This window comes from Pleurodeles waltl, chromosome 4_1, assembly GCF_031143425.1.
Source record: "Pleurodeles waltl isolate 20211129_DDA chromosome 4_1, aPleWal1.hap1.20221129, whole genome shotgun sequence".
Lineage (NCBI taxonomy): Eukaryota > Metazoa > Chordata > Amphibia > Caudata > Salamandridae > Pleurodeles > Pleurodeles waltl.
In genome coordinates this window covers 769594309-769738487 of record NC_090442.1, presented here as the reverse complement: position 1 = coordinate 769738487, position 144179 = coordinate 769594309, and the positions used below count along the sequence as shown (strand labels likewise).

The 144179-nt window shown below is 43.9% G+C and overlaps 1 protein-coding gene across 1 annotated transcript; it reads right to left on the bottom strand.

The window, feature by feature from the left end:
• Positions 1-25398: 25398 nt before the first annotated feature.
• LOC138288143 (transmembrane protein 116-like) lies at positions 25399-137988 on the bottom strand. Its single transcript, XM_069229419.1, has 12 exons — positions 137343-137988; positions 100704-100747; positions 83885-83948; positions 82458-82598; positions 72125-72223; positions 71158-71213; positions 63186-63305; positions 55370-55412; positions 50614-50694; positions 35174-35327; positions 32567-32637; positions 25399-29897 (listed from the first exon to the last, which is right to left on the bottom strand). The coding sequence occupies exons 1-12, from the start codon at positions 137391-137393 to the stop codon at positions 29739-29741; spliced, it is 1083 nt and encodes a 360-aa protein (XP_069085520.1). The 5' UTR covers positions 137394-137988; the 3' UTR covers positions 25399-29738.
• Between the last annotated feature and the right edge of the window lie 6191 nt (positions 137989-144179).

Genomic DNA, 144179 nt, shown 5'->3' with positions numbered 1-144179 from the left:
GAGAGCAAGGAGCTCTGTGGAGGAGTAGTGGCGCTTGGGGGGGACAGAGGAGCATGGACCAGGGGGAGGGGCGCTGGGTGAGGTCCAAGCGCAGACGGGCTTTCCTTTGGTGCCCCTCTGGCGTGCCAGCGGCGCGGCAGCCATTAAGAAGGGGAGGTGGGAGGGAGGAGCAGCTGGGAGGCGGGGGCGGGAGGGAGTGGCCAATGGGGGTGCGAGGGAGGGGCAGGGCCGCAGGGGACGCAGCGGTAGGTCGGAACAACCGGCAAGAGCTAGAATTGAAAACGGGCACAATCCGAGAGAGTAAAACAAAGTAAAACGAAGTGGATCACAAAATGGGCACAGGTTAAGTTAAAAAAAAGGTGCATAAAACGAAAATAAAAATTACAAAAACGAAAAACTATCTACAAAAACGAAATACAAGATACAATGCACACTAGATACGCCTACCACTAGGCACCAGGGATGAGGCGCAGGCGGGTGTCTGCGGGTGGTGGAGGGACTCGAACTTCCATCTGCAGGCAAAGGCGCGGGCCAGAGGCACGGAGAAAGGCTGGTGGAGCCGAGTGTAGTCCTGGCCCAAAGGCATCAGGGGGTATCATTGTACATTACCTTATGAACCTGTCCCTTTCCATGTTCATTCACACACAAGACTCTATCACATCTCTCACTGTCACAAAATATTTCATCTGCAACAGCTGCAACCTTGTTTCTTCCCACATCTCTACACATCTTGGCGAAATGACCCTTGCGACCATAATGTCTACATTCTTTTCCTATGGCATAACATTTCTTTGACTCAGAAGTGTGATATATACTGCCACACTTCCCACACACTCTACTATTGTTTTTATTGCCAACGTTTCTATTATCCTGGAAAGATCTTCCTCTTCCTCTGAAATGTCCTTTGTGCACAGTAGCCACATCTTCATCAACTTTATCCAATGTTGATGTTCCCTCAGCCATCTTAATGTCTCTTTTATCCTCTCTCCGTTCCATTTCCTTCATGCAATATTCCAACTCTTCAACTATTTCCGCAATTTCAATGGCGTCTTTGAGAGAAGGATTTTTTGCAGCCCACAAACTTTCTTGTGTTTTTCTACTTCTGCGTTGAACAATAAGCTGGTCTCTGATAATTTCTTCTGTCATTGCTCCAAGTCTACATTTGAGAGATAATTTGCGAAGTGTTGTAACAGTCATCCATCAATTCCCCTACTCTCTGGGGTTGAGTGTAAAATTTGTTCCTTCTCATCACCACCTTTGTCTCTTTAGCAAATCTTATTCCTAATCTTTTACGTGCCTCCAGGTATACATTATAAAGTGGTTGACCATCATTGCTATGGGAAGATATTTAAAAACATGTTGGCCCTCTTTTCCTAAGGTACTCAAAAGAATAGCTTGTTCCCTACTTGGCCTAAAATCCCTGACCATCAATTGCTTTAAAAAAATTGTCAAACAACTCCACCCACTCATCCCACTCAATAGGTGGAACTCCAGGTTGCGAAAGGAAACAAGGAGGCGGTGAGATTGTGGTGATATCCATAGTATAATATCAACACAAAATCCAAGATAACTAAGATGGGCGATTTACCTTTCTTCACTTCACTGTCCACGTTGTCTACATTTCAATTGCTTATACATGCATGCAGTATACATAAAGCCTTTAAGCTGCTTTTACATGTATGCAGTTGTTTGTCTTTTTATTTTAAAGGGGTTAAATCTTTGTAACTGGCATTTTTGTGATCCAATACTAAAGAAATAACACCGGTGAATAAATAACTTTGTTGTAGGATGTTCCTTTGATGAACAACCTCTCCTTTAAGAGACAAACGGTCTTCCCTTTAAAGGAGGCTTGAAAAACTTTCCCTTTAAAAAGTCATGCAACTTCCCCTTTAGGAAATCGGATAGCTTTAATTTCAGTAACATTTATTGAGTCGGTGATCTTTCGACAACTCCTAGACACGAGATGAGGCGTTATCTCGCTCTAATATCCCATGGCGAGTTTACAATGCCAATTAAGTACGCGATATAGACTCATGGCTTAAATAAATGTCTCACGTAGCATCAAACGTCACTGTACTTAGCCTAATCCGAAATAGCGTTGGGTTCTCCTCCACAGGTGAAGAGTTGCTGAACCCGCGTAGCTGCTGCTTGTCGCCAAAATAAATGTTATGATGGAGAGGCTTTCACACAGCAAATAACCTTCGCATCGTGGCATCCCCTTTCAACAGCTAGCAGTAAATGCTGCTTCAGCTGTAGCGCGAGGGGAATGTCATGACAACAAAACACTACATTCACAAACTTTGAAGTTTATCCAAGGTTCATATTACTTGCAGAATACAATACAATCCTTTACAGGCACCGTAAGTGACCTGATGACTTGATTCGCCGGGAAGTAAAATCCCAAAAAGGAAGTGCTTTTTCATCACTGCTTTAATTCCTTAAGCCTAGCCTAAGTGATCATTCCTTCACAGATACCTCAGGGATTCAAGGTCAGACACAAATATTGGATATTACCAGTACTGTTTGTAATGTTTTTTCTTGAATTAGTAACTCCCTTAGTAAACCTTGTGATGTGGTGACCTGCAAGCTATTTTACTGATCAAGATGATGCGTTTGTGATTAATTGTGATGTGGCACATGGGAATTCTCACAAGCCTTGCTGCGTACAGGTAGCTCGTTGTGGGTATAGTGATAAATTCTCATATACCCCCATCCCCCCACCCCATGCAGAGAAGTTAATTTTTAGCTGGAATGTATCCGGTATCTAATCTCAATTGACTGACAAAGATTGGGGAGTTTTTATGCATTTCTCAGATTTCTTTATGCTGCAGGAGATATGAGCTACCTGTAAAGAGTAAGGGAACTTGATTATCTTTGTGTAAGGATATCCATCTACTATTTGTGGCCTGAACAGCTATTAAGAAGTGCATCATTATTGAAACACAGGGCATCATCAGTAATCAAATTTGCTAGACGAACTGCAAATCATCCTGTATCATGGGCCCTTGAAATTTACAGACCCCCAAGCTGTATGTGCAGAAATGTAAGGCTCTGAACTTTCAGGTCACTGTGAGCTAAACAATCTAGAAAAAGCAGAGAATGTTTTATAAGATCCCTTTTGAGGCTTTCCCAGAGTAACCCTTTACTCCCAATCAGACTTGGTTTGGACATGTAATCTGTAGCTGGGCATGTGAAAATGAGGCCAGTCTATATTGGATTCGGATTTGGTCAACAAAAGATCCCGAGTCATACAGAGAGGGCCTCTGTGATATTATTGGGAGGCCACATATGAGTAAGATTCCCTGGCTGAGATATTTAAAGAAGACATTAATAGAGCTGTGGTTTCTATAATTTTGGTCTAATAAACAAATCTCTTTTGATATGTGCCCAACATGTAATTAAGGAAAGATTCTCACACTGTGCGTTCAAACAATTGCAGTTATCCTCTTCCATGGGCCGATAGATTTTTGCATTCTTAACTAAATGGGAATAAAGATTTGAAGAATATCTGGACCACATATAACTTTCATCTTTTTTGTGCAAGTGATCGTCTCTGGGACAAGATGTAAGCTTATGCCCAGCTTGTATGTGCCAAGAGGAAATTAAGGCACATATCGTATTCTTTTGTAAAGCTTACAATAGGCCTGAATGCAAATGGGTGAAACCACTCTGTAGATTACTCGGAATTAGACATTACCTGGTTGTACTGAGAACATGCAATACCAGCCCTTGTGTTACATTTTCAATTTCAAAACACTTTCAATCTATTGGGTTTTTAAGAAGTAAAATGCTGAAACCAGGATCACGAATTGTATATCTGTTCTAGACGACATTATGAATGTAAGCCCACAAACGTTCTTGTGTTTTTCAACTTCTGCATTGAAAAATAAGCTGGTCTCTGATAATTTCTTCTGTCATTGCTCCAAACCTACATTTGAGAGATAATTTGTGAAGTCTCATTACAAAGTCATCTACCGATTCACCTACTCTCGGGGGTTGAGTGTAAAATTTGTTCCTTCTCACATTTGTCTCTTTAGCAAATCTTATTTCTAATCTTTTACGTACCTCCAGGTATACATTCAACAGTTGACCATCATTGTCCACAGCTATGGGAAAATATTTAAAAACATATTGGCCCTCTTTTCCTAAGGTACTCAAAAGAATAGCTAGTTTCCTACTTGGCCTAAATCCTTGACCATAGATTGCCTCCAAATAATTGTCAAACAACTCTATCCACTCATCGCACTCAATAGGTGGAACTCCAGGTTGTGAAAGGAAACAAGGAGGTGGTGAGATTGTGGTGCTATCCATAGTATAATATCATCAATGCAAAATCCAAGATAACTAAGATGAGCAATTTACCTTTCTTCGGTTCACTGTCCACGTTGTCTACAGTTCAATAACTTATACATGCATGCAGTATACATAAAGCCTTTAAACTGCTTTTACATGTATGCAATTGTTTGTCTTTTTATTTTAAAGGGGTTAAATATTTGTAACTGCCATGTGTGCGATCCAATACTAAAGAAATAACACGGGTGAATAAATAACTTTGTTGTAGGATGTCCCTTTGATGAACAACCTTCCCTTTAAGAGACAAACGGTCTTCCTTTTAAAGGAGGCTTGAAAGACTTCCCCTTTAAGAAGTCATGCAACTTCCCCTTTAAGAAATCGGATAACTCATTTCAGTAACATTTATCGAGTAGGTGATTGTATTGCTACATGCACTACGTGCATGTAGCAGCACTACGTGCAAGGTAAACAGTGGTGCAGGGTGTGGACCATTGGCCTCTGCTTCCATTGGCCTTCGCTTCCATTTTGGTTCACGACTCCATTTTGTCGAGTCTGGTTCAGTGCGTAAGGCACTGTTCTGTGTTTTTCCACAAGCTTCGGCAAGCTGAAGGGTGGGGTGTTTTTCTGCTCAACTTCGCTCCATCTGCCTGATACGAAGGGCACTATTTACATTTCACGAGCTATCAGAACAACAGGGGGATGCGCCTGTACACAAGGAGGAATGCAAGCTGCCTGTACACAAGGAGGAATGCAAGCTTCACCTTGGAGCCCTCTCCTGGGAACTTGGCCCGTTCTGAGGAGACGTCTCGAAGGGTGAACAAGGTACCGCCGATTGCACAATTTGTAAAGGAGGGGTCTTTTTCTAGAAAAGACTCCTGGGGGTTAGTAAATACTATAAAGGATGGGGGCCTGGATGGACTGGTTTAGGAACTCTCTTCTGGGTTGGACGCAACGCCAGGAGGACTGATTGTCCCGAAAGAGGCTCCCTGTGACAGCCCATTTGGGTTCCCCGGCTTTGTGTACGGCGGAGGGATGCAGACGCTCTTTTCGGTGAAGCTTTTCAATTTACTAAGTATATTGTGTGTGCGTGCGTAATATGCACTTATTCTTGCAGTCATTTTCATGCTATTGAGCATTGAAGTATATTGTGTGTGCGTGCGTAATATGCACTTATCCTTGCAGTCATTTTCATGCTATTAAGCATTGAAGTATATTGTGTGTGCGTGTATTATATGCACTTACTCTTGCAGTGATTCACAGAGTGCTTATATTCTCACCATTTTTCTCATGTTATTCTCTTGATATATATATGTATATATATTAGTGTGGTTAGTTTTGCCATATGAGAACTTGCCCCTTAAATAAACTTTATTATTTTACTCACTAAGGTGTCTGAGAGTGATTGCTTTACATTGTGCCTTAAAATATCCTGAAGTGCATAGTTTTGATATTCTGAAGAGAAAAAGCAACACAGTGATCTTTCAACGACTCCTAGACACGAGATGAGGCGTTATCTCGCTCTAATATCCCATGGTGAGTTTACAATGCCAATTATGTACGTGATATAGACTTGTGGCTTAAATAAATGTCACGCGTAGCATCAAATGTCACTGTATTTATTGTAATCTGAAATAGCGTTGGGTTCTCCTCCTCACGTGAAGTTGCTGAACCTGCGTAGCTGCTGCTCGTCACCAAAATAAATGTTATGATGGAGAGGCTTTCACAAAGCAAATAAGGAGTATTCGATTTTATTCCGGTGAAAACCTTCGCGTCATGGCATCCCCTTTCAACAGCTAGTGGTAACTGCCGCTTCAGCTGTAGTGCGAGGGGAATGTCATGACAACAGAACACTACATTCACAACCTTCGAAGTTTATCGAAGGTTCATATTACTTGCAGGATACAACACAATCCTTTACAGGCACCGTAAGTGGCCAGGTGATTTGATTCGCCGGGGAGTAAAATCTCAAAAAGGAAGTGTTTTTTATCACTGCTTCAATTCTTTAAGCCTAGCCTAAATGATCATTCTCTCACAGATACCCCAGGGATTCAAGGTCACATGCAAATATTGGATATTACCAGTACTGTTTGTAATGTTTTTTCTTGAATTAGTAACTCCCTTAGTGAACCTTGTGATGTGGTGACCGGCAAGCTATTAAATTGATCAAGATGATGCTTTTGTGATTAATTGTGGTGTGGCACAGGGGAATTCTCACAAGCCTTGCTGCGTACAGGCAGCTCGTTGTGGGTATAGTGATAAACTCTCATCTACCCCTTTCCCGCCCCCCAGTGTATCATGCTGAAAAGTTAATTTTTTAGCTGGAATGTGTACGGTATCTAATTTCAATTGACTGACAACGATTGGGGAGTTTTAATGCATTTCTCTGATTTCTTTATGCTGTAGGAGATATGAGCTACCTGTAAAAAGTAAGGGAACTTGATTATCTTTGTGTAAGGATATCCATCTACTATTTGTGGCCTGAGCAACTATTAATAAGTGCATCATTATTGAAACACAGGGCATCGTCAGTAATCAGATTTGCTAGACGAACTGCAAATCTATCCTGTATCATGGGCCCTTGAAATTAGGGACCCCAATCTGTATATGCAGCAATGTATGGCACTAAACTTTCAGGTCACTGTGAGCTAAACAATCTAGAAAAAGCAGAGAATGTTTTATAAGATCCCTTTTGAGGCTTTCCCAGAGTAACCCTTTACTCCCAATCAGACTTGGTTTGGACATGTAATCTGTAGCTGGGCATGTGAAAATGAGGCCAGTCTATATTGGATTCGGATTTGGTCAACAAAAGATCCTGAGTCATACAGAGAGGGCCTCTGTGGTTTTATTGGGAGGCCACATATGAGTAAGATTCCCTGGCTGAGATTTTTAAAGAAGACCTTAATAGAGCTGTGGTTTCTATAATTTTGGTCTAATAAACAAATCTCTTTCAACATGTGCCCAACATGTTATTTAGGAAAGATTCTTGCACTGTTCGTTGAAACAATTGCAGTTATCCTCTTCCATGGGCCAATTGATTTTTGCATTCTTAACTAAATGGGAATAAAGATTTGAAGAATATCTGGACCACATATAACTTTCATCTTTTTTGTGCAAGTGATCGTCTCCGGGGCAAGATTTAAGCTTATGCCCAGCTTGTATGTGCCAAGAGGAAATTAAGGCACATATCCTATTCTTTTGTAAAGCTTACAATAGGCCTGAATGCAAATGGGTGAAACCACTCTGTAGATTACTCGGAATTAGACATTATCTGGTTGTACTGAGAACAGTGCTTTAAATGGGCCGGTACTGTCCGGTACTGAGTACCGGCACTTTTTTATTTTGAGAGGGAGAGTACCGGCGTATTTCAAGAAAAACGTAGTACTTTTAACTGGAGAGTACCGGCACTTCTCAGAAACAAGCAGGTACTCTGGCACAGAGTACCTGCACTTTATTTTTTCCATTTCAAGCACTGACTGAGAATATGTAGTACCAGCCCTTGTGTTACATTTTCAGCTTCAAAACACTTTCAATCTATTGGGTTTTTAAGAAGTAAAATGCTGAAACCAGGATCACAAATTGTATATCTGCTCTAGACGACATTATGAATGTAGCTTTCTAAGTGCAAAATGCATTAAATTATTTTACCTGAGTAGTTTTATCTATTTTATAAACTTTTATGTATATTGATATTTGTTTTTATTTTTGTACCTCTCCTGGGCTTAGAGCAACTCCATTCAAACAGTTTACCTGTCTGACACTACATTAATGCCATTGGCACCCACCCTTATAGACATCAGGCTAACATTTCAGAATTCTCATTGTAGTAGTATACATCTCCAAATTATCTCCACTTTATGAGTAATTTATCCCATCAAATTGAATCAACGTGTGACCATCCCCACTCCCACCTTCCTTTATTCAATGGTGTGTTTCCTACCTGGTCTTATGTCTAAGTATCATTCATCAGTTTTTCCATCATGTTACGTCTTGGAAGGTTTATTGGGAACCTCCATCATTTACCCCATACATTTCCCAGTGAGGCCTTCTGGAGGCTCCTTCGTGTCAGGTAGGAGATCCATATTAGGCTTTCTCTGGGAGGCTGGTGTGCTGGAAGTCTGGTGGATCAGCCAGGGCTTGAATGCAAGGAGATCTGACATGTTAGATTGAAGGTTATCAGGAGACCTCCCCTGATTGTTGCCTTACCTGGGATCTTTTGCAACAGATCTTACTTTGGATTTCTACATTACCAGGTTGCAGGCCAGTCCAACCTGCATCTCTGTTGTTTGTTTTCAGTGTTAGGCCTTGTGCACTCACGTGCTACTGCCTGCATGTCAAACTATGGATATTGCGTTGAAAAATTAACTTCAGTCTGGCAGGGATATACAGTGGATGTCCAGCTTCTGCTTGATACCTTCAAACAATTTCCTTTACTGTTAGACAAATGTTGTATAATCAAGAAATACCATGATGCAGGTGAGGTTACTCTGTGCCTTCAGAGCAACTGACTCAGGTTCTTTTGCCTTCCCCTGTTTTCAGCATCCTCAACTGTGGTATCCTAAGAATAGTTTGACTAGAATGTTGATGACATATGACTGTAATTGTATTATTGTCAGTTGATGCTAGACCTGGATGTTATCTGACCTGTGCCTGGGGTGTGCTTGAATTAAAGAACTAACTTGGATTATAGAGAAGATTTGGGTTTATTACACTGGCGACGACAATGGGCAGGAGCATCATAGCATCTGAACTTTCATAAGTAGTTTTGATTACATTCTGTGTGAGGATTGTAAAGAAAACTTATGGAAGTCTAAGAGGAAAAGTACACCAGTTTCTTCGACTGCTTTGTTGGGCTATGCACTTCATGGTGTGATCGGAAAGCTTTGAGCGTCATTTTGGATTTAAAGGCAAACTGTACAAGAGCCAGCGCTTGTACCTGTTTGACAGTTGGGCATTTCTCATGTGCTGTCTTTCATCAGAGTATGCATCGAGTCGACCGCTGCTAAGGCACGGGATCCAGTGCTTGTAGAAAGGAGCCTGAGAAATCCCGAGGCAGCTAGTGCGATCCACTGCATGCAGAGAAGTGCAGCACGTGAAGAGAGAAGTAGACTGATGGGCGCACGAGGAAGTGTGACCAGCGGCTGCTGGAGTGTGAGATGGAAACTGACGTCAGAGTGCGCACGCCCACTGATTCAGCATGTGAAGCTGCTGCAGCAGTGATAGAAGGAACCTGACATGAGGTGTTGCAAGCCAGCTGATGCCGCGCCTGAAGAGAGAAGGAAACTGATGTAAGAAGGCATGGTCAACCGCTGCTGCAGTAATTGAAGGAACTGACGTGCATGACTACGTCCTGTCTCACGGACTGCATTTGTGTTACACGTATTTTGTAGTACAGAAACTATTTCCATGATGTTTGCTTAGTAGGGGAATCTTAGATCTTAATTCTATTTGTACCAATCAGTTTTCTTATAGGCACCACTGTGCAGAATGTCATTCCTCCACCATTTTTCCTCACATCACCAGGTGAACTACCGATTCAGTGGGCTAATTGGAAAAAATTGTATGCATTATTCAAGTGTGTGTGGTTCAGATCTTACTTCGGAAAGGAAGACTTCTTTATTCTTGCATTTTTTAGGGTGTGAGGGGCAAGAGGTGTTTGACAACCTGCCAGATTTGAAAGAGGAAGTGGATGAGGAGTTAAATGAGTCTGAAACATGCATTAAGAAATCGGATTTACATTACTTGCCGAAAACTAGTACCATACTGGAAAGGTATCATTTTGGTATGAGAAAGCAAAAGTGTGGTGAGAGTGTGGAGGAATTTATAACGAGTCTCAGGAAATTGGCTTCCACTTGTAAGTGTCATGCAACAATAGAGGAACATATTAGAAATCAATGTATGCTTAGGTGTTATTCTGATAAGATTAGGCAAGCGTTATCTGTGAAGGATGATCCCACACTTAATGAAGTCAACTCTATAACCAAACAAGTGGAGCATTCAATGGCTTGTGTAGAGGAGTTAGACAAAAATAAGTAAATTGGTGTGACTAAAGTTGAGATAAAAAGGAAGAAATTGACACAATCTCACCAAACTAAACTTAAGGGTGTCTGCTTCAGGTGTGGCAATGCAGGATATGTAGCCTCTTTAAAAAAAAAAACATGACCTGCATCTAATGTTGCTTGTAAGTTTTGCAATAAGAAGGGGCATTTTGCAAAATGTAGTCGCTCTAACAGAACTAATGTCCAGAAATCTGTAAAAATGATTGAAAATTGTATTCTGTCTGTGTACACTGTAATAGGTGGGAAAAAACATCCCAAGGTTTATGTTTGCTTAGAAGGACTAGACAAGGCAACTTTATTCAATTCTGGAGCTTGGCTTACTTTAGTGTCTAATGAGGTGTTTGACTAGGGATCTCAGTGGCAGAATTGAACTAAAGGACCCTGATGTAATTCCTGATTGGTTTGGTGAATAGACCATTGATCTTGGAGGGCATTTTGAGGCAGACATAAACAGACCTGCCAATTTCCAAACAAATCCCACAGTGTGAGGAGGGGGCATGGCCTTGTGCTGAGAAGCACCTAAGAGGCACTTCTGCCCCAACCCAGGCCCCAAACCCCCTCCTCTAACAAAATAAACCAAAGCCTGCTGAGGCTGATGCCGATGTCTTGGGGTGTCTTCACACCCATTAATGGACTTCGACAGTTAAAAGCCTCAGAAAAAGAGCTGTTGATGATGTATAAATTGTTTGGGGATCTACATGGAGTGAAATGTTTTCAAGACATTTTAATCTATGGGGAATCTTTGCAAATTCATGTTGAGAGAGTGAAACAAGTGCTTAGCATACTACAGCAGAATGGTCTGACATTTAGTAAACATAATTTTGGTAAGCAAGAAATCTGATTTCTAGGATATTGTGTCAATAGTAAAGGGGTGTTTCCAAAGAAAGATTTGATGAATAATATCTTGAACTTGCGTAGCCCAGACAAAAAAAGATGAGCTAATGTCTTTTCTAAGAATGTTAGAGTTTCATGCAAAATTCATACCCGACTTAGCAGCCAAAACTATTAACATGTGGCAGTTACTCAAGAATAGAGCAGAATTTTTGTGGAACGAAGAATGCAAAAATGAATTTGTGACTATTAAAACAGAACTTGCAAATATCACCAGTTTGAAATATCTTGATTCCTCATAAATGTTACATCATGACATGTGCCAGCAATAAGAGGTTATGAGCTGTAATGATGCAGGAGGAGGAGGTAGAAAATAATTAAGACCCGGCTCTCTACATCTCCATGTCTTGGAGAGAACTAGAGACAAACTATTCTGCTATTGACAGGGAGGTTCTAAGTGTATCGTGGGCTGTGAGAAAATTCAGAAACTTTGTATGGGGAAAGCAATTAGTCATTTTGACAGACCACAAACCTTTGGTAGAAGTTTTTACTAAAAATGTTTTGGATATGATTTCCATGCAGATTTGGATTCGATTGTTGGATTACAGGAGTTCAATTTTGATGTAAAGTATGTTCAAGGATCAAGAACCAAAGTTGCAGATTGCCTTTCAAGACTTAGGGCCTGATTTAGATTTCGGCAGATGGGTTACTCTGTCACAACAGTGACGGATAGCCTGTTGGCCGAAATATAAAGCTCATACCATACAATGGGATTTATATTTTGGCGTATGGGCTATCCGTCGTAGTTGTGGCGGAGTAGCCCATCTGCCAAAATGTATATCAGGCTCTTAGTTCTATAGTTGAAGTGGAAGAGTCTGATTACCTTGAAAATATGAAAGTGTGCAGTGTTACAGAAGCCATTGTGTGACAAGAGGATTTGGTAAGTGCTGCTGAAAAAGACTTCTACAGAAGGTGAGAAATCCTATCCTGAATGGCTGGAGTTCAGAGTTGAAGAAAGATCCTATTTTGAAGGGATATTGGAAGGTGAAAGATGAACTATCATATGAGAATGAAATCATTTTACGTGGTTTGTGATTAGTTCCCACAGAGTTAAGAGAAAATTGTGAAACTAGGACATGAGGGCCATCAGGGTATGAGTAAAACCGAATCAAGGGAGTGGTTAAACTACTGGTGGCCTGGAATGGACATTATGAGTGAAAATAGTCAGGAAATGCCTAGACTGTATGATGAGTGATAAAGTATACAAGATAAGAAGTCCTCCATAGTTTGTAATGATTTACTTACTAAATCATGGGATGTAGTACCTATAAATATTGCTGGACCATTACATGCAAAGTGGCAGCCAATTATCTTCTAGTTTTGGTGGCTCAATTCTCCCATTGGGCTGGTACTGGCATTGTGAATTTCATAGCGATCAGAAAAATCACACATTTCTTACGTGAGATTTTCTGTCCTGAAGGTTTACCTAATACTGTTCTGACAGATGATGGGCTGCAGTTTGTTTCAGTGGATATGGACCATTTTTTGCTTCTGAAGGGAATCAGTCATAAATAATGTGCACTCTATCATCCCAAAGAAAATGGGATGGTTAATAGACTTAACAGAGCTATCAAGGAATGTATCCAGTTGGAATTGAGTGCAGGAAGAAATTGGAAGTAGGGGTTGAGGAAATGTTTGTATGCTTACAGATTTTCTCCACACTCCACAACGGGAAAAGTACCTTTTGAATTGTTCAGAGGAAGGAAAACCAACATGGAGTTTTCCCCCGGATGGTTGCATTGGGGCAAAGACAACAGTGTGCAATAGGAGTCATTGGGTGGGGATGGCAAAAAAGAATTGAAATGCATGGAGAATCGTACGTTTAATTATAATGTCAGGAAGGTAGTGAAGCAGTTTGACATCAAGTTATGATAAAAACCTGTGAAATCAAAATGCAGTTCCAAGTTTTCAGGTCCTCTAAAAATCATTAAACTTTTCTGCAAGGCTGTTAAAATGGAAGATGGGGGAGGGTCTGGAATCTCAACAGAGTAGTGACACATAAAGGCAGTGTCTCAATGTAATAGCATTTGCTCTTTACTAGTACAATTTGTTTTTCAGATGTATATAAAGCATACTTGTTATTCTTGTTTTCTCTTACATGTATTATGTTTGTGTATTTATTTAAATTATGAGCAGGAGGGTATGTGGTATCCTAAGAATAGTTTGTCGAGAATGTTAGGTGAATAGAATGTTGGGCATTTCAAGTCAGTGACGACATATGACTGCAATTCTGTTATTGTCAAGTTGATGCTAGACCTGATTGTTACCTGACCCCTAGCTGGGGTGCTCTTAAATAAAGAATCTACTTGGATTATAAAGAAGATTTGGCTTTATTACATCAACTGATCTTCCGGGATCCTATATACAATTTTTGAGTTTCCAGTCTTTGTATGTCTCTTAGCACATCTTCCACTTCAGATACGTGGTCCTCTATTCCTGTTACCCTGTCAATGGCATGTTATAGATCTTTTCACAGTAAGGAAAAATCTAGACCACCTTTGACAGTTTTTGTTTCCAGGGCCATCTTCGAGGATTGGATTGACTTAAGGTTAATATCTGTGGAGGTAGGTGCATTGCCCTGAATAGGCAGCAGACTTGGAAACATTTTAAGCAGTTGTTGAAGTAGCATTTTGAGTGTATTTATCTGTTTGCCCAGTTATAAATATGTATCAATGTGTTATTTGCCATATTGAGCCTTAGTCCTGCTTCACCATGGCATCCATCATGCCAGAGTGTGACTGGGGGCTACCCAACCTGGTGGTTCTGAAGCTTGCTCTGCTATATCACAAAGGTGCTCTAGGGGTCTGTAAATCTTATAGTCTCAAGTGGGGAAGGGAGACCTCAGAGGAAAAGAGTGCACCTATCCCCACAACGTTGCAGAGCACTGATCTCTGTTACCCAGGTGTGGCATCCAGAGGGGTTTCAAGGTCAACAGCAGCAGTTCTGTTTGTCCTATTTGCCTGCTTCATCTGCCAAACCTTTTTAGGGCATCCTTGAAGGGGTCTCTTTGTCGTATTGGCTCTCATTATTCTAATGAGACTACTGGATTTTAAGCAGCAGGATCGTCCGCAGTGTGGGAGACTGAGTCTAACCCACTGCAGGTGATACCTGTCGCTCTAAATCCGGGATTTGCTCTGGCTAACTAGCAGTGCCTCATCCCTACCACAGGATAGTGATGATTGGGCAGCCGAGGTCATGACATACTAGGCTTCTCAGGGAAGTCGTGGTCACTCAGGTCGCATCCGGTTCTCTCATTTATAATTCAGTCTCATATATAAATGACAAACAGAAGCAGTATATGTTTCAATGATTCGTTTAATAAAACAACTGCATTTTAGATACCAAAGCGTGAGCTGCAATAACCAGTACGACATAACATGATAGTATTAAAATGGTGACGAGAAGAGTGAAGCATAAAAACAACTCTATCATATTGTCACTATAATCAAAGGTCTATTTCCTAGCTAGGTTATAATTTGAGCACAGCATGTTAAGCTCTAATTCTGCCTTTCAGGTTCCCCTGCAAAGACATCAACCCCCATACCTGAGCAAAGGCCTGTGGTCTGCGTTAGCATCTGTAGCGAAGCATTCAGTGATCAGCATACAGTCGTGGTTCCCTGGCTGTAATCTCCCTCTAACGTGTAAGGGACAAGGAAGTGTTTATATAACAACACAGCTGATGTTCTGAGAAAATGTCCCTATGATGTGTATTTTCTACGAATGTTGGAGACTAAACTTCTACCACGTTCTCCAGCAATGTACCGAACTGTAGCCTTGAATGAAGCACAGAGTGATCAAGAATGTCTTGTTTGAGAACATAGTGCTGGGCTAGGCAACAGTTAGACAGGTGAAAATAAAACAAGACCGTAGAAATGGTTATTGTAAAAATAACAATGCGAAGTCAAATAAAATATATCTAGGTTAAAGTGCACAGCAGCCTAGTGTGTTAAAATAACGTGCATGGAGCTGTAACTTAAACTGGCTACACATGTTAATGCAGTTGAAATCTATCAATAGCGGCTGCTGGGTCCTTCTGAGTATACGTTCTCCTTTTTCATGAGTCCCTTTCCCCATATCCCGTCTACTTTTCTCCTCAGCTAGCCATGCTGTATTCCTTTCTGGTCAAGGATGTAATACATCTGGTTCTAGGGAATTAAGATTAGACTGGAGTGCTACTCTGGAATTCTTAGATCCCAAGAAGAATGGGGTTTCCATCCTATTCTGATTTCCTTGTAATGAATTCCTTTATTTACCAGAAGATTTCCACAATAGTGCTTGGGGTGTTCTAGCCCTGGTGTTGGGAGACTAAATCACTTGACCTACAGGATGCACCTTCCATGTATCGTGTCCTGCAGTCTCACAGATGAGTTTTGCATCCCGTAATGGTTTTACTCTCAGTTTCCAGTTCCATTATATACATCAGCACCCTGTGTCTTCATGGAAGTCACGCCTATGGTTGTGGTGCATCCATGTTGGTCAAGGATACATGTATTCCTGAGGCTGATGGCGAGCTAGCTACAGCAAAAGTCAGACCAACGGCAGAACTCAGTCTTTTACAATTCGACCCCTGCTTTTCTTTCACTAATTCTAAAATACTAACCTTCAGCTTAGGCAACACTTCCTCTTTCCTGTGATGGTACAGGTGCCCTCAGGGACTTCCCTCATTTGCAGAGGGTATGGAACATTTAAGGGTGGCATGGAAGTGCCCAGTGCATGGAAGCTCTGGAACTATGGCCCAAGATTTTAAGGCATTATTGTCTGTCAACCATCTGGTCTGAAGCTAAATATGATATACATAGGTTTTTCAACCGGGGTGGTTCAGTCAATCTACGCCTTCTCGGCCAACCTTCAGGTTGATCTCTTGCCTTTCACAAAAGTGCTCATAGTTGTTGTGCTTCCCTTCAGTTCTGCTGAAGGCGACCTTGGATGACACATTACTCTTCTTATGTATTTTATGCAGTTGTTCCGATTACTTGTGTTCTGAAGAATCTTCTGCAGGACTGAGTGCAGTTGATCTTGATTGTGCAAGTTTAGCCAACCAGATGTCACACAACCTTGATATCCTGCTGCTTCATGACTGGAACCTGTCTCTACATGCCCACCTGTTGATGCCTGATATGGTTCTGTGACGTCACATCAGGGGAGGCACTAGAGACAAGTCAGAGTTGTGATGCTACCTACTGTTTCAACTTTTCTGGTCCAGTCTAGCACCTGGAGAAGATTCAAGAGGCGAGGGGTTTGCAAGTAGAGTAACAATCAGAACAATTGTGAAGGAGCCACACCTTCATTATGATCAAATCAAAATTCAGGGATTAAGGGCCAGATGTATGAAATTCCAGCATTGCGACTTGCAAATTGCGAGTCTGAGCGACTCACAATTTGCGACTCGCAATGCCGGATGGTGTCCCTGAGACCATCTGCGAGTCGCAAGGGGGTCGCAATGGCCCACCTCATTAATATTAATGAGGTGGGTCGCAATTTGCGACCCCCTTGCGAGTCGCAGCACTCACAGGGATGGTGGCCTGCTTTAAATTAAGCAGTTTTGTTTTGGTAATGCAGCCCGTTTCCTTAAAGGAAAACAAAATGCATTACAAAATGAAAAATGAAACGTTTCAGTTTAATTTTTTTAGAGCAGGCAGTGGTCCTATGCTCTGAAAAAATGTTTTCAAGGGCATTCACAAAGGGGAAGGGGTCCGATAGGGACCCCTTCCCTTTTGCGAATGGGTTAGCACCAGTGTGAATCTGGTGGTAACTGTGATTGCTTTGCAACCGCGTTTGCGGTCACAAAGCAATCCCACATTGCGCTGCGACTCGCAAAACACCCCTTCCTATTTGCGACTCGCAGTCCCATTTTGCGCCTAAGATCATCCTACGATTTTGAGCTTCTAAAGCAACTTCTGTGGACTGTCTTGACTTTGCTGCTTTAGAATCTGGGTAGATTTTTTTTTTTAATTATACCGCCTGTTTGTCCATTTCTGTTTTAGGTTTTATCCTTTTCTTTATCAAACGAATTTCAGGGTGTTTGCCCAGCTTGTTATGTATTGAATGCACCATACTCCATGTTAATTAAAAAAGACAATGTGACCTTATATGAGTCACATTAAAAAAGAGAGAACCATTTTAAAAACACAGAGAGAAGGTATGTAGGTCCCTCGTACATAAGTGTACCATGATTCCATGCATGATGGAGATCTGGGGTTACTATTTGGTAATGTTTACAAAGGCCTGAGACTAGGGGGCAGACTTCTTAACATTTTGCACAGAGTTTGCATCACAAAAGTAGTGCAAAATGTTTATTTGGAATTTACTTACTGGTACAAATTTGTGCTGCTAGTTTTGTGCTAGAAAAAGGCTTGAAAGTAACGCAAAGCAGCTTTGCATTACTTTGCGTCAAGAGGGCTTTCCATGGATGGTGCATGGGTGTCCCCATGCAGTCACCCATGGTTTTTGATGCAAACCCCATTCTGCTAACAATAACTAACAACAGAGTTTGTGCCAAAAAATAACACCCCTTTGAGGCGGGCATTGAAAAGAAGAAATGTTTTTATTTCTCCAACTTTATCACCTTGCCATTTGTGCTGCACTGTCCAACACATAGCCAAGTGGGAAAGGTGTTAATGTTTGTCTAGGCACGGTATTTTATATTGGAAGGTTACTCTTCAGTGCAACCTTTATGCTAGAAATGATTCTGACATCTTTACACTATGGTGCAAAGGTGTGTGTGTGTGGGTGTGTGTGTGTGTGTGTGTGGTGCTAAGCAACCTCAGGGATGAGGAGGACAGCGCCATGTCTATCAAAAACTGGCACTGTTTTGATCTCTCTCATGCAACGAGGTTCAGCAACTTTAATTGCTGCACTACAAGGTTTTTAGTAAATCTACCCTTGGGACACTAAAGCTGCTTCTCCTGGATTTCTCTCCCCTTTCTTCCTTACTCATGGGATGTTTGACTTAAAATTTACTCACAAATCATCTCTGTATGTAGTTCAAGAGAACGTTTTGATGGGATTCTGAAAGAAAGTCTTTAATTCTCTCTACGACGAGTCTATTCTGCCCCATAACAAACACATATTGGTTTAATCAGCAATACCCTCTTTGTTTCTATATCAGTTACCACTATGCTAAGATTGCTGCAATTCTAACCATGGAAAAGTATCTCTCTGGTGTGAAAGGACAGCTTGGCGGAGCTGCAGGGGTGGGTACCGTTTTGTATTGTGTTATTAAGTCTGTACATATTGCCTCTTTCGCAGAACAACCAGAAAAATGTCAAACAGAAGAAAACAAAGGTTCATTATGTTCTTTACCGTGTCCAGTATGGAACTACTCCATAAGGATACACAATTTTGTCATTATCTCAGACAACGCAAAAAAGGAAAAGGATAAGTCTTTTCATAGAGGTGCTCTAAAGGCACATATACACAATTTGCAAAATGCGAGATAAAGTTACAAATTAAATTTTATTATACAAAATATGTACAAGGCATGTTATGAACAGTACTTTCAAATGCAGTTCATGTTCAACACAGAACACAAATCATAAATAATATAAGGGATAATGTATACCCTGCTATACATTATAAGGCTATTGCAAGACTCCGAGGAGTTCCATAACCATATAAAGGAATGAGGCCCTAGGCTGAGTTCACTTATAAGGGTTTGGATCTCTAAAGGTGACTTGCAATATCCTTATCATGTACGCCGGTGGGTACTTTATCCCATATAATACATGGTCACACCATCACCTTTCCCTCATACCGCTTAAAACTTTGGTACATAGCTCTTTCATATGAATGAGTGAGCATGTTTGCAAACATGAAGAATAAAAATAAAGTCTCTAGTGCAAAATTAAACATGTTGAAAACCTGATAGATATTTGTTGCAAACAAATATTAAAAACAGTTCAATACACGTCAGTATTTAAAACAAAAAAAGCTGCAGTAGCTCGAAAGGTGTAGAAAGATTTGAGCTTTTCTCTAAGGGGTGGAAAAACACATACACATATTCTCTTTCCTTGTCACAGTAAGCTATTAAAATAGAGCAGAAGAAGGGAAAACAATGTTCTGTTTGCATTGCTTTAGTCAGCTGCTTCAATTATGTTCCATGACCTAACCAGTCTTTCACTTTGGCTACTGGCTCTAGCAGCAGGCATTGTGATGTCGGAACTCGACTGTAATAACTTATAATAGTTGATTTCTGATGTCTTTTCTTTATAATCGCCGACTACGTTTGTCACTAGTTGCCGATTAAAAAGAAATTAGAGACGTGCATTTATACAGGGATTACAGAACTCCATGTATTGTTTTTTACTGCAGGGAAAATAAGCAGTTAACGTTCCATGTTCCAGTAGCAGTGATAGGCTGCAAAAATGTATACCTGTGACATGGTCTCGCAACACATTTAGGCATCTATGTATTCGTTCTGTGCCTGTTCCTTCATTATGACAAAAACACATAAAGTTGCAAAAATTCCACATGCAATATAAATAAATGTAATGTTAAAACATCAACTTGGGCATTCTCATTTGAAAAAAGAATCAACTGAGTACAAATATAAATTTATGTGGTCATTAAAAAAAACTGCAAATATTTCAACTTAATCGGTCTCCACGTACATAGCATAAGTGTAATAACTGCATTATTTTGCAAAACTGTTTGAAATTTTACCATTAGAATGAGTGAGATGGCATTCATGAGAAAAACTAAGCAAGGTTCTACTACAAATAAGGGCACTTGAAGTTTCTTAAAAACGTGTGTGTCAAGGGACAGATGCACTTATCTTCATCTCCAGGCCAATGTCCATTTCATGTGCATTTACACTGAATGCTTATGCATTTTTAGGATTGTCCAGGGCCGCAGTCATGGGATAAAATTCTATCTAATTTACAAAGCAAGAATTCATAAAGTAAAGTGACATGGCCACATTAGCTCGATAAAATGTGCATGCAAATTTCTACTAATTAGCAAAATAGGTTGTGAAAACTCTCACAGTTACGCTAAGAGAGAATAACTCATATGCACTACAAGTTAGGATTTCTAAAACTATGTGTTGGTTCATGTTAATTACATTGAAGGTGTCGTGCTCATTTATGTTTTTACAATGCTGCATCAACATTATTATGAGTTAGAGTAACTTGCAATATAGGGTGGAGTCTTTCTTCCTGGCCCCTAGTCAACAGCCTTGCAAAGGTTTGCATGTCAAATCAGAACTACCCAGTGCTCTAAATGGGAAAAAATAAGTGAAGGTACTCATTAAAACATCAGCTAGAAGTGTGTTGAGTGGGCGGGGCTAGGGGGCGGGGTTAAGGGCAAGACATGAGGATACTTAGGCCCATATTTATACTTTTTTAGCGCTGCATTTGCGTCATTTTTTTAGGCAAAAGCGGCACAAACTTCCAAAATACATTGTATTTTGTAAGTTTGGCTTCTTTTGTGTCAAAAAGCGGCACTAAAAAAGTATAAATATGGGCCTAAATGACTTCTATACCAGTTGCAGCACATACCAAAACACATGAGAAATGCGTTTAAATAAACAAAATAAGTTAACTCGTTACACAAAATGAAAGCAAAACGCAATGCTATTTTAACATTTCTTTTGTGTTGTAATATTTGCAGCTTCTTAATGCCATACTGTTATTTACTGTCGTTTAGCACAATACTATATATTGTCAAGCATGCACACACAGAAAGAAACAAGCAGACATGCACACAAAGCATTCCACACATTTCCTTTAACATATCTCCTGAAAGTGTCCCAATTCTCTCCCTCTTTCTCTCACACATAAACACGCACACACAAGCAGGCACAAATCAAATAAGAGCACTCCTTAACTTTAGTGTCGGAGTTAACACTTAGAATACAGATGTTTACCTTTTGGCTTAGATTGTGCTCCTAGGTTTGTTCTGGGTTGGAATTTTATCTTTGTTTTCACGTAACATGTACCCATATTTTAGATGACTTGATGCTTAAAGCTCAGTCTCCCACTGCATGCCAAGAAAGCCTTTTCAATGTGGGATTTTTCGATCAACCAGAAGAAATATATTTAGACTTCTTATTTGAGTCTAGCATAGCAACCTACAGAGACAATGCTTTTCCTGAAGCAAATTTTAGAATGTTTTTGGCGTCCGGGGGATCAGGGTCTTATGGCTTCAAGCATCCATGTGGTTCCTTAGACTTGGTTAATAATACAAATTCTGTAGTGACATCTGGCCAAGTACCAGAGTCAGTTTTGTGAAGAATGGTTCAAACATATCTCTGTTCGGAGAGTTTTTGGAGTGGCTTATTGGTGAATTCTCCTGTCCAATTTGTTGAAGGGGGTCCCTGATTAGTCGCCGACTCTTGCAGTTACACTTAGCCTACAGACTCTTCTTAGTACAGCTTGGAAGTCCATCGCAGTGACCATTGGACCCAGGCTATGAGGACGCTTCAGGACCGAGAATAATAACTACACAACATCCTACCAAACAAGCTCAATGCCATTTTCCTAGTCCTGACATTTCCTCTTTGAGTTAAGTGATCAAGGTCCTTATGGACAACACCACTGCATTGTTTTATCTAAACAAAACTAGGTGTACATCAGTCTCACTTTGTAGGACAGATTGTAGTTAGGGTTTGTGACTGGTCTCTTGACAAGGTTCTCCTAATAGTGTCTCTCATTGGTGGAAGAGAAATGTGGACACAGATTTCATCAGCATATTATATCATTGCAGGAAAGTACCATCTTGCCTGGCATGTTACCCCCATTTTCCACTGTATATATGTTGTTTTAGCCCTTGTGTCACTGGGATACTGCTAGGCAGGACCCCAGTGCTCATAGTATGTGCCCTGTATGTGTTCCCTGTGTGGTGCCTAACTGTATCACTGAGGCTCTGCTAACCAGAACCTCAGTGTTTATGCTCTCTCTGCTTTCTAAATTTGTTACTGCAGGCTAGTGACTAAATTGACCAACTCTCATTGGCACACTGGTACACCCATATAATCCCCTTGTATATGGTACTTAGGTACCCAGGGTATTGGGATTCCAGGAGATCCCTATGGGCTGCAGCATTTCTTTTGCCACCCATAGGGAGCTCAGGCAATTCTTACACAGGCCTGCCACTGCAGCCTGAGTGAAATAACGTCCACGTTATTTCACAGTCATTTCTCACTGCACATAAGTAATTTATAAGTCACCTATATGTCTAACCCTCACTTTGTGAAGGTTGGGTGCCAAGTTACTTAGTGTGTGGGCACCCTGGCACTAGCCAAGGTGCCCCCACATCGTTCAGGGCAAATTCCCCGGACTTTGTGAGTGCGGGGACACCATTACACGCGTGCACTATACATAGGTCACTACCTATGTACAGCCTCACAATGGTAACTCCGAACATGGCCATGTAACATGTCTAAGATCATGGAATTGTCACCCCAATACCATTCTGGTATTGGGGGGTGACAATTCCATGATCCCCCGGGTCTCTAGCACAGAACCCGGGTACTGCCATACTGCCTTTCCAGGGTTTCCACTGCAGCTGCTGCTGCCAACCCCTCAGACAGGATTCTGCCCTCCTGGGGTCTGGGCAGCCACAGCCCAGGAAGGCAGAACAAAGGATTTCCCTTGAGAGAGGGTGTTACACCCTCTCCCTTTGGAAATAGGTTTGAAGGGCTGGGGAGGAGTAGCCTCCCCCAGCCTCTGGAAATGCTCTGATGGGCACAGATGGTGCCCATCTCTGCATAAGCCGGTCTACACCGGTTCAGGGATCCCCCAGCCCTGCTCTGGTGCGAAACTGGACAAACGAAAGGAGAGTGACCACTCCCCTGACTAGTACCTCCCAGGGGAGGTGCCCAGAGCTCCTCCAGTGTGTCCCAGACCTCTGCCATCTTGGAAACAGAGGTGTTGGGGACACACTGGACTGCTCTGAGTGGCCAGTGCCAGCAGGTGACGTCAGAGACCCCCCTCTGATAGGCTCTTACCTTTCTTGGTAGCCAATCCTCCTTTCTTGGTAGCCAAACCTCCTTTTCTGGCTATTTAGGGTCTCTTTTCTGGGGTATTCTTCAGATAACGAATGCAAGAGCTCACCAGAGTTCCTCTGCACTTCCCTCTTTGACTTCTGCCAAGGATCGACTGCTGACTGCTCCAGGATGCCTGCAAAACCGCAACAAAGTAGCAAGACGACTACCAGCAACATTGTAACTCCTCCTCCTGCCGGCTTTCTCGACTGTTTCCTGGTGGTGCATGCTCTGGGGACTGTCTGCCTTCACCCTGCACTGGAAGCCAAGAAGAAATCTCCAATGGGTCGACGGAATCTTCCCCCTGCTAACGCAGGCACCAAAAGACTGCATCACCGGTCCTCTGGGTCCCCTCTCATCCTGACGAGCGTGGTCCCTGGAACACAGGAACTCTATCCAAGTGACTCCAACAGTCCAGTGATCCTTCAGTCCAAGTTTGGTGGAGGTAAGTCCTTGCCTCCCCACGCTAGACTGCAAACCTGTGTACTGCGTGATTTGCAGCTGCTCCGGCTTCTGTGCACTTCTCCAAGGATTCCTTTGTGCACAGCCTAGCCTGGGTCCCCAGCACTCCGTCCTGCAGTGCTCAACCCTCTGAGTTGGACTCCAACTTCGTGGGACCCTCCTTTGTGATCTCAGCCAGCTCCGGTTCACAAATCTTCTAAGTGCCTGCTCCGGTACTTCTGCAGGTGCTGCCTGCTTCTGTGGGGGCTCTGAGTTGCTGAGAGCCCCCTCTGTCTCCTCCTCCAAGGGGCGATATCCTGGTCCTTCCTAGTCCCCAGCAGCACCCAAAAACCAAGGCTTGTTTGCAGTATTTCTGTACTTCTGCAACCTTCAGCACACCATGGGGCACCTTCCAACCAAAGGAGAAGTTCCTAGCTCTCTTCGTTGTTGTAGAATCCTAGGTTTCTTCCATCCGGAGGCAGCCTTCTTCTGGGGTTTCCTGGGCTCCTGCCCCCCCTGGACACTATCGCGACTCTTGGACTTGGTCCCCTTGCCTTGCAGGTCCTCAGGTCCAGGAATCCGTCTTCAGTGCTTTCCTGGTGTTTGTGGTTCTTGCAGAATCCCCCATCACGACTACTGTGTCCTTTTAGGGTAGTAGGGGTAGTTTACTCCTACTTTTCAGGGTCTTGGGGTGGGGTATCTTGGACACCCTGACTGTTTTCTTACAGTCCCAGCGACCCTCTACAAGCTCCCATAGGACTGGGGTCCATTCGTGATTTGCATTCCACTTTTGGAGTATATGGTTTGTGTTGCCCCTAGACATATGTTCACCTATTGCATCCTATTGTAATCCTACACTGTTTGCATTACTTTTCTTACTATTACTTACCTGTTTTGGGTTTGTGTACATATAACTTGTGTATATTACCTACCTTCTTACTGAGGGTACTCACTGAGATACTTGTGGCATATTGTCATAAAAATAAAGTACCTTTATTTTTAGTAACTCTGAGTATTGTGTTTTCTTATGATATTGTGCTATATGATATAAGTGGTATAGTAGGAGCTTTGCATGTCTCCTAGTTCAGCTTAAGCTTTGCCATAGCTACCTTCTATCAGCCTAAGCTGCTAGAAACACCTCTATTATGCTAATAAGGGATAACTGGACCTGGCACAGGGTGTAAGTACCACAAGGTACCCACTATAAGTCAGGCCAGCCTCCTACACTCATGCTCCACACAAATCGGAGATTATTCAGAGGAGTTGGTTGACAGTATTAGGAACCTGGTTATTTTCGCTAATAGAACTGTTTGGTGCATGGAATGTAGATTCTCCAAGTTTGGGAAGAGAGATTCTGGATTGCATTAAAGACACTGAGGCTAGCATTGTGTAGAAGTCTTTTATTGCCACTCCATTGCAGCACCTCAATGAAAAACATTAACCACACTTAACATTCCAGAACCAGAATGGCACAAGAGTCTATATAAGTCTCAACCCAGCAGCCATCTTCCTGTTTTAAGCTGCTCTGTCACAACAAACTTGAATCAACTTGTAAAATAACAGTCAAACACTCCCACATCGTCTTCTGCACCAAAAATCTTCTCTCTTATTGTGCATCCTGAAAATTAACATGGAAAAATGTAAACTGGTCCTTGAAAACAAAATCATGCTCACAAATCATGTACAACAATCTATTACGTTTTTTATTTATATATATATATATATATATATATATATATATATATATATATATATATATATATCTCGACTCACCCTTCAAAATAATCCTTACCTTGGAAGGGAGGGTGGGATAACGCTAGGCTCTATGCCTTTAAATAAATCCAGATTCTCCCATCACAGACCTGGAGAATCTACATTTCATGTCAAGACCGGGGGCTAGCATTATGAATGTTGAAAGCTGTGAAAACACAACAGAAGAAACATGCTCCAGATGAAACATGTTCCATAGGTTTTAAATGAAACCTTGCAAACACATCCACATTAGACCAATCTGCTGCTTTTGATATCTCCTCTAGCCGACCACCTGACAAGAAAACTTTATTCACAAACGCACCTCTGACTAAATGCGCACCAACTTTCTGCTTGCCTTAAGCACACAATTTCCCATCCAATGTGCAAAAGAAGCTGAATTTACTGGATTATAAGGTCTCACTTATGAAATCAACAATTGTATTACCCCCAAACTTTTTGAAAGTTCTGCTTCCTAGTCTCATACTCTTTCAAGCATCGCACCACACATAACTTATGATGTTCATCATATTTTGTGATATCCAGTCCCCCATATTACCATCCCATTATATCCTACAGGGCTCGTAATATGGCGGACGGGATATCCGTCACCTTTGTGAGCAGAGTATTCCATCAGCCGAGACCTAAGTCAGGCCCATAATCTTTGTCCTTCTTGTAAACTGAAAAAGTACACCATTTGAATCATAAAATTGATTACACCTCTCTAAAGCTCATACATCTGAAGCTCTTCTAAATGAGATTAAGCATAACAAAGTTGCCAGCTTGCATGATAGTTGTTGTAAAGATGAATACTTATTAACAGGCCAATTCTCTAATACCTGAAATATCAAATTAACATCCCACAAAAAAAAATATGCCTAAGTGGTCTATGAAGCTTAATGCCTTTAACCACCCTACAAATTAAGGGACCACTTCCTATTGTGCAGACTACTACAGGAGCATGACCTGTCGCCTCTGCAGACCTATAACAATTAATCATACTATAACAAATGTCTTTTTTTTAAAGAAACCCAAAAAGATAGGAAATTAGAATGCTCTAAGGCAGAAGCCTCCACAGGATCCAAGCCCATCTCCAAGCACCTACATACCCACTTCTACCCAATGCTCCCTGAGGAACTCCTGAGCCTGTTGCGAAAGTCCTGCAAAATTCTTTCATACCCTGAGATCTTCCAGAGAAGAAGGCTCAAGACCCCCTTCCATGATAAAAGATGCAACTCCCCTTCTGGCCCTGACAGAATTTCTTCTAACTACGGCTCCTCCACCACTAACTCCACCAACACTGGAAACCAAGTTTGAGCTGTCTAAAAAGGAGTGACCAGAATTATCTGACATCTCTGCTTCCTCACCATCAACACCACCCTCTGGTATCATAGCAAAAGGAGAGAATGTATCCCCGAATTTCCTTCCAGTCCTGGTGAAATGCATCCACTGCTTCAATTTGTGGATCCGGTCTCCAACTGTAATACAATGGTAACTGAAATGACAGTCTCAATGTAAACAAATCTACCTCTGGGGGGCCCACACTTACTGAATTCTCTGAAATATATTTATACTCAGCTTCTAATCGCTGTAGTCCCTTAGATAGCTTGATTCCAATCCACTACTGTGTTGGATAGACCCGTAAAATACTCTGCTTGTAATCCTATTTTCCAAATCTCCTTCCCAATCTGAGTCAGATTCTTCAATTTGCTGCCACTCAATCGGTTTTGTACTGAACCACTGAAACATTGTTCATTTTCAACAAAATACTGTCATTTTTTAACACCTTCCCAAAAATTTGAAAAGCAGTAAGTCCTCTCATCTCCAAACCAATTATGTGTTCAAGACCCTTTTTCCATGACCATCTGTCACCTGTCTCCTGTTGACCTAGACATGCTCCCCAACCAAAAAGGCTTGCATCTGGCTCTAGCACATAATCTGGGCAGATCCCAAAAATTGCCTGCCCGTTCCAGGCATCCAGATTGTCTAACCATCAAACCAATTCCTCTTGTGCTTCTACTGAAACTTGAATCTTGTCTCAATACCATATACCTCTCTTAAAATCTTGCACCTTTAATCTCTGCAAAGCTCTGTAATGAAGCAGTCCCAGAAAAAAAGCCTGAATGGTGGATGAAAATAAACCTATTACTCTCGCCAATGTTCTCAGTAAAATAGACTGCCTACTTAGTACTTGCTGAACCTCCGTCTTTATCTCCATCACCTTTTTTCCTGGTAAACTCAATGTCGTAAGCACTGTATTTAACTGAAACCAGAGGAATTCCAACTCCTGACAAGGTTCCAACACTGACTTTTAAACCTCACCTACGTCATATGTGAAGTGAAGAAAACAGTTTCTCTATTTGAAAACCTTGATCGCGTGCAACTCTACTAAGGTAATAAGGAAGCCAGTGCTTCAATTCTAATTCTGTAATGGGTTGGTAAACCCAAAATGGCTGCTGTGCCCTTACGTCGACAAGCACCTTTAAGTGTGTCACGAAAATAAACAGGCTCGCTGAAGCAGATTTCTCAACTGAGCCCTACTGCTTTCGTAAGACTGCGACCCAGAATCCGGGAGGTCCTGCGAAAGACAGGCTCTGGGCATGCACTTCCTCTGCATGAGTGCTCAGAGAGACGCCTTGCGTCGAGTCCATTACTGCTGAGTATATACTACAAATAAATTAAATCGTAAGAACGCCTTATTTTACTGAACTATAAGAATAAATATTTCTATAGCAGTAAATTCATTGCAATTGATAAAAATAAACCTATAATATAAAACCAGAACTCCTATAAATTGTGGGCAACAACAAATACAATTAGCAAGAAAATACACATATAACTTACAAAAGTACTTTAACACATGACAACTAGAACTAAAGCTGTAATAATTTATCAACTTTTCTTTTTAAAGAAAGGCCTAAATTTAAAGAAATCAAGTATAAAAGATACTTAGCTGTCAAGGAGCAGCAAACAGAAGAGGACAATGGCTGCTGGGTTGAGTCTTATATAGACTCTAGTGACATTCTGGTTCTGGAATTTTAAGTGTGATTAATGTTTTTCTTTGAAGTGCTGCAATTAAGTGGCAGTAAAAGACTTATGCATAATGGTACCATCTGATCTTGACATAAAATTCTGTTTTTTCATGGTGTTTACATCCTGCCTGGTGTTGGGAAGCAAAGCCTTTAGAGAAGAACTTAGTTTGGCTGGGGACATTCCTTTGCACGTTTCTCCCAAGTCCACTTTTATCTGATTGTTAAATTTCAAGATGTTCTTCAGTTTCCAGTTTATTCTGAAGTTTACCTGTTTATCCCCCTTGATGCTGATTCTTTTTCTGTTAGCCTTGGCTCTCCCTCCTTCACAGCAACCACCCAGCCCTCCCGTCAATTAGCGTGAGCTGTGCCACAACTTTCTATGTCTGAAAAAACATGTGCTGATGAGTAATAAATGATTAAATGGTTGATCCCACTCACACCCATGATAGAGGATGGTGTACATGTCATGTATCCTGCTGTGCCTTTGCGCACAGTTGTGCGGGTGAGCCACGCTGGTCAACTTCTGCACATTAACAGCTATCACCCTGTCCTTTTTTACCAGAGTACTTTTTGCTGCATTTGTAAATCTCTATGTACCCCATTTCAAACCCTTTTTCTTTGGTATTGTTATCTGCAGCTATGCATTACTAAAGGGAAAAGAAAACCTGATTGCTGTTAAGTGGTAGTCCAGTTTATGGTGTATATTGATATATTTTATGTAGTGGTAGATGGTATTGATACTTTGGTCAATGCGTGCTGAAATAGTTCCTCTTTTACATTAGCGATAGTTGAAGGGCGTTAATGGAAGGTAAAGAGGATGATAAGTATTATTGTGTTTTGAAGACCTGAAGTTTATGCAGGCCTGTGCATCTGCACTCTGGACATAGTAAATAATGAACACTACTACTGACAGACGTACTGTTGAAACCAACATTTGTGCGTGTGGGAGGGCAGCTGCTGGCTAAAATGCCACAACAGACTTAACATTTTAGTTCAAGTACAAAAAGCTCCTGGTGAGAATAAAACACTTCCTACCTGAGCAGAGTACACACAAGGTTAAAACTCCTACCAGACCCCCACCAGTACGTGCTTGCAGTCTTCATTGACAACTGTGTGGCTTCGGTATGGTCCAGACAATTGCTGGACCCACAGTGTGGGCTTAAGATTTTCTTGACAGCCATAGTAAGAGAAGCGTTTTCCAGTTGGCTATAATCCTTTTGGTGCCCCAGAGGGCCGTGTGTCCCCTTGTTTGTTTTTGGATGCTGATTGGTTTTGTGCAAGAAACATTCCTTCTTACTGCTCAGATACTACAAGAGACTCTTCAAAGAAAGCTTTCTGTAGCTCGCTGCTGTTCAATTGTGTCCTCTCACCGGTGACCTCACGGCGGAAGTTCTGACGGGACCAGCCATAAGCCAAGCTATTGATGAAGCCCTGCAGGGATACGGTCAAAGCCTAGAGCATGGGAGAGAAAAACATATATAAGAATGTGCAAACACATCAGTTCATCCTTTCCAAAGCATGACGTGCTCGTCTGTGCACATTACTGATGCCTAAACCCGCTGTCATACTCCATAAAAAGTGTATTACCCATGTGTTTTGAACATATGTGGATCCTCTGGAAGCATCAGAGGTTCCTAGTTGAGCCTGACCTAGTCAAGTATGACCATGTACAGAACTGTTTTTTGATTTTTCAATTTCTTAAATGGATACTGTTCCATACTTACAAAATATTAGACCACCTATAGCAAAACAGTTGTATATATTCACTACAGAATAAAACAAAAGATATACAGGGAAGATAAAAAGATGATGATGAGGAGCTTGCCAGAACCAAGCATCCTATAACAAACTCTCTTCTACGTTTTCCTTCAGAAGCTTGTGATTATTGTTGACAGTATCCAGGCATAATACAGAAATATTCAAGGTGCCACAAACCTGTTAGCAAGCCTGCCCTTTGTTCGAGGTAGTCTGTCACTTATATCTAGTTATATGAAATGTGGACTTTAGATAATGCACACCATGTACGTCTTCGGGCCCCAAGTGAGGTAAAATGGAGTGCGTGCTCTATGATCCCTGTAAATTGCCATTTGGGGTCGATAAACATTTAAATGTACCAGCAAACTGCAGCACATAACTCATTCATGAAACCCCAAATCTTTATACATAAATATCAAGTAGGATTCAACGTGAAAAACCTTCATATGGTGAAAATTAGACAGCGTGAAATTTGGAATGTATCTGGCATGTTTTCATTTTCAAACGTTTGGTTGAAAAACTAAGTAAGCTTTTTTTTCAGTTCTCTGAGAAGATGACCTTTGAAGCTTTTAAGATTGTATAGAGATGTCAGAAGAAGTTAAGGCACGGTGGCAGACATAAAGTCCTCCACCACACCGTTAGGTTTTACTCCATACACCAAACCCTAAATCATACAGTTTGGGGTGCTGCTTGGAGGGACTGCCAGTGGTTAGGTTTTTTACAAACGTTCTCCCCATCACCTTTTGTGTGTCCCGTTGCCAGGAGTATGTCTGGACACCTAAGACTAGTGCAGCTTTCCAAGCTTACTGTTATTGTGTGTGAATTTCTGGAAATTTGCATCCATTCAAGGAGTACTTCTATAGTTGCAGATTTGCTACTTTTTTTGTAAACCGGTCACTCTATATATTAAAGTTCCTGATCCAAAATGAACAAGTTAAAACCTCTTGGAGAATCAGGATGATAAGAAAACCTAGCACAGATATATCAGACCCAACTCATGACTTCCAGCCCCAGCTATCAAACCAAGAATGCATTACCTGGGAGATGTCACACCCAAAACACCCTCCTCCGTGAGCTACGCCTCTGAATTTGGGGTGCTGTGGATTGGCTGAGGGCACCACAATAGAACTGGCAGTAAATGGGATGGAAACCATAGGAGTGAAATTGGACAATGAGAACCAGGCTCGGTTAGGTCTTTGTGCAGTCTATACCTCTGTTTATGTGACAGTCTGCACCAGTGGGGATAGGGGAACTGGGTGTAAGATTCGCCACATCTTTCCTGCAAATTGTACTGGAGAGACCACCACAAACCACCTCGAATAATTGTTACTACCCACTGAGCTTTAAACAAACCATATTCTTCAAATATGCCCATAAAACATAACAGGAGTAGAAATCAGCCAATACACCCATTGTAAGATTGGCTTTTAAATTATAGCGTGGTTTTATATAAAAACGTATACAAAAGGCGTTGTGATCCACGATATAGCTTAGAGGATTCTATGCATTGTTCTCCGTTTATAGATCTATTAAGTAACCTTATTAAAATAGACGGATGCAATGTTCTTGTTTTTTTTCTGTACTTTCTATATTAGAAATGTCCTGCAGCTCGATCAATCTACTCTCTGTTTGCAAGAATTAATTTGCAATAGAATCGCCTTCAAAGATGCGCAAAAGCATCGTGCTTCACTTGTTCCATTGGAATGATAGCAATTCCTTATTTTACAGACAAAAGAACAGGCAACAATCAGCAAGAAAACCTCTATTGGGTCTCTTTAATAGCAAAATCATGGCTGTGTGCCATTTGCCATATCTTGGTCCGTCTCCCACCCAAATATTCCACACGAATGGATCTGATCTCTGGTCTAATCAACCCTGTCAGTAGGAACCCTACGCCCTGACCTCTACATTTTTGACATGGGAATTTCACATTGAGATTAGAATTAATGTCTAAATTAGGCCTTAGAATTCACATAACTTAATCCTGCAAGTGTCCTTGGTGTCAGAAAGACTTGCCTTACTCGCACATAGGTTTGCGACCTGGCTGGTTTTATATCAGCATGACCGGTATTTTAATGTTCTGGACGCTACAAAAATTAGAAAAATTACCGGAAGACCTTATTTTTCCACTCATCAGAACATACTTTTAAGAGTAAATAAAAGAATAAAACACTTTAAAATGTATTCTTCACCTGATAATTCAAGAACAAGGAGTCAAAAAGTCATGTTAAAAATGAATACAGACAACTGCATAGAAAGTTCTACAAAAAATCATGTATGTGCCTTTGATACTGATCTTTATAGAAGAATGTTTTCTCAGTACAAATGTTAAAACCAGACCTACCGTGAACTGAAATTATAATTACCTGGAGAATGAAGAGGGGATACAACAAGCTGGGCTTGACTGACGTGAAGGAGAAGATGCTCAGGATGAAGGCTGTGAAAAAAGAGAAGGCGGTGGCACCTCAGAGTTGTCACTATTAAGAATATATTTTAAGAAAACCCAGCATTCTAAAGCTGTCATTATTGTTTCACATACATAGACCCAAATATTATTTCATAGGCACCCTGGGGACCCAAACACCTAACCTTTTCAACTATTATAGCCCACTGCCAAGGGCTACAACATTTGCTAAAGGCCCCAAACCTACTGTACAAGCCTGACATGCAGTCAAAGGCCTTGTATGAAAAAGGGCTATAATGCTATTAGAACATTCCGCTCGCTGAGGGTAGAATGTTTACATTAAAAAGGGAAAGCAGAAAGACAAACATTGGAATGTTGGTGCTGAAGGTTTACACCAGCCATTATTGGCCCTTAGACACTTCATTGTCTTCAATGGCGCACCCAACATTCCAATGTTATAATGTACCCTTGTAGCCCACTGTAGAGAGCTATACCGGCTGTTAACGGCTCTGTGGCTCAGGCCTATAATGAGGGTGAGGTACCGAGGCAGAAGAGCTATAAGGCCATTAGAAAATTCCACCCACTAAGAGAAGGGATGTGCTAAATGAAAAGGGGAGAAATATAAAGACAAACATTAGAATGTTGGGGCAAGGCGTATAGCACCTATTATAAGCCCAGAGACACTCCGTTGTCTTCAGTGAAGCTCTCAAAATTCTAATCTGTTAATTCCAGTTAATCGCTCAAAAGAACATTAATTCCAAAAACGTATCCAATCCAAACAAACCGCCCAGTTCTTTGACGGAGAAGCTGTCTAAATGCAACAACACTCTCTTCATCATTGACTACTGTGTATTTCAGTCCACTTGCTCTCTGCTTTACTGCCTTCACAGAAACTTAGATTAACCCTAAAAACATTTACATTGTTGGTGCGCCAAGGGCAAGCCCATCTATGCCCGTCAGTGGCTGGAGCGCGCCCAGTGCCAGGAACCCTGGATCACCCACAGCTACACCGCCGCAGACCTCCGAGCCCTAGATCCCAGGCGCATTGACAACAACTGCTGCATCACATTGCCAATCACCACCAGAGGATTGTTCTCCTCTGCACCTCTCCACCGCAAACACAACTGCATCCACTACTCTGACAGAGGTCATCGCGGCACCACTCCTGTGCATTCTACTCAACTCACAATCGCTCAGCAAACAAGCCATGGAGATCTGGGACATGATCTCCTTCCTCACCCTGGATGTCATCTTCCTCACGCAGACCTGGCTAAATCCTGCATCTGTGCCGGACTTGAAGGCTACAAGATAACACGCCAGAACCGAACCAACAAACATGAGGGTGGAATTGCCATCATAAACAAGGATACCATCCGCTGCACAAGTTCCTCAGACAACTCAACCCTGATAATGGAGCATCTCAAGTTCCAACTCTACACAAATGGAAATAATTACCATCAGTGGCACCCTCCTGTTCTGAAGTCTCAGGGCCACAAAGACTTCACCCCAGAAAAGAGAATTCCTGCTCGTTGGAAAATCGACACAACGCCGGCAGCAATCTAGGCAATCTATAGGATCGACGCAGCGCCTGCTCCTTCTACCAGCAAGTCAAGGATTTTCAACGCATCATCCCTGGGCATCACAGTGAGGAACCAATGCTGCACTCCTGGAAATCACCTTGCAGAGTGGAAAGAGACGACGCATCGTCTGTGCCATGCTGGAAAATCTGACGCACTGCCTTTTTTTTTCAACGCATCTTCTCCTCTGTGGCCCCGTGCATCGTAATTTTTTATGCATCCCAGGTAATGTGTCTTACAAGGCTACAACCACTGATTCTTAAGGATTGAGGCTCTTTGAAACCTTTAAAAAGTTATATTGCGACTTGTGCATATTGGATTTGTGTTGTTTTATCTTATTTTATTCAGATAAATATTAGCTATTTTTCTGTGCCTGTGTGGTGTATTTTTGTGTTTCTTTTTTTTACTGTGTTACTATATGAGTTATTGCACAAATGCTTTACACATTGCCTTCTAAGTAAAGCCTGCCTGCTCTGTGCTACCAGAGGGTGAACACAGCATAATTTGGATTGTGTTGTGACTTACCCTGACTAGGACTGTGGTGCCTACTTGGACAAGGGTGTATACCTCTGCCAACTAGAGCCCCAATTTCTAACACTTGGCCTGGCACTTCACTTACTGTTCTCATAAAATTCTGTACTCTGTGTAGCTAACTGCAGTCACAGAAAGTGGCGATAACTATCATTGACTATCCTCAAATGGACCATCCTGGTGCAACCTGTACCCTTAAAACACTTTTTGGCTCAGAGTCTGTCCTGTTGACTCTAATAACATCACTAGTCAACCCATCCTTTGGTGACACCAACTTGACTCATTCAGGCATGCCCCAGCCAGATACTGTGAGCAGATCTCTGACAGTCCAACCAGATACCGACACAGGTGGTGGTTTAGGTAAGAAAGAAAAACTTTTCCTCATTAATAGGAAGATTTTCCATGACTTTATGAAATAGTCACTGCTGTCTTTGTGCTATAAAAAAAGTCAACAAGCATACCTGGAGCCCAACACAAGACAAATGAGAGCTGGAAGAATCGGGCCCTTCGGTATGCGCTTTGTGTTCTTATTCGTGCAAAACTGTCTCTCCCCACACTTAAAAGGGGCATTTCTTCATTTGTCTCAGGATGAAGGTTCAGCCTGCAATACAGGACCTGGGGAGAAAGGTAGAGAGAAACTGAGTAATTACCCATCCCGTCACAGCAACAGATTGCACCAATGTTATATGCTATCCTATAGTGCCAAATGCATTACATGCCTAAAGTTTGTGATATCACACACAGCACTGCACAACCTTTGACTGCCACTTGTAATATTTTATAATACAATTTGTCTTGTATTGCTGTTACATCCTGCAATGTCCCTCCTATAATTATACTTTATAATGTTATACACTGCAACTTGTCTTTGCAGTTTTTAATCTATACCACATTGTGCAACCTATAAACACAAACAATGGAATGTGTCATCCTGCAGTGGTGATAGATTCTAGAACTGCCACTCCTGGCTCGCAAGAACTTTTTAAGGAAGTAAGAATATTTTTCTTTAAAAAAATTGATGATACCCATGGTTCTTTTAACAATTCCTCATTCTCCTTTTCAGCCCTACCTATTGTTTCACTGCCTCCAGAGTCCGGCCCTATTTTGATAGGCTTTGAACCAATCTCATCAGAGTTTGCCAACTCTCAAATAGCTTTTGTTTGATCAGGATCTTCCTTAGACCTATGCCCTACATCTGTTATGAATCATTCAGCTTCCACATTTATGCTAGTCCTCACAGAAACCTGTAACCTTTCACTAGCCACATTCTTAGAAGAAAGCTATTCCCATCACCTGTTAAAAAAATTGAATGTAGATGCAAAATCACGCTAAATGCATGCAAACTGTTGACCGATCCTACTTCAGTTTATCTCTACAAATGCAGAAGCATCTGTCTACCTTCAACTCAGTCCATCTGGAGCAACACTATTTTCTGGACTCGGCCCAGATGCCAGTCTAGCACAGGGATAGGAGCTGTACTAATTGTAGCGCTTGAGGCTTCTTGCCTCACCTTGGTGTGGGAAGAACCCACAGGACTGTCCAGCCAGGATAATTCTGCAGCCTTCAGCTCAGTTTCACATTTGATACTTTTAGCCCACTTGCCTGTTGGTGAATAAAGATATCTATCCAGTCGATGGCAGTTTGTTTGAGTCCCACTTCAGACACCAAACACTAGATTTTTCACCATATTACTCCTTATGTCTGTCGGTATGGTGCAGAATTCCCCTGGAGTCTTTACTTAGTCAATTCCTGAAGAATATCTATTTGGATCTTAGTGAGAACTTTCAGAGCACATGGCTGTGTGTTCTACTGCTATGCAGACTGTATGGGGCTCATCCTGAGATTTAATTCTCAGTCTAGTGCTTTGGATAAGCGCAATAAATTTCACAACTTTCTGCAACATAATCTGGTCTTACGCTGTCACCTGTCATGCCAGAGGTTCAAACCAGGAATATAGGTGTCATTTTTTACCATCAGCTGCCCTTTAACCACGAGGGGCAAAACGTACATTATCTTTTTTTCAAACACTTCCCCTAATCCTCCACCTGCTCCCTCTGGCATATGAGAGAGAGCAGAGGCTAATTTCTACTTGCTTTGATAGGTGTAGGAAAGTGCCTCTTTTTGACAGGATTGCACCCCACTTTTTGCCTGGTATCTGATGTGATTTCGACTAAAAGTGCACTGGGTTCCTGCTAACCAGGTTTCCAGTGCCCGATCTCTTTCCCAAAAGTGCACAGATGTTTCACCAATTGACAAAACCTTTAACACCCTCTGTAAGTCCCTAGTAAATGGTACCTCTACTACCTAGCGCCTGGAGTACTAAAGAGGGTCCCTAAGGGCTGCAGCATGAATTGTGCCACCCTAAGGGACCCCTCACCAAGCACAACAGGCTGCCATTGCAGGCTGCATGTCTTGGTGCAGACAAAAGTGAAAACATGACATGGCACACAGCCTGTGTCCCATGTCCCTAACACTGCATGCAATATATGTAAGTCACCCCTCCAGTAGGCCTTACAGCCTGAAGGCAGGGTGTGTTATATTATATGTGATGGCATATCTGCATGAGCAGATATGCCCCTGCTATGACTTTGTCGATTCTAAGACATTGTAATTGACCCGGGAAGCCATTTTAAATGCATGTGCTGGACACTTGTCAATACCAGTTCCCCAGCTACACCATGGCTTCACTGATGATAGGGATGTTTGGTATCAAACATTTCGTATTGGTGAACCCACACTGATGCCAGTGTTGGATTTACTCATATATGCACCCAGAGGGCACATCAGAGGTACCCCCTGAAACCTTACCAGCCTCTGGTGTGCTCGCTGACCGGTTTCTGCCTGCTTGCCACATGAGACACTATTGTGGACCCCTAGGGTGAGATCCTTCTGCTCCCAGGAGGCCCAGAACAAATGCTTACCCAGGACGAGGGTGTAAAACCCCCTCCCACTGGATGACCTGCTGATTAGTCTTCCCTCAAAGGACCGCTGCCTTTAAAATACAAATATGTCTCCCTTCACAGGAGAGGAAGCCACTACCCCCATTTCACAGGTCCCGTGCCTATTTGGCACGTGGAGAGGTTGAAAAATTAGCTAGTCGGGTAGGCTTGCCACCCCCAGGCTAGTAAAACCCCTAAGGTAGGCTTCTGCGAGGTGGACACAATTTTTCAGAGGTAGCCATCCTTGAGTTAGCATACATAGGAATTCTGAGACAGAGTTAGGCTCACTTTCCACAGGAAGTGACTATATGGGAGCATAGTGACCCCAAGGATCAGAAGCCCATTGGCTACTACCCTTCACACTCCTAAGACCCCTAAATGTAGTATTTAGGAGAGCCCCTTGCAACAGAGAAGCAGGTCCTGGTCACCTAAGAAGACCAAGGACACCGAAAGAGCCGCAACAACAGAAGAGGAAAAAAGAACCAAGTGACCTGGTACCAACCCCGCCGGCCTGTCTGCATCCCTCATCGAAATCTGCACCAAAGTTAACTTGTCCTGCAGCTCTGACTCCAGAAACCTGGGAGGAATTGCCTGCCTTCAATAAAGACTCAAGTTCTCCCGTGAACAGCGGACCTGTTCTTCAACAAACTCCAAAAGAAGGTACTGTGGAACCACCAAACCCCGACACCTAAAGTCACCACTGCACCTACCGCCTCTGACCCGAGATGAAGTGGACCACTGGTGCCAGCAAGGTTCCCCAGCCCTCCAGAGTCCGAGTCCATCATGGTTTCACCCCTCCTGGACTCCCCGACGATGCCTGCAGCCTCTGCGTGCAGCACCTCTCCACCGTTTCTGTAAAGAACACCTAACCCTACGGACACCTCTGCAGCTGTTGCCCCTGAGATGTGGAGAAATTCATGAGGCCTGAGCCCCGCTATTGGCTCCTGGCCAGAGCCTGCAGCCTCTTTCCACAGTGACCAATCTCCACAGGCACGCACTGGGCACCCAATGATGTTTTGCACTCTGTACCCAGCCACCCCCGCGCCGCTGAGAGTGCACTGTGGGTGATGCCTTGGACCTTGCCCATTACTCGCCTTAACCCCAGGAGATTGGTCTTGTAAGTAGCTGTACTCTACCTGTTTGCAGAAATTGTTTTTCCTCCCATATGATAACATTGCAGAACTCAGAAATTGCACTGTCTACTTTTTAAAGTGAAAAGAATTCCTATTTAAAAACGTACTTACCTGAATAATTTTCCTCTAATGCCTAAACATATATAAAGATACTTGTTATTTTTAGAACTTGGTATGGATCTCCTTCTTGAGTCGTGTCCCATTTATTGACTATTGTGTGTATTTGTGTTAAGCCCAAAGCTGCTCGACCACACTACCCCTAAATAGAGCACCTTGGGATTGCACAGCAAGCCTCACCCACTTACTGGGGTATCCCTGGACCCTTTACATGGTATTCACATACCACAGAAAAGCCAGCTTCCTACATTGGTGGTGCAGCGGTTGGGATACAAAACTTGACATCTACTGTACCACTGGGTTGATAAGTGATTCCACAGTGAAATCCCAAAATTGTCTTTAGTTAAGTATTTTTTCATATTCTCACATTTTTTCTAAATTGTTCAAAATAGCTGTGAGGCCCTGGTTAAGGTCCCTTTTGCAAAATTCTTTAAAACTTAAAACAGTAAAGTAAGTTAGGTCCTTTAGAAAAGTACTTATGATTTTTTTAAAGTCCTTTAAAAAGTTCCCAACTACTTTCAACACCATGTCTGAGCAAGGGCCTTCCCATGAACTCAAACTGCCACCCTATCAGCACCTTTAAGTATCCCAACATAAGGAGCTCTGTAAAGCATGGAACCTTGCCACAGGGCCTGTTGCACCTGGCCCTTTTTGCAGGGTCATCCCCAATCTTTTTGCCTCCTTCTTCCTAATTGTTCCGACCAGTTTTTGTTGGCTTTAGGACTCTGGGCACTTTACCACTGCTAAGCAGTGCTAAAGTGCATATGCTATTGGTGTAAATTGTACTGTTGATTGGTTTATCCATATTTGGCATATTTGATTTACTGGTAAGTCCCTGGAAAAGTGCACCAGAGGTGCCAAGGGCCTGTAAATCAAATGCTACTAGTAGGCTGCAGCACTGATTGTGCCACCCACATTAGTAGCCCTGTAAAGCTGGCTCAGACCAGCCACGGCAGTGTCTGTGTGAGCAGTTTTAAACTGCCAATTCGACTTGGCAAGTGTACCCACTTGCCAGGCCTAAACCTTCCCTTTTACTACATGTAATGCACCCCTAAGGTAAGCCCTAGGTGGCCCCAGGTGCAGGGTTTAGTATATGTTCAAGGTAGGACATACACTAGTGTGTTTTATAGGTCATAACAGTGAAATACTGCCAAATTCGGGTTTCACTGTGCATGGCTTATCTCTCTTATAGGTTAACATGGGGGCTGCCTTTAGATATCCTTAAAGCACAGATTCCCCTTAAGAGCAGATACAAATATGGGGTTTAGGGTCTCTGAACTCACAATTTAAAAATACATATTTTATTGAAGTTGGTTTTTAAATTATCTGTTTGAAAATGCCACATTTAGAAAGTAGGGATTTTCCTGCTTAAACCATTCTGTGACTCTTCCTGTTTGTGGATTGTCTGTGTGGGTCAGTTTGACAGTTGGGCTGTTTTCCACTTCTCTAGACAGTGACACCAAGGGGATGGGGTGTAGTCTGCATATCCTGATGAGCCATCTGAGCTAGAGGGGAGAGAGGAGTTGCCATTCACACCTGAAAGGACTGTCCCTGACCTCACCCAATGCAGTCTCCGACCCCCTGGTGTGTGTGGGGCTTGGCCTGGACAAGGAAAGGTCTGTCAAACACTTCATACTTTCCTTTGAAGTTTGCCAACTTCAAAGGCAGAAAGGGGTATAAGAGGAAGACCCAAAACCCCAGACTTTAAGAATCTTTCTGGAATCAAGTGGAGCCTCTGCCTAGGAGAAGAGCTGAAGAGCTGGAGGAGGAGTACTGTCCTTTTGCTGTGTTCCTTTGCTGGACTGGCCTGCAGTTGCTGCTTCTGCCTGAAAAGAGTGCAAAGGGTGAACTTTGCTGTGTGTCCTGCTTGAGAAAGTTCTCCAAGGGCTTGGAGTAGAGCTTGCCTCCTGTTGGAAGTCTCAGGGACACCAAAGATTTCAGTTTCCTTGACCTGCAGCAATGGGAGCTGTGTGTTTTAGTTTTGTGCTGTTCAAGAGGAGAAGCACTGCGATGCCGCCACCGATGCCGCTGGCCTGCACCGGGACCTGCCAACGCCACACGGAGTCGCAGTGCCCCACTTCGCAACCCTGGTCTCACCGATGCCATCATTGGACGACTTCACCGAGCTGCTGCTCGCACCGCGACCTGTGGGCCCTGCACTCCGGCCTCACCTGCTCACACGCAGCCTAGGCATCCCTGACAACGCCGCTCCAGCTGACACCAGCCCTGCTGCCTGCACCGTGGCCTTTGGACACTGCTCGTGAGGAGCACGAAGCACCGTCCCGTCCTGCACCGCAGCCCTGGTCCATCAACACCAGCATCATTGACTCCAGTATCAGCACCAGGTATCCTGCCCGCACCGTGGCCTGTGGACACCACTCGTGAGAGTCACAAAGCACCGTCCCGTCCCGCACTGCTGGCTTGGGCCTACCGATGACAGCGCTTCAGTAACGACGACACTGCGACCTGTACCGTGATCTGGTGACACTGCACGTCGCACCGCCATGCTTTACAGCGCTGCCCTGGTCTCACCGATGCCGCTGGACGCTGTCACTGAGCCACTGCCTGCACCGTGACCTGTGGCCACTGCAGGTCGCATCGTCCCACATTGCACCACAGCCCTGACCCCATCCACACCAGCGCTCCTGACTTCATCTGCCCAGAGTTCGATCTGCAATGCGTGTGACTTCAAGGGCCCGACGACTCCGGAACTGACACCGCGATGCCAGCGACACCGCACTCCGGAGCTCACCGCAAGGATCACGACACCCTGCAAATCCAAGGTACTGTTTGCGGGTCTTCCCAACACCTTAGCTGGCCCGCAACATTGTGGCTGGCTAGAACTGTTGGTTTTGTTGATGACAACGCCAGGATATCCCCAGGTGGAGCTATCGACTTCAAGGAACTGTATTTTTAAGATAAATCGTACAAAATTCATATCTTTATTACTGTATGTTGGATTCTTATTTTTTTGGTCTTGTTTTACACAGAAAAATATTGGCTGTTTTTCTAAACTGGTGTGGTGTCCTTTTGTAGTGTTTTCACTTATTACTGGATGTTATGTGCACATGATTTACACATTACTTCTGAGATAAGCCTGACTGCTCGTGCCAAGCTACCAAGGGGGTGAGCAGGGGTTATCTGAGCAGATATCTCCCTTATCCTGACTTGAGTGAGGGTCCCTACTTGGACAGGGTGCAAACGGACTGCCAACTAGGGATCCCATTTCTAACAGGGCCTACACTCATAAAAGCCCACCTGCAGCAGTTGCTCCCAGAGAATGATAAGGCCTTGGCAAGGAAAGATCCCCCGCTGGGGAAGAGGAGGAAAATGCAGAGGTGGATGAAGTTGACGATGACTCCATCTCTACCCTCTCAGATAATACCTCCACTGAGAACAACACTACTACCAGTGTCTCAGAAGATATAGATACTGAAGATGCAGATCTTCAGAAACTAGCCAAGAGGATATCATTAGAGGCTAAACTCTTAGCTATAGAGAAATAAAGAACTGAGATGGGCCTAACACCCATCTCTGGTGGCAGCAAACTGATAACTAGGGAGGACACTTGTGACCCTAAAATCCCCAAAGGGATTGTCCCAAAATACTCAGAAGGTGATGATATCACCAAATGGTTCACAGCATTTGAGAAAGCCTATAGAGCCAGGAAGGTCAGCCAGAAGTATTGGGCCTCTATCCTCTGGGAACCGTTATATGGTAAATGCAGGGATAAACTCCTGACATTGAATAAGGCAGAAGCTGAGCCCTGTGACCTCATGAAAGGTACCCTGATTAAGGGCTTTTGACTCACCACTGAGGAGTACAGGATCAGGTTCAGGGAGACTAGCAAAACCCAGAATCAGACTTGGGAAGATTTGGTGGACTTTTCAGTGAAAACACTAGGTGGATGCCTAAAAGGTAGCAATGTGCATGATTATGAAAGGCTTTATAATTTAATTATGGAAGAGCAGCTGCTAAGTAATTGTGTTCAAGAGAAGTTACATCAGTACCTTGTAGACCTAGGTCCACTTTCTCCTCAAGTATTTGGGAAGAAGGCAGACAACTGGGTCAAAACAAGGGTGACCACAACTACCACTGTGGGGTGACCATAAAAAAGAGGCCAAAAGGCCCTCCCAAGGGAAAGCTGGTGACCAGGCAAAGGATTAAAACAAAGAGTCTTCTAACGGCCTGCAAAAGTATTCTCAGGAGGGTGGGCCCTGAGACTCTTCCCAATCACAGGGTGGGTACAAAGGTAAAAACTGGGTTCCCAAAAAGGCTTGGTGCCATGCCTGCAAGTCTCTTGGACACTGAGCTGGAGACCTACCTGTCCCCTCAATAAAAATGCTTTCGTACACCTGCAGTAAGTGCAGTGGTAAGTCTCCAGATGGGATTCCGGGTGGGTCCTGACCATGTCAGTGGACCCACTGAGGCAACTCTAGTTTTAGAGGGTAGGGTGGATGTAGCTGCCCTGGCTGTCTGGCCCCGTAATTTCAAGAGATACAGACAACAGCAACATATTAATGGGGTTAGGGTTGAAGCACAGAGAGACAGTGGTGCCAGTGTCACCATGGTGACTGAGCAACTGGTGTCCTCAGACCAATACTTGACTGGTGAGACATATACAGTCCTCAATGCTGATAATCAAGCTAAGGTACATCCCATGGCAATGGACTCCTTAGAACGGGGAGGGGTTACTGGCCAAAAGAAGGAGGTGGTATCTCCTGCAATCCCTGTACAATGTCTACTAGACAATGATCTTGAGTCATCAGCATGGGCTGAGGTCGAAAGAAAGACCCATGCAGCTATGCTGGGTATACAAGAGTAAACAAGAGTACAGTGCAAAGCCCATGGTGAAAAGGTAGAGTTGAAGTCTGGAATATTGGCCCACACTACCAAGAGAAAGGGCAAGAAGTCTGGAAAACCACCTTCTAAACAGATACCAGATCAGGTACCCTCTCCTCAGGGAGAATACCTATCAGTCCCAGAGAGAACTGAGCCTCAGGAACTTGGGTCCTACACGGCAGAGCTCTTGAGTCTAAAGGGACCCTCTAGGAAAGATCTGTCCCAGAGAACCTGTCTCAATCTTGAAGGCCTGAGACAGCAAGCTGCTGACCAGGAAAAGGGACATGTCAGTGGCTCCCACAGGACCTATTGGGAGGAGGGACTCCTTTACATTGAAACCAGAGACTTCAAACCTGGTGCCACTAGGAGAGTGGTAGAGCCTCAGCAGTTCAGAGAATTTCTCCTCACATTGGCTCATGATGTCCCACTAGCTGGGCATTTTGGCCAGGCTAAAACTTGGAATTGGTTAGTTAACCACTTCTACTGGCCAGGTGTGTCCCAGAAGGTGAAGGAGTTTTGTAACTCCTGTGCCACCTGTCAAACCAGTGGCAAGACAGATGGCCACCCAAAGGTCCTCTTAATTCCACTTCCAGTGGTTCCCTTTGATAGGGTAAGGTTTGACATTGCTGGTCCCCTAGACCCTCCAACAGCACAAGGAAATAGAATTATACAGGTTGTAGTGGATCACTAGTGGAAGGTTACAACTTTAACCATCAAACTACTTCGTTCAGACTCGACAACCTCATCCAACCAGCGAACCCCAGCCCAGCTATGACCACCTGGTCCTCACTCGATGTCCAGACCACCGATACCATCATGTCATCCATCCATTCTGGTGTACCCACTAGCTCCCTGCCCCCACTATCTCTTCATCCCTGGATCCAACATAATCATCACTGAACTAACAAACCTCCTCAACATTTCCATCTCCACAGCATCCTTCCCAGATGGATGGAAGCACGCAGACATCAGACACCTCCTAAAGAAGCCCTAAGCCGACCCCAGCAACCTCAAGAACTATCTGCTGGGCTCCCTGCTCGCATACCCAGCCAAAGTACATGAGAAGGCCATCAACCGACAGCTCACCTTCTGCCTAGAACAGAACCACCTACTCAACACATCATAATCAGGTTTCTGGGCCAACCATAGCACCAAGACTGCGCTCGTCCCTGCAACACATGACATCAGAACCCTTCTTGACCAAGGAGAAACAGTGGGTCTGTTTCTTCTCGACGTGTCTACAGCTTTTGACACTGTTGTCCACCACATCCTCATTGACAGACTCTACAACATCAGAATTCAACAACACGCTCTCAAGTTGATCACCTCATTCCTCTCAGGATGCACCCAGAGCATCTACATACCTCAGTTTTCTTCCGCTCCCAAGAACATCATATGTTGCATGCCCCAAGGATCATCGCTCAGCCCCACGCTGTTCAACATATACATAATCGTCAGAGCCCACGGACTCAAAATAATTTCCTACGCCGATGACACCCAGCTCGTCCTCTCGCTCACCAAAGACTCCTCTAACACCAAAACCAACTTCCCCAACGCCATGACCGACATAACCAGCTGGCTCAAATTGAACTCCAACAAAACCAAGGTACTGATCTTTGGAAAGAACACTTCTGCCTGGGACCACAGCTGGTGGCCGGAAGAACTCAGACCCATTCCCACACCGACTGACCGCACTCGCAACCTCAGCATAATCTTGCACAGCCAACTGCCCATGAAACAACAAGTCAAAGCAGTCAACTCCTCCTGTTTCCACACCCTTCTCATGCTCCGCAAGATCTTCAGATGGGTCCCAGTAAACACCAGAAAGACCATTGCACGGCAACACACTTTACACCAGTATCCCCTCCCAGCTCGTCAGAAGACTCAAAACAATAACGAACGCAGTAGCCAGACCCATCTTGGACCTCCACAAGCATACCCATATCTCTCCTCACCTCAGGAAACTTCAGCTGGCTCCCATTTCAGAAAAGATGCCAGTTCAAGACGCTCACACACACACCTACAAAGCCCTCCACAAACTGGGACCATCCTACATCAACTACCCACTGAACTTCCATCTTCCCTTGAGACACCTGTGCTCCTCTTCACTCACCCTCGCACAATTCCCCTACATCCAACACACTTGCAGGGGGGGACGCACATTATCCTACATCACCGCGAAAGCCTGGAATGACCTTTAAAGACCTCCTGTGAACCGTGGACCTGTTCTCCAACAAATTCCAAAAGAAAGGACTCTTAACCCTCTGGAACCACTAAACCCCGACACCTGAAGTCACCACTGCCCCCGCTGTCTCTGACCCAAGTTGAAGTAGTTCAACAAGGATCCCCAGCCTTCCAGAGTCCCAGTCCATTCTGGTTTCACCCCTCCTGGACTCCCTAGCGACACCTGCAGCCTCTGCATGCAGCCCCCCTCCACCACAACTACTCTGGTAAAGAAGACCTGACACTTAAGGACACCTCTGCACCCGTTGCCCCTCAGCCATGGATAAGAGGACCAGTGGTGCCTACCTGTGCCCAAGCATCATGAGGCCTGAGCCCCACTGTTGGTTCAGCTCGACTAGCCTCCTGGCCAGAGCCTTCAGCCTCTTTCTGCAGTTACCGATCTCTACAGGAGTGCATTGAACACCCAACGCTTTTTTGCACTCTGAACCCATCCACCACTTGCCGCTGAGCGTGTACTGTGGGTACCGCCTTGAACCTTTCCCACTACTCACCTTAACCCCAGGAGATTGGCCTTGTAAGTCGCTGTATTCGACCTGTTTGCAGAACTGTTTTCCTTCCATATGATAACATTGTTCATACTCATAAACTGCAGTGTCCACTTTATAAAGTGAAAAGAATTCCTATTTAAAAACGTACTTATATGAACGATTTTTCTCTAATGCCTAAACATATATATTTATATATATTAGCTACTATTGTGTGTATTTGTAGATGCCTTCCATTCCTCTGTGTTAAGCCTAAGGCGGCTCGACCACACTACCCTTATATAGAGCACTTTGGGATTGCATAGCAAGCCCTGTCCACTCACTGGGGAACCCCTGGACCCTTTATACGGTTTTGAAAGAGAGACAGGGACCAGGGCACTCAAATGTCTATGTAATGAATATGCTGTCCAAAATCAGTAGAGTTGCAAAAAAGTGTTTAATCCAAGATCAGAAAACAGCCAACACGTGTTTCGTCCTAGCGGACTTTTTCAAGGCTCATAAATTTAAGCTTGGATGAAGAGTAGTAACACGTGTTTCGTCCTAGCGGACTCTTTCAAGGCTCATAAATTTAAGCTTGGATGAAGAGTAGTCCCACTAGGGCTGTTGTAGCCCCTAAAATATAACATAGGCTCCACTATTTAAGAAAGGTATTGCCATAAATTCTGGCAAATATTCCTGTCTTTGACCCAATGCGGATTGACGAGTTTGTGGATGTCTTGCCTGTGGTGTATCCGTAGTTGCATGTAAAAAATGGGGTCCCAAAAGGCCCAAACTTTCTTTTAAGAGTCACTGTCCAGAAGATCGGATGTACAACAGTAAAGGAAATCTAACAGGCAGCGCGTGATAACGCTGTCGTTTTGCCCGTGTGTTCACATACCACATAAAGGGATTCCTACAATACAGAAACCCTGTTTGCCTCAGTCTTCCAAAATATATACATGATCTATATAAATGATCTATTATATTCTGTTGAGAATATTTCAGCATGCTTGATTTTCAGCCAGCCTAGCAGAGAACAGATCTCTTCCCATCTGTGCTATCTTAACTCGCTTTCGGTAAACACATAATTTTTAAAATGAATCTGTATTTACCATCGGGCTATAGGAGGCTCTAGACCACCTTTTTTTATAGTGACATTGTAGTCGATATAACCTATTTTGCTCTGACAGACAGAATTGGAACTCTTTGCCCCTGCCTTGTGTTCAATTTAAAACTATCTGCAGTTCCTCAGAGAATTAAAGTATGATTCCTTTGTATGTCATTTTAGTTCCAGGTGGCTCTGTTAGCTGCCCCTCTTCATCTTACTAGCACCAGACGTTCCCTCTGAGACAGATGTTCATGCTTCACATATGTTTAGCCTTCCTATAATTATGCCAAATGATTACTTATTGTCTGCATAATCTACAGGATTCAACCACAAAACTCTTTTTCCTTCTCCAGCGGATCTAAGGTTACAAATAACGAGGCATATGGAATACAGTGCACTCTATTGCACTTTGTAGAATTTAACTGAACCCTTTTCACAAAGGATTGTGCAGCTGCTTTTGTGTTTAGCAGTAGGAAACAAATACCCTGTATATTTAAATACAATTCAAACAGGATGAACATTATTTCTCATCGTAATGGTCTTGATCTATTATTTTAGAATGGTTTCAATTCTACTTTCTAAACTGTACACTCACCTAGACAAGGAAATTTGAGGTCCGGTAAATACTCCAAATATTGTTTTTTTTTTTTTAAATCTGTTTTTTTTCAAGGTTCACATAATAACAGTCAAGATACCCACAAATTACATTAGACGCCCCATCCCACCCTACTCCCTTTGAAGGCGACGGCATGTAATGGGTGTCCCATCCCTGTGCAGTACCCGTTCCTACTCCTCAAGGCCCAGCCTTCCGATCAGCTGTGTCTGGATCCCTCAGTTGGCATCTCGACCCCCCAGCCCTCTTGTGGTCATTTGTCTTTGGTATCCCATATTTGCGTGTACCTCGTAAAAGGCAAACTATAGCATATCATCATCCAGGGCTTTCGAGGTCCCCACAGTTATATATTGGATTCCTGTCATAGGTACAGTTTTGTTGATTTATGTTTTGTGATCCTTTATCAAATTTACTTAGCTGATGCAGCTGTTTTGTGTCAGAACACATTTCTCAAAGGGGCAGTTGGAGTTTATAAACTCCAGATATTTTACATCTATTGCAAGGACTGATGTCTTGATTCTTTAGTCCCGAATCATGAAGGTACATTTTCATGTGTAGATCTACTTGTACACGTCGGTGTAGCTCTTCGCTTTTCTGCTATTCAAATTTTCAAATGGGGATTAACACCTAGGTGCAGATTTACATATGTCCACCCTCTCTAATGAGGAGGTGGAGTCTCTTATGAATGGGTTTACGAGTGTAAATTTACTAAAAGTAACTTTGCACCAAGTGGTGGAGATCTTCGCATTGGGGGAAAATATGGAAATGTAATAAACTGTCTTTATGTAAAACATATTGAAATATATTTAATGTAAATTATAAATGTAAAATAATTGAAATAAAGTAAAATAAAATGATTAAAATGAAACCGGAACTAATAAGATAAAAAGTTACAGTGCAAACTCTTCAAATTAAATGTTTTAAATAAAATAATTCAAATACTAATTTATCGATATTAACCGTTAAGCAATAATTTAAAAAATACCAACCATCATTCACGCTTTTATTAAATTTTTATAAATGTGGTTGACAGGCATATATTTAATTAGTTTAAATAACCTATATTTTTCAAACGGCATTAAAACGTTTAATTGAATTATTTGCTATGCTAAAAAATAAGTGTATTAAATGTAAAATAATACTAAAATTAATAATGTCATCAACTGAAAGCTTACTCCGACGGCCTGACATCACACTGCCCACCCTACTGAAGGTCTGATGTTCCTTTTTTCTGACCATCACAGCCAGGAAAAACTAGGCTGAACTACAATTAAGGGCTCTATTACCATTACACAGTGCCACATTTTTGCAGTGCCTAAAACGCGATTGTGTAGTACCAGGACCTAGTGGGACACTCATGGAGTATGTAATACTATGAACTGAGGAGCCTGTCCGCGCTGTCTCCGACTGAGACAATTTGTAGTGCAGCGCTTTTTAGTCCAGCGCACATTGTGTAATAATACTCTCTTGCTTTAAAAAAAAAAAATCTGAACAGGGTCAGTGTTGTCGATTTCGAGTTGGTAACATCATAGGCTACACCGCAGAAAGTATGCTGGTATGTATTTGGTAATTTTATAGCGCAAACCAAACCTAGCCAAAAGGCAGCAGAGAGCAGGATAGGCTTAAAAAGAATCATAAATTCAGAGTGGTTGGAGAGGTAGCTGTTGTGTGGATGGTTAATGGATTGTGATGTAGTGTGGTGTAGAACAGTACATCCAGTTGGTGCATGGTGATGCAACATAAAGTCTGCTGGGTGTTACACTCTGCATCATCAGGTTCACTTCCCCGTGCTGTGTACCCATACTGCACCACACGGAGGCTTCGCACACTACAACATGCCGATAATTGTGTTATATTTCATACTGCAATGCTAATCAGAGTCCACTATACACATTCCCCGTTAATACTGATTCCGTTCATCCCAAACTCTCGGACTGTGATGTAGGGAGATGTTTAGATAGCGCCCTGCCACTGGGCGCAGGTTATGAGACTGGGGGCTGCTTTGCATCACAGCATTTCCATTGGGCACATAGTGGCAACCTGAAAACAGAGTTTTTTTGCAATCAATATAACAGCTTAATTCAAATATATGATCCCCCCTTAGGTTGGCCACCTCACTGATATAAATGCCTCGGGCAAAAAAGAGCTCCAAGGAGAGAGCTCCTAGGACTGTACTGGGCCCAGTCCTCGACATTACGTCCCTGATTAGAGGCAGCAATGTCTACAGCAGCAAGGAAACCTTTCCGCAAGCGTTTTGTATTCGAGGCGGCACCAATCCCAGCTCTGAAAGAGATGCTAGCCCTTCCTGTGAGGCAGGTGAGTGCACAGAGAAATATTGAAATTTGTAAAAGGGAGGGGGGGCTCACTAGGAAACGTGTTGGGCGGTCAGGGGCAGAGCGAAGGCCACACAGATATTTTTGAATGAAACGTAAACTACTCACTGTGCAGCACGTCATCACCACCAGTAGATACAGGAAGAACGTGATTTTCCTACCCAGGCCCACGTTTCCTTCTTCTAGATACTGCAAATATAAAGCAACAGATTTGACACTATGCGATATTCATATATGTGTGTATTTATTTATATATATACTTATATATATCCAGATAACTGCATTAGGATTATAAATGACACTGACATAATTCCGGTAGTGTAACAAATCACAAGTCGAGTGCCCTATCACCAGAACCCTGAGGATTGTTTATCAGAGATATTAGACATTATTGTGTGCCTGTTTGTAGGTCGCAGAAGAACTGAAGTTCTTCTAAGCAGTTATGTCACTCACAAGGTGGGATTTTCGTGGAGATGTTCTTTGTTGTTTTCAGAAGCACAATATTTACTACAAGTGAAGAATTTTGCTGCTGTTTGCAAAGTTTAGCTAATACTATGTCCTGATTGTTGTAAGTTAAAGGTGATGGGTAACCGGGCAGTGTATTATAATATTGTCATTCTTTAAACATATTGACCTGTTTTAAAGACTAATTAGTTAATGAAAATAAAATCAGACCGACAAGTCAGTGATGAAACCATAATTCATGATGCAAGATTGTTACTACAGAAAATAACTAATGAATCTAACAAACGTTCTGAGATATATGGCATCTGTTCTTCAATGTAAAAAGACAAAAAAGCAGCAAGCCCTGATGGGCGCAAACTGTGCTGACGGCTTTTGGCACCATCTTTTTTTGGCCGTGGAGGATGCACCTAATCAAGACCTTCAGCTTCATGTGGGGTTGGGCCAGGCCCTATGCCCAACCACCCCCGCAATAGCGTGGCAGACCCGTTACCATGCAGAGTAGGGTTGGATACTGGTGCACTTACCCCCTAATGAGCGTCCCCTCCCCCGCCAGCGGCCGTGTGTGGCATGGAGCTGGGTACCCACTCGCACAGACGACCATCCCCTTTATTTTGTTTTGCCCCTTTGGGCACTCCTCTGCATACGTGCATCCACCACAAGTCTCCAGGGTTTCAGGTATGGGGGATCTGCGATGAACGCTACAATGGATCTGCAAATCCATGGAAAGGTGAAATTTGTATTCTTTCTAATCCAGGGGGGTCCCTCTGGTACCACCAATATGGCCCGGGTGTCAGAGAAGCTCTTCTCTGCCCTCTTATTTCGTTTTTCCAAACATTTTCTAGGACTCGGGGACCAAGTCCTAACATAGCAGGTGCAAAATGTTCCTCAGGTTGCAGCCAGCCAATGGGATCCTGCCCTTTGGCTTGCAAACAAATAATCTGGGTCAACCAATCAGAGTGCGGCTGGATCATTGAATCCTCCGTGATGGACCTGCGAATGGTCCGTGGTGTGAAATATACAAAGGTTTTGAACCTTAATTTCTCAAAAACTAATGAAAGGATATCCACCAAATCACGAAAGCACACTTTCTAGACCAAGAGCTAGATTTATGTCACGTGTCAGCAGTTTTTGCAGTATTCCTGTTAAATTTTCCTATGGAAAAATGAATGGACAAAATGCACTTAGGGGATTCCCGTTTTTCTCGGCCCCCACTTGATGGATCGCCTTAAAACTTTCCAGGAAGGAGCAGAGGCCAAAGTTATAAGCAAACCAAAAAGGCTTATGTAATACATGTATATATGTGTGTGTGTGTGTGTGTATATATATATATATATATATATATATATATATATATATATATATATATATATATATATATAATAATAATAATACCAAGTGGCAGTCGCCACTAAGTAGTTATAGTTCGGACCTAGTTTCTATAGAAAAAGCTAATCTGAAGTGGTTATATCTGTGGTGCCTGTTGATGAATCTTCACAAAAGTTTCCCAAAAAAATTGCCTCTCACCTAAGCCGCTATCTCAAAAGATTTTAGTTGATCCGTCAAGCAGGGGCTGAGAGAAAGAGGGGGTTACCAAAACGTGTTTTCCCCAAGTTAATTTCTATAGGGATTTTGAACACGACTACAGCCCGATTCGCTGGACGGAATTACACCAAATTTGGCAGAAAGGTAGCTCTTGGTCCAGAAAGTGCCCTTTTTGTTATTTGGTGTAAATTCATTCACTAGTTTTTGAGACATTTAAGCAAAACCAAACTTGTATATCTGGGCGGAGCCTAAGCACAGATCTCATGATGAGATCTAATTGGCTGCAAACACTTCAACCAGGAAGTGCTGGCAGCCATCTTGGGACCAATATACATGAGAGCATCACACTGAAATGCATTTTAGTGACTGACAAGTTTTGACGGACACAAAAAGGAGAACTTATAAAGGGTGATAACAAATTTTATTTAAAATATAAATCATTTGTTGCTGGAAAACTGTTTTCTCATGATTTTCCCATAGAGATTATGGATGGAGCACCAGAAGCTAAAATGAGAACATATTTTCTGTAAATTCACACTATCGTTAACAGCCATATGAGAATGAAGTCAGACATTCACAGTAAAACATGTACTTCCAACAGGAACGGCCTGTCAGTTTATTCTCTTGTGTTCTACTGCAGCCTCCCAGAGTGTTCTAAAGAACAACCAGAGCACTAATAGTCTTAATTATGCCAAACGTGTGGCACACCTGAAGCCATCTTGATTGTATCAAACTGGTAAAACGTAAAACATTTAATTTAGAAAGGAACAAAATGAGTGGGGTTCATATTGTCATAGAAAATATGCTTTGTGCTATAGAAAGACAAAATAGCACGTTTGAAGTGAGTTCTCAAATATCTTTCTCTTCTATTTCATTAAAACATGCTGTGCGGCATGGAGCGCGCACCATGCGTGCATGCCCCTACAAAATGATACAACTGTTTTTTTATTCGTTTTATTTGCCAATGCAACACGTATCAAGAAATAAAAAGGGAAAAACACTCAAAAGCTTTTTGGGAAAGCAGGCAGGGGCACAGAAGCAATATGGGAGAAAAGCTGATGGAGGGACAGTATAGATGGGAAGATGGGGAAGCTATGCGGAAGGCCAATGCAGGCTGAAGCAGTACAGGGGCACGGAAGCAACACAAACAGTGCAGGTGAATGGAAGCAACACAGAAGGCACGGGTAGTGGGAAGCAACACGGATGGCGCAGGGCCAAAACAGGTAAGAGGGAAGCAACTTGGACTCTGGAGAGCAGGGTAGAACAGCAAACAGGCAGAAGAGAACAATTGGTGCTGGGAGGGGAGTAGAAGCACCTGGGAGGGAAAGCAACCTAGCCTGGGGGATCACACAAAGGCAATCTCATCTAGGAAGGGGATGGGAAGAAGCATACAAGTGAGAGAGAACAACGCAGAGAGGGGAAAAGAATTACATAGGGGGGACAGCTGTAAAACACAAACTCTCAAGCAGGGGCGCTCTCCACATAGTTTACTATTGTTTTATTTTTCTTCTGCTGGCTCATCCAGCAGTGCAGGGAGGGGTGGAGCTGGGCCACGGGAGGGGGGAAGTGGGGATGTAGAGTGGAATGCAATTAAGTGCGCATGTGTGTTTGGCCGACCGTCTTAAGCTGGCCTAACACACATGCGCACTTAGGTTTCTCCAACCTGGCTGCTGGAGAAACTACCCAGCCCCCAGTGAACTGTCTGAGCGGCGGTCGAAGCTGCTCAGACCAATCCTGATGCTGCTTTCATGCTAAGTTTAGCATGAGAGCAGTGCCAGGATTGCTGGGGAGCCTGTGCTGGTGTCCTAGTAAATGACACAATCAGGAGCAGAGGAGCGAGGCAGCAGGAGGCGGCAGGAGGCGGAAACGGCAGAAAGGTAACTGTTTTTTTTGTGTTTTTTTTTAAATTGTCCCACCACCTGACATTTGCAGCGGCCGCCGCTGCTCTCAAGAGTGTTTAAACAAATAAAACATAGCGCCTGAAAAAGCGAGCAGTGTAAGGACACAATAATACATCCATGCTTCAGGGGAGGGACAAACATAAGACAAGGAAGGATGGCCCACACACACTAACAAATAAGAAGCAAGCAAATGTGAATTACAATAAAGTTAAGAAATGAGTGGACTCCTTGCCCATTATAAGCTAACAATACGTCTTACAACAGGGGAATGGAGACATGCAAGTCTACACCTTTGAGAAACTTTACACTTCTAAATGGTGAACTGCCGAATGTAGTAAAGTTACTAAAAAGTGTAAGTGCAGTCTCCAGTAGCAGAGAACTCCGCTTACATAAGTATAAGAAGGGTGGAGTCATACAACTCCACACTTAGCTTGTGAATTCTGAGAAAGTAGTAAACTTACTACCAATTATATGTTTACTTTTATAAATCAGGCCCACATTGTATAAAAAGCTATGTTTTGATGCTGTCCTGCATTGAAACTCTTGAGGTATCTCAGTACTTGAGAAATCGTTGTAGTTATCAGGAGCATTATTTTTCCTAGACATCAAATATAAGAAACTTGTGTGATGTTCTCTTGAGCTGCAGCCTAGATTCAATTTCCTGAGGAAGGCACCTTGACCATCCAGCCACAGAGCAGAAGCCTGTTCCCAGCCTAGGGGGGGATTTTGCTAGTGTCCTACTTGGTCGGTCCACCGAAGGTTAGGTAGAGACCACTCACTGGAAACAGGTGCCAAGGAAGAAGCTGCTTGCCACGCCAAGGCACACAGGAACCCTCCTGCCTTCCAGACAGAGGAGCCTCTCAGTGGCAGTCAAGGACTGTAAAGTGCAGAACAGATGTAGAGTTCAAGAAGTGCCTAAAAAGATTACCAGGACAAACCCATCAGATAAACCATACCTTAAAGCAGAAATCCTTTGAATTGTGGATGAGGATGATGCAGCTGAAAGATAAAAGTTCAGGGTAAATATTTTGGACCTCAACAACCAAAATAGGATATTGCAAAGCGAGCTTTGTGAACAGGAGGGCAGTCTGATAACAAATTAGATCATTAAAGTATTTCCCAGAATAATAAGGGATTACATGCAGAATTGGTGCATTCTGTGTCAAATAATGCATTTATTGGAATTTACCCTGATTTCTCCAGGTGATATTTGGCAAGTTGACAAACAGAAATTTCAATGGGCATAATTTTGAAAGATTTGGTGTTTGCCACAAATCTCAAACATCTGTGTGTGCTAACAGCAGTAAGTGCACATAATGGATTTCAGCCCATACATACACATGACTGGGGCCTACTGGTGATGGACAGGAATATAAATAATTCTGGGGAAAAGAGTGTTATTCACAATTACCACTGTTATTTAGTTACTGACATGCTACATTCACAATTGGTAAATTGCAAACAGCTACTGAATGAATACATAGCTCTATGGAAATACACGTTATCTGCTCAGGCTCCAAATCCTGCCCCTTGTTGCCTCTGGTAGGTGGACTGGATGGTGCCCATGTACATTTTTAGTAATTACATAATGAGCTAGTAGGCTAAGGGTTACTATATTGTACAGTCTATTTATGTGATTACCAACAAAACACATATGATACAAATAGTGTTGTGTCTGCTTTCCCCAATCTTGGGTATCTGTGTAATAGAGGAGATGACTGTGCGTAGAAACTTTGAAAACCACTGCTTTGTCTCATCCTCCCCTGGAGGAGATTAGTCGTACACTGAATCAGCCTGCGGGGAACAGAAAGGAAAGGGTGCTGCTGCCTACTGAGATATGGAAAGGAATTATAAGGTCATGAAGAATAAAATGTTCGAAAAGCATATGGGTCCAAATGTAGGGAAGTGTGTCATATCCCAAGGGTGAACCAAGTTTAGGTTAGAGACACTAAGGGAAGCCATGTCTAATGTGAGCACCTGAGAACACTGGCTTCAGCTTCAAATTTGTAGCATTAAACGGTACAATTTGAAGTGCCATCATGCTTATTAAAATTTAGCACTCATTCTTCAAATGTTATGCTGTCTCCATGTTTTTGCCTGATCACAAAACTAATCACGGGCATTCATCAGGACAGTCCTTACTGTCCAAACACGTCTGATCAATGTGTGTTTCGCTGTGAAGCAACAGATATAGTGGAAAGATTTTATTCTTTTCCATCATACATCATTTGAGGGTCCTTCTAAGGATACTATGTTTCCATAGGACCATGTTGGCCTCTTCTCACTTTTTCTATGCCAGACACTGCCCTTCTGAATGCAGGTAAATGTGCATGTCTTCTATTTTGTGTGCAGAACAGTGATTTGTAGCAATTTGGTGATGAATCTACAGGATGTTCACAAGTGTTTTACTAGGGCAGATATTGATTAGATTTTGTCTTTCTTTGATAGTTCTCAATAAAATGTATACCATTAGGTTGGGATTAAGTTAATGAGTTTGTAGCATAACGTTAATGTATAATTCAGTGAGTTTCACGCTTTGAATTATAAGGCACAGTGAGCATTGCACACTCACTATGGTTTCTGTTTCAATAATAATAATAATAAAATCACTAAATATTATTCAATCAATCGAGTGGATAATTATAGCATGATTAATCACCCAAGAGAGTATGCAGGTGCTGGAGGGTCATGATGTTGAGGTGACTCAGTTGAACAGCCAGGTCTTGAGTGTGCTCTGGAATTCCAGTAGAAAGGTGGAGGTCCGTAGCTGCACAGTGAGGTTGTTCCAGGATTGCGCCGCGAGGTAGGCGAAGGAGCATCTTCTACTGTAGCTACAGTGGATGCGGGTGAGTGAAAGGGAGGTAGGGTGTATATGTCTGGTAGAGTAATGGAAGTGCAGGCTACGATTGATGTAGGCTGGTCTTTGATTGTGCAGTGATTTGTAGGTGTAGATCATCAGTGTTAGTTGCCATCTCTTCTGTATTGGGAGCCAGAGGAGTTTTCAGAGGTGGTGGCTGATGTGGGTCTGTCTGGGGAGGTTGTGGATGAGTCTGGCTGTGCAGTTATGAATGATCTGGAGTTTCTGCGGAAGGTGTGTGGTGATCCCAGTGTAGAGTGTGTTGCCGTAGTCTAATCGTCTGGTGATTAGGGCCTGAGTGATGTGGGAGCCATTTGAAGACTTTTTGTGACATATCAAGTGTGGAAAGCAGGCAGAGGCAACTACGTTGATCTGGGACTACATGGTCAGTTTGCTATCCAGGATTATGCTGAGTTTTCTGGCAAAGTTGGTCAGTTTGGGTGATGATCCTAGGTCCAAGGGCCACCAGGAGTCGTTCCAAGGGGTGGTGTTGTTGCAGAAGATCAGCACTTCAATGTTGTCTGTGTTGATCTTCAGGCAGTTGTTCTTCATCCAGCTGGCAAGGCTCCTCATGGACCTGTGAAGGTTGGTTCTTGTGTTGGCAGCATCTTTGAAGAGTGAGAGTATGAGCTGTGTGTTGTCTGCGTGGGATATGATGTGTCTGTGGGATCTGACGATGCTGGCCAAGGGGGTCATGCAGGTGTTGAAGAGGGTGGGACTGAAAAAGGATCCTTGAGGAACAGTGTAGATGATGTCCTTGTGTACGTAGGTGAAGGGATATAGGCGGATCTTCTAAATTCTTCTGGTGAGGAAGGGGGCTATCTATTTGAGGACATTTCCTTGGATACCGATGTGATGCAGTCTTCTGATCAGGGTGTGATGAGGTACGGTGTCAAAGGCTTCTGAGAGGTCGGTCGAGGAAGATCAGGGCCGCTGTTGCTCCCCAGTCGAAGAGTGCTCTGATGTCAGCAGTCGCTGTAATCAAGGACAGCCACGTTGCTGCGGTTGGTATGGAATCCAAATTGGGAGGTGTCTAGGAGAAGGTTCTGCTCCAGATATTTTGTTAGTTGTCGGTTGATGGCCTTTCCCAGGACTTTAGCCAGGAAAGTGAGAAGGGAGACAGGGCAGTCGTTTTTGAGTTCCCCTTGGTCGGCAGATGGTTTCTTGAAGAGTGGTTTGACTTTTGCATGTTCCCAGTCTTTGGGAAAGGTGGCCATGGCAAGAGAGGAGTTTATGAGAGTGGTGAGCTCAATGCTGATCCTGTGGCTTCAGAGGTTGAAAATGTGGTGCGGGCAGCAGTCCGTGAGGTCTCCTGAGTGAATAGAGTTCATGATGGTGGTGGTGTCCTGGGGAGTGAGTTGGTTCCATGAGGTAAGTTGGTAGTCCATGTTGATTTTGGTGAGTGCTTGAAGGAAGTCTGAGAGCTTGGACTCAAAGTTTTCATAGATATGGTGATGTTGTCGTGGAAAAAGTCAGCAAGTCTGCCAAACAGTTCTTGGAGGGGGGGTGATGCTGTTTTCTGTGTCTGCAGAGTTGGTGAACTCTCTTATGATGTTGAAGAGCTCTTTGCTGTGGTTAGAACTGGACTCAATGTGGTCAGCTAGGGCTTTCCTTTTTGTCTCTCTTAGTACCCGATGGTAAAGGTTGAGGGAGGTCTTAAAAGTGGTCCTGTTTTAGTTGTCCTTGCTTGTGCGCCATCTTTTTTCCATCTTTCCATCCTGCCTGGTTGGTGGACCTCCCGTGGCTGCTGGTCTTGATATGAGTGATGATGTCGGCACAGTTGGGAATCCAGGAGTTGAAGTTTCTAACATCTTGGTCCAGGTATGATACAGTGTTAGTAAGGCATGAGTTGAGGACTTCAGCACATTGGTTCTCTGAATCTTTGCTCTAGCTACTGTTGGGCACGCTGGGTGGCTTGGCAGGGTAGGTGCGGGCGCTGGAGATGTTGAGGTGTAGATGGGCTTGCCTTTTGGCATGCTTGTAGGGTGGCCATGCTGCAGCCTACATTAACTAGACCCTGGGAGGAGAGAAGGGCACTGAGTGGTGGTGGGCGGGACTAGTGTGAGGCAGGAAATGGGCGGTGGCAAAACAGGCAGGAGAAAAAGAGGGAAGAGGAAGGAGAAAAAGCAGGGGAAAGATTAGGTGCAGACACAAAAGGAAAAGGCACTAAGTCAAAGGAAAAAGGTAAAGACCAGAGGAAGGACAAAATGAAGCACAAGGAGGGCAAGAATCTGGCTGATCGGGGGCCAACAGCGAGACAGAGAGCTGGGCCAATAATGCCAATAACAACAATGACCATGATGCGTACAGCACACACCATAAATTGAATTGCCACCCAGGGCTTAAATATTAAGTGTTTTTTTCCACCACTTTAGTGATACTTAATTTACTGACCACACAATGAAGGAAGGCTAGGACCCGGCTGGGATTAGAAATCAAGCCAGCAGGTTAAAGATGTATGCAGTGATCAATAAATCCAACTCTATTTTTAGAATGGTTGGCTAATCATCATTGGTGACCAGATACAAATAAAAGCATTTATGGTCGCAGATCACTCTTTTTGTTTACCTCATCTAACCTGTTGGTCCTAAACTTAAGTGGAAAGTTTCTTATGTGAATTAGCAAGGTCTGACAGGATGAAAGGCTTTCTTGGATGTAGGCTGTGACATGTTGCCTCCATTTGTGTGTTTTGGCCTGACCTAAGCTTTCATCTCTGTGAGACACTCTACAATGATTTTACTGCTGTCCCTGCAGAGTGACTCGTCTAGACAGGATATAGCATACTTACAAATAGTGGCAGCTGGCTTGATAGGAAAATCTACTGACCTCTTCTGCATTCCTGGTAGATATTTCTAGTGCTCATCTGGGTAGATTTGTGCTTTGACCCATATACAAGACCAGTGGCGTAACAAAGGCCCCCGCAGCCCCTGGGGTGTGGAGGGGGGAGTCATGGGCTCCAGCACCCTGGCCTAAGTTCTTCTGAGTGAGGCCAGAGGGGGGCCTCCATGTTCTTTGCAGGGGGCTCCCCTCCAGTTTCCTTACATCACTGTATAGGACTTCTCACTTTCCTATGTGTGTATTTGTTGTTTGACCAGGTATACAATAAAAGATCAAGTAGTAACCAGTTCAAAATGTTTTTACCTGCTGAGGGTTATGGCCACTCAGGCTCGTCTTTTGAACAGCCCCTAGGCAGCACCTCATAGATCCAGTACCATTGTTAAACCTTAAAAGATTGTGGATGCTACTAACATCAAGCCCAAGGTCTGACCTATAAACAAAAGACGAACCTAAACCAGCCTGACCGACTACGGAGATCTACTTGAAAATTTGCCTCGAAATACCCTCCACTTGCTCAATATGTCTGAGTTGTGTGAGGACCTAAATGTAGCACTTTGGCTGTCTGGTGAGCGTGTAACCTGTTTCTCTTGGAATATACAACTCAATACAACTCAATAATGAGATGGTGCCTGCCGCCTCCACTAGTTTGTGAATATGGCAGAACAAATACTCATCAATGAGTCAACATCTTACTTTTTGATTGCCCATAATAATCAGTTCCTTGTCTTTACTTTAAACCTGGAAGAAGCTCTATAGCTAAGCTCAGAGAATGCACTTGATCAGGTCTGGACACTCCATGTTGCCCTCCACACTCATGTAAAAATGCTGGTAACAAGCACAAGACACTGTATCAGCTTAGCTGCTGTTCCCTGCACTGGGAAAGGGTCTGCAGGTGAAGAAACTTGAACAGGAGGACAAAGAAAGGCCTTGTTCACTGAAGACTCCTCAAGGATGTGAATCTCCAGAGAGCCACAAGGACCTTGCAGCCCAGAATTCCTTGACGGACAAAATAGCATCTGAACATTCAGCGGGCCGAAGACGTGCAGAAGAAATTCAGGGCCTGTCAGTGAAATAATATGCCCCTCTTGCTAGGTAACCAACCACTTCTATCAGCTTGTTATTGCTAAAATATTCAATGCTGAAACCCTCAAGAATATTTCACAATAATTTTTGTTTTAAGTTTCAGTTACATTATGAATATCATACTGTCAGTATTGACAATACCAGTGTCCTACATTGATGTGCATCTAAAACCAGTACCCAGAGTGCACATTTATTATAAGACATATATTCTAAAAATACGTTAATGACATTTCTTTTTTGTTAGACACAACACATTCAATCATATCTTAATTAAAACAGATCATGTCATTATAAAGTTATCTACGATATTGACAGTGTATCCTGTATTGTAACTCCATTCAAATCTTGACTGCAAACAGGACTGTGGCTGTGAGGACCCTGCATTGCGCCTCGATTTGCCCCTTGCTCACATGTGGTGTTGGAAGTCACATTGTCCCTTCGTAGCCCAAGGTAACACAGGATGTTCCCTTTACTCCTGGGGGCTTGAAACATGTGCCTTTATGGTAAGGCTCTGAATCATCACTGTACACTCTAGAGGTATGGTTAGACCCTGACTCAAACTCCAAGCTCAGATGTTGCAAGCAGGAACCAGTAGGTTCCCCAGATCCAGTACTTCATGAGTTACAGATCCTCATATTTTGTTAGTCACAGAACATCTACTGTGGATATTAAAGCTGTGCCCAGCACCAGTAGTCACCTTGCATAAACACTAACATTGGACTTGTATTGTGTCAGAGTGACCCTTCTGTCAATTGGCCACAAGACGCCAGTGACCCTGTTAGCATTAAACTTGAACTTTGAATTTGGGGTCGCTTTCCTTGATCATCACATTTTGTGATTTCAGTTTGCGGTTGGGTGATGTTTTTTTAGACTTTGAGAGATTTTTGGTTGTTTCTCGGGTAGATGGGCTCAAAATTACCAAGTTGCCTTCCCTTGCATTCATAGCAGCTAAGAAATTAGGACAATGGGCATTTTGTAGCAGTTTGCATCTTTAATTTTATTGACAAAAAACTGTAAACAAAAGTAAGAAATTGTATGGTCTGATTTCTAGACAATGGGCTTGTTTTACACAAAGAAGACCTTATTAAATGAATTGTAGTTCCTTAATATGTAAGTCCAATTAATATTTCTGTGTGTCTTTCCTCTCCATAATTTGTGGGGAAGAAAGCATCATACATGGAATACACTTGCATTAGTTCCAGGCAAAGGAAGGAAAGGATGGATCTGGACAATTAATGCCTGCACCATAGGGCAAAAAGGCTTAAAGTATTTGTGCCTTTGGAGGACACACCACAGAAAGTCACTGAGCAGGTACTACATTGCTTAGGGTGTCAGAACTCTCACCTAATTTGGAATAGCGCCTGCCAACTTTGATATTGAATGTAAGTTTCCTTGTGGTTCTAGGCATCCTTGTTAGCAATCGAGATGTGCAGCTGCTGCATCTGGAATCTTGCTATCTGAAGCCTACAACAACTTGAGGGGAGTTGTTTCACAGATACCTTGCGTTCTTGAAACCATCACTTGGTTCAGATAAGGTTTTTAAGAATGCAGTTGTGTTTAAGGAAGTGACTGAACATTTATTTTCAGGGACTATTCCAGGTGGTAACGCTGAACTAGAAACAAAAAACTGACTACAATTTGACCGAAGTTCTGACTTATTATTTCTCAGTGCATTTGGGTCCGTAGTATGTGAACTTAACGGACAGCATCCTTGGAGAAGTTCATAAGGTTTATGATGTTCATATTGCATTTAAACTAATGATAATTCAATATTCAGAAAGGTAACACAAAATACTGTTTCATGTGGTATATTTCAATTCACCTAAGTCTTAACCAGAAATTCATATTATGTGCATGAAGAGTTGAAAATGTAACCACTTGGAGAATAGGCCTGACGACCATATTAGGGTAAGTTCAGCATCCTACTGCAAAAAAGCTATAACTGAGTCCCAGAGTTCCCACTTCCACCTACAGCCAAGTTTAGACATTCATACCTGGAGCAGAATAGGTCATGTCCACTTCCTGATTGGTTGTCCATGTACACTGGAACAATATCTGTCATTGAAGAAGTACCTGTGATCACCTGGGTAAGGAACAGGAGTAGTGGGATAAGCCTACGAGGAAGAGGAGACAAAGAAGACGTGATGAGAGCTCAGGAGGGCCGCACACACTGCTCATTAGGAATTGTTGGTAGCATCTGTAGGTTCTCCCACAGTGGGGTGTCCACTCCAGCACCCCTGTACTCCTTAACTGTCTCAGTCAATGTACATTTTAGAGATACTTGAATTCCGGATAAGTCCAGGCAATGGTGACATTAATGGGTTCAGCAAAGAGAACTGCAGTGTTGGAATGTGGGAGAAAAGTAAGAGGGGTTACATTCCCAAAAGGGACACAATCCATAAAAAGGTGAACGAGACCAGCATACAGTGTACGAGGGAACTACATGTACACACTGACATATTTATCCACTCACCGGAACTGCCACAAAACCGAATCAGACTGGTATGCGATGGAAAAGCTTAGAAAGTCATACCCAAGTGTACTGAAAACCACTGCGATGCTATACTAATGACAGACTGTGCGCTATACGAGCGGTAATAAACAATAACATATAATAAACATGACTGCCCAGGTGCTGAAGAGGTTGACTTTGGAATTGTAGTCTTGGTGCTTAAAAGTGTGACCTGATTGATTACATGCGTGCACCTCAGAATACAGCAAGCAGCTGATGTGCATCACAAGAACATGGGGTGATGCACCTTAGAGAAGCACTGGATCATGCGTCTCGGGGGATCACCTGGTGATGTACCCTACAGCGTATTTAGAATAAGACAATGCACACACATATGGAAATCTATTCTGCAGAACAAAATGTGAATAAAACTACCTCATGGAAGTCCTAAACGCTCTTTAATATTGGGCTTCCTAGATAGGATTAAAAAATCAATTGTGGTGATGAAATGGGAATATTAGTGCCCCGTCATCCCTCCTGTCTGCTCTCTTGTCGACATGTTTCGGCCACCCTCAATGGCCCAACTGGGTCGTTCGGCCTTCCTCAGGACTAAAGATCCCACATATTTTTCAACCCCTTACTTCTAGTCTTTGTTTAGGGGGTGGGGATACATTTATCCAACACATATACCTCTTTACTTGCCACTCCTACGTAACACACACAGTTGTTCCTGGAATGACAAATAAAATGAGAAAATAAAACCAATGAGTTTTTCCAAAAACAACCCTGGTACAGCCCCCATATATTCATGGTTCTATACTTAATGCCTGAGGCTGCACCCTTTCCAAATGGTAACTAATGCAGAATCTACTGCAACCCGCAATTTATTATTTTTCCAGTGGGCATACCATAACCACATTCACACATCACCCAGAGATACTTGAGGGTTAAAGGAATAGTTCATTGACCACAACAAGCATTGCTTACCAAGTTTTACTCTGAACTTCTCTGAAACTGGAGTGCGAGTGGGAGTGTCTCCCTGTAGTCACACTGTCACGTAAAGTAAAAACGTGTAACTCACCAATACATCTCTTTAGTATTAGTCATCTTTACCACTACATTGGTCAAATACTTAATGCGCTGTTGCCCTTATGCCAAATGCACCTCATGGGTGGCTGTAGTCATGAGCCCGACGCACCTCTGTGCACAAAGTCGGTATGATTTGCAAATCATCCTTAAAAAGTATGACCCTCTCTGATCTGGTTGATCCTGCCTCTGTCTGTCCCATACTAGAATGCCGACCTTAGTAAGCATGGCTCCCATTAAGTAAATGCACCCAAACCAAGCGTATCTTAAAGCTCAATACTATGTGCAGAGGTACCTACTGGTATTCAATCAGGGGTTTGGTAGTCTCCTTCATACCCCCAAAGGCTCTCCCATTACTCACATTGTCAAGAGAAAGACACCACTACTCTGTGCCACTCACTGCCTCGTAAAGGTGCAATCGAAGTTGCTCATCCTGCCTTTATTCAGCCTGTTCCAATCAGATGCGTCAGTGTGCCTACCACGTGGGCTGCTAGGGACTGGATCGTGCTGGCTACTCCAGGGAGAAAATAGCGTGGATGACAAAGCCTGAGCTCGCTGACCATCCGGGCAGATGTAATACCCACTAGAAGGGCAGTCCTGATGGTAAGGAGCATGAGAGGACAATTATGCAAAGGCTCAAAGGGAGCTCACATAAGGAAAGTGAGGACTAGATTGAGGTCCCACTGAGGCATAATGAAAGGAGAAGGTGGGAACAAATGTTGCAAACCTTAAAAAAAAATCTATTTACAACAGGAGATTTGAAGAGGATGGCTGGTCAGGCAACCGCAGGAAAGCTAAAATAGTGGAAAGAGAGCCCTTGAGAGTGCACACAGCCCAGTGCACTTAAAAGCATTTGCCACCAAGAAACACCATCCACAAACATTCCTACTGCCAACAACACAAGGCATAGACCAAATACAATTGTAGGGAAAAGTGCACATTACCCTCCTAGAAGATGCCTTAGCAACTGGTAAATACCCTCCAACAATCCACTCAGACTCCAAAATCGCACAATCAATCAATCAAAAAATGTATTAAGCGCGCTACTCACCCAATAGGGTCTCAAGGTGCTGTGGGGGGAGAGGGAAGGTGGGGATGTAGTTTACTGATCAAAAAGCCATGTCTTGAAGTGCTTTCTGAAAGTCAGGAGGTCCTAGGTCTTGCGTAGGTTGGTGGGGAAGGAGTTCCAGGTCTTGGAGGTGAGGTAGGAGAAGGATCTGCCTCCGGAGGTGGTGCGTTGGATGCATGGGACTGTGGGGAGGGCGAGGTCAGCAGAGCGGAGGAGTTGAGTGGGTGCGTGGAAGATCACTGGTTCGTTGAGGTAGGCTGGTCCAGTGTTGTGGAGGGATTTGTGAGCGTGGATGAGGACTTTGAAGATGATCCTTTTGCTGATGGGCAGCCAGTGAAGGGATCTGAGGTGAGCGGAGATGTGTTCGTGGCGTGGGAGGTTGGGGATGAGACGTGCAGCTGCGTTCTGGATTCGCTGGAGTTTCTGTTGAAGCTAGGCTGTGGTACCAGCGTAGAGGGCGTTCATGGGTGACGGTTTTTCTGGTTTCTATGGGAATCCATTTGAAGGTCTTCCCTAACATGCAAAGGGTGTTGAAACAGGAGGATGATATGGTGTTGATTTACTGGGCCATGGAGAGAGATGAGTCTAAGATGATGCCGAGGTTGCATGCGTGAATGGAGGGTGTTGGGGGTGGTCCTAGGGCGGTGGGCCACCAGGAGTCGTCCCATACTGTCTTGTTGGGGCCGAAGATGATTATTTCTGTTTTGTTGGAGTTGAGTTTGAGGTGGCTTGCAGTCATCCATTTGGCGGTGTCAAGGAGTCCGGCGTAGAGGTTTGTCTTGGCGGTGGAAGGGTTCTTGGTGAGGTAGATGACGAGCTGGGTGTTGTCTGCTTACGAGATGATGGTGATTCCGTGGGGACAGAGGATGCTGGCGAGCGGGGCCATGTAAATGTTGAAGAGGGTAGGGCTGAGGGAGGACCCTTGGGGGACCGCAGATGATCTTGGTTGCTGGGGACTGGAAGGGAGGGAGGCAGACTTTCTGGGTTCTTTCGGCGAGGAAAGAGGTGAGCCAGTCCATGGCCTTGTGCCGGATTCCTGCATCGAAAACGCGTGCACAGAGGATTTGGTGGCATACAGTGTCGAAGGCTGCGGAGAGGTCCAGGAGGATGAGTGCGATGGTCTCGCCCTTGTCAACTCTGGTTCTGATGTCGTCAGTGCAGGCGATGAGGGCGGTCTCAGTGCTGTGGTTCTTGTGAAGTGCCAGATTGGGAGGCGTTGAGTGCGTTGTTTTCCTCTAGGAAGTGAGGCAGTCGGGCGTTCACTATCTTCTCAGTGATCTTATCGGGGAAGGGGAGAAGAGAGATGGGGCGGTGGTTGGTGAGGTCTCCCGGGTCTGCTTTGGGTTTTTTGAGGAGTGCGGTGACTTCGGCGTGCTTCCAGGTGTCTGGGAAGGTTGCGGCGTCGAAGGAGCTGTTGATTACGGTGCGGAGCTGGGAGGAGTGATTGGGCAGGCCTTGTTGAAGATGTGGTGGGGGCAGGGGTCTGTAGTTGAGCCTGAGTGGATGGAGTTCATGGTTTTTTCGGTTCCTTCGTCGTCAGTAGGGGTCCAGGTGTGAAGTTGGTTGGTGCGGGGGGTGTTGTGTTGTTGGTCATGTCGGTGGTGGTGGTGATGGTGGGTGCCGATGGTGTGAAACTGTTGTGTATGTCTAAGATTTTGAGGTGAAAGTAGTTGGAGAGGGAGTTGCAGAGGTTTTGTGTTTGACGGGGGTCGATGGTGCAGGATTTGGGTTTGGTGAACTCTTTGATGATGGTAAAGAGTTCCTTGCTGTTATGTGAGTTACTATCTATGTGTTCTTTGTAGTATGCCCTTTTGGTGGTCCGGATGATTTGGTGGTGTTTGCGTATGGTAGTTTTGAGGGTGGAGAAGTTGATTTGTGGAGGGCTCTTGGCGCCATGCTTTCTCAGTTTTGCGGCATTCACGCTAGGAGGCTTGGAATTCAGTGGTGAACCAGGGGGCGGTCTTGATGTTGCGGGTGTTGTTGTTACTTTTCAGTGGGGCAAGGGAGTCTGCGCAGGTTGTTAGCCATTGTGTGAGGTTGTGAGCAGCGATGTTGGGGTCGTTGGTGAAGAGGGGTGGAGTTTGTGTGAGCTTGGTGTTCAGGTGTTCTATGGGGATCTTGTCCCACATTCAGCAGGGTGTGGTGTGGTGTGTTGTCGGTAGTGGGTGGGGGATTTCGTGAAGGAGAAGTGTACGCAATGGTGGTCGGTCCAGTGGAGTTCAGAGGTGTGTGTGAATGTGATGTGGTTGCTGGAGGTTAAAATTGCGTCCAGCGTGTGTCCTGCTGAGTGAGTGGGTGAGGTGACCAGTTGTTTGAGTCCTAGGTTTGTGAGGTTGTCTATCAGGGTTGTGGTCGTGGGTGTTTTCCTGGTGAAAGTTGAGGTCACCAAGGAGAATATAAGTCTGTGGAGGTGAGGGCGTGGGAGCTGATGGTATCAGCGATGGCGTCACAGAAAAGGCGGCAAGGTCCTGGTGGTCTGTAAATGAGGGTTCCTCTGAGGGTGGTGTTGGCGTTTATGTGAATTAAGAAGTGTAGGTGTTCTGCACTGTCTAGGGTGTCGTGGGTGTTGGTGGTGATCTTGATGGTGCTTTTGTGTATTATGGCGATGCCTCCTCCTGGTTTGTTTATGCGGTCTCTACGAGATATTTTGTAGCCTTCTGGGATGGCTATGGCTATGTCAGGTTCTGATGAGGGGTTCATCCAAGTTTCCGTCAGGAAGGCGAAGTCAGGAGAGTGTGTTGTGATCAAGTCCCAGAGCTCGATGGTGTGCTTGTGGACGGAGCGGGTGTTTAGGAGTATGCAGTTGATGTGGTTGCGGGGGCTGTTGTTGTTGTGGTGTGTGTTGGTGCTGTTGTGGTGCATGTTAGTGTTGTTATGGTGCGTGTTAGAGTTGTTGTGGAGCGTGTTAGTGTTGTTTGTGTTTGTGGGAGTGCAGGAGAAGCGGCATGCGTGACATGTGAAAGGTCCATGTGTGCTTGGGGTTGGCCTGAGTGCCGGCGGGGTGTTGTCCTGGGTTAAGGGCGTGGAGTTTGGTGGAGGAGTAATGCTGCCTCGGGGGTCGGAGAACGAGGGCCAGGGGGACCGGCGCTGGGCGCGGTCCAGGCGTGGACCAGGCGCAGACGGTCGCAGACGGGCTTGCCTCGGGCGTACCAGCGGCATGGCCGCGCAGCGGCCGCCATTAAGAGGGGGAGGTGGGAGGGAGGAGCAGCTGGGAGGTGGGAGGGAAGGGGCCAATGGGTGAGCGAGGGGGCGGGCCGCAGGGGACGCAGCGGCAGGGAATAGAAGACCGGCGAGAGCCGACTGAAACGGGCGAGCACACAATAGGGTGGAAAAATGAAACGGGCTACAAAAATGGCACAAGGGCAGATAAAAACAATACAGAAAACGAAAAAACGATTTGAAAAAACAAAATAACGAAATGCAACAAGTCAGAGCACAACAACACAATATGCCTACCACCTGGCACCAGGGATGAGGAGCAGGCGGGTGCCTGCAGGTGGTGGAGGGCCCCGAACTCTAAATCCTGGCGGCAGACGGCGGGATCAGGGGTACAGAGGTGGCTGGTGGAGCCAAGTGGACTCCTGGCCAGAACCAGGTCAGGGGGTCACCCAGGCACACCCCAGGCTCCCTGAACATGACACCACCACTTAGTCAGACAGGACCAGAAGAGGCCTCTCAAAATATATCATCACAAGGTGACTTAGTTGGATCAACAATGGAGGAAAAGTATATGTGGGTGCGCGGCTAGAGCTGCCAGCTTCCAACCTGGGGAGCCAGGTTTGAATCTTGCCCTAGGCTCAACATGTTGTGATTTTTGGGCAAATCACTTACTATTCTCATCCCTTAAAAATAAATACATTAAAAGTGAGTAATGTATAGTTTTCATGCAAAATGTCTACTTCTTATATAAAGCGCTCTAATGACGGTTGAGCCAAGTCTGTGCTATATAAAATGGCGTGCAAAAGAAAAAATCCTGGAACCCCAGAATCACTTGTTGAGGCACCTCAAGCATCGAGTGCCACGAGATTAAACTAATGGAAGCCTGTGCATTATAGAAAACCCAACAAAATAACTTGACAGAGAGCGGAGAGGTGTGACTGGCCAAGGACAAATGGCCTCAAGACAACAGGACAAGGAAGAGATAGAAAACAGAGAACTCATGGGGAAGGAGCGTGTGAGAGGAGAGGTCATACTCTCGACAAGGGACTGTTGGAATAAGGGCAGCAACAGCACAATGACAACACCAAAATGCAATAGAACGAGTGCATGATAACACAGGAAGGTGATGGAACAGGGAGGACTGATGGGGAAGGAATACGAAACAACAGAAGGGTTTTAATGTAGGTATAAGAATGTCCGGAAGTAACAATGCGAAAACACAACAGGAAAAGAGAGGCGCTAGGACTGAAATGTGATAGGAAATTCGCCTAAGAGGACAGAGAGATGTGAGTAATTGGAATAGGCAGACCTATTGAAGGTGAGAGGACAATGATGTCACAGAGATGTGTAACAAGGCAGGAACAGAGAGCACAACAGTAGATAGAAACGTAATTGGACGTGAAATACCGCAGGGGAGTTGAGATGGCAGATATGGCAAGACAGGAATGAGATGGCACAGGGAAAGTGAGAGGACAGACATGTGGCACAGCAAGGATCAGACAGCACCAGACAAGTGATAGGACAGAGGTGAGATGGGCATGAAGAGAAAACACCAGAGTGGTGGTCCACAGCAAAGTGTGCAACGTAGGGATGAGAGAACATCAGAGAAGTGACAGGGCAGAGATGTGATAAGGCAGGAAAGACTAAAGGGCAGGCGTAAGGCAGCACTGGCTGAGAGATAGGACAGAGAGATAATATTGTGCAATGTATTGCAATTACATTTATATATCGCTTATTACCTCTGACAAGGCATGACAGTGCTTAGTCCGTTATCAAGGAGATCATTCCATGCATCGACTCCAGTATCTTTGTGATACATTCGATTAGTAAGAGCTAGTTGTGATCCGGAATGTGGCAGGGCACAGCCAGTTACCAAGACAGGAATGTGGTAAGGTAATGATTTATTAAGGTTTTACGTGAAGCGTGAATCTCACATAATGCTCAGGTGTCTATGGTAAGCGTGTACATGCCTCACAATAGGGCACTGTACTTAGGAAGCACACTGTTGTCTCACCATTAGAAGGGTAACTTCAAATAAGAAAACCTGTTAACACGATCAGCCGTGTAGTGTGCATGAAGGGTCAGACACAGGCAGTGATATCCTATGGAAAGTGTAAGCCCTATAAGAGAACATGTCCATATATAGTGTGTTTATCCCCTTCCACACCGGAGCAACATCTGATAAATGCAAAGCCCTTACCACGCCAGGCCATACTGCAGATAGAGTCTGCTGCTCTCATCGGTGTTGTCCTCCTCCTGTAGAAAGCAAAGAAATCACAAAGTGTTGGTATCTTGAAACCACATGGCAACATTACAAGGGTAGCATGAAACCTATGGAGAAGGAGCACATGAAGAAGGGCGAAGATCAGAGGAAAGAGAAGCCTGCTGCTATTAGCAGAGCGCACCTGCCTCTGATGACCTAGGGGCGCGGATTGGCTGGTCGAGAGAGTAATTAGGCATACTCTCAGCAGTCTATGCACAGAACCCTAGGGACATTCTTCATTTACCACATTTTATCAAGCTATGGCCATATATCAGTAGTTTTACAGACTGGTATATCATTCATGCTAGGAGCTTGTGTGTCCTTTAGAACTTGCATGTTGTTGAGCCACTGTAAATGTAAATGTAGATTTATATAGCGCGGCTTATCACCCGTGAGGGTCTCAAGGCGCTGTCCATGGGCACAGGGCGATTAAGTGATTTGCCCAGAATCACAGAATGTAGCGCCGTCGTGGAGGATCGAACCCCAATCTCTAGCTCCCGAGGCGGCCGTTCCGACCGCTGCGGTACATCAACACCCCTTCCTAATTGCGACTCGCAGTTCCGTTTTGTGAGTCAGTAACCAGGTTACCGACTAGCAAAATGGGGATTGGGCATCGCAATGTGCTATTTGCACGTCGCAAACAGCGAAACTAGCTGTTTGCGACGTGCAAAAAGTTTGCTACATCTGGCCCTAGATGACTTAGATTGCACATCGAAAACCAGGCCAATTTATCAGCATAAACTAATATTGAGAGCGAGCACCCACACAAATTTCCAAAGGTACTCCAGTGGGCCACCTAGAAGCAGATCCTGGAGGTGAAGGACTGAACAACTGTCGAGGAAATCTCTTGAGGGTCCTCTTTTCAAGTCCGCCAACGAGGGGTTTTAACATTCTGAGCACTTACCTGGATAGTGCTGGCACGTGCATTTCTTATGTTCCTCACAGCTCGGTGAACCTCAAAGGCATAGACAACAACCATCAGGTAGGAGACGGCATAAAACATCTGAGGGAGACAGGAGACACACCACTGTGAGAGACGTCCAACAAAAAAGATGTCAGTTACCGAGCACAGTTACCGAGCACGACAAGGGTCATAGTAAAACATCCACTGTGCAAAAGACAGATGCTGAGTCATCCTTCCAGAGTGAGACAGAGTTTCAGGGGTGTCCATCAAGGTAACACCATGACTGAGAAAAGGAGGAGAGACATACAGGCATATCCACTGAGCGAAAGAGGACTTGTGCTAAAACACCAAGTGAGACAGATACAGAGGAGTCATTTGAGATCGCCGCTGAAGATGAGATTTACTCGGACTTCCACTGGAAGAGAAGCAAACTCTCAACAGAAGAAGACAGGTAAGCACCTCTCTTTCAAGCACACTGAGGCTTCAACTCAGAAAAATGACACAATCGGAGAACTCTACTAAGTGAAGGCGAATGTGAAGAAATGCTGAGACCTTTGAGCAAGAGAGATTATATAAAAATGCCTTCATTAATTAATGACCACTAGAGAAGACAAGCAGAGCCACATCGAGTGAAAAACCAGCACAAACAGTAGGTCTTGTATTTGTGAGAGTTAGAGCTATTGGCATTGTAAATGACAATGGGCGTCATTATAACCCCGGCGGACGGCGTTAATATGGAGAAAAGTACTGCCAACAGGCTGGCGGTACTTTTCACCATATTAAGACATTGGCGGTTTGGCTCAGGCCAAACCGCCAATGTACCATACCATCCGCCACAGCGGTAACGACCACCGGCCTGGAGACTCCAGTCTTCAGCCGGGCAGCCGTCACTAGCCCGCCTGCGGCATTATGACCCCACCTACCGCCATGGTTTTCGTGGCTTCATTACCGCCACGAAAACCATGGCGGTAGGCACTATCAGTGACAGGGAATCCCTTCCCTGTCACTGATAGGGGTCTTCCCTGCCCCCCTTCCCCTCTCCTGGTTTCCCCCTCACCCACCTCCCTCTCCAGACCCCCCTTCATTCATGCACCTTCATTCACACATGCATTCACACACTCATTCCCACATTCAGCCACGCATGCAGACATTCATTCACACACACATCCACACACACTTACATACATACAAGCAGACACGCATTCACAAAACACAACATACATGCACTCACACATTCATACATGCACACACATATGACACGGAACACACACTCGCATACACGCACACACATTCACATACATCCCCACACACACACAACACCCCCAACCCCACTCCCCTGTCAGAGCACCCGAGTACCTGTTTGTCAGGGGGTCCTCCGGCAGGAGACAGGCCGGGGTGCTGCTGCCAGCAGCAGCTTCCGCCAGCAGAACACCGCCAGGCCGCATCATGTGTCATGATACAGTCTGCAGCGGTCTACTGACCTTACCGCCATCTGCCGGCATGGCCACAGCTGGATTTCCACCATCCTTCTGGCAGAAATCCAGGTGTGGTCATAATACGGCTGACGGCTGGTAGCCGCAGCGACAGTCTTTTGGCAGCCGTCGCTGCGGCGGTAGGCGGTATATGCCGCCAATGTTATAATGAGGGCCTATGTCTTTTACCTATGTGTTTTGGTTTGGAGCGTAGGGGATATATGAACAGAGACGCAGCTGCAGCACTACCTAGAGGACTGAGAATGGAGGTGCTAGTGACAGGACCAGAGAAGCAGCTTACAGCATTGTCTACAGGTCTTCGAATGGAGGTGTTCCCGACGGGAACAGAGAAGCAGCTGCAGCCCTGTCTAGGGGACTAAGAATGAGGAATTACCACTGGGACCAGAGAAGCAGCTGCAGCACTGTCTAGAGGAGTTAGAATGATAAATTAGCACTGGGACCAGAGAAGCAACTACCACACTGTCTAGAGGACTTAGAATGTGGGATTACCAATGGGACCAGAGAAGCATCTGCAATATTGTGTACAGGACTAAGAATGAGGTTTACCACTGGGACCAAAGAAGCAGCTAGCAGCACTGTCTAGCGGACATAGAATGAGAAATTGCCACTGGGACCAGGGAAGCAGCTAGCAGCACTGCCTAGAGGACTTAGAATGAGGAATTACCAATGGGACCAGAGAAGCAGCAAGCAGCACTGCCTAGAAGATTAAGAATGAAGGTTTACCACAGGGACCAGAGAAGCAGCTGCAGCACTGTCTAGAGGACTTAGAATGAGGAATTACCACTGGGACCAGAGAAGCTGCTTCAGCACTGTCAGCTGGAATAAGGATGAGGAATTGCCACTGGAACCAGAGAGGGTGCTAGCAGCATTGTCTAGAGGAGTTAGAATGAGGAATTGACACTAGGACCAGAGAAGCACCTAACAGCATTGCCTAGTGGACTTAGAATGAGGCATTACCGACAAAACCAGAGAAGCAGCTTGCAGTACTTCCTAGATGACTAAGAATGAGGAATTACCACTGGGACCAGAGAAGCAGCTGCAGCACTGTCTAGAGGAGTTAGAATGAGAAATTACCACTGGACCAGAGAGGCAGCTACAGCACCGTCTAGAGCAACGGTACTCAAAGTACGGCCCGCGGGCCGCCAGCGGCCCCACGGACCTAGCTTGGCGGCCCGCGAGACGCACATCAAACGCCACATCATAATGGCAGCAGTATGTAAACATAGAAGAGGGCCGCGGGAGCATGCTCCCGCGGCCCTCCTCTATGTTTACATACGGCGGCCATTGTTTATGGCGTTGCCCTGACGATCCTGGAAGCCAAAGCCCCATAAAAGTCAGCGCTTGCAGCTAACTTTTATGGGGCTTTGGTCGTCTGCTTCCTGTCACCGGCTCCACGTCTGCTGCCCGCCTGCCTGCTGTTCCACATTTGTGGCATCTTTACAGTGCTTTGAGTCAGGTAAGGCTCTTTGGTTTTTTATTTATTTGCTTTTAATGTAGTGTGTGTTACTGGGGTAGGCGTGAGAGCAGATTGCGCTGTGTGTGTGCGCTGTGTGTGTGTGTTACTGGGGTAGGGGTGAGAGCAGATGGCGCTGTGTGTGTGCGCGCTGTGTGTGTTACTGGGGTAGGGGTGAGAGCAGATGGCGCTGTATGTGTGCGCGCTGTGTGTGTTACTGGGGTAGGGGTGAGAGCAGATGGCGCTGTGTGTGTGCGCGCTGTGTGTGTTACTGGGGTTGGGGTGAGAGCAGATGGCGCTGTGTGTGCGCGCTGTGTGTGTTACTGGGGTAGGGGTGAGAGCAGATGGCGCTGTATGTGTGCGCGCTGTGTGTGTTACTGGGGTAGGGGTGAGAGCAGATGGTGCTGTGTGTGTGCGCGCTGTGTGTGTTACTGGGGTAGGGGTGAGAGCAGATGGCGCTGTGTGTGTGCGCTGTGTGTGTGTGTGTTACTGGGGTGGGGTGAGAGCAGATGGCGCAGTGTGTGTTACTGGGGTAGGGGTGAGAGCAGATGGCGCTGTGTGTGTTACTGGGGTAGGAGTGAGAGCAGATGGCGCTGTGTGCAGATGGCGCTGTGTGTGTTACTGGGGTAGGGGTGGGAGCAGATGGCGCTGTGTGCAGATGGCGCAGTGTGTGTTACTGGGGTAGGGGTGAGAGCAGATGGCGCTGTGTGCAGATGGCGCTGTGTGTGTTACTGGGGTAGGGGTGGGAGCAGATGGCGCTGTGTGCAGATGGCGCAGTGTGTGTTACTGGGGTAGGGGTGAGAGCAGATGGCGCTGTGTGTGTTACTGGGGTAGGGGTGGGAGCAGATGGCGCTGTGTGCAGATGGCGCAGTGTGTGTTACTGGGGTAGGGGTGAGAGCAGATGGCGCTGTGTGCAGATGGCGCTGTGTGTGTTACTGGGGTAGGGGTGGGAGCAGATGGCGCTGTGTGCAGATGGCGCAGTGTGTGTTACTGGGGTAGGGGTGAGAGCAGATGGCGCTGTGTGTGTTACTGGGGTAGGGGTGGGAGCAGATGGCGCTGTGTGCAGATGGCGCAGTGTGTGTTACTGGGGTAGGGGTGAGAGCAGATGGCGCTGTATGTGTGCGCGCTGTGTGTGTTACTGGGGTAGGGGTGAGAGCAGATGGCGCTGTGTGTGTGCGCGCTGTGTGTGTTACTGGGGTAGGGGTGAGAGCAGATGGCGCTGTGTGTGCGCGCTGTGTGTGTTACTGGGGTAGGGGTGAGAGCAGATGGCGCTGTATGTGTGCGCGCTGTGTGTGTTACTGGGGTAGGGGTGAGAGCAGATGGCGCTGTGTGTGTGCGCGCTGTGTGTGTTACTGGGGCAGGGGTGAGAGCAGATGGCGCTGTGTGTGTGCGCTGTGTGTGTGTGTTACTGGGGTGGGGTGAGAGCAGATGGCGCAGTGTGTGTTACTGGGGTAGGGGTGAGAGCAGATGGCGCTGTGTGTGTTACTGGGGTAGGAGTGAGAGCAGATGGCGCTGTGTGCAGATGGCGCTGTGTGTGTTACTGGGGTAGGGGTGGGAGCAGATGGCGCTGTGTGCAGATGGCGCAGTGTGTGTTACTGGGGTAGGGGTGAGAGCAGATGGCGCTGTGTGCAGATGGCGCTGTGTGTGTTACTGGGGTAGGGGTGGGAGCAGATGGCGCTGTGTGCAGATGGCGCTGTGTGTGTTACTGGGGTAGGAGTGAGAGCAGATGGCGCTGTGTGCAGATGGCGCTGTGTGTGTTACTGGGGTAGGGGTGGGAGCAGATGGCGCTGTGTGCAGATGGCGCAGTGTGTGTTACTGGGGTAGGGGTGAGAGCAGATGGCGCTGTGTGCAGATGGCGCAGTGTGTGTTACTGGGGTAGGGGTGAGAGCAGATGGCGCTGTGTGTGTGCGCGCTGTGTGTGTTACTGGGGTAGGGGTGAGAGCAGATGGCGCTGTATGTGTGCGCGCTGTGTGTGTTACTGGGGTAGGGGTGAGAGCAGATGGCGCTGTATGTGTGCGCGCTGTGTGTGTTACTGGGGTAGGGGCATTGTTTTGGAAAAGGGGGTGGGGTGGTTGTTCCCCATCTAAGCCCCGCCCCCTCTAAGCCCCGCCCCCCGCTGTCACTTCAGTGCGGCCCTCGGCCGCAAACCATACTGCAATTTTGGCCCCCGAGAACAAGTTTGTGAGTACCCATGGTCTAGAGCTCCTAGAATGAGGAATTACCACTGGAACCAGAGAAGCAGCCGCTGCACTGTCTAGAGGAGTTGGAATGAGAAATTACCACTGGGACCAGAGAAGCAGCTACAGCATTGTGTACATGACTAAGAATGAGAAATTACCACTGGGACCAGAGAAGCAGTTGTAGCACTGTCTAGAGGACTTGGAATGTGGAATTACCAATGGGACCAAAGAAGCAGCAGCCGCACTGTCAAGAAGACTTAGAATGAGGAATTACCACTAGGACCAGAGAAGCAGCTAGCAACACTGTCTAGAGGAGTTAGAATGAGGAATTTCCACTGGGACCAGAGAAGGAGCTGCAACACTGTTTAGAGGACTTTAGAATGTGGAAGACTGAAAGTAGATGAGTGTGTGTCTAACACGCACACAGAGCCAATTATTTCTAAAACAGCAGTGGAGGGAAACGTGGTTTGGAAAACATCAATTAAGTATACCCAAGCAGAGGCACAAGAACAAACGAAACTTGAAACATTTGGTGCATTTCTGCACACGTTATCACTGGTGTGGTGTGAACGCATTGCTATTGACAATCAAAAGAACACTAAGGCTTCAATGCTCAGACAGGAGGAGGGGGCCATCACACGCTGTAACAGGAGGAAGCGTGACTGTAGTCTGATGGCCAATAAAAATATTCTCTTAGTGAAGTCACCTGGGAGGGAACTAAGCACACAAAGGAGGGACATTTAGAACAATGCACCAATAAAAAGGAAGCATTTAAGACAAGCATAACTAAGAACGAATGGCAATAGTGGGTGTGGTTAAAGCCCATGGACTGAATACAGCATGTCTTGCAGACAGTGCATGCACGCTGCCTGGGCTCGACCTAACGACACATGCTCAGACGTCGGATGAGTAAAAGGTTACACATGCTAAGATCTCCAGAGACAGGGGAAGAAGAGCTTAACAAGGCCCCCAGACCTCCAGTGATAGAAAGCTGCAACATATCAAGACCTCCATCCAAAGACAGAGAAGATCTGAAGGACATCTCTTGCTAAGAAAGAAAGGCAACAGAGATATTTTGCTTCAATAAGGGAGAAAGGAGACAAGCAAGGATTGGTAAGAAACACCCCTTCACCCTCTTTATAACTGGGTACACTGGTAGGGCCGCACACTCAGCGTTGCCATAAATGTGTGAACTCACGGACATCAGACACAGATGTAGCATATCACTCCACAATTGTTTTCCTGCCCTCCAATCCTGGCAGAACAGTCTCTTGGAGTCTCATAGGGTTCTAGACTTTCCTCAGACTAAAGTGCTATTTTATGTTACTTATCATTTATATAGTGAACCACTACAGCTAGTGTGGTCTTATTCTTACACAAAGAAACACACATGCGCTATTCAGGGTCACGAAAAAAGAGACAAGAAATTTGCTACCTTATCCTACAGGAAGTGGCACCTCACTGAATTACATAAAGAGACACAAGATCTGTGGGTTCACTGTCAAACCAGATAATCAGAGGATAAGTCTTCACTGACTCTTTTTACCTTCTTTAGAACTGTAGGATTTGGCAGGTACAATCACTGATGCACCGAGGCTCCCAGGAGGAATTTCTGAAGACTATTTTAATGAATTTTCCTTGTTGTGTCTTCGAGTGTCTTACATGGTTAACACAGGAATCCAAATATTAATGATGCTATTTGGCCACTATTTTCTTAAAGTGTTAATTTTTATCCAGATTTCTTTTAGTCACAATTTAGTATTATTTAGATGATATAAATTTTCCTTTTTATAACTATTTTGATGTGAACTTTGCAGTCCTTGGCATTTTATGGTTCTGTGGTGGTGTGCTGTTTCTTGCAAAGCCAAATACCGCTTGCAGGGATAAGCTGAAAGTACCAGAAACAAAAGTATAGCCAAGGGCGAACTTAGAAGGGGTTTTACCCATTGTAGTTTCCATATAATTATAGCATGGACGTCTGATTCGGGTACATTAATATTCTATTTTTACTTCTACCGTTTCGCCTGCCAGTGACTTCCTCGCACACTTCAACACACAGGCATGCAAATAAACAGAGAAACGCCAACCTGTTGAAAATGCCAGCACACGGACACACCAGTAACCAAACACATACTAACACTAAGTGAGACATCATCACACAAAAGCATGGCAATACACCAAGGCACACCAAATAAAGAGAAAAGGGAACACACAGAAAAGGGCATCACGCCACAAAGAGACACTGCCAAAACTCAAGCCAACACATAAAGGCATTCCAGCACACCAAAATAAGACAAACGATCTAGGCACACTGAAGAAGCAATATGATACAACAAAGGAACACAGTATCAGATTGAGACTGGTGAACACAAAGAAAACAAATGATGGCCCATTCAAAGGATGGTCTACCATAACAGCCAACACAGATGCATAGCAACACAAATCAATATAGAGGCAGAAAAAAAATGAGGACCTGCTGACAGAGACACCACAACACACCGAGACACATGGTTACATCAACATAGCACTTCACAATCACTGACTGCTACACCCAAGAAGCCGCATCGGCTGCTCATTGCGTACGAGTTAAGGACGGCAACATTAATGTGTTGCCAGTTCTCAACAGAACATGTCCCTTGGGTACCACCACATAAATGACACACATGACTGTGCAGTGGCGCCAAAGCCACACTGGGTTTGTTAGTAATGTCACTGGCTCTGCTTCCTACCTTTTTGTTCATTGGATCTCAATGCCTTAGTTGTCTGCATTGGCTAGGAGAACTTTGTCTCCCACAGACCTGGTCCTTCTATGACGGCGTAAGTCTCAGCTAGCCGAAGTGAAGATGCTGTAAAATATGGAGCACCCCGTCCTGCTCCTTACACCAGTGAATCCAAAAACATCCATACAGTTGAACATCAAAACTACAAAAAGCCCTTCGTTACGCACAAGACAATGCTTACCTCATTCTGCACTGAACCATAAATAAAACCCAAAAGGGGTCTTTTCTAATGAGGTTTTCTCTATTTTTAATAGCTTAGCTAATCGCCTGCCTTTGATTCCACAATAACGATCCATCTGCTTGGATCGTTTGACCTCCTCCATCAACATCTGTATGATCCTGGGTGAAGGCGGTGAAACTACTTTGACCCTGTTGGACCTTTCAGCGGCATCTGACACAGGCTCATGTGCAATCTTATTGAACCATCTTGATCCAATGGACAGAAAGATGTAGCACTAAGTTGGCTGTCATTGTTTTTGGAAGACCACTTTCAAGTTATCACCTTAAATCCATTTTGTTTTAAACACATCTCATGTGGGGTACCACACAGCGTGGCATTGAGCTCTATTCTGTTTAACATCTATGTTGCCCCTTTGGCTGCCTTGATTTGACACTTTTGCATCGACTTTTATTCTTATGCAGATGATTCTGTGTCTGGATGGCAACACAAATCACATTCAATCCAATTTTAAACAATGTATGCACAACATAGCCAACCATATGAAGATCAACTCCTGGATCACTGTTAAAACTGAATTATTGTTGGTTGGTCTTTGGTAATCACTATACCAGGGCCCACATCTAGTGGCCCACAGATCTGGGCTCTCCCCCTGTATCCTCTGCATGTGATTATGTTCAACAAACATTCTACTTTCAACGCACAATTAGAAAATATATCTACTACTTGCTTCGTCATGCTTCATGCCATAAAGAAAGTCGTACATTTTCTCTTGGCCAGCCACATTAAGACAATCATCCAATTGCTTATTGTTTTGCGTCTGAACTGCTGCAAATCTTTAAATCTTAATCCTCCTAATTTTCTAATCAACAGACTTGAGTGCAATCCTATGATTGAACAGAAAAGCTCACATTTCTACTCACCTGGACACTATTTACTGACTGCCTATCTACAGTAGATGCGTATTCAAAGCTCTACGTCTTAGTTACAAAGCTCTTTATGGTACCTCACCTGGCTATTTGTGTAAGATCTTTGCAAGTTACGCTCCCTCCAGGTCTCTACAAAACCAGACTGCCAATCTTGTGATTGTTCTGCGTTTTAACACAGGTGTTTGGGTGGCTGAGCACTCCATCTGGTCCTGTCAGTTTGGGAACCCTTGTCCCTGTGCTTGGGTTCCACCACCGGCCTAATACATTTCCGGAAATGTCTGAAAAATCACTTATTGAGACTGTCTGCTCGCTAGCCTTTTTTCCTCTCACTAAGTGACTGTTTTTAGGATAAAGCCAAGACACCTTTTTTGAGTACTTTGTGAAATATTGATTCCACATACGCTATTTAATCAATCAATCAATCAATCAAGGATTTATAGAGCGCACTAATCACCCGTTAGGGTCTCAAGGCGCTGGGGGGGAGCTACTGGTCGTAGAGCCATGTCTTGAGGCGTTTTCTGAATGTCAAGAGGTCTTGGGTCTGGTGAAGGTGGAGCGGTAGGGAGTTCCAGGTCTTGGCGGCTAGATGAGAGAAGGATCTTCCTCCAGCGGTGGTGCGGCGGATGCGGGGGATGGAGGCAAGGGCGAGGCTGGCGGAGCGAAGATTGCGGGTGGGGGTGTGGAAGGCGAGTCTGTCGTTGAGGTAGGCTGGGCCTGTGTTGTGGAGGGCCATGTGTGGGTGGATGAGGAGTTTGAAGGTGAAGGTCTCTGAGGTGGGGGGAAATGTGGTCACGGCGTGGGATGTCCAGAATGAGGCGGGCGGATGCGTTCTGGATTCTTTGCAGTTTTCTTAGGAGTTTGGTTGCTATTCCTGCATATAGGGCATTTCCGTAGTCCGTTGCCTCTGTTATCGATATCAAGTACCTCACTGCTGTATTAGTGAAGGAGTATGCCCCTTTTGCTTCATCAGTGATATGCCCTACATGCCGTACTGGTAACGCCAAGTGCTTCACTCGCTCTACCGATGATTGTACAAGCCTAAGTGGCTATGTAACCAATGTCACAAGTCCACTTGGCTATATCAGTACTACCATGTTCTCTATTCGCTCCATTAGTTTGACCATATGACTGTATCAGTAACGGTTCTTCCCCAATGTCAGTATTGGGGTTTCCACATGTCAATGCCTGTAGCATTGTTCTCATAAACCCATTGGTTATATCAGCAGCAGCACATACTCCACTGTCCATGTCAGACACGCCATGCACCCCTCCAGTTGGGTCAGGGTGGTCACACGCCCCACTGTTCATAGTAACACTCACCAGGGCCAGCATGATGCCGTATGTGCAGAAACTGTACGACCCAACGTAAAGCCTCTGTGGGAGGAGTTCAATGACTGCGGTGCTGACGAGGAAGAAGCCTGCCAGGAAGTCTGACAATGAAAGGATGAAGAGTGGCCGGACCTGGAGAATGACACAAAGGGTTACTGTCTGTACACTGGGGGTTTGAGCCACACAAGAATTGCACACTTTGGAATCTGTATTCATTAGTACAAAATTCTGCATAAACAAAAAGAAATGCTAAGTATACTAGTTAATCACAAATTCACATCGAACTTCAGGGACTTTTAGAATTCCAGCTAGCTTCAACTGCTGCCACTCAGTTTGGCCAAATAAGTTGATTCATCGCACCATCATGGTAAGAGCCCTCGGTAAACCTACCATCCTTTGGAATCTGCTCCAGTCAGGGGCTGAACAAGTATCTGTCCTCCCACTGTGTCCATTATTCCATGAGAGCAATGTTATCTGTCCTCTACTGCTTTCCCCTTCGCACCCTAATATCGCTCATCTCCATTGCTCCCTTTAGAGTATTCCCTTCACTTCAGCCGCCAGCCACTCTAGTATGTGATATACTCATCAGTCCCATTTTATATAGCTTTCCATTCCCCCTGATATCTCTCTCTTCTGTACCCCTGTCGGTATATGCCAATTCATTCCGCCCCTTGTTAGGAGCCCTTCATTGTTATTTGCTTTCTGGCCCTCCTCCCCCATTTATATATTTCCTCCTGGCACCTCCCCTCCTCTTACGGCAGCTTGGTATCTGTTCTCCACGTTGGGCTGTTCATATCTGCCCTACCACTGGCCTTTTGTTATATGCCCATTCCATACACCTACCACTTCAGTCCCTCTGGCATCTTCCTTAGCCCAACTTTTGTCATCTGCGTTGTTGGTTTTGTTTTGATCAGGAGGCAGCAGACAGGGGGCACCCGGAAGTGAGAAGTACCAAAATACCACTACCCCTTGAGCAGGGGGTTGTGGGATTGATCTCAGGTACCCCAGCCAGCTCCTGGACCCGCTAGTTTCAATAAAGGCCCTACTTAAATTGCATGCCATATTTTTCTGGCCATTAATACTCCACTCCGCCCGCACTTGGTCTGTCTCTCTTCCTCTGGTTTAAATATGGAATGAACATTTGGGGTGCCAGAGGCTGCAGAGGTCCCCATCTGCTTACAAGGTGCCTTGCTGGAATGAAGCCGATAAGGTTTAAGGAGCTGATTTGGTTTAGCAGATGGGTTACTCTGTAACAAACGTGATGTGTATCCCGTCCAAGGTATTACAATTCTCATTGGATATAATGGGATGGTAATACGGTAAACAGGATATCCGTCACGTTTGAGACAGAGTAATCGCATCCGCCACACTCTATATCTGGCCCTAAGTCTTAAACTAGTTCTCACTTTGACACTCACCTCGACTTTGAAGCATTTCTTCTTTGCGAGAGACACCGCGATTACAGATCCACTGCCAATGAGACTGGAGGGAAACACAGAGAGAGGTCATGAGGTACCACACGTGGTTCAATAAGGCGCAGGGCTGCACACGCTCATGCACACACTGAAACACAGGCAGGTCAGCACATTCACTCATAAAGGACACATGTATGCACACTCATGCATGAAGAATCCCTTCTTCTACTAAACGCCTACAAGGCATTTGCACACTGATTCACGAATAATGGCATGCATTTGCATCAATTCATAATCATGTTATGTCTACGGACACATAGTTGTCATGCACATCCATTTATTAAAAATGCATGGCTGCCCACGTGTAAGCACGTGTGGCATCTTAATTACATAAACATGCTGTAACAGTTTTAATGAAAACGCATAATTGTATTAGAGCGGTTTTATTAACATAATGATTTTGAGCTATTCTGTTGAGAAGCTGTGTTTATTTTAACATTGGATAATTTAGGCCTCAATTTCTCAAAGTTGCTGCCTGTCATTAACTTATTCTTTAAAGCAGTCATCATTCTGTCCCTCCCACAATGTGCATCCAGCGTTTATTATGGGGCATATGTACAAAAAAGTGGTGCATCAGTCCTTGCGCTGCCCCGGCCCTACCTAACAACACCATGGTTGTGCCGTATTTACAATACGGTGCACCATGGCGGTCGTTAGGACAAAAGTGGCAACAATTTGACGCTACTGTGGCTCTTTGCTGCACTAGCATCAAAAATGTTGACGTTAGTGCAGCAAAGCACAGGGCGGCCCATTGTTTAAAATGATGGATAATATGGCGCAGTGAAATGTTGTAAATTTCACTGTGCCATTTTTTTGGGCCTCCCTGCATCGGAACGCCCCCGTGCATGCATTATGCCCGGCACAGGCATAATGCGATGCAAGGGTTTACAAAGTGGTGCAAAGCAAGCGTTGCTCCACTTTGTAAATATGGTGCAGTAGAAAGACCTCCTTAGAGAGCTGCCTTAGTGTAAAAAAATGATGCTAGGGCAGCGTAAGGTGGCACTAGGGGCTTGTCAATATGCCCCTATGTAACCAATGTTATGAGCACAACGTCATTCTCTCATATACAATGTGACGCTTTGTTCTCAAGCCTTGTTTTCATGCTGTGCTATCACAGTGAATACTTTCCTGAGGTCTCCTCTAAAGGGGTCACAATGTGATTCTCATGAGAACTTAACCTTGACTTGTATCTGAATTTGTACTAAGTAAAATGTCACAAAGCACTGTGGATGAGAACCACATTATATTAATCTGTGGGACCGTGCTGACAAATGTGTTTTTTAAAACTGTATCCTTCTATTTTTAACATGATTGGGTGAGATTTTTGGGCCCTTGCTCATTCACAATATGGACCATAATATATTTTACCTTATAAAATAAGCTTTACCCAGAGGTGGTTCAGTCTTCCTTAATCTTTATAAGGAGACACTGTCAGTGTGATCTCTAATTTATGAGTTATTTACTCTTTTCTGTTATTTCATGATTTGTTTTTTATTCCGAACTTCATGCTTTTACATGACAAATAACAACTGATCTTTTGTCATTTATTTTGCTGTCTGTAATGCCTTCAATCTTTCAATAAACTTTCATAGTTTTCATTACAATATTTGTCAGTCTTTATTGTGTAACCTAATGTCCTTTTAATAAACTATGAAATGCTATTTTATGTTGAGCTGTTTGAATGACCAGATTCAGAAAGGAGCAACAAAAGCATATTCGGTTCACCGTAGCGTTTAATAACAGGCAAAAGGGTCCACTTGCTGGTAGTGGAGGATGGTTACAACTGGATCTGGATAGGTTAAATGGAAGGATTGTTATGCTTTAGTAAATTAGAGCCCCCACTAAATTGTCCCTGATTCCTTCCACACTTCTGAATTGCAGTGGTTCTGTGTGGCCTAATGGCAATGTTCCAGTGTTCCTGAAGCTGATTCGTGAATTTAGGAGAAATAAGTATAAGTACGGTAATGCATTGTGGTAGATTGTGCCATTGAAAGCATTGCATTTTGTGCTGTGTATTGTGGGATTTATAGTTTGGGTTTCAATGTCAATGAGAAATATATGCAGGTTGAGAATGCTTTGCTAATGCAGCTTTAATTTGGGGCATAGTGGGGACGTTGGTTATTGTGATTTTGATGCTTTTGTCACATAGGGATTTACTAAAGGCACCCCAACTGTGGACAGGGGAACAGTTTTTCTTCAATTAAAAAATTATGGACACGTCATGACCCAGAGATCCTGCCTACTTTGGCCTCTGTGTGAAAACATCTACACATGCAAATTGGTGCATGCATGAATACACATGCCTCCATGTTTGAATACACATGGCTGAATGTTTGTAAAGACATTCACGCACAAACATACCCATATACACATAGCCACTTGTACTTGCACGCTTAAGAAAACTCAAATTAATGCACAGACAAATCCACACAAACCCATGACTTTATTTACATGAAGAATCACACCCACAAATGTGTGCATAAGACTACTTACCCCACTGATTCATGGGGTTATATCACCGGTGTAATCGGAAATGTGGGACACTGGTTATTACAAGACAGACCCGAATATTTGGTGTTTTTTTTTTATCTGAGTGTGCCGTCAGTAGAGCCCTGTGGTTTGTACACTTGTGTTGTGATCAGTTATTACTAAACCCCTTCGATGCTTCAGACGGGTAGGAGCTGTCCACTGCATCAGTGCTCATGTGCATCGCACGGCTCCCGGCCATCTGTCATAGATGGGACTGGAAATCCCTCTGGGTTCCCTGGCAAAGAAACAGGCTCAGGAGGTGGGGGAACGTTTCCCCACCTCCTGATGCTGTTTCTGTGTTTTCAAGGAAATTATATCAGCGCGCACAGTGCGCTGGTGTCATTTCCCTGAAAACGAAAGTGAAATGAGCCAATCGGCTCATTTCACTTTCTCTGCATCAATGCTAGTGGGATTATCTCAGCCCCCCGAGCACCAATCCAGATGGGAGAGGTATTGTTGCTCCCCCAATATTTTTATTGTGCAATTCAGTCTTTCTGACACCCCCCCTCCCTGGAGGTGCGGGGGCAGAAAAGGGCACAAAGGATTTTTTTATTTAATTAGAGTAGGGATAGGGGTGGGCCATGATGGCCTTGTCAATACCAAAATACCATCAATCAAAAATAATAGCCACAGAGTTTCTGCCCCCCCCCCCCTACCAAGGGCGGCAGATGGGAGCAATAGTCCCTGATCTCCCCCCCAGGGGAGAACAGAAAGCCCACTAGACACCAGGGATTCTTTTTTTTTATTAGTGTAAGGGTGGGAGCTGCCCAGTATAGGCATGGCAATGCCTTCACCCTAAAAAAAAATGGGCACAGTCATTCTGTCCCCCTTGGGGGGCAGTTGGGGGCGGTAGCTCCTGATCTGCCCTCGGGGGGGAGAAGGCCTACTAGGCACCAGGGACTATTACAGGTGGGGCTGCCCAGAATGGGCATGGCAATGCTCTCGTCACCCAAAATTAGCACATTCTTTCTATCCCCTCTGCTGGCTAAAGCGGTTCATCCCAATGGCAAGGAAAAGGAGATTTGACTCTTTTGGGAGTTGATTTCACATATGGGCCAGCAGAGCCTGACTAACTCCCACTACAGTCCCATTTGCAATAGTGAGCGGCTGCACTTTTTGGGCTTGGGTAAGCTGCTACCTGGAAAAACCTGCAAACAAATTGGTAGTAGTAGTATATAGACTGTATATCCCATACAAGACACAAGTATAGGGTCGATACAAACAAGCAGCAAGAGTTATAAAGTAGGTGCTGTTGTGTTATAGGGCAGTGGTTCCCAACCTGTGGTCCGAGGACCCCTGGGGATCCGTGAAGCCTCCTCAGAGGGTCCACGACTGCTTAGAAAATTAAATAACTAACAGATTAGGTGCCCAGCTTTCAGTAATGACTCAGTGGGGGGTCCCCGGATTCCAATTGATGATTCAGTGGGGGTCCACAGAATTCAAAATGTTGGGAACCACTGGTATAGGGTATTCTGCTACCAAAGATACCTATGAGAATGAGCCAAAGCCGATTAACCACCTATAAGTAGAAACAAAATAATACCACAGCACACTCAACAAGTAATGCAATAGTGCACATGCCAGTCTTAGTCAAATAAAGTTCTGTAGACCAAAGTTCCAAGATTTGCTTTGAAGATTTATTGAAAGCCAAGTACTGCTGCATGTATTCTTCTGAATATATCAGGTTCCAAAAAACAGCCAACACATCACATATGGTGACTTTCTCAAGGCTGCAGATATGCAAACAAATAAAAATCTCACTTACAAAAGGAAGAAATACATGAAGAGGGATAAGAACGTTAAAAAGTTTGAGATATCATGTAAATATATCCCACATGGGTTATTCGTTTTCACACTACCCATGAACAGTCTCATATAGAACGATATAGAGTAATAGAATTATTTTATTCAAAATAGCTAAAAAGCCAGTCGTGATAGAGAAGATAAAACTGTGAAGGAAATGAGATAAAGAAAATAATAAGAGATGTGACAAACAGGGGTCAGACACCATATGTTAGTAAGATTATAGAGTGGTTGAAATATGGGAGAGACCACCAACACCCCTTTTGATAAGCCGTAGTGGTGACCTAAAGAGCACAAAACAATAGATTCCTAGAATAGTAGTGGAGGGACATAGAAGTTACATAAAAAAATCCAATGTAGTGAAATCCAATATAACTCCACAATTTAAGTCAAGCTATAGAATAAACATAAAGCATAATTAATATGGCCAGGACATATATGTCATTGACGTTAAATACTGGTCTAAAAGATACAAATCTGCGTGAAACTAATAATGGGGCCTTGGAGTGTACAGGGGCGCAGAAAGTAACATATGCTATGGTGTGTATGTCAGCAATGCTGCTGGAAAGGTAGTTCAATAGTAATCAGAGTTGAAACAGTCTGTAACAAGAAATAATACTCGATGGACAAGGTAACCAAAGCATCATCATATAGAATAAACAACACCCAAGTTATGGCATGGTATACAATGTAAGATTGCTAATTTAAAATAACAAAAAATATGTCCACATGGAAAGTATAGTCCACAATGCCACACATGCAGTCCATTAAGTCTCGCAGTGTGAAATTAATATCGTAAATTGTGAAAATCGTATAACTGAGGCAAGAAAACACGAAGTCATTGGAGTGCCACCATGCACAAAAGTCTTACCACCCAGTGGCGTAGCGTGGGTTGTCAGCACCCGGCGCAAGGCAAGTAATTTGCGCCCCCTAACCCGGGGCAAGGCAAGTAATTTGCGCCCCCTAACCCGTGGATTTAGTCTCTTCCAAGATGTTGCGCCCGGTGCGGCCGGCCCCCCTTGCACCCCCCACGCTGCGCCACTGCTACCACCCCGATCATAAATCGACCATGCTGTATTTAAAAGGCGGCCACATCTACCAGGTGGAAAAACCCAAAACCACCTTTTTGGAAGAACTTCCAGTAACACGTCATCAATCGGTAATATGGTACAGTGGAGTAGGCTGTCATAAGCCAAGGCCTGTAGTACACAAAACCAAGGTCATTACAATCCTTGCATAACCATAGTCGATAAAGCAGTAGCCTAAACGAATCCGAGTAAAAATGTTAACCAAAGAATACCGCCAATGTAAAGGAAAGGCGCCTTACCATGGAATCACGCGGAAAAGATGGCGTCCTGTGTTCAGAATAGAATTAAACCCCCAAGCATACCACGAGTTCACATACCGACCGGTCATCAATATAGAAAGCGGTTCCAGAAAAAGTAGGTGCAATATGAGACCAGGCGGGACATATTAGCAAAGTCGGAAACGTTTGTAAATGTGACGCTGTGCATGTTAGAATGAAAACACCAGGTAATAAAAACCAACTGACCCAAGCAAAGCACACACATATGATCCAACGTCTTAAGCAAACTTGGTCAGAAAGACAGACCTGTGCTCACACACGAAGTAAAATAAGGAGAAATAAGATAGTAATGCAAAAACACAGCATCCCAGTCCCAAACAGTATTGCACCTCTCAAGCTGTGTACAATACAGTCCATGTTCACCCGGTCATTTCTCAGCTGCATATACAGTGAGAGTAGACCCAAATATTCCAGGAAAAGTTGAACACTGTATAGTATAAGTATTAGATCTGGAATATCGTTGGGTGCCAAACAAGCAACGGCAAGAACTTATTAGAATGATGCTACACCTGTGTTTAAAAATAGACATCAATTAAGAGGAGGATGTGAAGAGTAAGAATTCAAGTTCAAAGAGCACATAATAATAGTGACAAATATTCATAAAAGGCAGATAAAATGGCAGTCATAACAATACAAGTGTATCAATACGTTTCCAAAACATTTATGATCATTGTCGCTCAAGGCAGATAACAGCATTATGAACAACCCGCAATAACAGTGTGGAAGGCTGGGGCTGACATATGGATGTACACTACTGACGATATATATATATATATATATATATATATATATATATATATATACTGTATATATCTTACAGCACATCGGATAGCATCCTAAAAACACATGCTCTGATGCCACCTAGATTGACATAAACGTATTCCTCTTGAAATTAAGTTATCTCATAGTCAGAACCAATTAATACCATAAGTATTACATTTACCATGTTAGTCAGTTTGTGATGCCTTGAAATTGCTCAGTAAGGAACAAATGGAGTTCCCGATCTGCATTAAGGCCCATGTCAACTACCCGCAACTTATTACTCCACTTGGTCTACAGCTTCCTAAGTGTGAGTGCCCTATCTCCACCTCTTGGCCTAGCCCCCACGTGCAGTGCCATGAAAACCAATGTTAATGATCTCTGATCTGTGTGTTGCTCATTGTAATGAACTGCTAAAGGGTAATCCGCATTGCAATTCCTAATCGCTCGGATATGTTCCTGCATTCTTTCCCTATGGGGGCGTATAGTGCGGTCCACATATATCTGCTGACAGTGACGTACAAAGCAATAGACTACAAATATAGTGTTGCTGTTTATGAAGCTGTGGTGCACACGTTCAGTATTATATTGAAATGGGGTGCACTTCTCCTTGGCATACTGGCACATGTAGCAGTTGGAACATTTATAGAAACGTTCCGGTCGAGGGGGCAGCCAATAATACCAAGTGTACTAGGTGGTTTAAAGGTGTGCGTGGGGCAGAGACGGTCCCTAAGAGTTCTTCCTCTACAATATGTAATAAGCGGATTGGTTGTTATAAGTTTAGACAGAGTCCCATCTAATTTCAAAAGATGCCAATGTCTCTATAAAATCTTATAAACATTGTGGCTTTGTGAATTGAATCTGGTGATCAGTGTCAATCTGTGGGCAAGTGATTTCTTACATTTATGTTCTCTGAGGAGAGAGTGGGGTTCAGTCCTGATAATCTTTTTCCTAGCTCCAGTGAGCGTATGCTCACTGTAGCCCCTCCGCCTGAAGCGAAACTCAAGTATCTTTAGTTTCTGTGTAAAAACGTGGTCATTTCTACAATTCCGGCTGAGTCTAGGCATCTCCCCAAGAGGGATGCCTTGTATCTGTGACTTGGGATGTGCACTATGAACATTCAATATAGCATTGCATGCCGTGGGTTTTCTATATAATCTGGAAGCAATCCTGTTGTCGTCCACAAATAGTATAACATCTAGGAATTCTATTGAGTATGGATTGACATGATGTGTGAATTTAAGATTATAGTCGTTGTGATTGAGATGTGTAACCAGATCTTCAAGAAGAGTCAGGTCACCAGTCCAGATAACAAAAATATCATCAATGTGTTCTATAATCTCAGATGGGCCTAAGGTCCATAGATGTAACTTTTCAAAGTTGCCTATGTAAATATGGGGGAGATGACTAGACTCAGAAGGAATTTTAGTAGTGACCAGGCTTTTACAAAGGGGCTTTCCCCACCTGTGCTGATAACTACTCTGCCCAACTTGCGTGGCTGGGCCTAGTGCCAGCAACAGAAACGGATCAAACTGAGGTCAGCAGGTGCTCCACGCAAGCACTCCCATTGTCCTTAGTATAACCCATTCCTTTTGCAGCACTAGACCTAGCCACATAGGTGGGGCAGCGTTTTTATTGGCACAGGTGGGGCAATCCAGGGTGGTAGGAATGTTGTGAATTCCTGCAGATTCCAGACGTGATAATCACAGAAATGTAAGGAAAACTGGTGATTTCAGGAAAAGATTGAGGTTTGCTGGACATTGGAGTAAGAAAACCTAAAGGAATCCATGAAAGTCACACCGTCCTGGATCCCCCTAGGTGTCTAACTTTAAAAAATGTACAGGTTAGCTAGGTTTCCCTAGGTGCTAGCTGAGGTAGGGTCCAAAATCTAGAGCTACCCACATCGGAAAAAGAGGGTCTGTTTTCGGTGGAAGAATGTGCTGCATATATGTTGTGTTTTGGGCTGTTTCCTGTTGTGGGCAGTAGGTCTACCCACACAACTAAGGTACCATTTTTATCTGGAGACTTGGGGAAATGCTGGGTAGAAGGACGTTTGTGGCTCTCCACAGTTTCCAGAACTTTCCATCACAGAAATGTGAGGAAAATGTAGGTTTTTTTCTCACTGTTTGAGGTTTGCAAGGGATTCTAAGTTTTAAAAAAAATTGTAGAGAGCCATATAAATCAGCCGACTCTGGATTTCCCTTGGTGCCTAGTTTTCAAAAATGTACAGGCTGGCTAGGTATCCCTATGTGCCAGCTGAGCTAGGGTCCAAAATCTAGAGCTACCCACATCGGAAAAAGAGGGTCAGTTTTCGGTGGAAAAGTGCACTGCATACATGTTGTGGTTTGGGATGCTTTCTGTTGGGGGCACTGGGTCTACCAACACACAGAGGTACCATTTTTATCGGGGGATTTGGGGGAATGCTGGGTGGAGGAAAGTTTGTGTCTCTCCACAGTTTCTAGAACTTTCCATCACAGAAATGTGGGGAAGATGTGTTTTTTCTCTTCAAAGTTTGAGATTTGCAAGGAATTCTGGGTAAAAAAAAAACTTAGGGAGAGCCACGCAAGTCAGCCCACCCTAGATAGACCTATGTGTCTAGTTTTCAAAAATGTAAAAGTTGGCTAGTTTTCCTAGGTGGCGGCTGAGCTGGGGTCCAAAGTCTAGAGCTCTCACATCAGAAAAAGAGGGTCAGTTTTCGGTGGAAAAATGTGCCGCATACATGTTGTGTTTTGAGCCGTTTCCTGTTGCGGGCACTAGGTCCACCCACACAAGTGAGGTACTATTTTTATTGGGAAGCTTGGGGGAATGTCGAGTGAAAGGAAGTTTGCGGCTCCCCAGTTTCCAGAGCTTTCCATCACAGAAATGTGATGAAAATGTGTTTTTAGACACATTTTGTGGTTTGCAAGGGATTCTGGGTAACAGAACCTGGTGAGAACAACACAAGTTGCCCCATCCCATTCCCCTAGGGGTGTAGATTTTAAAAAAAGTACAGGTTTGCTAGGTTTCCCTATGTGCTTGCTGAGCTAGAGCCCAAAATCCACAGCTAGGCACACTGCAAAAAAGGTTCAGCTTTTAGTGAACAAATGTGCTGTGTCCATGTTGCGTTTTGGGCCGTTTCCTGATGCGGGCACTAGGCCTACCCACACAAGTGAGGTGCCATGTTTATCGGGAAACTGAGGGGAACACAGAATAGTAGAACAAGTGTTATTACCAATTGTCTTCCTCTGCATTTGAAACCTTCCAAATGTAAGACAGTGTGTAAGAGAGAAGTCATTTTGAGAAATGCTCTCTAATTCGCATGCTAGTATAGATATCCACAAGTTCAGAGATGTGCAAATAACCACTGCTTCTAAACTCCATATATAGTGCTCATTTCAGAAATCCATAAGTTTCCTTGATACCTATTCCTTACTGTTTATATTTTACAATGAATTACTGTATACCTGGTACACAATGAAAAACCACTGCAAGGTGCAACTCAAATATTGGCTCTGGGTTGGGTCCAGCAGAGGTAACAGTATACTGCTTTTGAAAATCTGCCATAGTTAGAAGAAGTTACAGAAGAAATCGTAGACACAAATGGCAGTTTTTTTAACTCATTTGAAATATTTTGTTATTTAACTGTTACGTTCTATAAGGAAACATTGAAGAGTGTACACAAATAAGCCCTTGCTGAATTCAGAATTTTGTCTACTTTTCAGAAATGTACAGCTTTCCGGGATACGCCATTGGTTTCACACTCATTTCTACACTAACTGGAAGGAGGTTAAAAGCACAAAAAAATAGGGAAAATGTGCGATGTCCCAGTTAAAGGCCAGAGCTGTGCTGGAAAGTTTAATTTTCTGATTCACGTCTGCCTGTTCCTAAAAGCTGGGAAGATGGTTATTGTAGCACCACAGACCCTTCGTTGATACCCTTTGCAGGTAAAAAAAAAACATTTGCTTTCTTCTGCAGAACATTTCCCCCCCCCCAAAAAAACAAAATTTACCTGAATTTTGGCTAATTTCTTGGTCCCCTCTGTGGAATCCACAAACACTGGGCACCTTTAGAATCCCCAGGATGGTGGAAAAAAGGACGCAAACTTGGTGTGGATAGCTTATGTGGACAAAAAGTTATGGGGGCCTAAGCACAAACTACCCCAAATAGCCAAAAAAATTCTTAGCAGCAAAGGAGTTAAATGCTTAGGGCTGTTTATGCATCCAGTCAAAATGGGATCTATGAAGTGCAAGTAATCGTTGGATGTGTCTCCCATTGTATAGCTGAAGGTGTGCTCCCATACTGCCTTCCATGGTGCACATGATTAATCTCAAAGGTTCATAGAAGTAAAACTCCTATTCCGTACCATGTTTTTTAATCATTCAATGTATTCACATAAATCTTACATGAGTAATCACAACTGCATTCCAGTGAGTTTCATAACCCCTGCATAACAAGTGCAGTTTCTTGGGTTTCCAGTGAAACCAGGCAGAAACAGAATCCATATGTAGCCATTTATTGAAATCCTACTTTTAATTTATTAGAGGTATTTTGTATGTGCAAATTGAACATTAGATTGGCAGCAGAACGCTATACACAACAAGGGGTATAGTGAGATAGGTTAAGCATCGGATACTTACTGAGGTAAAGAGTCCAAGGATTATACTTTCAGATACTCGTCTTTCAGTGCTCATTGGTCAGTCGATGTGAGGGTGTAGAGTCTTCCCCAGCCCGGGAGCATACAAATGAATATGCCACACATAGAGCTCTGTAACAGGTGTCTTTATTCTTCAACATACTATTGAGCTCTGTACGCATTTCGTCTTAACTTTCATAATCACACCTTACCATCTCCCATGAGATTACGAATTTCCTGTCTGGAGTCCACCTAGGACTGTGAGGGTCCTAAAGTGCATGATATCAACGACTCTACAAATTTCACAGGTCCTAAGAGCACCTGCTGTAGGGACGCCCTTGGCATTCATATTTTTACATTCCTACTGAGTTGAAGGAGGAATGGACAATCTTTTTTGTGGGTGCAGTCCATTGCCACATCAGGGCACATAGCCAAAAAGTCATTTTTTTAGTTCTTTCCTTATTGGCTCTCTTTATCTCAAGATGGGCAATGATGAGAAGCAGATTGATCCTTGACCACCTAAGTTGACAAGAATGTTGGTAAGATAGGTCAGTTTGCTAGTGGTGAGGCCTTGTAGGTAATTCAGCAGATTTACATTTGATGGAAGTTGGCAGAACCAGTGCAGATTTGTGATGATGAGTTGATGAGGCTAAATCTTCTGTGGGCATTGATTAGACAGGTAGCAACATAGACAGCAGTCTTTCTACTTTGGAAATGAGTGGCTCTGGTAACACTAGAGTCACCAATATTCTGCATTGGGTGACCTGTGATCTTATAAGAGCACTCAATAAATATGCTATAGCAAATTAAAAGATGTCCCCGTCAGATATTATGATGTCTTGCGGATGAATGGGTTTTATATTATTATTTTTTAACAACTATATTTAGCATTTTTATGGATCAAATCTGTTTATATATTTAGCATTTTTAAAGAAGAACAAGTCACATTTAGCAGCTTCGTTCGATACATGTTATGTAAGTGCAAATGACAGGTAAGGGGAAGTTGCCACTCCCCACCCCCATGGGCCATATTAGCGTAACTTCAAAGGAAAATTCTGTAGAAGTCCCCAAAAAAGCCTCCTTACAAGATCTTCGGTTCCTTCCATCTCCCACCAGAAACACAGGAAAACCTTTGGAGTAGCCATAACCACCGTAGCCATCATGAATGTCTTGTTACCTCTGACAGTGTGACAATGTAGATGCCGAATGGTCTGGGCATTGGCAAGTCAAGAAGAGTCATCTGCTGAATCTGAAGAGGAGAAGATCCATATGTCTGAGGTTTTTAGCATCTTGGGCATGGTGAGAAGTACACCCCCTGCCCTATTTTGACATCGATGTGTGTACCAAAGGGGCCCCATATGGCCTCAGACTTTGCCACTCTATCCCTAATGGTTACAGTAAGCTTTCCCATGGCATATAAGTTCCATAGCTTGGCCCACCACAGATTTAGATTGGTAGTGCAGGACTGCTTCCACATTTGTGCTATGCATAATAACGCTGCAAGAGGAGATGAGACAAAAACTGTCCCCGTTGAGTCATTGTGGGGAGGGTTCTCTCTGCGCCCAGATCACCCAGAAGGATCAGCACAGGATCTCAAGGAAGTATTACATTAGTTATACTGTGTATACTATGTAGGACCTCCTCCCAAAAAGTTTGGATCGTTGGGCAAGATCACCAGTTATGCAAGAACATGCCTTGCTCCCCAAACCTCATCGAGCAAGAGTCTGGGCTCCCAAACATTCTGTGTAGCCATACTGGAGTCAAATGAAGTTCATTTTAAGGCAATTAAGCCTGTCCACCCGAGAGATTTCAAACTTGCCCCAGCGATAGAGGTCTTTGAATAAAGCAGTAAGCAACAGGGGAATGTTGCCTTGATATAAATCTGCTGTGTGTGATGTAAGATGGATGCCCAAATAAGTAATGTTAGAATTGGACCATTGGGACCCAGCCGCCTGAACAGGTCTCTCGAGGCTGCCGTGCAGGTCGGCTACTCCCATACCCCAGGAATTAGTCAAGTTCACTTTGAAGCCTGAAATTCTGGAAAATGAATCTAGTTCTCTCATCAGTGCCCCGGGATGGAAGTTTCTGGGTGAGTGAGGAAAACAGTATATCGTCCGTGGAGAGTGCTAATTTATGCTCCCTCCTGCAGACACTGATACCCTGAATGTCCGGGTTGCTTTGAATTTTTGTGACCAAGGGTTCTGTGGATAATGCAAATATTGAAAGGGATAGGGGGCATCCCTGGCGGGTCCCCTTCATAAAAAAATAGTCGGGGACAGAGTTTCATTGATCTTCACTTTTGCTGCAGGTTTCTGAAGGTTAGCTTGTATATACGTCATCATCTTGGGGCCCAAGTGGATTTTGGTTAGAATTTTAGATAGGTGTTTCCAGTCTACCATGTCAAACGCTTTTTCAGCATCTAAGGAGAGAAAAACCAGGGGTTGGTGGGTGGGCTCTGCTACTTCCATCAGAGGTACAGCTAGGCAGGTGTTATCATTAGCTTGCCTATTAAGGAGGAAGCTCGATTGTTGAGGTGCTATGATTGCTGGTAAGATGTGTTGTAAGCGTGCCACGAGGATGGATATAAAGATTTTAGCATTGCAATTCAGGAGTGCTTTAGGATGGAATGAAGAGCAATTGGTCAAGGGTTTATGAGGTTTGAGGAGTAAGGTAATGTGGGATTCTAACAATTTGTCAGTGACGGAGCCTGTGGTTAAAAAATAATTGAATGCCCGTGCCAGGGGTTCAGCTAGTAAATGAACAAATGCTTTGTAAATTAACAAATGCTTTGTAAAAGATAGCCGGAAACCTGTCCAGAGCTGGTGCTTTGCGTGTAGGGAGCTTATTAATGATTGTTCTAACCTCGTCCAGACTAATGCCCTACTCAAGTTGGATCAACTCTCCTCTGCGGACTGGGGGAGTGTAGCCTTCCAAATATCCATCTTGGAGGTGTTTGTCTAGGGTTTGGGTTCTGTAGAGAGCAGAGTAATAGTTGTGAAAGACCGATGTTATCTCTGGCATTGTGAGAAAAGAGTGGCCCGATTCGTCTTGAATTTCATGGATATGGTTCCATGTAGAGTGCAAGCGCAATTTATGTGCCAGCAACCTGTCAGCCTTGTCCCCTCCATTCGTAATAAGTTTGGCCTCTGTAAAGGAGTTTTTTGTCTGTCTCTTTCATCAGGAGATGTTCCAATTCCCCCCAAGTGTTGCGGAGGTCTCTTAGGGTCTGGGATGGGCCTCCTTATGACGAGATTGCACTTGTGAAAGTTGTATTTTAAGATCCTGTCGTCAGAGCTTAGCTGCCCTCTCGAATGTTGCTGTGTGATATATCGGTCCCCCCAGAGGACCGCCTTTGCTGCGTCCCATAAAGTCGCTGGGGACACATCACTGGTATTAATTTATTAATGTAATTTCAATTAATGTAAATACCTAAATGCCCAACATAAATACCCAAAAATTGTAGTTTAAGTTCTAGATGAGAGACTGCATGAGAGAACCTTCTTTTCCAATCAAATAAAACTATTCTATATCACAATTAATTCAAGCCATGGCTCATTTTTATTCAAAATGTACATCTGTTTTTTCTTTAGAAACTGGCCAATTAACATGCAACAGCAAAGTGCCACACACACATTATCTACGCTTAATTATGCTTAGCTATATTAAGTACATGCATTTGGATATTTATAGCTGAACTTCTGTGAAGGCTGGAAACAACACTCAGAAAGATACTTTTTTTGTCATTTCTTATTTGCGTTTCTAACAGTGTCCTGCTACCTGCGATATAGAGACATGTTCCCAAATGCTTAGCCCCGTCCTGTATGTTACAGGAGGGCCTTCTTCAGGGCAGAGGTTTTACCGTTTCCAAATAGATCACTCGCGACCAATGGATAATGAATTCTTGGAAGGGTAACTCTTCAAGTACAGTTGGCATAGCTTAAAGATGTGATGGTGCTAGGCAGGAGTTCTGCAGCATAATGCATCAACATACCAGATAATCAACCGATTGTGTGGGAGGGTTGAAGTCTTGCTCCTACAAGCTGCTTGGATCTAGCTAACGGTTCCATAAAAAGATATAAGCAGTGTTCCAATTAAAGGTAGGAAATTCCCATCCCTTCTTATGCTAAGACCAGTATTTCACCGAGATATTCTGCTTTTTGTTGCTGCAGCACGATTTACAAGACACTCAGATCCAGTGTCTCCCACTAGTCTTATAGCAAGAAGGCTAATGCAGCGTGTGACAGTCAGAAGGATCAAAGAAACCTAATATTATGTAACCCCTAATTTCTTTAATATCACATACTATTAGTTTAATGTTTATTACCGGTTTAAAAGGTGCTTTTCACAAATGTCATCCCTTTCAATTATAGGGTTTCAGACCACTGCTTGGCACCGGAATGGAGTAATACATCTGTGTATTGTTAATGCAGGATTAGTAGGAGTAATAGTGGCCTGGTGTGATGACCAAAACAAATATTGAATATTATGTGATTACCGTCTGCTGAGGAGAGTGACTCCAGCTGGGATCCTTGCATTCTTCCCATCAAATATTTCCACTGTGTGCCTGTGATGTCACCAGGACGAAAAGCTGTGTTAAGAAACGCGAATTCTTTGCGTGTGGCATCACGAGCAGTCGGGGAAACAATGACAAACCAAGTTGTAATTTTAGTTAGGAACAGATGTGCACAGTCTGAAGGCGCTGCTCGTGACTTTGTTTTGTTATGAAAAAAGTTTAGGGGAAATAGGGTTGCAAGCCATCTTCCTGAGGCATCACAGCAGCATGGTGACGAGAAACATCACAGTCACTACTGCACTCATCCATGCATTCATTTATCTGTGCATTAATTCATCTATTTCTTTCTTCACTCTTGAGCAGTAACATACTCTGGGGTTCATTCATTGATCATATATTCCTAAATCCATTACTTGTTTAATTAGGCACTCATTGATTGGCTGATTCACCTGCTTGTTGATTCAAGCATTCATTTATGGGAGAAAAACTGTTTTTCTTCAACGCTCCTGACAAATTGGCATTGGAAATATTGTCTTGGCATTTTATTTTAGATATCAATATATCTCTAGCTTTGGAAACGCACTATTTTCCAGCTCTCTAATGTGAGAATGTATGTGTTTAATCTCACTCTATCTGTGAGGTGGACAAGAAATCCTGCACTTTTTAAAAGTTCGATAGTAATCTTAACCATAGATTATTAGCAACAGCAGCCTTAGGAAGTCAACCGGGTAGGCAACCTACTTGGCTCGTTGGATGGGTTTCACTGGATCCACTTTCTGCCATGTGAGTTTTGGACACCTAGTGATCAATTCTAGGTAAAATGCAGTTTATTTCGGTTGATCCTTGACTCGGTTTAGTGATGTAGCTCGGCTCTGTTAGCAGCGATCGGTATTTTTATTTAACCAGTACGGGTTGTTCGTATAGCCATATGCACTCCACTGCTTGAACACCCAAATACCCCACCTGTGTCCAGTTGAAACCAACTTTAACTGGTCAAATAAAATGTCAAATATGTAACATTAAATATACAAAGATAAGTACTGAATACGTATAGCATATGAACCTGATTAAATAAAATGCTCTACAAACCGAGGACAAGAGAGATTTCCATTTAATAGGGTAGTGGTTAATTCACCTGTGTAGGAGGAAGAAAGTATGCATCTTTAATGAGATGGCTTACCTGAGAGGAAGCACTGCCAGGTAGATATAGGTCAACGAAAACACCTGCGAAAAAACAGGACAAAATGTTAAGGGGGAATCTCAGATTATACATATCTTTTATAAATAAACACTGCTAGCAAATTTACTTGCAAAGAGGCAGTCTTAGCTTTCTAAGAAGCTGACAAAAGTCACCAGGGCCACCACAAGCATGCCATGAGCTGCCCAAGAGACCAGCAAGAAAAGCCTCGAGACAGCTTACGAAGAGGCCATCACAGTTTACCATCAGTAGCCCCGCCAGGGTACCAACAATCCGTCAACACTCATCATGAACAGCCTGGCCAGGTCTAGTAGGAGCCTACCACATCTCACGAAGAGGCCAATACAGTCCACCCAGGCTTCCCAAGAGTCCACCACTTCCTACCAAAAATAACCCTATCCCTCCCAAAGTCCACCAAGAAAAGGCTAATCTCATCCCTTCCAAGCTCACAGTTTCCCTGGAGTTTAGCGCTTCTCTGGTTTCCTGGGTCACTGAGGCTCACTGTTCCTTACTGACTGTTAATTTCCCTTGAATTGGTCGTCTTCTTGGGACTAATTGTTTCTTTGGGACTCACTGTTTCCTTACGGCTTTCTGTTTTGTTTGGTTTGTTGAGCCCTAACAAGTCTTTCTTAGCCAAAACTCGTTTCCCTAACTTTTGTTGTTTATGTCGGAACCATTTCCACAGTGCGCTGAACAACACGAATCACCTCTAGGCACCAAGTATCTGATGATGCACTTCTGCAGGCAGGGCCTGGCTACTACAGGGTGGCCAGTCTAAATGATGGATGACTTGACGAATCACAATAGCACTGGCTTCCCTTAATCTTTTCATTTCCCTTGGACTCGTCGTCGTCCTTCTAGAATGCTGAAGGGATTGTGCTATGCCCCCCGTGTGGTAACTAATATTAAGAACTATATTTTACCTTAAGTGCCCACGTTAAGATATATCTCATATCAGGTTTCGAAGTTCCTTAATAGAAAATTCTGGTCCAGTGCCAACCACAGTCATCACGAGGACCAGAAAAGTAAATACACGGGATGGGCAGGTTCTACCACTGACTGTACTCCACTTCCTGGAATTTTTATTACAAATATGATAAGGGGCAGAATATTTGGACTGAGCTTGAAGTGAGCTCTTCTCAGGCGGGGCAAGTGCCGCTGAAGTGTCTTGGCAAATAGCACAGCAACAGCGACGCCAATAAGCTGCCTCTTACCAGGTGCACCTTCAGCCAGGCAAGTTTTTTTGTTGGATACCAACCCTCAGGATTGTGGGCCTTGTATTAGTTTTCATTTCCCAGTAATAAGTAAGGTCACCATTCCCAGCATACGAAGTGTTGTTGGCTAACAAATAGGACTGGTTAAACAAGGCCCAGATGACACGGTATGTTATGAGAGTTCTGTTGTGTTGTAACTTGGATTTCATGCAGTGCACTTCTGCCATTTTCACTTCGTGGTCCTTTGGGATGTCTTGGTTTGTGGTTTTTGCGTGGTCTTGATGGCACTTAGACCTCAGCATGGGGGCATGCGTGGGTTCAGCAGCTGAATATGATATTGGCTTCAAAGTTCAGGCATTCTAGAGATGATAAAACCAAGTTTGGACCTCCAGGGCCAATTGGTGTCTGATTTTGATTCTGCATGTATCACCGATTCAGTAGTGCCAGTGTAGTTTACAATACCAGGGTCTGGAACGATGCAGTCAACTCTGGACAGTACTTAAGCCTGGACCACGAATCTAATGCCCACCTGAGGATATACAACCTGGACTCCAGCAAAGAATTTCTGAACTACTGACACAGATGGTGGCAGAGGAGACAACTGGTTATCACTTGTAGTGTAGCAAGGATGCCATGGACCCGGGTGCAAGCAAGGAAAATGCTCCCTTAGACTGCTTTTGGGTTAGTAAGAGTGCTCCGTGGTCCCCGCAGGGCTCTAGGCCCCAGTGCAACTGCATCTGCTAGACCAATAGTAGCTACACCCCATGTTATCAGAATGGTGAGAAGCACCATTTATAGTGTTCTGTGCCACTTCACACCTTCCGGTGGCTTGACTTTCAGGCCCATTATTAATTAAACACAGCAAAGAAAAATAACCCATTCATATTGATAAGATGTGGCATGCCAAGTGACCTCACAAAGCCCAGGCCTCCCCTCATTAGAGGAAGTTAGGTTTGTAATCTCCCTGACTGGGTATATGACACTGAAAGGGATGTAGTTATAACAAATCTCCATAAAAGATCCCTGAACCGTATTAAGGATGAACAATCCAATTAAGTATAATAAATTATACAAATGAAGTAACAACATGGTTTCTTTGAAATCAAGTTTCCAAAGTTGCAGACAGATTTGTCATAGTATTTAGTTGCCCTTGCATCACACATGGTGTCGCAATGGCAACACAATACTAATGTCAGATTTACCAAGCAACGCAAGGTCACGTTGCGTGGCCTTACATTGTTTGGTATATCTGGAGTAACTCAAGGCAGTTCAAGTCTGCATTCTGCGGTACACTTAGAAAGAGGCAAAAGCCTCAGAGGATTGTTTTTGTGTAGGAAGGAGATCCTTCCTGCACAAAAACAATCCTGCTTGCAACGCAGGCACCCTTGCACCATGGCACGAGTGTGCCTCTGGGGCAGCAAATTGTGTGCCAGTGCAGGTAGAGAGCAGATATGCTTTATATATTAGTAAATATGGTGCATCCCCGCCCTCTCCCTTTCACGCAGTGCAGCAGGTTTTTTGCTGTGTTGTGTTGCTTGAAGCTTAAGGCCAAGAGCGTTTGGATTTACGCCTGCTAAGCAGTCACAAAAAATACCTAGTAGATGTAAATCCATTTAAACCTTTGCAGTTGGATACCATGACTGTGTACACCTGAGCAAATGTAGCTCCCATTCAAGGGATGGGGGTAACAAGACATAGTTCGCTTTGATGAGTTTGTGAATGCCCACAAACACGTAAGCTTTTGGCCATTCGTAAACTCCTCTGTCTCGATCCCCACCCTTGAAAATGGCAAAGGTTTTGTTCTGCAAGAGGCAGGAGTAAATCTACTTCCAGGTTTGGAAGGGGAGCGTAACACCCCCAACATTTGGGTGGAGAGGAGTTGCTAACGGAAAAAGAAATTCTCCATGCAGAGAAATGAAGAAAAAAACATGTGCCTTTACACAGCCGGGTCACCTTTCCTCTTTGTGGAATTGAACCTGGTGCACATTTTCCCAATCTGAATATAACAACATCTACACATCTAAAAAAGGCACACGAGCGTTCCAGTAGTTCTCCTGGAAAGCTACAAATGGTGTGGCATTCCACACTTCGATTAGGAAAGTTTGAGAATTGTGAAAAAATATTAATCGTCATCTGTGCACAGACTGTCACTTCCATGGATGGAGATTTCAATTGTGAATGGGGCCATTTTTTTCTGGACACAGGACCTGATTACGAGTTTGGCGGATGAGAACACAAATCTGCCAAACTCCCGACATGGTGGCCACCACTGTAATGGCACCTCTCTGCTGGCACCATTATGACTTTCCCGCTGGTCTGGAAACCGCCATGAAAATGCTGGCAGAGAACCAGATTGTAATCAGCAGGGCTGCGCTGCATGTGCTGCGTGCAGCCCCACCCTGACAGACTGCAAGCTGCACCCACCGTCATCCCTTCTGGATCACCGATCTCGGCGGAGATGGCGGTCGGACTGCCAAGGTCGTAATGTGGCTGTCGGACTGCCACAGCAGCGGCAGTCCAGACTACCACTGAGAAAAGAAGGAAAAAAATGAAAAATTAGAGGTGCAAGGATGAAGATTGGTTATTCCGTAATCACCCGCATGTACGATGATGACTCCAATTGCATGCATCATCATGCAGGCACGTAACCATTAACTGATGCAAGTGCCATTTTTTATTTTATTGATGCAAGATGAAGTTGTAAATGAAAATAAAACTAGGACTGTGGGGTAACCAGGAAAGGGAATGAGAGGGAAAGCAAGAGGGAGTAGACAGTGGGATAAAATAAAAATAAAACCATGTGGGAGGGGAAAAGCAGCACACAAGGTAGAAACAAATCCTGGGGTGGGTGAGAAGTATATGAAGGAGAAGGTAACACTGCATGAAGCGGAGGGGTGAGTATCTGGCAAGGCGAGAAAAACACAAGGGAGACAGCTGAGAAAACTCATGGAGTCCCAAAAGAAAAAAGTAGTTTTCTAAAATTGAGAGCTGGAAGGATACAAGTCACAGTCAAAATAATGGTGAAGAGGATACGCTCCAGAGAAGGGACAAACACAAGTAGAGGAAGGCAAGTCCTTGAATAAAAACCAAGCAAATGAGAGTCACAATGTAGCCAGCAAATTGTGAGAATAGGAAGGACGTAGGCCCACTGGACTGACTTTAAAATCAGACTTTGACCTAGAGGAAGAGAAAAACAAAGGGATAAAAAAGGAGGAAGAGAAAGGCTAAACTATCATGACAGATGATGAAAGCAAGAATGAACAATAACCTGTAAGAATGAGATAAAGGTGGAGGGTATGACTGGTGGTGAATGAAAGAGGCCAGGATTGGTATTCCCGGCTCTGACATCCGGTAGCGCAGGACACGGGCATCTGAGCAGCACTATGGGTCCCAGCCCCTATCGTTTTACAAATTAAACACTGGCTGCAGCCATCCATCCCCATTCAGCATGTGTTCTGGTCTTGGCAAAAGTATAGCTACCATGAGTATACCTTCTTATTTTGCTTAAGATGACGCCCAGTTTGCTTGTAAGATCCTACCTCCAACATTCAGCTCTCAAGTTGCACCGATGCTTACCCTACATTTTGTATACTGGAATTCTCGTCCTGTGAACTACTTTTACCTAACTCAAATGAATGAAATGGCATTACATACTAACGTAGCGCTTACACATTATGCAATATTTGTCTCAAATATTTGTTTCAGGTGTTTGTTGAAAATGTTGTCCGAGTGTAAGTACGCCCACCCCTTTTTCTCGTGGCCTTCTTTCCAATTTCATGTTTATATCAATTTTATGCCAGATCTCCATAAGAAGAATAAAGGGGCTGTGCGGGGGTGGGGTAGAAAGAGAGGGCGACGTGAAGCCCGCGGGCAGGAAAGCGATGCACAAGTCCAACACGGAAAAGACTGCAGAAAATGCAGGGGGCGAGTTGAAATGTGTATTCTGCTGCTCAGAGCCTAATCGTGGTGGTCATTTTAAATATATTAAAATAGCATTATGCTGTGCTCTGATCAACACAAATTCTTGGCAAACTGAACTTTTGCCAGACCAATAATCTAATCTATAGTAATGGCGATGACAGACACTTATCATCAAGGGATTCAACGATGGTCCATGTACCCAGCTCTAACTCTATAATCAAACTGTCCTACATCTAGTTAAATACTACCAGAAAGACATAAACCAAAGTAGCAAGGTACCCGAGACTGAGTAATAACCGAGACCTAAATAATAGGTAAACACGTGGACAATTTTCTCAACAAACTAAATACAATTAGAGTTCAGAGGGGATACAACACTTTTTAATGGACATAACAGACACTATAAAAAAGCATTGCCATCGCTGATAGCGCTGGACTTAAGGCGCTAACGCATGGAGGATTAGCTCATCAAGAGTGGACAGAGAGGCCATATTTGTAAAGCAGTCCTTACATGCAGTACATACAGTACAAGCACTGGAGTGGAGGAAGAATACAATCAAATAGCCAATAGCATTAAGTGATGAATTCTCCTCAGGGCCGAGCCAAGACGTGATGGACAAAGTCTCCATGAAATAGCTTAACGAGGTCGGCCAAAGAAAGCTGGTGGTGAAAAGGTTTGGACCCAAAACCCGTTGTTGCCAGCCTTAGTTCGGTTTAACAACTGCACTGTTAAATGCAGACCTGAAAAGGCCGATAGCCCACCATTAACAATGAAACAGCCATCTAGGCTTAAACACCGGAAACCACAGAACCACGGGGTTGACCTTTACAAGAACGTTACACACAGCGAACTGGAGGAGTTTATCTATGCAAAACACAAGTGCTGATAACTAAGCCTAGCGGGCTGATTGATAAGAACATATTTAACGAACACCAGGAAACTCCAGAACACAAGGAACTTGTACAAATTAGAGTCCATGTGACAAACTTTCAAAAGTGGCATAAGCCGTTGGAGCATGACTAAAGAAATGTATTTCACTGATAAACAAGAGGACAGGCTAGTTCTAAAAGCAGCAGTAAGTGGGGCAGTGAATGCAACTCAACCCAATGTCGTACAACATGCTTTTGAGTGGCCTGGCTGTCACAACAAAGGAATCCCCATCCAACTGCATTGTAAAATGGAAGTTAGTTATTTGCCATTTGGTGCTGCTGGTGTGTCTCCTCAAAAGAACAAGGCATATATCACTGCATTGCCACTGGTCTAAGGACAGGCCTATCTTTTTATGTGCGGAGTTCTCTGCCTTGGCTGAGGAGTCTCCACAATCGTAAACGTACTATTAAATTGCAGCTTTGTGAATACTGAAAAAGAGTAAGCTTACATAAGCATGTAAGTTTACCTTTGAGAATCAGGCACTAAGGCCCTCATTATGTACATGGCCGTCAAGACGGCCACGCTGGCGGCGGCAGTAATTACCGTCACCGGCATGGCGGTCTCGACCGCCATATAAATAACAAGGGAAGACCACTACAGGCAGCCTGACGATGGTGGATTACATTATCCGACAGGGCAGCGCTGCCCTCCAGATAATGTACCCTGTTTCCCCCAGCCTTTCCCTGGCGGGTTCCTCCACCTGGAAAAGGCTGGCGGAAGGGGTGTGCAGGGGCCCCTGTGCAGTGCCCCGTCACGCAGGTCACTGCCCGATTTACGTTTTTTACTGCCGAGATCATAATGAGGGCCTAAGTGTCAAAGTTTAAGACATACGCTTTTCCTAGAAACAACTGAAAGTACAAAACTCACCACTTAAATCTGCTATTGAAAGAAGATAAGGAGTGGTACAGAACACACTGGTGAGTACTTTTACTGAACGGATTTCTCCAGTTTGGATTCATAGTTTCAGAAATTTAGATGAGCTTTAAGGGTATCCCACACATCCTGGTTTTATTTTCTCCTAAAACAACAGTTAAAATTCACCCAAAATGTCCCCAGACTTAGCCTGGAAGTTCTGGAAATAAGGAAAATGACACTCAAGCACTGATTTAGAGTACTGAAGTAAAATGGTCAACATTTCTAAACCTAAAATACTTATTCACTGCTGAAGAGCAATTGTAGGTCAGAGTGCCATGAGAGCTAGGGCTTGAAGGGAAACCATGAACGAGGTAAATAATGATTTCAGAAAATATCATGATCTTCCGTATTGTAGAAATGTGGAGTAGCGCCTCTCATAACTTAAAATGTCATATATCAAACTGTTAGAAATCGGGTCTCAAGTTGGCAGAGGAATACACCTTTGTCCAAATAGGGACCACAATCCTAGTCAGGGTACGTCATCACCCAATCCAAATTATCCTGTGCCCACCCTCTGGTAGCTTGGCACTGAGCAGTCAGGCTAGAAGAAAATGTGTAAAGTATTTGTGCAATAAATCATACAGTAACACAGTGAAAATACCACAAAAATTCACCACACAGGTTTAGAAACATAGATAATATTTATCGGAATATAATAAAGGTAGCAAACATGAAAATCCAATGTACACAAGCATAGTTGTGAATTTTTAAAGATTAAATTCCAGTAAAGCCCCCAGAAACACAGTAGCTCCAACTGTGGCTATCACTGCGTCGTAGAAAGAGTTGTTCCCAATAATCAGACACCACAGGTGCCGGTCACGGAGTCAAATGGCCATTCAGGTACAGTACCTTTAGAAAAAAGACGCCTCATGGAGTCGGGGGGATGAGGCGTCGCTGGAGACGGTGCGGCATCAGTCCCTTACGGTGTCCGGGGAGATGAGGCATCAGTTCCGCACTGCGAGTCAGGTGGAGGCAAGACATTGGTTCGGTCCGGTTGCAGGTGGAGCTGGTGCGGAGTCATTGGTGATTCGTCAGTCCCTTGTGACCCGGCGGGCTTGATGGATCCAGTCGGTCAAGACGTAAAGTGTCAACTTTGCAGTGCCGCAATGACCCTGCGTTATATCAGCCGTGTCGCAGCAATGTCGGACTTACATTGCAGGCCGCGGTCATTACGTGCAGCAATGTTCACGGAATGGGAGCAGGCTGCGACGTCATTCCTGGCGTCACTGAAGTCATTTCTTGCATCGCTGAAGTCTGAAAACTAGCTAAAAGCTAGTGAGTGAAGTCTTTGCTGTCCCTGAGACTTTAAAACAGGAGGCAAGCTCAATCAAAGCCCTTGGAGAGCACTTTTGGGAAAGGCAGATTTCTTCCGGCAAAGTCAGAGGCCAGAAAGGCAGCAGTCCTTCTCAGCAAAGCAGTCCAGATGAGTCCTTTGGGCAGCCAGACAGCTCCTCTGACAGAGTTCAGGTGTAGATCAAAAAGTGTTCGATTTGGTTTATATACCCCAAAACGCCTTTGAAGTGGGGGAAACTTCAAAGAGTGGTTTTGAAGTGCACAAGATCCCCTTTCAGCCCAGTCCTGTCTGCTAGGATCATTGTAGGGGGTTATCGGTCTTTTGTGTGAGGGCAGGCCACTGGCCTTTGAAATGTAAGTGTGAGCCCCTACACCCTTCCTGCCCAGGAAGACCCATTCAGTATGCAGATGAATGCAGATGTGACTGAGTTTCCTGTGTTTGTGGTTGTCTGGGTGGAATGCACAAGGGGAGCTGTCAACCAGCACAGATCAGACGTGGATTAAAGACAGGTTGTAAGGCACAGATGGTAGGAAGTGCAGAGAAATGTCCACTTTCTAAAAGTGGCATTTCTAAAGTACTAAAATAGTAATATTAAATCCAACTTCACCAGTAAGCAGGATTTTCTATTATCATTCTGCCCATACTAAATATGACATGACTACTCTTCCAGTTCAGAATCTACCACTTAAAAGTATATGAGTTCTAATGCTAGTCTATGAGAGGAACAGGCCTCACGGTAATGGAAAACAAATTTATGAGTTTTTCACTACCAGGACACGTAAGGCACATACGTATATGTCCTGCCTTTTACCTACATAGCACCCTGTCCTATGGGTTATCTAGGGCCTACCTTAGGGGTGACTTGTGTGTAGAAAAAGGGGAGTTTAAGGCTTAGCAAGTAGTTTTAAATGCTAAGTCGAGGTGGCAGTGAAATACAAAGGCCTTGCAATTGCAGGCCTGAGACATGGTTAAGGGCAGTGAATACTGAAGCAGCGTAATACTGAAGCCATCTCAGGCCTCTTCAATCCATTTACAGCCACTCCCTGCCACTTCAGCTCACTCTTGAAGCTTTCCGCTTTCTCCTATTGTGACATTCTTTCGTTTTTATCTTCCTCATATGTGTCTTTTGCTTGCAGAAAATGCTTGAGGCAGAAAAATAAGTGTCAGCCCTCTAAAATAAGTGCTGACCCCCGCACCGGAAACCACAAGCACAAATTAAGCTGGGTAAGGGGCTACTTATGTGGGTGGCACAATCAGTCTTACAGGCCCACTAGTAGTATTTAATTTAGAGGTCCTGAGCATAGGAAGTGCACTTTAATAGGGACTTACAGGTAAATTAAATATAAATATGCCAACTGGGTAGAAATCGATGTTACCATGTTTAGGGGAGAAAGCATATGCACTTTTGCACTGGACAGCAGTGGTAAAGTGTGCAGAGTCCTAAAACCAGCAAATATAGGGGGTCATTCTGACCCTGGCGGTCATCGACCGCCAGGGTCGACGACCACGGAAGCACCGCCAACAGGCTGGCGGTGCTTCCTTTTGTATTCCAACCGCGGCTGTGAAGCCGCGGTCGCCCAGCCGGGTCCGGCGGTTTCCCGCCGGATTACCCCCGGCTGGGAGAATCCTCCATGGCGGCGCTGCTTGCGGGATTCCGACCCCCTTCCCGCCAGCCTGTTTCTGGCGGTTTTCACCGCCAGAACCAGGATGGCGGGAACGGGTGTTGTGGGGCCCCTGGGGGCCCCTGCACTGCCCATGCCACTGGCATGGGCAGTGCAGGGGCCCCCTAACAGGGCCCCAGAAAGATTTTCACTGTCTGCACCCGTCGCACCCCTGCAACTCCGCCGGTTCCATTCGGAGCCGGCTTCATTGTTGCAGGGGCTTTCCCGCTGGGCCAGCGGGCGCTCCTGTGGCGGGCGCCTGGCGGCCCAGCGGGAAAGCCAGAATGGCCTCCGCGGTCTTTTGACCGCGGAGCGGCCAAGTGACGGTTCCCGTTTGGCTGGCGGCTACTGCCGCCAGCCAAACTCGGAATGAGGGCCATAGTGTCAGAAAAGATCGAGGCAGGAAAAAAGTTGGGGAATGACCACCCTAAGGCTGTCAGGTCTAACACAAACCATGTGCACTTTCGATTGTCAGACTATGAAAATGGTGTGTCTAAAATGTGGAATTAGCTTTCAGGTAAAAAAAATCCTGCGTTAGTATTTCCTCACTCAGTGTTTCTCAGTTTTTAAATATAGAGCACCTCAAATTGTAGAGAGTTTCTAGAGACAATTACATAAGCTATGGAGGGATATAAATATTATCTCTTGCCTCCTAGTCTTGCAATTACTGTCAGTAGATTCATCAATTATGGTGTTACTACAGTTTTTTGATAGTATGGTATTAAAAGGAGCCCGACACTGCTATCTCATTGCTTGAAGGAAGAAAGCTGTTACTGATTGCACATTGTAAATTAGAGCGTGACATTTCAACTTCACTATATACACATAGGATTTTAAATGGGATTCTTTTTTACAAGTGACTAAAGATTCATAAGAAACAGGTGAGAACCTACATGTTCACCTAGACAGCCGCGGCTGATACTTTAGTGGGATGTAGTGACAGTGAGGAGGGGCCAGCCTAGTGGTGCTGAAGGTGCATGTTTCAGATATGATTAAAGGGTTGCGGTGCATATTAGTGAATTCCAATGATTAAAGGCTACTTGATTCTAGGAATTTCCAAGATCGGAGCTGCGCATGACTTGAGACGAATGTTGTAAAAAGTAGGTTGGCGTTAGTGAGTTAGATTTCTTCCCTTCCTGCTACATCTGACTCCATCAACACTTCTGCTTCTTCCCGATGATGGCAGTGTCTTCATTTACAGAAGAAGACGTTCAATAAGTGTTTTCAGCCAAAATTATCACAATACTCATTAGTTCAGTGACAAACGAAAGCATGGCGTCAGGTAACTCTATGAAGGGTTAAACCACTAGTGATATTTTCTTATTTGGAGTGTAATATCAAACAATTGTTAATATATGTGGTGAGGTATTTGTGGCTCATGCTCGGTCCTCTGTATTAATTTAGAATTCCCATCGTATGATTCTGTAATTCATTTTGATAAAGAACTTTAAAGATGTGTTTCAGTCCCAATTATGTACAAATAGACCTTCTTCAGAACCGAATTCTTGGACACTTTTTAATTGCATTGATTATGAATTTCTGTGATAGTTCAGTGTGAAAAACATTCTTATTTAATGGTCATCTCATTGATTGATTTTTGTTAAAAACTAGAATTAATCATGGCCAATGTAGATGAATTTACCTGCATACACAAGTGGGATCCTGACTTCTTGCCTCTTAGCCTGTCATTACAAGTGACTTTTTTATTATGATGGGGCCGGCAACAGGAGTTACTGACCCCATATGAATTATGAGCTCTGCAGAAACACAGCAGATCTCTTACTTTTCACCCGACGATTTTGGCTGCTGTTAAAAGCTGGAATCTCTGATGAAAGTCTGGCACAAACTGAGGAGTCGCCCTGAGAAATTGGAGCCAGAATTACCAAAACCCATAAGAATTCCTCATTTCTTTGTGGACACTGCGGGTGAAATTCGCAGTGGGTCAGGTTTTCTCCACCCCCAGATTTACAGGGACCCCAATATCTGTAACTCCAGAGGTAGGGAAAATCTAGCCTATTTACCCGGTCACTCATAATGAGGGCCTTAGTGTCTACACATCACTTTGAAGCCTGAATCGAAACCAAACTATAACCTGTGAATAACCTCTTGGATTTATTGGCCCCCAGGAGCTAGTGTTTCGATCTGTTTAAAAACATGATAAATAATAAATGATAAATAGGAGGAAATAAGGTTTAGGAGCAGAGAGTAATAATGATGGATGCTGCCTGGCGGTACAGTGAAGATATCTTCCAATGATATAATTATTAGCGGTGAATTTCACCCCGATGGATTCCACAAAGTTATAAAAAAACTCCACGTGATTCCGCAAAGGTTTGCCAACGGGTGGAAATATGCATTCCACCCACAATTTAGCACATGTAACACATTCTGCACTGAAAAATCAGCGCAAATGGCAGCAGGAGGTAGGTAAAAGTGCGCTACCATTTGAGTTAATTCTGCTGCCGCTTGAGTGGGAAATCTACTCAAGAAGCAGACCTCTAACCGCGCCCATGACCGCTCGCAACTGGCTGTGTTAGAAAATCTCACGAAGTCTTCCTCACACTAGTAGGCCCCAAACCTCGCTTACACTCGCAGGCTTGCATTTCAGTGCCCTAGCTGGAGAACAGATTCCACAACGCAGCAATTGGCGGAATGGCCGAAACTCCGCATTACAAAAGTAACGGGGAGTTGCCCAAATTCTGCCTATTCTGCCAGCAGAATTACATTTTCTTCCTGGGATAGTTATAAATTAGAAGACACAGGTTATGACTCACTTGGAGCCAGAGTGGCTATCCCGCTGTCTCCTGGCCCACACAGACCAGGGCAAATGTTATTGGTTGATCTACATGGCCAAAGCACCCCATGTCATGCAAGCACTCACTCCAGGCACCCACTCACATCATAAGGGAAAAGGGGACACAGAGTACGCTAGGTCATGATATAGATTATGTAATGAAGCAGAATTTCACAATGATACAGATAGTGTAATTTTTTATCAAATCGCAGCCAGCAAGGGCTAGCCTTTCGTCTTCGGAAAAACATGAAGCTGGACCATTGGCATTAGGCAAATACAGACCAATCACCAACCTTCCTCTTGTAGACAAGATCTTTGAAACGGTTAGGATGCTACAGCTTTAGAAGCACCTCCATAGTTCAACAGTCTATACAACATACATTCAGGGTTGCGACCCCACCATCGGACTCATAGTCCCAGATTTAAGAGGGCCTAGCACCTCCTTGCGCCAGATTAGAGTCATATTTTTATGCTAATGTGGCCCAATGAGGCTAAAATCGCCATGCCAGATTTATAAAGTGGCGCAATGCATGCATTGCGCCACTTTGTAACCCCTTGGATGATGCCTTGCCCTTCATGGAAGAGGTTGTGGGGTGCCTCCAGGTTCGATCTCCCTGCAACATTCCACCCACAGCGGTCTACACACTAGAAAATACCCTTAATTGGTTAATGTAATTTTTGTTGGCCCACACTCAGAGTTCGATAGGGTTTTTATTTGTCCCTTAAAGTCTATCCACCTGTAGCCCACGAGGTCTCCTTCATATGTCCAGCCATTTTTTAACGTATATTTGGTGCTTCTATTCAACCTGCTAAAACACACCATAGAAGGGGTGTAATATTATGAGGATGACACACAAGTAAATATTACATTTTCTACGCACACTATGGTGGCGGACGAACTTCAACACTTACTGGCAAAAATTGAATCTTGGAAGAAAGAGAGCTTTCTCCAACTTAGCAGAAGCAATAGACACATAACTATGTTTTGAGCAAATGTTTGTTTCCACATTTTACTCAAATCTCTTACCGCAAAACTTTTGTTTTACAGAGGTTAAGAATTTGGTCTCCTAGTTGACACTAGTATGTCCCTGGGTGCTCAGATAGGTTCCGTGGTAAGGAGTCATGGGTGCAGTAGTGAACTGCAGTTCACACTAATACAGTAGCCTTTATTCTGGCCTTCCATCTTTCCAGATACAACGTTTGCAGAGAGTCTCGAATGTGGCAGCTTGGCTGATTGCTGGGATGCATAGATGAGACCATGCTTCACAAACCCGATGATCAATGTACTGGCTGGCCTTAAAAGGTCACATTTGTTTCAATCTAGGAGTTATCCTGGTTAAATGTCCCCACAATATGGGGCTTATGGATTCCTTCCAGAGTTAGGATAAGATGCTTCCTGTAGGTTCTGGTTTCCAGCTGAAATCCTAAGGGTTAGAGATCCTTTTGGATCTGGGATCATCTCTCGTGGATTTCTTTACCTCCCAAAATCAGGCACCTGTCAACACTTTCGACTTTTAGGAAGGGACTCAAAGCCTAGGTATTCTAGTCATAAGACCTGGCCCAGAGATATGTTGCTGTTAGTGTGTATGCTGCAAATGTACTCATTCATTTCTTCTTCCATCAAATTATACCATAATTGAAGAGAAACAGGGCCCTGGGTTAGTAAGGCTTCTGAAACAGATGACAGGAGTGTCTTCAATGGTGTAAGCTTTCTCTTTATGTTTTTTTTTTATGTGTTGCGATCTCTGCTAATTCTATACATTCATTGCTGGCAGCCCCATGATTATACTGCATCGGTTTTTGCCTGCTCCCTTTAGTACTGAAGGGTGATTCACATTTCATCTGTCTGCCTGTGCTAAGACCTGTCAGTACCATTTTATGACTAGCCAGTGGGTGTGGATGTGACTGCAGGCGGTGCAGCGCCTCCAACCTGCCATCAGGATACTGACTGCAGCTGGCACAGGATGCACACACCAGTGACAGAATGGGTCCTCTAGCCAGAGTTGCTGGAATTATTAACTTAACTTTCTCCTGCTTCTCAGCAGAGATCAGAGGACATGAGGTGAAGAGTCGTAGAACATTTAAATAATGTCTGGCGAACAGGGCTTGTTGTCCAAACAAGGATCCTTCATCTCCACCTCAACCATTCTTTCCTCTTGAGTTTCATAAAGTGAGTTAATAAAGAACGAAAGTTGGCGTGGTTTGTTAATGCCCTGGACCATCAAGCATTGAAAGGAAACAGCTACTCACTGCAAAGACTTTGGAGAACATCCCAATCCCATTCCGCCTATATAGCAAGCATCATCCACTAAGGGAATTTAAACAAGCCATACTCCCAGCAAAGACATTATGGGCTGGACTCACAAAGGCATTTTTGGTCATAAACACATATTTACACATGAAAACACATATTTACACATGAAATTGGAAAACTGGATTCCCGACACGTGTAAATATTTTTACTATCATGGATTTCTCTGGAACAAGTGTAGAGAAGTTTGCATTACTAAATCTCATGCAAGGGATAGGAGGTGTGCGGAAGAAAGCCCGGTTTGTCTTGTTAGTTTGGGAATGCCTACAAATGTACATTTCTGTCCCTGGAAATGGTCAGAGATTTCCAAGAAGGGAAGATGAACAGATCACCTCTTGGTGTGCTGGGGTTGCAGGCGAAGAACCTTCTCCAAAGAGAAAAAAGTTATTCCTGAGAAGAAAAAAGAAAAGGGAAAAAAATTGTTTTTGCACATTTGCCTGCCCTTCACTGAGTGAACATGTTTAACAATATGGCTCTAATACTCGGGTCTTTGTGTCATACCTCTGCTCACTACCAAGGCAGTCAGTGCCTTGCTCTGTTAAGGGGTAGACCTCAGATAGCAAAGCTATGGTGTCATCATCTCCAAACTGAAGACAAGAGCGCCGACCAAGCATCTTCTGATAACTGACAACCTATCTCTGGCGAGTAGTGTAGGCAAGGTCCAAGACGCCTTAGTCAACAAACAATCCATACCTCACCTACAGTTGAAATACGTTCTCATTTACTATGAGTCTAGTTTCGACCTGTGCTGCAGCACAGATTGTGCCATCATCAACACAAAAGAAGAAATGGACACCTTAGGGGGCAGCGTTTAAAGTGTTTTCTATATTATATAACTTTTCGACGTTCAACAGGGTGGAGATGACTGCTGTTGGATTTGTATATCTGCGACCTTGCACTCCTTGAACTTTTCTCTTAGTGTCTTTCTCCTGCAGGCAACCAAGGCTGGCTATTCACAAATGGAAAGTGCCAGGCAGCACCACACTAATGTATAAAAGTGGCCCCGGTTTTACAGAATATCTAGATTTAAACTAACTATATTCATCATTCAAATCCAAAACCAACACACAAACTGTTTTCATCACTTTATAGACCACACACAATCTCACCAAAGATAAATTGAAAAAGTCTTCCAGTACATCTACCTGTACAGATAAAACACAACAAACAACTTCCTGGATCAAACTCACTTTTCTTCCACGGCAATCCACAAAACAATTTTGAATCTAAACCCTTTGTGCACACAAACACCAACAAAACAACAGTAACAAATAATGGTTCATCCAGTACTAGTGATGGTTTTCACAGCCTCCCAAAGGAAGAGTGCCCTGATATATAAAACTCCACAATGCCATTACAAAACAAACACAGTGCAATGGTGGTTGGTACAATACACATCCACATACCAAAACATAACAACACCCCCCCATAATGTCTCTATATGCCAACACAAAACCAGGTGGCAATGACTTTGGACCAGATGATTTTCTTACCTCTCAACACACGTGGGACCCCCAGGGTTCGGCTGTTAAAGATCCTATTCAAAGTTTTTCTCCAGTACCACACATTCTTTGCAACTACCAGCATGGATAACTAAGACATGTATGTATGTGGTAATTGTATAATGTGAACCTAGCCAAAGGACTGTGAAGCAACGTCCTGGGGCAAAGGAAAAGATACAGTCAGCCAATTATTAATGGAGTTAGCTGGGATCTGGAAAATAAGTGGACTGTTAGGGCACTGTGATTTATTGTTCTTTAAAGAGATGTGCCATAAGCTCGTTCATAAATTGCAGGAGGGTCTTCACTGAAACACATCAATTTTCAGGAAAGGCAACGGGTTTGGAGACAAGCGGAATGGATAACCTCTATCCATCAAAAAGAAGTTGCTACTCACAATCCCAGTAATCCACCTTGATTGGCCTCCACTTGTGATTGGTCCTGGCTCCTTTTGCCCTTCCTTATTACTAATAGTCATTTCAATCCTTGCCTAACAGATAGGCACCCAAATGCCTCAAAAGAAAAAAAATAACAAGACCTTCCTGGCTGTGTTTGTGGAAATGACCATCTTACCCATATTTCCTCCTATTCCTAAGTGCCTTCTGGACAGGGTCAATGAGTTCCATTTCTTTCTTTGCATCAGTGGACAGAGTGTAGGGGTGGAGTTCCAAATCTAAAGAGTCTTGGACTTGGGAAATATTTAGCACAGTTCAACACACGGTATCACGGAGAAACTGAAAAGTAGGAAAGGTTTTCTATGGTAGAATCTCATTGAAACAAGAGCACTGAGGCAGTGACAGTATCAGAGAATTGTTTGTTCAAAGCTCTAAAAGATATCCCATCAGCAGAGTATGGGAGCCCGGCATTGATTCTACCACCCCTGCCTAAAAACTTTGATACACTCTGGTAGGTATTTAGGTACCTGGTACAGAGGAGGTGATTTAAAGCACTTACATTATTTACCTCTGAAACACTGCGGGTCTCATTTAGACTTTGACAGGTGGCCTGTGATTTGCCATTACATCTGCCACCCTGGGGGACTGACATCCCCACATTTAGAGATCTCCACCAGACTGCCTTCTGAGGAGCCGCCACCACTAGCAGGTCCTCTGAAGGCGTCAGAGGTTTGCTGAGCAGCTACTATGTTTCAGGTGGCAGCTCAGCAAAGTTTTTTTTTTTCAAAAACAAACTCCCAAATTGGTGCTCCAAAGAAGTCATAGGGTCTATCAGAGGTCACCTTTCAGATGCTAATCGATTTGTTTGTGTTGAAATGGTACAACTGAGGTGAAACGTTTGTCCATGGATTATTGATACGTATTAAAATAGAAAAATAATACTGCCACAGCATGTTCTGTATTATGCCTCACAATTTGCCTTTTCTTGACAATTTGGCCAATGCTGTGTACACGATTTGGCCCCCCGTAGCCACATAATACCAGTGGTCCAGGCTATAGCAGTTATTTGTGTACTATTAGCCACATCATTGGCTTCAGTGGTGTTAACAAAATTCCAAACAAAGTTACAATGGGTTAAAAGGAGAGGAGCTACCGTGCATCCTAATCTCAGCCCAGTATTACCCACAGATGCCCTCACTCTGCCCTACTTCCCAGTCTTTTTCATAAGCACAGAACCAGCATGTAATGACATTACTGGCTCTAATAATTCATGTGGTAACCCATTAAACCCTTCTTCCTATTCGCTTTTGAGCTCTTTGAGCTAGAGCAGAGGTCTTCAAACTGGGGGGGGGGCCCCATAGGGGGGCCTCAAGTGGTCTCAAGGGGGGGTGCCAGACTCTGGCCAAAAGAAGCATTATACAGATAAAAGACCTTTGTTTTAAGCAGAATCAAGTAATTGCCTTTTTAAAAAGGTAACAGTACTTAACTGCAATGTATAAATAGGCCTAGACATATTTAAACATTGCCATCTTTATAAAATAATTGTGAATAATTCTGACGGGGGGCCCAGTGATTTTTATTTTTCATCTGGGGGGGCGCTGCATTAAAAAGTTTGGAGACCACTGAGCTAGAAACACATTTATAACTCTGCAAATGAGCAGGTGTTGGATTATGTGCCAAAGTTCGTACTATGCTATTTGGATCGAGTCGAACCTTGTTTATGTTATGGTAAACCCAGCATTACTCAAAATGCAAACGTGCAAAATAAACCGGATATGAAATAACTTCGTGTAACCTGTTCTTGTGTGAACGGCTTTTTTCTTCTCCGCGTCGGTTCTTAAGTGAGACGTGTGAGAAGGTGTTCTGTAGGCTGCTTTGTTGCAGTATGAGACTCTTCCTATAGAAGAAGCTCTGATACTCATTTGGTCTCGTATGTGCTAAGGATGCCTGGAAATATGAATAAAATAAAATAAATGCTGTAAATCCATAATTTTGCGGAAAACACTGCGACCCCGAGAGTCGCATAATTCCAGCATCCCTGTTTAAAGCCGTCTGCTCGAACTTTTCAATATTATCTTTCGTTTTCTCTCCTTTTAATTTAGAACATTGAGCTGTTCAGGAGAGAAATGTTCGAAGCGCGTGATAGTCTTGCCGCCGAGAGCTACACTGGTCCTCCATTACTTACCCGACATAGGCCTTCGCCTAGAATTAGAGGTCACGGAGAAGAAACTGTAGACAATCAGTAGAGACTTTTCCCAAGGGATTGAATGCTACATATGCAGTAATTTAAGGGTTTATGAACAATAAGATGTGCTACAACCCAAAGTGAGTAATGCTAGATTTAATCAATTACTATACAAAAATGATCCAGTGTGCTCAGCCACAAAACCTTAGGGGATGCAGAAGAAAGCCATTTTATTATTCACATACGAAAAAAAGCATTTGCAATGCAATGGGTCTCACGTTTACTCGAGTTAGAGCTACTCAAGTTGTAAACTCCTAACCGGAATTTTCTTGCCTAACTGAAAATGAAAAGATAAACAGTTTCACATAAGTGAGCCGACGGACGCCGTTAGCACGAAGCAAACACACCAAACGAAACAGAAGTTCGCTTGCAATGAAACGTATAGGCAAAAGTGCAATTATCCATGTAACCGGCAAAAGTGCAACTACCTATGTAAAAGGATCAATGTCATGAAAAGTGTGCGACTACTACCCAGCGAGATCGCGCTGCCTGTGAAACAAAAGTTAAGAAGCAGCCCAGAAGCCATACGGAAAACACGGAGCCTCATATGTTTTCAGTAGTTGCCCGTTGGGCTTGAGGAGGGCTAAACACAGGAAAAGGCAAGACGTATGTATGCCTTTCACTAATCAGACCAAGCTAATTTTAAAAGGCTAGTCCATGAACCAACCAAACTGATGGGTGTAGGTACAAGCCAGTAGAGAGATAACAACAGGGAAAGAGCGCTTTGCGCGCTCGACCCTAAAAAGTAAAGTCAATGCCAATAGTTCTAGCTTACGAATGAGACTGTCTTTTGTGTCACTGATGGTTTTAGGCACTCAATAAGTCATCATAGATGCACTTTGTCACCCATAGTCGTACTGGTGCATCCCTTCATCCATCCACTAACTAATTTAGCGTTCACTTTCTGACACAATCAAAATAACATAAATATTAATACATAAAAGATAAACTAAAAGAATACAAGTAGAAAAATATTACATACTGCAATATAAACATAGTGGGCACATGCTTGCAGTAATGAAACTGAGCATGCAGGTCCCGGTCTTGCAGTGGTATTGTACACAATCTATCTATGTTTAAAGTTAAAGCGTGGCTGCCATGTTTAGAACTAACGTGTGGGCCATCTTGGAATGGTAAAACAATGACATGTTATAGACAACAGCATTACAGTAATAGTCACCTCGTTTAGAGGAAGTGACATGTGGGATACGACGCACTACAGATGAAATAAGCGACAAGTGCCCCGTTACCACTGCCTGTGGAGCTGTAGTATCGTTTTACAAAAAAATAAAACAAAAAGAGGAAAATTAAAGAAATGGAACAATAAAAGGAGACAATTAAAAACTAGAGAATTGACCACCCAGCCTTAACATCAAAGCGCACTTATTTTCAGGTGGATGTGCACAAATGATGAGAAAATGTCATCATTTAGGGTAGAGAGCCAATGACTGATGTTGACTGAACCATTGCTCCGTGCAGTATACTCTCATGGATGGAAGCAGAGTGTACATGACACTCAGACAGACCAATGTCTGAAGACAGCTGACCAAGAGGTCCTCAATGTATCTATATTGATATGTATTTATATACAAAGACGCCTGTATTATTGAATCATTTTTTAATTAAAACATCCTGTCAGACAGCTAAGCCTGGAAGGCCTTCTGAAGAAATTCTACCACAAATTATTACAGTACACATCTTCTAACCATAGGGTTTGTCAAACGGGTTAGACAATACAGAAATCTTTCTCCACAAAAGTGATCTGTCAGATTTCATATAACAAAATACCTGACTGTAGGCTTTAACACAGTGCAAAATAACCCCACCTTAGAGGCCTATTGGCTTTAACATATGTGTTACATAGTAAATTAATCAGACTTACAGCCTTTGTTGTAACAGATCACTCAATCAATCAGGGACTTGTAGAGCGCGGCTATTCACCTGTGAGGGTCTCAAGGTGCTGGGGAGGAAGACGAGGATCAGCCAAAGAGCCAGGTTTTGAGGTCCTTCCTGAACTGAGACAGGGTGGGAGATTGCCTGAGGTGGATGGGGAGGGTGTTCCAGGTCTTGGCGGCGATGTGGGAGAAGGATCTACCTACGGCTGTGGTTTTTCAGATGCAGGGGACTTTGGCGAGGGCCTGGTCGTCGGAGGGCCTGGCATTTGAAATACATTTTCTTAGTAAACCAACAAGGCCTATAGCTATCATTGTTGGCTGCCACCATAAGGAACTCAGGCCTCCTGCATTGACCGTAAGTGTTCCTATGAAGCAATCATCAGGCATTCAGTCATAAAATCACAAATGTAACCAAAATTACTGCTGGCAAAGCAAAAAACAATCTCTCCTAGGAGGGCCTAACAAGGATTCTCACAGTGCAAAGCTTCTATACCCACAAGAGTAATTAACACCAAAACCCCTATCTAATACAGCAATCTGTGAGTTTCTACATAGAAAATTCCTATCTGTATGCATTAATACAGATTAAGAACAATGCACTCTTAAATGCCTATTAATTGTAACATATGCTTTTTACAATAATTATGTCAGACCTGCTGCCCTTATCATAACTTTTCAGAACAAGCATTCAGGTCTATAACCGTTATCATTAGTTTATCACCATAAACAACTCAGGTCTACTGTGTTTGGCATAAACTTGCTCTGAAGGCAACCACCAAGTTTTCTGTAATAAAATTACAGATATGTACAAAACTACATTTGTCAAAACAATATTTATTTATTTATTATTAATTGTTTCAGCTGTACGCCTTACAATTGTATAAAACAATGTACATAAAACAATGAGACTTAATTTTACATATAAAAAACTAGTCATTAATAAAAAAGTCAGACAGCAGGAAGACATCTCCTCAAAGCACCTTATACATATGTGTGCAAATACAGTACCACCATCTATAACTATTGAAGAATGGCCCCCCGTCTAGGCCCAAAAAAACTTTGTGAGGGGGCCTAGAAAAGGTACTTATGCATACAGCAGTTACGACCCTCACTAAGCAGTAGGCGTGATAGGGAATACTAAGAGGGGGTATTTAAGCATATAACAGTTTTGCTGCAACTAGGCATTAAATGTGGCACCCACCCCACCCATGCAGGAGGGAGTAAATAGCTCCATTTCATGTAAATATCAGGGCTGAAACTTACAAGATCTTATAATTCAATCAGCCTCAGCTTATCTGTTAACTCTTTCAGAAAGGGCCATGCAGCCCAGATATATGAGGCGACCATGTTATGTGCACTAATACTACTCGGCCTTACACAAAGTGCAAGTGCAGTTTTTATACAGTTAGCCCCACTATATTTAAGAACGGGATAGAGCCACCAATGCCGAGCCGCGTCAAATTTCCTACAAGACAGGGTAAAGTGGGCAACATTGTCTACCTCCCCGGACCTACAGTCACAGTAATCCAGTCCCGCCGCTAGCCTGTGGGTATGGACCAAAAAGCCTCTTAGTGGCAGCACACCCAACCTATATTTTATATACAGAGTGCGCTTCAGTTCAGGATGCAACAGAGCCAAATAGTCTGGAAGGGCAGGGTCATAGGAGTTGTTAAGGTAATACCTTACAATAGCTTCGGACCTAAGTTCCTGGAAGACCCTTATCTTGTTGAATTCTTGATACTGATCCTTTACCTGACCCACAGTGTCCCGTCCAACTCTACCGGGATCTGCTCACAGAGCCTCTAGAAGGAGGTTTTCTAAAATCTTTTTGACGTGAGCCCCCCACTATCGCCCCCCACATCCACCACTTGCGGTGATGTCTTCAAGGGTTTCCAGATACCCTGCTGCCTTATAAATGCGCACTAACCTTACCCAGTGTAACACTGGCTGCTAGTTCTGATGCTGGCGCCAGGCTAAGCTCTGCAAAGAGGGCCATCAGGGGGGTTTCCTGGTCATAATCCCAGTAAAGATCTCAAGAAGTTTGTATATCCCCAAAGCTCTGCCCCACACAGTGCTGTGGCCACTTTGAGCATATATTTTCAGGATGATACTAATGCTTCTGGATACAGCCTTACACTTAAACTTCAGTATTGCCCCCGCTGCTTGCTTTAAGACTATGGCTGCCTTCCACACATGACTGTCCCAATTTAGCCTATTCGAGAACTGCATGCAGAGGTAATTAAATTGCATAATGACTTTAATTGGTACATCATTGATCGCTAAATTCCGCCTGAGGTTTGGAGATGGTCGCACAGGCATACTCATGGTCTTACTACAGTTAATGATCAATGATTTTTCCTCACAGTATTTTACAAAGCGACCAAGTAGCCTATGGGCTGCATTTTCTGTGCGTGCCCTGAGCACTGCGTCATCTGCGAATAGTGATATTGGGACCCTCCTGTCAGCTACAGCACATACATCTAACTGTTCTTCTAGGAGGTAATGGACCACATCATTCAGGAAGAGGCTAAAAAGCAGAGGTGCCAAAACACAGCCTTGCCGCAAGCATTCTTGGACCCGGAAGGGGTCTGTGCACTCCCCATCACTCCCGTACCTCACTCTGGCTGTGTTATCTGAGTGAAATGCTGCTATGGCTTTCACTCAGGAACCATCCACCCCTAGATCCAGCAATGACCTCCAGAGTTTCCCCCATCTACTGAATCAAAGGCAGCTTTTAGGTCTATGAAGACCAAGTATAAGGAAGACCTCCTGATTACTGTGAATTTATGGGTGATCATATACAGGCGGATAACCTGATTAATTGTTCCCCACCCGGGGCCGGAAGACAGTTTGCACTTCTGTCATGATGTCCTGGGCTTCCACCCACCCCTGCAGCCGGTTAAGCAACACTTTCCCTAGGACCTTCCCAGCTCCATCGAGAAGGGAGATCGGCCAACATTTAGGATGGTCTTAATCGCCCTTCTAGTAAACCTTAACAATAATGGCAGAGCGCCAGGACTGAGGTACTACATTCCCCCAAGGGCTGCGTTGAGGAGTCTAGCCCAGTAGTAGGGTGCCTTACAAAAGAGGTCCAGGGGCACCAGATCAGGGCCAGGAGTCTTATGCTTTTTCATAGCTCCCAGTGCTCTGATTACTTCCGGGATTAATATTTCTATTTGTTTGAGGCAGGTGGGCAGGACATCTTTTGTCCAATTGGGATCCGAGGGACCGGCCGGGTCAGCACTGTATGGCGTACTATAATGATGGACCAAAACAGCTGGGCCTATACAAGTTTCTACAGCATTCACTGTGCCCTTTCCCACTCTGGCTACCAATTTCCAGAATTTCTTGGAGTTGTTCTCAACTGCAGCCTCCCTTAGTTCTGCCCATGGTGCATTTTGGTGCAGCAATTTCTTAGCATCCAACAGGCACTTATAGCCTCTTGTACACTCTCTGATTCCTCTTCACGGGTGTGGCTATCATGGCGCCATGTTAAGGTGCAAGAAACAACTCTCTTTGCCCTCACACACTCCTCATCAAACCAGTCTTTCTCCCCAATCAGCCACCTTCTATTAATGTCAGCTAGCTTGGTTGCTCCAGCATTGGTCCACAGGTCCCTCAACTCCCCTACCATAGTATCATATGTGGTTAAGATCGAGGGGCTATCGCTAGTCAGAGCATTTATAATAGATTGCCTGTAATTAACCACTATATGTTCATGTTACGGGAGTTCTCGCAGGTACTTCTCATTATCCCACCTTATTCTCCTTCTGCAATCTGATAGAGCAATCTCACCCTCATAGTCCCCCTGGACCCTTCCTGTCGCATTTTCTATTCCGAAGGCACTCATTCTCTAACTGAGGATAAGTGGGTTGTGGTCACTTTCCACCCTGTTGATCACGGACATATGAAGGATGGTCTTCCACGCTTCAACATTAATAATTACATAATCAATGACCGAAAAGCATCTTCCATTGTTGAATGTTGCTTTAGCAGCACCACCCGTCATAGTACGTCCATTGGCAAAGTGAAGATGATTATTTAGCAACAGATCAGTAAACGCCTCAGCTTTTTTTGTAGACTTAAAACAGCACATGGCTGACTCAGAGATTCCTAAGCTGCGATCTTCCATCACAATTCCACTACTGTTGGTGGGATCGCAGGTTGGTGTGTTGAAATCTCCACAAACCAGCATCATATTTCTGCCTTCTTTATTCCCCCTCACTAATTTATCATCTATTGCGGCCTGTCTAACATTTCCAATATATGTAGAACAATCTTTCCAGAGCTTCAAAACAATATAAAATCCTTTCTGAGAGAGCCCAATAAGGATTATTGTAGTGCACATCTTTGACCTCCATGGTTTATTTGCGTGGGTCAGCAACACCAAAACCCTTGTCTATTATGGCAACATGCGGGATACATTGTAACAAATACTGGCCTACGTGCTTTCGCACAATGAATTAACAATCCATCCTTAAAAGACTATTTATTGCCTTTAACACATACTTTTCACAATAAGGGCAATAAGAGGTAAAGTGGATGCTGGAGGGTCAAAGTGACCTCAGACACATCCATTCTGCTGGACAAGTTGTCTGTTCTGTGGGGCTCGGTACTCTCTTCAGGTGGGCGCATTGGACAGTACCTTCCCAACCAGATGGTGAATGGGCCACTTAAACGTTGACTGAATTTATTAATGGTAAACATTGACCTGTGTTTATCAACGGCCTTCTTATATTTTAAGTTTGTGGCTGTTATACATAACATGTTGATATAATATGTGTAGTTTATGTATGATGTAAATGTATTTGCATAAACTGTAGCAATACTTTCTAGTATTGAATACTGCTATTGTGGTTAGACAGACAGGAGTCGTTCTTTGTTTAAAAGCATTGCTTGCATTGCATACGGGGGGCTGATGGTGGGGTTGTCAAAATGTAATTATGGGTACAGGGATATGCTTAAATGTTGCACTGCTTCAGGGTTCCAGGTAAAGGCGTCTCAGCAAGCAGTGGGCGTGCTTTTTACAGTGAGGTGAGCATCTGTCATGTCTTTAAAATCCACTTTTCTTTAGAACAGAATTGGAACAGTTTCTTTCTACAGGTTTACACACAGGTTGCACGCTGTTACAAAAAAACTCTACCTGGTATAATCCGCAAAATCCCGTCTGTCTTTGAATTACTATTTTCCCTCTTTATTTTCAGTGCACTTCTGCTTCTCCTTTAAATCCCTCTTCTCTATACACACACTACTCTTAGATCTCACCCATGCCTGGTGTAGATCAGAGTTCAAAATGAGGATAAGTGCCTGCACGGTATTGGTAAAACCCACAGTGGACGGGCCTTCTTGGAAAGATAAAGGGCGACATGCATGAAGTAAAGCACTTTGGTGAGCAGAAACAAATGTGGCAAAAAAGTATTGACGCCTGGAAACATAAAAGTGGTTATGTGGAGACAAGCGCTTGAACGACCGAGCAACACTTCACTGAATGCATTGAGAAAGGAACCGAGGTTGGCATCTGTGCCTGTCCTAGTGCTGAAATTACCTTAAATGTGCGTGAGAGCCTTGTGGAAGGAAAGCAAGAAACCACATAGAGGGCGGGCTCTGGAGGACACCAAAACTCAGGGGTATGAGGACATGAGAGCAATGAACTGAAAAACTGGTTCTTGCCTTAATTTCACCCCCAGGACAGCTGTGGGTATGGACGCCATTGGGAGGTATGTGAACGCAGGGTACGCTGTTGTATACAAGCCGTGTATACAAGGTATTTCTCTGAATTCGCCTCATTCTTTTGGAGCGCACACCCGAGTACTATTTGAACTGCACTCACTCCCCTGCCATTCAGGAAACGATTGAAAGGTCTACTTCCGCTTCTACCGGAATGTCTCAGTCTTGCACCGCAAAGAGGCTCTCGGAACCCTTTTTTATCTCAAACGCTGAACGCTTTACCCCCAGTCTACGAAAGCTTTACAACTCGTTTTCACCCACAAGTGGGCAAGCCACAAGAATATTGAGTCATGCTCGAGGCAGATGCCTGACTCTGGTTCAGCTCGAGGTACTCCGGGAACCTCAGCCCACACCGAGCTAAGCTTTCCGAGGAGGCGCTGTGGTCTGGTGGATACCTCTGTCAACCTTGGCCGAGCAGCAACTGGGTTCGAATCCCAGATAAACTCTGAATGCTGGAAATAGACATTGTAGTGCAGTCTGCGTCTGGAGTGAGGCGCTGTTATATATCATGAGGCAAGGTTTGCACTGTCTAAAACAAAATGTGGGTTTTGCTGTCATTGTCACCCATGCTCTAGATCTCATCTTCCTAGAATTAATCATAAACCATCTTAGACAAGTTTTTTATTTCACCTTGGTTACACGTTGAGGCCACAACGGACACACAGCGATGGCGCTCTACGTAAAACTAACTAAAGAAAGAAAGAAAAGTTTTGGTGAAAGACGACCGTGGAAGTGAACTCACTAAAACTCTCTCGGTAGCGAAAGTGGAATCGGACAGGCTTTGGGCACCGTGACGTCACACGGTGGACCCCGCAAGCCACCTTTTGCAACTTATCAGCCTCATTTTACCTTCTGAGAGTGAGGGAAGGGCGAACAGGGGCGCTTCAAGGAGGAACCGTATCTTATCTCATGTGTTATTACATCCCTTCCTTCTGAAAAAAGGAGTGTGCCGCAGCTTTATAGATCCCGACAACAAAGAACTCTCCATGTCTCACCGGCTGTTTGGAAAAGATTTAACAGTGGTTACACAAAATCACGAATAATTTATATTACATTTTCTGATACCTGTATAATATTTTATAGTATTTCAGATTTTAGGAAGAGATGTGTTCTTTTATTGTAGCAACTGACCTTCAACATATTTGGAAAAGATTTACCAGTGGTTACACAAAAGCAAGAATAAATTAAAATATAAATCAGTGCTTAAAATGGAAAAATAGAAGTGCTTCTTCCCGTGGAGAAGTGTGGCTCAATGGTTAGAGCGGCAGACCCTGAATGGTTAGAGCAGCAGACCCTGAAGCAGAGATCTGGCTCTGCCTCAAGACCAGGGTTCAAGTCCCCTTCGGCAGTCTTGGGCTCAATTCCCCTTGACCAGATAATTCTCACCTCGGTGCCTAATCTAATTCATGGGTCCCACTCTGCAACTCTGGGCAATAGCTTGCTTAATCTCCACAAGGGCCCCAACAGTGCTTGGATGCCTGGCTTCACCCTGGGGGTGCTCAGGAGTGGGGCCTCACAGGGAAAAGCCAGGAGGGGTTCCATAGCGGTATGAGTACAGCGCCTTGAGACCCTAACGGGTGAGTAGTGTGCTATACAAGTGCTAATTTACATTTACAAAAGTGCCAGGTACTCGCCGATGAAAAGTATTACGTTTTCCCTGAGAAGTGCAGGCTTCTCAAAATAAAAAAGTGCCGGTACGCAGTACCGGCTCATTTAAAGCACTGTTTATAATACATTTTATAATATTGTTGTAATTTTTTATAGGAGTGCACATTTTAAGAAGAGGTGTTCTTTTATTGTAGCAATTGATCTTCGACATATCCCCAAAGTAAACTGCTTTACATGGGTGATACTCTATTTTTCCTTTGCAATAAAACTTTGGAATTCATTTATTATTGTTTGGGGTGGATAGATGTTGGATTTATGAATGGATAGATGAACAGAGGGACAGATAGATGAGTAGGTGGATGAATTGATGAAAGGATGGAGAGTTTAGGCATGAATGGAGAATGTGTAAAGGGTGGATGGTTCTGGGCTTAGTGGATGGATCCTAAAGGGTGCATGGATGGATAGATGGATGGACAATGGGTGCTTGGTTGGATAGCTGGATGGACAGATGGGTGAATTATGTTGGATGAATGGATCGATTTATGGAAGAATGGATGAATAGATGCTTGGATGGATAGATCTGGGTGAGTGGATGGATCTTTTGGTGGGTGGATGCATAGATCATGCTGGGTACATGGATGGATAGATCAATGAATAAATGGACAATGGGTGCTTGGATGGATGGACCGATAGTTGCACAGATGCATCTTAAGAGTGCACAGATGGATGATGGATAGAGCAGGGTGGATGGATGGATCTCGGTAAGTGGATGGATGGATCTTGTTGGGTGCATGGATGGATTGATGAATGGTTGGCTCGATGGGTGTTTGAATGGATGAATCTGTAAATTGATGGATCTTGGTGGGCGGATAGCTTGGTTGAATGAGGTTGGTTGATAGATGGATCTTCGTTTGTGCATGGATGGATATACAGAAGGATGGATCAATGGGTGCTTGGATGGATGGGTAGATATGGGTGAATCCTGGTGAGTGCATGGATGACCAGGTGGATGACTGGATAGATGTGAACAAACTGCATGAATACTGTCCACATACTGATTAATATATTAATATATTGTTCAGCAATATGTTGTGAATATATTAATAATTCTTCTGTGAACCGTGGTATTACATGAGTTGAGTTGTAACTTGCTGTAGAAGACTGAGGTTGAGAGCCTCTGGCTTGGTCTTTGATTTAACAAATCTGCTGAAACCTATAGGAAAGTCTGTGCGCAACAGCCAAAGTCGTTTCAAAGCCTTGGAGGCCTTCATTCAGGCACACAAACATGCTCTTTAGGCTTTTGTGATACAATCCAAGTGAGCATCTGACAGTGGTAAGGTAAAACTACAATTCTACAACGTGGTGAAAGCATTAAATGAGTTGTTTGCCTAATGTGACACAACCGGAATAGGCCTACTTTTCTTCCTTGTAAAATGCTGTTATTCCTGGCTCTGCATTATTTCCTCCATCAAATAGGACGGTAGACTTTAGCTAAGATGCTTTAGGCATTTAGCGGTCAGTAAATACTTTATAAAAACTCAAATTAGCAAAGGGGAAGTGAACGACACCATCAACGGAGGCCACAGTTTGAATGCTGCCCTTGGACTGGCTTAAATGTTGCCCAAAAAATCCTAATGCAGTAGCTCTCTGCACAACGACCTTATATGTGCACGCTAGATGTTTATTATTGGCTTCCGAGACTGACTTTGGCCAATTGATGAGCAATTTACATGAGATGCATTGTACTTTGTTCCTGACCTAGTCTGTATTCTAGGGCGACAGAGATTTCTCAACCACCCCTTCTGGATCCACCATTGGATGAGCAGATCGATGACGACACCTCCAGCGGGTGGCCGCGTGTGCCGGGCTCATTTCTATCCCTATGTGCGGGACACAGGTTTGTACTTAGGAAGCGCTGGTATACCTTCAGTGCCCTCGTGTCGAGCCTTCCTGCCTCGTTGGGGGTTTACTTGTGAGGCCGCTATACTTAGCTTTACGCAGTGCTTAATTTGTGCTTGTTGTTTCCGGTGCTGAGCACGGGCACTTATTTTTGAGGGCCGGGGCTTATTATTCTGCCTCAAGCATTTGCTAAGAGCAAAAGACACATATGGGAAAGACGGATGAAGTAAAAACGAAAAAACGTCACAAGGGGAGAAAGTAGAAAGCTGCTAGAGTGAGCTGACGGGGCAGGGAGTGGCTTTATATGGATTGAAGAGGCCCGAGATGGTTTGGGATTACACTGCCTCAGTATTCCGCGTTCGCACATTTAATTGCAGCAGCCACGTGTTTAAGAGGAGGGCTTTGGGCACCGGCACCATTTTATTTACAATTTAAGCACTGCCTTTAGGTGAGGAAGTATCTCTCCCAGGCCTGGTGTTGGCTCAGCCGGCCAAGGTCAGGAGACTGATCGGTCACCGGTTACAGCAGATTTGCCCCTCCACATTGGAGGGAGCACAGCAGTGTCTCCGACGCTAAATTACTCGGACGGCCTTAATTTCAGCCTGATATCCGTTATTGATCTGATAACGGAAAGCATTTGTCAGTAATTTTGACACTTACTTTTTACAGCTTTCTGGTTCATCACGACAGGTAGGGGATACAGGCATCAGAACTGGCTGTCAGTGCAGCATCAATGGTCAACGAGCACTGAATGGAACGGAGAGATATTTTAACAGAAGACAGTAACATTGTAAGGGATTTGAAAAGCTCTAGCTTGCTACTTGAATAGTCGTTTATCTGGCTTTTATTAAGGTTTTGCAATGTTTTTTCCTTTTTTTCCAGTTATATAATATGGCACTGCGATTTTTACTTACATATTTTTATCTAAATTGAGCACCTTGATGTTTCATTTATTATTGTTTGGGGTGGATAGATGTTGGATTTATGAATGGATAGATGAACAGAGGGACAGATAGATGAGTAGGTGGATGAATTGATGAAAGGATGGAGAGTTTAGGCATGAATGGAGAATGTGTAAAGGGGACGTTGGCTGAACAGATGGTTGAATTAGTCAGGAACATGGATTTCTCAGTGGATGGATTGTAATGAATGATATATGGATGGATGGGAAAGGTGGATGGATGAATGAATAAGGATAAACAGAAGAATCTTTGAGGGTGTGTGGATCAATGGATGGATGGGTGGCACCTGGTGGGTGCAAAGATGGACAGATGGAAAGGTTAATGGGTGGGTGTTTGATGATGGACAAATCAGGGTGGATGGTTCTGGGCTTAGTGGATGGATCCTAAAGGGTGCATGGATGGATAGATGGATGGACAATGGGTGCTTGGATGGATTGATGGATGGACTGATGGATGAGTGCTTGGATGGATGGATGGATCTTTTTGGTTGGATAGCTGGATGGACAGATGGGTGAATTATGTTGGATGAATGGATCGATTTATGGAAGAATGGATGAATAGATGCTTGGATGGATGGATAGATCTGGGTGAGTGGATGGATCTTTTGGTGGGTGGATGCATAGATCATGCTGGGTACATGGATGGATAGATCAATGAATAAATGGACAATGGGTGCTTGGATGGATGGACCGATAGTTGCACGGATGCATCTTAAGAGTGCACAGATGGATGATGGATAGAGCAGGGTGGATGGATGGATCTCGGTAAGTGGATGGATGGATCTTGTTGGGTGCATGGATGGATTGATGAATGGTTGGCTCGATGGGTGTTTGAATGGATGAATCTGTAAATTGATGGATCTTGGTGGGCGGATAGCTTGGTTGAATGAGGTTGGTTGATAGATGGATCTTCGTTTGTGCATGGATGGATATACAGAAGGATGGATCAATGGGTGCTTGGATGGATGGGTAGATATGGGTGAATCCTGGTGAGTGCATGGATGACCAGGTGGATGACTGGATAGATGTGAACAAACTGCATGAATACTGTCCACATACTGATTAATATATTAATATATTGTTCAGCAATATGTTGTGAATATATTAATAATTCTTCTGTGAACCGTGGTATTACATGAGTTGAGTTGTAACTTGCTGTAGAAGACTGAGGTTGAGAGCCTCTGGCTTGGTCTTTGATTTAACAAATCTGCTGAAACCTATAGGAAAGTCTGTGCGCAACAGCCAAAGTCGTTTCAAAGCCTTGGAGGCCTTCATTCAGGCACACAAACATGCTCTTTAGGCTTTTGTGATACAATCCAAGTGAGCATCTGACAGTGGTAAGGTAAAACTACAATTCTACAACGTGGTGAAAGCATTAAATGAGTTGTTTGCCTAATGTGACACAACCGGAATAGGCCTACTTTTCTTCCTTGTAAAATGCTGTTATTCCTGGCTCTGCATTATTTCCTCCATCAAATAGGACGGTAGACTTTAGCTAAGATGCTTTAGGCATTTAGCGGTCAGTAAATACTTTATAAAAACTCAAATTAGCAAAGGGGAAGTGAACGACACCATCAACGGAGGCCACAGTTTGAATGCTGCCCTTGGACTGGCTTAAATGTTGCCCAAAAAATCCTAATGCAGTAGCTCTCTGCACAACGACCTTATATGTGCACGCTAGATGTTTATTATTGGCTTCCGAGACTGACTTTGGCCAATTGATGAGCAATTTACATGAGATGCATTGTACTTGTTTTTGATCTTTGTTTTCCCAAAGAGCCAATCGACCTATGCAGTGATGACTGGATCTAGGCCCCAACGCAGTCCTTTCCTGGCCAGACCAATGAGAAAGCGCTACTAACAACCCAGCCCCTTCTCTTCCTCCACAAGCATCACCACACATGCACTGCCAGAGTTGGCTAAAGTTTGACATTCAGAATTCTGCACCAAGTGCAGTAGCCTGCATTGTTAGGAGAGTACACGTGTCACCTATTCTGCATGACATGGACTGGCTGCCATTCGAGAGGAGGATTAATTTTAAGGCACCGGCACTAGAGCACCTGCATGCTTGTGAACAGACTGGAGATATACAGTCCATTCCTAGAAGGCAAAACTCCCCGTCCATGCCTGAATGTCAAACAGTTATGAAAACATTATAAATGATGCTGACAACTGTCATTATGTTTGTGATCTCTCATGTGTGTAGAGAGTAAAGTCTCCATTGCTATGGTAAAGTTGTTTATGAAAGTTTGAGATGACTGGAAAGCTTAGGGATTTTTTTCAACAAAAATATACTCATACGATTAATTCATCATATGTTTTAGGGTTCTGCAAAAGTGAAATCTGAACATAAACTGGGAGTAATTTGGAGGACGTAGCATCAAGACAAGAGCAATTGTGCTTTTCGAATGTGGACTTCTTCAAGTATTATCATTCACAGTAAAGGGAAAGGATCTGACAACTGTCCGTTATGCCAGTTGTCAAATTTTGCTTAGCGTGCATATGTTTGCTATTTTTTTAAAAATCCTTGAATAAGTCATTATATGTGAATTGTTGCTAAATACCGCTATGTACTATACAAGCCAAAGACCATAAGCTTATTTTGAGTTTTACTGTTTTCAGCTATCTGTTTATTCACTTTCACATTATTGAACCTACACTCACTTCACCTATTCTAATGTGTCCGTAAAATTGGCCTTTTATCCTTAATTTTTGTCCTGGATTTTGACCTGAATTTTTAGAGCCACTGTCTTGAATTTGCCTCAGTGCCTGGTGGTCACTGTCCTCAGAAGCGTCTTCCTGTGAGATATTGTCATTCTACCACATCCCAAATGGACAGCTTCCCGGCTGGAGTCATTGCGAATCTGCTGTCTCTGGGTGCCAGGTGAGTTTACGCTCACTGCCTTCCTGAGGTTTTACTTAGCAGGTGCTTGCAGGTCTTCTTTGGCGCGTTCGTCAACCCAAACACGCCGTCTGTTCATCTGTCGAAGGGTTTCTGTTCTCTACTGCGCACACATTTCCGCTGTTGACTGTGTTTAATTTATGGACTTACTTGCCGTCTTCATATGGTTCAATGCATCCTATTCTGCCTTTGTTTATTTATTTGGGATTGTTATATTCTGTGAATTGTTATATTTCTGTTTTTTTCTTTGGCGATTTCAGTGACTATTTCTCTCTGCGCCCGTCTTCTATGAATGTATGTATTTAAGATACAGCCTAGCTCTTTGTGAAACATTCAACCCCTTGACGTGTCTATGTGCTTGCACAGCTGTGACGAAGTGGTCCTTCAGATTGCTGGAGTGGATGCATTAGCCCACTGAGCCACCAACCCCCCTGGTTTCTGTGGACTCTCGCTCTTGCTTTTGTCTCTCGCTCCGCCTGTACACTTTCTACCCCACTCGGTTTCTTCTCGCCCTGGGCCGCTATATCTTTATGTACAATGCGCGTCTGTGGTTCACCATTAAACCTGTTTAAAGTGACTCAAAAACAAGTCTCAGAGGTCATGTAAGTTGCAGCTCCGCCCCCACAGGTTACAGAGGGAGGAACCTGCGTGCGCCCACGTGAGCTGAGCTGAACTAACCGGGCTGCGTCCTGCCTGTGTTTACAAGCCTCGCTGGCTGGATGACTGCCCGTCTACAAGGTCTGGCGCTTTTTTCTGCGGATTTCCCTCCTCCTCTCTGCCCTTGTTCTCTATGACCAGAGACGCTTTAGCACGGCAAAGAGGGCTCTGGCCCAGGGGCCCAGCCCTTCAGGGAGCCCAGAGCTGGATCTGTTCCGCAGACAGCCCTGCCCTGATGACCTGGGTTAAATGGGAAAAAATGAACGGCATGCTAGGGGTTGTGGGGCTACAATGAGTGCTGAAAGCAAAACTGCTTTACTGTTGTATTGCGTAGGGCCTGATGGACAAAGTATTTGATCATCTGCCAGAACTAAGTGAAAGTGAAACTATGGGCTTGCATGAATAGAGTCTGTATTAAAAAATTACACAACTATTACTTGCCAAAAAAATACTCGTTTTCTTTTAATTTGTTTCTAATAAGGGAAACGCATGGTGGTCCGTTACAGACTTTTTGGAGAGGAATGTTCTGTTTGTTTTTTTGAGCAACATCCATAAAAAATATTTTAGGTCGAAACAAGACCCCACATATTCGAAACGGGAGAGAGTCACAGAGATTATTTACAATAATTTTAGTGGGCTGCTGCGCTATTACCATATTGAAAACACCTGTCTCTATCCCTAAATATTAGATTAAAACAATTGTAGATGTTGGACCAGTGTTTCCTGTCAGTGTTTCAGGAACCTGACCGAAAAGGGCATGAAAGAGTTGTAATTAGATCATAAATTCAAAGCTGTTTCAATCAGGGTACCCCCCAAAAAGATGTCTTAATGTGTCTCTACGAAGATGTATACGGTCCACCTGAGGCTCCGTTTTCCTGTCTTCTGTTTCAGATGCTGTCCCTTTAAGTTGGCCCCTTTCTGCATGTGTGCACCTCTCTGTCTCACCAGCCTCTCTTCCCCTATTGTTCGTTCTTTATTTTTTTTTAAATATATTTATTTATAATTTTATATAAACAACATACAACAAAAATATAAAGTTCCCTCTCCTGCCCTTACAATTGTAACTCAAAAACAGTTAAGCAATAGTGGATCCTCAGCACATCAAACATTCTTCATATCACGAATCTCAAGAATTCTTAACATTCAAGTTGAATGAGCCTGAAGAGAGGTGTCCAATATTTGTATGCAGCAGCCCCTGCCAAGCGAACTCAGCAGGCCGTCAAGCCCGAGGGCCGGACTCTAAACATATAAGGCAGAGAGGAAGAAACAAAATACCAACAAAATAGAGGGAGGGACAGGAAGAAAGAGCCGGGAGGAGCAAGCAATTCTCTCAACAACCGTTCCACATGACTGCAACCTATAGAAGCGGGAACAGCACTCGACACGCGGGAACAGCACTCGACACCTCAAGATGCCCATCGTAGCAGACTCTTCAGGCAGACACAGATTCAAGGTATTCCCCTATCGTTCTTTGTTGCAAGATATGTCCCTATTTGCATCTTTGAGTTTTTCGTGTCCCTGGGTTGCGATGTGCCTCGCCTCTATTCTGCTTCTCTGTACACACTTTTTATACGTATGAATGTTTGCACTCGTCTCTGTCCTTTCTCCGTCCCACTATGTGCCCGTCTATCCCCATCTGTCTTCTTACTTACTGCTCTGATATCTCCCTTTGATTTTATATGGCTCTGCACCTGCGTGTCTCTCACTGCCGCTTTCTTTTTTCTCCACACCCGTCTCTGCTTCTGTTCTTATCGGTGTCTCTCTCTCTCCGCGCCTGTCCCCGTCTCCGTACCTGGTCATTGGTAAGCGCTCCTGCGACGCTGCTGTTGTTCAGGGTGTTCATGCTGACGGTCGGACAGAGACCGACTTCTTGGGGGCTGTCTCCCTCCGCCTCCAGGGACTCCCGAGCTCACCCAGGGCTCTCTCTTCCGTGTCCCCCGTGCTCTGCTGGGGTCTCTCTTCCTACGAAGTCTCTTCCTGCTCTGCTAGGGTCTCTCTTCCGTGCTCTCCTAGAGTCTGTCTCTCTTCAGTGCTGTACCACGGTATCCCCCGTGCTCTGCCAGGGCATCTCTTCCTACGGGGTCTCCCCGTGCTCTGCTAGGGTCTCTCTTCCGTGCTCTCCTAGAGTCTCTCTTCAGTGCTGTACCACTGTATCCCCCGTGCTCTACCAGGGCATCTCTTCCTACGGAGTCCCGTCCGTGCTCCTCTAGGGTCTCGCTCCCGTGCTGTCTTTCAGTCTCGCTCCATGCTCTCCCGTGGACTCTGTGCGTGCTCTCTTGAGTCCTGCGGGCTCCTGGCTGTCAGTTTCTGTCAGGCCTCTCCTGTGCAGGGAGAGGGACTTTCCCCACCAGAGTCCTGTCAGGGCAGAGGAAGGCGTGAAGCACACATCTGTCTGGAAACCCCCAAGCCACTCACCGCCCCGCCCTCTCTGCCCGGAACATGAGCTCGCCCAGTCTGGCCCTGGCATGGGCAGACAGAGTCGCAGACGCGCGGTCTCAGGCGCTCCCTGGGAGTGACGGCTGGGACAGCCCTTCATTTACATAAGTTATACAGCACGGCATTGCAATTACAGGATAGTTAATGCGTTACAGCGAGCTCTGAGATCGAGACATGGACATGCTGTTGTCAAAGGGCCAAAGGAAAAAATACCAGCACACACCTACGGATTAAGCATCGGGAAATCAGCATCCCACAGTGCTGTGTCAGGACCACACACAACCCCACAATGCTGCGCTTGGATCATACAAAATCCCGTTAGTGCTGTTTCAGGATCATACACGTCTCCTAGTGCACCAGGAGTCCAAATTCTATGTGGTTCTATAGGTTGCATGTGGCAGAATCCCACAGCAGTCTATAATTCAGGATCCTATGTTGTATGTCACAGTAGTGCTGTATGTGTCACAATCCCATAGTACTGTGATTGATTTATGACGTTCTTGAGCGAGAACTGACACAGAGAAGTGTATCCCATCACTCAGTCCATCTATAAGCAGAGTGCTATCAATCACTTCTTCACCAACACAGCCTAAATCAACATTCTTATAACCTCCGTCATTCCAACCCCAAGTGGACAGCTATAAATCTCCTCCTACACACCATACTCACCAACATCCTGATTTCACTGAAGGTCATCCCATATGAAGAGGATATCCCAGTATCACCACTCCCCTCAACATGGTCAGTTTCTCCCTCAGTTTGGAAACAGTCCCAAAGCCATAAAGACAACACAGATCCACCCCTGTTGGATAAACCAGTCTTGGACCAAGTCAACCTTGACAACTTTCGTTGCAACACTTTCCTACTGTTAATGGATAAGGTAATTGAAAAAGCAGTCTCCAACCAGTTATATTATGAGATCAACAAGTATAATCTCCTACAGGACTACCAATCTGCGTTAAATTGATTGCATTATGTGGAAACCAGTACTCTTCAAGTAGTTGAGGATGCCACCATCATCAAAGGCAAAAAATTAACCCAGCCTCCAGATGCTGCTCAACCTCTTCACAGACACTGCTAACGATCAAGCTCTGATTCACACTCTGGAAATATACACAGACCCCTCTGGTTCAACCTAACAAAAATGGAGTCCTTCATATTCACCAACATCTCAAACCGCAGACTCAAGCCTTGCTATTCTATTTGAACATAGACAACTTGACTTCTCATTTTTAAGTCAATACACAATGATTCATATTTACCTTAAACACAGGCCTCATCTTCGATGCATACATTAACAGGAAACCCAAGACAGCATGATACTAATCATCACTTCCGAAAAAAAAGTGAAATACTACCTTCTAGAACATGATTTCAGAACAGCAGTAAAAGCTCTGTGTGGTAACATGATTCTATTTGGAATTGTGGTGGAACGTGATGGCATTCCACTAAAATTGTGAAGATCAAGGGTTTGGTCGGGTGTGTAGTACCGGACCTGTGCCGAGAGAGATGTCTGGGATGTTTTATATAGAAATTTCTTCATAAATAAATTGCTCTACAGCACTGCGTTCCTGAACCCTTCATTCTAAAAAAAGGAGTTACCAACCTTTATTACACTGGTGACAGGCACGACTTCTATTTTTATTTAATTTTTATTTGCGGTGCATGCCACAGATTAATTACTGTATTCAGCAAAGCACGTGGTGGTCAGCTCCAGCAACGGCATGCCTGCAAGGAGACGCCTGCAAAAGAGTTTTTTCAGCGGCAAAAGGCACGCCAAATTAGTTATTGGGAACGGCCCTATATTGTAAGGTACATCTTCAGTTTAGTTTACAGTAATACACTTGTGATACATGTGACATTTGATACGCCCATGACAACTGTACTCATAGTGTGTTGCCCTTACCATGCAGAACGTTACTGCACCGCCTTTCTTCTTATCCTTGCCAGGAGAACTAAGTATAAAGTGGGTTAAATGGAAAAAAGTTTTTGAATGCTATGCTAGGGTTTGTGGGGCTACAATGAATGCTGAAAGCAAAACTGATTTACTACTGTATCGCTTAGGGTCTGAAGGACAGGAAGTATTTGATCATCTGCCAGTACTAAGTGAAAGTGAAACTGAGGTTTTGAAAGAATACAAAGTCTGTATTAAGAAATTAGACAACCGTTACTTGCTAAAAGTAAGCAAAATTCTTGAGAGATATCATTTTGTCAGAAGAATACAGAGAAAAGGCAAATCTGCGGAAGACTTTGTCACAGATTTGAGAACACTTGCATCTTCCTGTAAATTAAAAGATGTAGTCGACGATCATATTCAAAACCAATTTATGTTGGGATGTACTATTGAGAAGGTTAGATATGAGTTATGGCAAAAGGATGAACCATCATTGGATGAGGTGGTTAACGTAGCAAAGAAAATTGAAAATTGTGTGTCGAAGTAATCAAGAAAGAATCATCTCAGGAGGTAAATGCACTCTAAGTGAAACAGGGTTATGTTGAGAAGAAAGCAGAGAGCGGGAAAAACAAAGAACAACGGAAATGCCTCCAATGTGGAAGTAAAAGTCACTTGGCTTATCATAAGGAATGTCCTGTGTTGAAAGCCACATGTAAGTGCTGTGGTAGAAAGAGTCTCTTTCAGAATGAGTGCAAGAACAAGAAAGTTAAAGGAAAGGAGAAAATAAAAGAGATGGAAGTTGAAGATAATAGCTCTGATTCTGAATGTGGTCAAGTCATTCTTCAGATAAAGAATGGGAAGGAGAACTATCCTAGCGATGAATCTTGGTAGAAGGAGGGAAAACCAAAGTTTAGTTTGACTCTGGAATGAAAATAACATTAGCCTCAGGGACATTTTTTGAAGAACAACTTGCCAGAATAATCAAATTACGGAAACCAGACATTAAACCACTTGTGCATGGTGGAAAACCTATTAAATTCAATTGAATATAAAGGGAGGTTCATAGCAGGAAAAATGTATTTCTACAAAAAGAAAGATAGTATTTTTAATCGGTTTCATCAGCAAGATCTTGGTGTAATTTGGATCCCATTTGTGAACCACTGATAATACTTATGGATGCTGTAGAAGTGATTTCACACAAATTTAAAAATGTTGATGAATTTGGGGCTGATATGATTAAATCATTTCCTTTAGTGCTTAGAAGTGAATCAGAGTGTTTAAGAGGTTACACTCAGACATTTAGATTGGAAGAAGGTGTGCAACTTGTGTGCAGCAAGGTGCATAATGTAACATTTGCTGTGGGGTCAGAGATGGAAGCTGAATTAAAAAAAGTAAGGAGGGAAGGTATGATCGAGGAAGTCACAGGGAGGGAATGGCTGGCTCCTATTGTTATGGACAGTAAAAGTAGTGCTGAGGTGAGATTATGCATAGATCTTACAGAATTAAACTAAGGGGTGGCAGTTGACAAATACTCTATTCCCAACATCACTGACATGCTCACATCATTGAAAGGAGCCTGTGAATTCTCATTCACTGACTTAAAGTCAGAGTCTCATCAAATTCAATTGGATAAGTCCAATGATTTGACTGCCTTTATAACTCCGTTTGGAACCTTTAGGTACAAAAGAATGCCGTTCGAATTGGTGTCAGCAGCATCCGTTTTGCAAAGGGTTATAGAGAAAGTGTAAAAAAGGATTAGATGGCATCAGAGTGTGCCAGGATGATGTGCTCATTAGTGGCATGAACGTGAACGAACACAATGTCAGGGTAAGAATGATCTTAAAGAGGTTGCAGGAAGCAAATTTAATTAAAAAGAGTCAGTAGTGCAAGTTCAGACAGAACAATATAGAGTATTTAGGGCATGACATTTCTAGGGAAGGGATACAACCTAAAAAAAGTCTTTTGAAAACCATCCACAAATGAAGTACCTTAAAAATAAGGAGAAACTTTTAAAATGTTTGGGGATGGCAGAATATTATTGTAAATTCATACCAATTTTTTTGAAGAAATGTATAAAAATGAGGAATTTACTGAAGAAAGGGACAGAATTTCTGTGGGACAGGGAGTGTGACGAAGAATTTAAAAGTATATAAAGGGAATTGGTGACAGCTCCTAAATTACATAGCTTTGATCCCTCTTTGAAGTCTAAGCTGGTCACTGATGCAAGCACAAAAGGGTTAGGAGCTGTGCTAATTCAATGTGAAGGAAACAACTATAAAACCATCCTGTTTGCTTCTCGGAGTCTCATGAACCATCATGGTTGCTTCTCAGAGGAGCAGAGTTGAGATATTGAGTCATTGAAAGGGAGGCCCTGACAATTTTTTGGGCAGTTAAGAAAATGCATAATTTCCCGTGGGGAACACAATTCAAAATATGGAGAAATCACAAACCTTCTCGAGAAATATTTTTAAAGAAAGTGATTGATGCAGTATCTACAAGAATCGCTAAATGGATAGTAGCTCTACAAGAATATGACTTTGTAGTTGAGAACATTCCAGGTGTTAATAATGTCGTAGCCGATGCTTTGTCCTGGTTAGTTGACAGCAATGATGACAGTAACGATTGTGCTGGTGAGAATGAATGGGATGACTAAGACAAGACGGTATGTGGTATTGAAGGAAATGTGATTACAGAGAATGAATGAAGAGAAGATATTTTTTCTGGTACAGAGATACTTGGTGTTATTGATATACTGAGGGATCGAACAAGAAAAAATGTGAGGAAAAGGGTTGTGTCAAATTTTGGAATGTTAGGGAAGAGCTAGCAGGGAAACAAGGATTATTGCATAGAGACACTAGATTGGTTTCCCCAGCATCCATTAGAAGTTGTTTAATAAAATTTGCTCATGAAGGGCATCAATGAATACCTAAAACTAAAGAGCGTTTGATTACTCGCTCATGTGTGGTGGATGAGAGATCTTTGACCAAAGGAAAATGTGTATGTTCACCTACTATCCTCATTAAATGATGTCCATTTTCAAGGGGACCAAATTTATCAATGGCAATTCTCCCAGGCATGCTTAGGGAGTTCTAACATGATCAGAGTGTGTTGAGTAACTTTGGTTGACAGGCATTTGCATATGTGATAGGCTTTGAGTTCCTTTTCTGCTCTTTCATTTAGATATGGAAATCAAACTCTGTCTCGGAGACCTCTCTTTGTAGCAACAATACCATGATGTACTTCACGAGGGACTTCTCTCACCTTTTCTCATTGACTCTCTGGAATCAGGATCCTCAATCCCAGTAATATAACTCCTTCCTGAGTAATGGACAATTCATCTTTGACATTCTTGTTGTTTTGATATTCACCATCATTACTGTGAGGTCGAACATGTTTGCTCCACAATTGATGCAGGGGTGTGGAATTTATTAAAATATCTACTTGTCCAGGGGACAGGTTGCTTCTCAAATCTACTTGTCCTGTAAAAAGATCTACTTGTCCCTTTGGTGCCATGTAGTGTGGCGACAAATTATGGCAGCAATCTCATTATGTAAGAGCTCTGATAATAGCCTCTCTGATTATGCCAGGGCTACTACCATAGTAGGGCTTGAATACTTGCAGTTTCAATCCCTACTGTAGCAATTTCCTTATTTTGCCACCTTTCTGCAGATCTGCATACTGGGGCTGGAGGAAGCAGTAAGCAATAGTTCCAGGGCTGGAATGCCTTTGAGTCTGCAAACCTACTAACCTGCATGTTTTAAAGATTTTCACCAGCTTCTCTCTAATATTTTCCCATAATAAGAAAGGTTGCACATTTACTCCTGACAATGGCAGAATTAGAACTTCTTCCAGGGTTGGGAAGAAAGTGGCTGGAGGGAAAATGAACTTGCAAATGCTCAACAGATTTTCACATGAGCAAATCTACACATGCGTATTTACCCATGCTAAAATACAGTTCACAAATATTTTATAGGGGTAAGACATATACCATGGGTGCACTTTTGTGACTTTCTTTAAGAATTTGGAGCCACGTGTAGGTAGGTTCAGATTTGCGACCCGCAAATTGCGAGTCGCAAATCCGAATGTAGGATGGTGTCCCTGACACCATCTGTGATTTGCAAGGGCTTCGCAAATGCCCACCTCATGAATAATCATGAGGTGGGTCGCAATTTGCGACCCCCTGGCGAATGGCGGCCCTCACAGGGATGGTGGCTTGCTGGAGACAGCAGACCACCATGTCTGTGACTGCTTTTCAATAAAGCAGTTTTTTTTTGTAATGCAGCCCGTTTTCCTTAAAGG

Bases quoted from the DNA above. Each gene is read 5' to 3' on its own strand.
- LOC138288143 (XM_069229419.1), bottom strand. From the start codon at position 137,393: ATGAACACCCTGAACAACAGCAGCGTCGCAGGAGCGCTTACCAATGAC. The intron at 55,413-63,185 runs GTATGAATGTCT...TTTATCTTTCAG, and splicing joins CATGACCTATTCTGCTCCAG to CTGCATCATCCTCATCCACA. The intron at 32,638-35,173 runs GTATGCTTGTTG...CTTTTTTCACAG, and splicing joins TGTCTTGTGTTGGGCTCCAG to CCTTCATCCTGAGCATCTTC.